At 43.9% G+C, this 141,116-nt stretch overlaps 1 protein-coding gene across 4 annotated transcripts; it reads right to left on the reverse strand.

The window, feature by feature from the left end:
• Positions 1 to 16,333: 16,333 nt before the first annotated feature.
• Positions 16,334 to 107,557, reverse strand: PDE194 (formyltransferase). 4 transcript variants are annotated; one of them, XM_087388149.1, is made up of 11 exons: positions 107,195 to 107,557; positions 107,060 to 107,122; positions 105,489 to 105,623; positions 77,800 to 77,902; positions 48,248 to 48,318; positions 48,033 to 48,137; positions 47,844 to 47,877; positions 17,461 to 17,561; positions 17,232 to 17,291; positions 16,937 to 17,134; positions 16,334 to 16,843 (listed from the first exon to the last, which is right to left on the reverse strand). In XM_087388149.1, exons 1-11 carry the CDS (start codon positions 107,369 to 107,371, stop codon positions 16,799 to 16,801), a joined length of 1,092 nt encoding a protein of 363 aa, XP_087244275.1. In that variant the 5' UTR covers positions 107,372 to 107,557; the 3' UTR covers positions 16,334 to 16,798. The 4 variants fall into 4 exon arrangements, with proteins under 4 accessions (XP_087244275.1, XP_087244274.1, XP_087244277.1 ...); XM_087388148.1 differs by having other exon boundaries at positions 16,334 to 16,832; positions 107,195 to 107,556; XM_087388151.1 differs by lacking the exon at positions 105,489 to 105,623 and having other exon boundaries at positions 16,334 to 16,832.
• Positions 107,558 to 141,116: the final 33,559 nt, after the last annotated feature.

Raw genomic sequence — 141,116 nt, forward strand, 5'->3', positions numbered from 1 at the left:
GCTAGTGTGCTACCACAACAAAAATGGCCGCTTGGTGGAGTTTGCAAAGCCTTTTAAGTTTCTTACACATCTTAATAGTAGATCTTACTAGCGATACAAAGACCTTACAGCTACAGGCATAAATTCCCACCATGCTAGTTGTCATTCAACCTTATTCATATGTTCAAGATGGCAAGATATGCCATCCTCTAGTATGGGGAAGGATCAAAGCACACTAGTAGGCTGCTTGTATTCTCACTAACATGGAACGTAGACTCTAAGATCTGAGTTTAGCAGTCTTTGATATTGATCCCCATACCAATGTATAATAGATTTTGAGTAAAGCTTTTGAAGTTTCTTGCATCTTTTGCCACTAGAAAGATCAGATATCTTTCTAAAATATTGGACACCTCAAGGCATGGAGGCACACACTATACATAAATATTGGTGGAAAAGAACTCTAATACATGCATGAAACAAAGATGACTGGTATAGAGGGAGTTCGGGTCCTCCATTGAATGTTGAATATGTTAAAATTTCCTAGAACCCATTGTTGCTCCCCTATCTAGGATGGCATCAACCTTTTAGTTCTGATGGGCTATGGGGATAGCTGCATTAGTGTCATCCCCTTCGAAGTATTGGCCTAATTTATTGATGGCAACCTTAGGTAGGCCGACCCTCCTCTTGTGGTTGGTTTTTTTGAGGTTGGTAGGTTCTTGGGCCAAGATTTGCCCATTTATCTAGCTTCAGAGGTGGGTAGGATTCACTCATAGCAGCAAGGATGCAATTGGCATCTTGACTTCTGTGGAGAGGATGATGCTAACCCAGCAATATCACGTGGTTCCTAGGAGGTTTGCATTCCCACCGATAGTGGCTCCTCAAAGCCATATAGGTCTTCCTCCTCTCTTAGGTTTTGGAGCACTGGCTCCTCTTAAAGAATCCATTGCATCAAGTCCAGAACCTCTGAGTTATCGAAGATGGGTGGTTCCTCTTCTTCCACTCTCTCTGGCACCCTAAGTACCTTCGCTCCCCTATGAGTTGTTAGGTGGTCAGGGTGGATGGTATCTAACCCTTTGCTGACCTTGAGTCTATGCTACTCAAGTTTCTCTTGGCATTCCCGCACCAAGTTTTGAGCATCTATTAAGTGTTGTATCTCTAAGACCGGGTCTGGATAAGCTCCCTAATTAGCAGGTGGAGGTGTGTGGCCTTGGGTCCGCATTGGCTTGTTTATCTCTAGATATGGGGGTGCACTCAGATCATCCAGGGAAGGGGCTCATCTGGATGTAGAGGAGGTGGTGAGGGTGGTTGTCGCTTCATCTGAACCATCTTGATAAGCACTTGATTCATTCCTTCGCCCACCCTAGTCACCTTCTTGGGCTTGGTCTGTGGGCCTTGGGGATTTGAGATGTGGAAGCACTATCCTTCCTTATCTGATTCTTCATCTCCTTCTTTGTTTGCATCCTTGTGATGACCTTCAAGGGCACCGTTGCTACTTGACCTTGTTAAGTGCTTAGTAAATTGATGCTAGTACTCTTGAGCGGGGTGGTCGGAATCGCTAGCCTTCTTAGGGGGCAATCCTTGAATAAATCCTACACTCCACATCCAACGCACAAGGGGGTAGGACCTATTATGGATTGGACCACTGGGGTGAGATCCTTATAAGGTCAGTCCTTTAAAAGTAAGGCCCTTGGTAAAGGGTTTACTGTGCCCTTATATGGGCATTTGCTTGCCTATGTAGACCTTGACATGTATAGCATTGGATTGGGGGCCTCTGCATCAGGGAATTCATTTCTCTTGCCCTCAAGGCCACGGGCGCTGTCTGATATACTGGGACATGTTGACCTTATGTAAGAGGCAGTGACTTATGATGCCACTCCCTTCCTCATAAGGATAATAGTCGGGATGGCCGTGATCATGCTCAGGCTTTTCCCAATCATTAGGTAGTTCCTCCACCAATACTTGGTTGGGTCGAGTTATACGAGATGGGGGCAATAGCAAACCTAGTATGGGGGGCAGTAAAGGAGCCTGTTGTGTCCTATATTTCCCTGGATTGGCTAGAGGGGCTCCTTGTGCATTTATCAGGTTGGGTGGGGCCGTCAGGGCCAATTGGGGCCTTAGTTGGTAGATCGGTTGGGGAAGGACCTTCAAAAATTGGCACTGAGAGGTGTCTTGGTTCCCCCATCTATAGCAATGTGCGCAATAGAGTGCTTGCCTTGCTCTAAGGTGAGGGCACTCATTCGAGGGGTGATTGCCGTTGCATACCCCGCACTAAACATTGTCTCTTCTCAAGAATAAGTGGGGGTTACTCGATGTTTCCTTAGAGGTTCCTACCTTCCATTGCTGGCCCAGCTAATTTAATAGACTAGAGGCCAACTTACTCATATCTAAACCCTTAGACTCTTTATCCTCCTTCTTGGTAAGCTCCATACTGGACGACCTTAGTGATTGTGATACCTTGGATGGAGTTGTAGTTTTGTCCTTGACATCCTTATCCATCATATCATCACTTATACAGATGGCTACCTTGATGTGCATAGTTTGAAAGAAGTTGGGTTCATAACTATTAAATAGTCATGCAACTTCAGGTCCACCAATCCGATGAAAAAGCGTGGCAACAGTCGCTCATTGCTCATTCTCTCATATGGTTCGCAACAGCAAGAATTGAGGTGTTTGATCCTAGCAATGTAGTCTGAAGGGACTCATTCTCATTTTGTTTCACCTCATACAACTGATTAATCGGGCTCCACTTGTGACCACTGGGGGCAAACCCTACAATGAAGGCTTTTTGCATTGCCTCCTAGTTGACTTTCTCCTCAGGGTTGAGGGCTTATACCATTGGATTTCCTTGCCATCCAGGCTGAGGCCGAATGTGTTAACCATTTCCAAATCTCTAGGAGCATCGAATGCTTCACATATTTACTCAAATTGCTCCACGTGGGAGATCAGATCTCCTTCCCTGAGAAATTTAGTTATCATCTTGGAGATGGCTATGGGTTGGACTCCTAGAGGGATTGGTGTTCCTTGCTCTAGAAATACAGGTACAACTAGGGGTGGAGCGGCCCCCTTCCTATAATACGTACACCAAAACGTGCATCACCTCATCCGATAGCACTGTTTGGGAAGCTTGAGGAGGCGGCACTATTGTGGGCCTAATAAGACATATAGGTGGCCTCAGGCCTTGCCCTCATAGTGGGGTCCATTGGTTTTTCGGTGCCGATGTTGGGCCTATAAAGCCTGCTCCCCCAAACATTGGGGTTGTAAATGTGGGAGTAAACTATCAAACTCCTTGAGGAAGTTGGTTAACAGGCATCTGCATGGATGCTCCTTGCATTGGTCTATAGGGTGGAATTTGCAAGGCCACATAGCCAGTGGCTTGTGGTGTAATGACGAATGTTGGGGGCACTTGGAAGGTTGGGGGCTCATAAGGGGTTCCCCCTTGGAAGTCTCGTAAGTTCCCAAGGCCAAGATTTTGTCTTGGGAAGTCCCTCATCCACGGGTCTTTATCTTCCATGTGCTCTGGGTCAAGGTGTCCAGTGAAGCCTGTGGGTCTTGAGTCCACAAAAATGACCTCAGTCCTTGCATGTGGCTTAAGGATTGGTTGTCATCGCTCTCCTCCCCTTTTCGTGGGCATACTGGCAAAAGGGTTCTCCATTTCTACTAAATCCATTCGACCTAACTGTCCAAACATGTTGGATATAGTCCCCCTTAATCTAGAGTCTATGGAAGGAGCAGGAGGATGAGGTAGAGCTATGCTGCTGTAGGGAGGATTCGGAGGCCCTCGAGCCAGTTGGTTCTTGCATTTTCTTGTTCACACTGTCGGTCTCGTCTGAACTAGAGGGATCACTCTACATCGAGGCCCTAACATTGAGTGAGAGCTAGGAATTGAATTCCCTGTTGAAGCTGAACCAAAACCGTCAATAGTCTGTGTTTTCTTGGGGATGAATAATTGTACATACTTGCAAAACTGATATTCTTTACCATTCATTCTCGAGATTTTTAATGGTCTTCTATTGTTACAACAATAATCTTCAAAAAGAGGCCAATTGCTAAAGGAAAGATACATGGAGGAGGCCTTATTCTTTTTCAGTCGAAAAGTTGGGTGTGATATTGTTAAATGCAAGACCTTTTACTCACACATAGTTAGTCATGGTATAGTGAAATGGAGGAGCAGTCCTTATTGCTCAACCTTCTTATGTAAAACTGACAAAATGTCCCTTTTTTATGGAGGAATAGAGGTATAAGTCATAAGTGATTGATCGAGCGAAGCCCATTATGCTTATAAGTTCTTTGGGGGGATGATGTCTCAAAGTGTTATTAAGATCTTAAATGCACAATGAATTATTAAAAATTATTCTCCAATGTTTTTTATTTCCTCCCCTTTACTTATGTTAGTAGACATTTATGAAGAACTCAGCTTAATGAGAAAGGAAAAAATGCAAGTAAATTCTCTTTGGAGAATTTTTAAGAATTCTTTACAATTACATTTGACCTTTTACTTTTGGGGATTTCTATATATATTTTTCCTGTTTAAGCCTACTTATTTTTTAGAATTCGGAGTGCCAAAGTTTGGATGTTGCTAATCCAGATTGAGTGACATGGATAACAACTATTTGCCACCATTGAAGCCTGGCTTCCCCAACATGTATTGGATGTTCCAACTTTTCATTGTTGTGATGGTGCTAGGTGAGTTGGTACACTTCTCGATTAGGTTTGCAAAATGAAATCTTTGGCACAACAGTATTATGATATGAATGATGTTGGCTACTAGACAGTTTACTTTTTGATGGACTAGTCATGCCGACCTTTAATGTGATGACTTTTTTGGATCAGCAAGACTTTTGGAGGGCTCATCTTCTCAAATCGAACTCCCAAACTACTTGGGCATAGCCATGTGGGAAAAGAACACATTAACTAGTCATTTTGTTTGGAAAAATAATGTAGAAGACGTGTCATCTTCAAGAAACTATTATCACTTATCATAGTAACTAAGTACACTCATTTTGTAATGACCCATATAGTCTAGTCTAGTCTATTTGAGGAAGGATTAAATTGATAGCTAGAGGAAATGGGAGACCTCTTTATATAATTGGATGATTTGGAACATGTTTTTGGAAAGATGAAGCTCATATTTATGGAGGATTTTTACAACATAACATGTCTTAGGCTTATACACCCTTTTTGGACTTGGTTTCCCTTACCTATGATAGAGGGATGCAATCCGATTATGCAAAATTCTGGCACACTTTAGCTCTTTAGCTCTATATCCATACTTTATATCATATTTATTAGACATCTTTGGAACATCATTGGCAAGAAATTATATGGAAACAATTTATATGGTGATAAGACTTGCAATAATTTAATCCTTTTTCTCACTACTATAAGGGCTCATTTTGAATGTTTGTAATGGATTTTGTTTCTTTTAAAAAGTATGATTGACTTTGAATTGTGCAGATCTAGGATGAACACATGCTTCTATAACCATTGTGAGATAAGAAAAATCTCATAACTAATGGTTATGCTTGATCTTGTTTTAGCAGGCTTCTGTATGACACCAGGACTTAAAAGCTCTCAGATATGTTGATCCATTTCCAACACCTTTACTTGGTTGCCAAACCATCATGGCAATACTTAATAAGAAAGTCTATGATAGAATCTTAGCCCTTGATATGCAAGAGATCAAGGATCACCTTGATTCAAACAAGTTGGTGGTGATGCAGCTTTCCATAAATAATTGGTGCAAAATATTAGTGATTGGGAAGGGAAATGTGGATAAAATCTTGGATGTTATCAATCAACCATCTCTCTCTCTCTCTTGAACAGTTAATGGAGGAGGACAATGAGGGGACAATATTGCCCTTATGAACTTTGCACAAAAATCTCTGGATACAATCAAAATTTAATATGTGTATTCCAATCTCCCCCTCTAGCTAGGCCTTTGTGCCTTGATAATTGGGGTTTGAAATGTTTCTCCATTCCAAAATGGTCTTCATCATGAAATTGAGGACCGTCCGATGATGTTCAAGAGACTAATTTTTTAGACCAGTTAATGAATACTATAGCAACTCCAAAAAAGAGCTCCACCCATACTTGTACTAATCCTTTTTTTCCACCTCATGTTTTGGAAGTTGAATTATCAGCTTATGATAATAAAGTATGGGAGCTCCATGATATGAATCTACTTACCCCTTTTGCACTGGATTTGTGGATTTTCCAAGCAGATCTTGTGGAATGTTTGAAGTCGAAGATGAAGCAAAAAAGCAAGCACAAAATTTTAATATCAGCATTTTCCACAACTATGCCTTATCCAATTTCTTTTCGATGTTAGCTTTTTCCACGATAGGTATCCTTACCAAATAGGCATATTTGGGAGGTGTAAAAGTCACATTTTTCAGACAGAAAAGAAGACACCAAAGTATTTTAATATTGGGTGCCCTTATATCAAATGCAGATGCTAGGAGGAAAAGATGAACTATAGGGCACAACCCTTATGGTATGACCATGCGATATGGTATATGGTGAATAACCTACCAACATTCTTACCTAATAGACCGTTGAAAGTTTCTTTTAATTCGTTTCTCTTGTTTATGAAATCAAGTGATATGGTTTAGTTCTGTAAAGCATCTCTTATGTTTCACTACATGAGAGAAGTGGTACTCATGGCTGTCAAGAGTTTGGAAAAGAATACACATGCTACCCCAACCTTCACCTAGCGTGACGTCTTATGGTGAGTTGATGCTATAGTCCTCGGAGATACAACCTTCCAAAAGTTATGGGTCTAGTAAGAGAAGGCAGTTCACATGATGCCTTGGATATATGTGTGGACATTAACACACTACTTATTACTCGTTGTTGCTACAGGTCAGAGCACTAGTAAGATGATTAAATAGAAGCCATCCTCTAAGACCTCAATTCATTTGGATAGTTCATAATCACATTCATGACCTTCAGAAATCTTAAGTGGTGAAAAAACTATGTCATTCACAGATACAAAGAAATAATAAACTCCCGACTCGGCATCTGCTTTATCATGACAAAGATTAACTTGTTAAAGTATGTGAAGCCAACCAAAGGATTGTAGTTGTTGCCACATGGTAGAAAAACTTTGGTATGGAAGAGGAATAGCTCTAAATGATGCTTTTCCCATGCTCTATTTGATAATCCACTCTTGGAATTATCTTCAGTTAAGAAGCTATTAATCAATGTCTTATACCAATATGGATTAAATGAGATAATTAACGTTGTCAAAGACTTAAACTTTGCTTGGACTTTCTCTATGAGCTTGGCTCCATTGCTTTGTAAACCAAGATTGACTTCTAGAGAGGGATTGAATAATGTTTGTAATTACCACATGGATGAGTTTAATAAGTTAATTAACAAGGATTGGGGACATGTGATTAGCATAGATAACAATATCATTTGTGATGGTACTGTGACGCCAAAAATTGATATGTTTTATTGGGCATTGGTATTGCTTTTCTCTATGTTTGATAAGAGTGTGAGTATCAAATGATAGCCTAGTGGCTCTCACTTAATTCTATTTTCTAAGATATTGTATGGGATTGAGAGGATGAGTGGAATGAATCATTGTAAATACCATGTGTATGAATGATAAATATCTTAGTATGGGGTGAGAGTTATTTTTGTATGGGGTATTATGGGGTTTTTAGAAAATAGGAAGAGTGAGTCATATAAAGAGGTGGGTCTCATGTCCATGTGTTCCAATAATATAAGAGAGATCACATGCCAAGCGTGTGGAAGGCATGTGGAGGAGTGTGGAAGAGTGTGGAGTCAAGAGGAATCCTTCTAGAATTCCTATGTGGAATAAGAAGGATGTGGACATATGGAAAAGAGAGGGTCCCTATGGGCTCTATGTAGGGAGCTCGTGGGGAGACTCTTAACTTTCTCAATATTTAAGAGTCTTGAGCATCTTTTGATGGGACATATGGCAAGAGTAGCCAAAAAGAACATGGATGGGGACATACGGGCTTGTGTGATTGATGGGGAAAGGAATCTACAGGTAACAATTGTAAATGGGTGAAGGGGGGTGACAAAATCTCTATAAAAGGAGCCCTCCTCCCCCTTGTTCAACATCTCTTCTACCATTGATCCTCATGTTGTTGTAGCTCTAGTCTCCTCAAGCCTCTTCCATGAGCTCTCTCTCTCTCTCTCTCTCTCTCCTCTCTCTCTCTCTCTCTCTCTCTCTCTCTCTCTCTCTCGTAGATATCCTCTTATGTAGACTCTTGAGTCCATGTCTCTCTAGTTTATTCTCTTTCTATGAGAGTCTTGGAGCTCCCACTCCCTCTTGTGTGTATGAAACCTCTTTTTCTCCCTTGCGTGTATAGCATATGGAGTTACATTTGAGTAGAGTATCACTCCATTGGAAATGAAGGTCACTTCAAATTACCTCCCTTAAGTCTTCTCTCCTTCCATTGTTCTTTTCTTCCTTTCACAGTCTTCAAAGTACTTCTTACTCGGCCGCTCACTGTGTACACATGGTCCACCTATTTCCCGAGCCACGAAGGGCATTCTTTCCTCTCTCCTAGGCAACCTCTATGGGATTTGGATCGTTGATAAAGTCTAATCATGGAGGAATTATTCTCCCAAGTCGGCACCAGTAGAAGGATTGTGTGGTTTTCATGACTGTTTGACCCCCTGTCAGTGTTTTGCTCATAACTTTTTGCTCGATGGTCCGATTTTGATGAAGCTTATATCAACGTGAAGCTCTCTTTAAGGCACTTTATTATGTGATTATATCTTGTGCTTGATACAAACCCAAAAAGTTATGAGTCTCTATGTTAGATAGTCTGTGTTTATGATAGTTTTTACCCTCGTCCCGTAAATTGCCCATATCTTTCCGACCACTTCTCTGTTTCTTACAAAACTTATATTAGTGCAAATCCCATTTCAAGACACATCTTCACATATGTTTGAATCTTTGATATCATGTATTTGATAAAAGCTATAGGCCTCTCTGTCTGATGATAGTTTGCAGAGTCTTTTGAGCTACTTGTAGACGTATCTATGAAGGAGGTGCAATGTTTCCTTGGAACCTACCCATGTGACCCAATCAGCCCCTTCAAACTCCTCGATATATATCAGTTCATGTCATGTTGAGCCGCAAGATCTTCTTTCAACAACGTATCGCTCTTCTCTTTGGTGCAGACCGGCTCACTGAGATTATGGTCTTCGCCGATCCTTTCCTTCTCCCTATGCTAGAGTACAACATCACTTGGGATGTTACCATCTTCATTCTCATCTAAGGAAGGAAATTATGGTGTGGTCTCTTGGCATGAAAGCTTTGTTTTATTTCACCTTTCCCATTGATAAAGATGTATGTTACTTAGTTCGAAAGCAGTAGGAAGCAAAGAGGTGCATGAAGTTTATTACCCTCAACTTCATGTCATAGTACTCTTAAAGAAGAGGTTAAAAAAGGCCTAGGACACATCCCTAGAAAGGAATTTAACCTTAATGGGACCTTGAATTTCATATTGATGATTTGGCACCAACTCGTCCTCTTAACCTCAGTGGACAATGTATTGGACTCATTAGAAACACACTTTGTTTCCTTTTGAAAGAATTATTTACTGCAGTTAATAATGACTAAGAATTTGTGAATAAGAGAGGATGGTTCCCCTATGCGATCTCCAATTATTCAAAATAAGATTTTGAGACTTATAATGTCCCTTTTGATTACATCAACAGATAAATCAGCTTTAACCCCAGCATACATTTGCAAGAAATTCATATTTTTCTTGGCACAACAAAGACTAGCAAGCAAAGACTTTCAAAAAGTTTATGATCCTGACATCTTTGACTGACTGGTCAAGGAAATTAAATACTTTAACTTTAAACTTCACTATTGAGTCATGTTCATTACTTTATTTAATGGCTACTTATAAGGCCCATAACAATACATTCCGATGGATCATAAATGTTCATTCTTGTGTCTTTTCGAAAATGGCTTCCTTGGTTACTTTGGTATTACAGGTTTGTTTGGATCCCATAATGAATGTAGCAAAGGATCTCTAGGAGGAGACATAAGCTGATACCAGTATCAATATAAATGCCTTTTGGATGGTCATTTCGATATTTGAGGTAAATTTGAAATTACCTAAGGAGACTATTCTGTTATCACGGTAGACATTGGAAAATGTTATGAGAATATCCCCCTTGATCGGGATTATGATTGAAGAATATCTTGTCTGAGGTCATTAGCTTAGCCTTTCATAGACAAGGCAAGCCGTACCTATGCATCAACTGGGGTAAGAAGACGACCTCCTAGAGCAATAGAAAAAGCAAAACCATGATCTCTCTATCCAAGGACGAGTATACTGGCATGAACATGTGGTTGTTGGGATATATGCATCTCCTAAGATTAGGGATGATATCTTCAAACAGGTATCAAGCATCCCCATGGGGTTCTCTTGATTTCCCCTATGGTGTAACTTTTACTTATTTTGGTTTGAATTCAAGTTCATATCAAAGTTGTGGGAGAAGAAAGAATGGAACGTGTGAAAAGAACTAATGGCCACATCATGAATCACTGAGACAAGTGTGTCAAAGGCATGGGCTAGGTTTGCATCACCTCCAAGGGGGGTAGCGAGACCATGGGACAAGTGACTCATGTACAATGCATCGAGGGCATGATCGAAGTGAACCTAGACATGGGTGGAGGCCAGATGGTTAGGTTCTATGTCTGGTAGCACTCTCAAAGTCCTTAAGGACAAGTATGAGAGTGGTCGGCACCTAAGGGAGGGGGGGGGGGACCATGAAGTCATGTATCCTGTCATAAAAGCCAAGGAGCCCAATAGGTAATCCATAGTGCGCGTACCTCCTCCATGTGGGAAGCAAGTGAGACCTCTAGATAATAGCGGCCATCGCTGAAGGCCGTTATATATAATCATGTCGTGCACTGGTCCTAGCTCTAGCAAGTACATCTCATACCCTGTCACATATGGGGCATCCTCTAATGTCTCATTATCCCGATATCCATAGGACCTATATCTGGCACTCTGAGATGATCTGACACAAAATCTAGAATCCCTACTTGCTTATTCCCCGTGCATGCATTGAAATATCCCAATAGGAGCACCTCTCCTAATCTTGATAACTCTATGATATCCTCATATATCGTCTCATATGGGCTATGACTCTCTGCAGTGACCTCATGTGCATATGATGATGTGTCTGGGGGCATGTACAAGAGAGGAGATATGGTTATGTACAATGGAAGGTGTACGCAATGGGAGAGGCCCCTCATCATTTCTTGCATACCCTCATTTTATAGCCGATTCTCCCTTCATTAATTGACATCCTAAACGCACAAGGTGGGCCATTTTTGTGTAATAGATTCTCTCAATGGTGTGTGACAAAACTTAGCCCCGTTTTCCACATAAATCAAGATGTTATCTCCTAAGTTAAGATTGGAAGACTCACCTCCTTGGACCCTTCCCCATTTTAATATGCAAGAAAAGAATCTAGGAGAACAAGTGAAGGGTTGGCATAGATATGCTTGCCACCTCATCCTACTTTTCCCTTAATAATATACTATATGCTTGAATAGGTCCCATGTTTGCAAACAACCCTATTCGATGCAAACATGGGACCATCCACTTGGAAGGGTCAGTACAAGAAAGAGCTTGTCACCTTAACCACAGGTCTGTATCCCTCTAGTCTATATGTTACATTCCACATCATATTACACACGTTTCAAACAATCACAATATTATTGGTCTTTTTTGTTTTTCACATTCCCCTCACCATGCATGGAATGTGCAGCATTTCTATGCTGGGGTCAATTCCATAAGCTCTTTAAGATACTTTCATGCTCCATGATTATCAAGCCTAATGAGATCTTGAAAGGTTTTCAACTCCACGCCTACTTTCCCAGTCCAAGGTAGACTACCACGGCCTTCACTCTGCCCCTTCTAAACATTGTTAAGCCCCTCGTGGACCACCAAAGCCTTCACTCGACCCCTAAAAGAGTTCACACACACACACATGAATCCAAGAACATGTCCAAACTCATCCATAAAAACACAACGCATTGCAGTTTCAATCTCATGATAGTCATAAGGTCGAAAACCATAAACTCCATCACACATAGTAGGGACTAGCTATTATGACGTACACCCATACATACTTGAGCATCCATTTATTCAAAGGTTTTCGTACTGAGTTTCTATCAGCACTTCGGAGGTGAAGGACAAACTCAACCATCGTGAGTGACAAAGGCTAGCACTAAAGGAGAAGGCTAATCAAATATTAGTCCACATTCTCTTCATTCAAGAAGCTACAACTGCTTGTAAAGACTACAATTTCATTTTAGTCTCTCTCAGGCGAACGTCCAAACAAATAAAATTCTTACACCATCTAGCTCATAGGGCAAAACAACACTTAAGATAGAATCGCAATATCAACAATAGCAACAATGCCTGTCTTCCCATCAAGCCCCACAATGACCTCTAAAGGAGATGCCTCATGAGTCAAACTAATGTCCACACCTCCCAGCATTCACCAATCAAGTGAACGGGCCCTAATACAAGGATGTTGCATCCAAAAACTCCACAAATGGTCACAACCCCCAATTTTAGAAGAATTAACCTCTGATACATCCTTCCTTCAATATGGAGGCTGATTAGCAAGGTGCTTTAGGAAAAGATTCTAAACATGTTTCATCCACTACTCCACTTCATCACATTGATGAATCATCCATGAAATCAAAAGTAAAATACATTAGAGAAAGATTTATTTAATCGACAATGCATTATTTACCTCTTTCAGCTCAGCATGAAGCTTTTTTCATAAACCCTTATCTATGAAATCAAGATGAAAGAAATGTTTCTTCAATTTCCTCCAGGTCAACCATCTCCTCAAGCTTGATTGCGAATTTTGTAGTACGTGCATGTGCACGCACATGTCTGTATGTGTGTGTGCACAGGGCACATTGAAAACAGAGGTTATACCTTCATTTTTAATCTACATTCCCTTAAGCTCTCCAAAAGAAAAGCCACTCAATCCACATATTGACATGTTGTCTCTCCTTCCTCCTTAATGTTAGCCTCTAGTTACCGGGCCAACCCAAGTCCGAGTCTAGGGAACCAAGCACTAACCCAAACACCAACCATCAATGGGCCAAGTGGCATGACCCTAAGCAACGAGGATGAGCCACTGAAGGTCTTGTCAAGGAGCCAACTAACAATGGCGGTTTTGAGAGAACCTTGGGCCATGTTCAAAATGTGATTCTCCAAACCCAACTAATCTAGAGTTTAGGAATATTTAAGGTTCTTCCAAGTGTCTAGTTCTAAGTTTAGTTTAGACAAGATTGGCCAATGGTGTTTTTAGGAAGAGTTGTGCCTCAAGAGGAGGCAAGAGATTGTGAGACACCACATTAACTTGTTACAAGAGCACATCTAAAATTGTAGCTGTCTGTAACAAGCCGACACCTCTTCTTTTATAATACAACTATTGGATTTGCATCTCAAGTTGCTATTTGGTTTCTTGCAATGCTCTTATTCCATTGTCCATGCTCGTCTACCCATCTTCTTACCTTGTAGATGAGTCAAACTTGCCTGACCATTATATATAAGCTTCTATTTTGTTTAGGAATGTTTTCATTTATGAAACTTCTTTTTGATTATGTCTTCTATGGGAGAATCTCTCTCTCTCTCTCTCCTTTTTTGTCAAGAATTCATGTACACCTTGCTTGTACGTTCACATGGAGTGCATGTCACATTTAACTTCATTGATTTGATTTAATAAATGCAACTAACACTTAAGAAATTCGATGTCCTAGAATTTTAATTTTCATAGGCCTCTTGTCACAAGCCAAAACCAAGCCTGGCTAGTGACAAGGGAGGTCCCGTTCACGTAATCAACAATCCCATGGGAGACATCCCATGTTAGTAGCCAAGTATCCAACTAGAATCACCTCCAAAAATGGAAAAACATGTCCATTTTGCCAAATAGATACGGAGTCACACTTTCACCTTTTTGGGCACGTAATGTGGTTCAACCTCTGTCGAGGGATTTAATAAGATGGTTAGGGCGCATCCATGTACATATTTAGTACCCTGGAAGTGCGCTTCACTTGGTGACAGAAGACACTGTACAGACTTTCAACTCCGCATTTGGAATTTGGTTCATGCTTTGGTTATCGCAATGACGTGGTCTTTCGACATGGCAAATTGCCATCTAACAAATTGGAAATGCTTCAACGTCGTATACTGGATCTAGCGTCCTATTGCGCTCACTCCTGTTGGTAGTTTGAGTTTTCAGTTAAAGCAACTAGCCAACAATAGCGTTGTCTATAATCTCTCTCATTGTATTCCTTTTTACTTGTATTTTATCTTTCTTTTCCACACACACACACACAAAAAAAAAATCCCATGGGAGCATGCACCACGCTAAAGCCTTGGACACATTAGGCATGCAAGACAACCCTACCCCCACTTGAAACATCCATATATATATATATATATATATATATATATATGCAAGAAATAGGAGATGATTGCTTGATCTCTTCCCTGCAAAGTAAGAAAGGACAGAGATCAGTCAAAATCCGTCAAGAATTGGTCTAGTGATGGAATGTAGAAACATATCGTACTCGACAAGCCATGAGGGATTGAAGCTGTGACTGAGTCTGGTGGGGATCCTGATGCCTCTAAAGCATGTCTGAGATGTGTAATTACCGTCTTCAACTGCTCTATAGGCGTGACACATGATTGTTGTGATGACACACGATTGTTGTGAGGGGCCATCCTCATACAAGTCTGACACGGCCAGGGAGCCACCTCGGAGTGTCTTGCTCGATGGTGGCCACTTTGTGTAATCTCATCTCTTGTGAAGAAGTCAACGATGTATGTGATTCTGAGCTTGTCTGGTTGCATTAATGCTCTAAATCATGTAATTTCTAGTGCAAAGACAGAACCCATATGCAAAGAGGCAGTGTATCGCCCATGGATCTCATAGCATCGAGGGCACCTCACAAGCACATGCTCCTTGATCTCCACCTCCTGCAAGTCACACAGGTTACATAGTCAAAGTGTCAAGCTCAACCTCTCATCTAGTCTCGATCTGAGACCTATGGGGTCATGTCCTAATCTGACCCATGCCTATCTATACTGCATGGGACAGATGAATCTGCAAGTACCTCGGAGACTGAATAAAACCATCCTCATTCAGATGGAGGAAATGCTCTTTGTAGAAAGGCATCTTGGTAACATGTGGACGTGTCAAAGATACCAAAGTCCATTGAATGTAAAGCTGCCACAAATCATCTCTAATAACCCGATGGACCTCCTGCTGTCTCAAGCAGAAAGTAGGCACATCTTGGTAATACTGATATGGAGGGAGATGGTCAATCGACATGCCTAGTGTGTGGAACATCTGGTGGCCTGTGAGTACCAACATCTCGTATCCCTGTGCTGCATAGAGGATGAGAGGGCTCTTCATGGTAGATGCTATCTGCCCATCTCAGTCCTGCTGTACCCCTGGAACCTGGAACGAGAGGTCTAGGTGATGTGCTGCGAAGTGAGTACCAACATCTCATATCCCCATCGGCTGCTAGCTGCATGGAGGATGAGAGTGCTCTTCATGGTAGATGCTATCTGCCCAACTCAGTCTTGCCGTACCCCTGGAACCTGGACTGAGAGTTCATCTGCATAGGACGTGCTGCGAACTCAGTCAGCATGATGTCAATTGGTGTGCATCTCTTCCCACGGATCATGCGGGATGACCTGTAGTCTCTCAAAACCAACATACAAAGTCGGACTAATTCGTAAACATCAGGCAATTTACTTTATACCAACTATCCGGCCCCGAGACAGGGTCAGATGAGACATTGTGGCTGGTGGAGTTCGTTCCCACTCAAATACTCTGAAGTAGACACCCTAGAAGGCTCCTGCATATCGGGCTGCTGGTATAACCAGAAGTCAATGAGAAGGGACTTTGCTGAAAGAGTGCCGCGAAACAAGGGTCACCCAGGAGGCACCAGCTGACCAGTGACCAAACTTAAAAAACTATAGCCCACAATGCTGCTGGCATTGAAGTTAGTTTAAGGGATACATAATACAGCTTGTTGCAAATGCTCTACAATTTTTACGGGATTTTTAAAGGCTAACGCTTTGTTTGGAGCTTGTTCTCTGACATCGAGCACAGATGCTTCCAGTCAAGCTGTCAATTTGTATCAACTCATGCTTCTCGACAATTAGTCCCTTTGGACTTTTGCCACGACGGTCAGGGGCTTTTGCATTCCTTCGGTTTCCTATGGTTTCAAAAAAACTATCTACAATTGACAATTCATTCGTAGATAGATACAGACTTCCACCACTTGCAACCAATTGTTCAAAGTTAAACCATTTTCATTCCCAAATTGAATAAATTAAAAAGGCAACAACCTCCACACCACAACTTGGGATTGCACTAGCATATGCATTGTATATCTTGGTAAGGATAAGGTGAATGCTCACCTGTGTTGCAGTTGTTTCTCTCTTATAACAATTCTGCAGTATAAAAGTCTTACGAAAAATGCATTCCAAGACAAAGGAATGCTGGTAAGGGAGCCCAGACTCTCTCTTCCCTTTCATCTAAACAGCTTTCCAAACATCCATCTTCAATCGTGGCTGAGAACAGGCCTTCTAAGAAAATCAATTCCCATTTATTGGGCCCATCTGCTGTGACTCCAAATTCATCAACCCAAGGTGCACCTTGCCACATGAATAAATTCTACCAGTCCTCAGAAGTACAAAAGAAGTTGATTAAATAACTCTTAGTCCTTGACCCCGCAAACCGTTCAGGAAATCTCTAGCACTCATCACCCTCTTTCCTGGTGGCTGCAGCTCCAGTATCTGTCATATAGCTATGCAAATTTGGCTTCCATAACCAAAAAGCAAATTTTTTTTTTTGGAAAAGCAACATCCACCCATCAATGAGAACCAAATATTGTGCGTACCTCAAGAGTAGAATCACCTCCACAGTGCACTACCAGGGAAGAGCTTCCATGTTTTGCAACACGTTTGTCAGCCTCCTGTCTTACACCTGCAAGAGGCTTGGTCGTTATAACTTTCAAAGGCAATTCATACCATTCTCCGGTAGGATTGAGAACTTGAAACCTTGCTTTGGTCCCTGGCCAATCAGCAAACGCGCGAACCTAGCAAATGAAAGCCCAATGTTTCAGCAGCAGGCAGATTTTAATTCCTATTACTGCTGATACTTTTGTTGCATCATGAGTTGTAGAAGTTAAGAACCTTATTATGTAGCACTAACGCAGGTTTGCCAAAATCAAGCCAGGCTTCATCCACATTGACCTATAAAATAATCACATAAGATATGCCCAATTACAAAAGCGCAGATACACATTGAACTTTGCATAATTGGAATATCATTTACGAGGAGAAAGTCTGTCTAAATTGTCTTCAACTATCTTATTTTCTAAACTACCAAGAATTAGGAGATACGTGTGTACAATTAAGATACCTTGGGTGCATGTGTAGCCCTTGAGTGATCTTGCTCTTTGGCTCTCTGTGCTGCAGATCCATCTAGTATTGATGGCAATTCTCTTAATAACAGTTGTGCTCCTACATTTACAGAAAAATGGCCATTTATAGAAGTTCATGTGAGAGGAGACAGGTATCATGGACATTGAAAAAGGTGAAAAGATAGGTCCAAACCATTGCGATTACATCATCATGCGAACACTAAAAGTTAGAAGATGTGTGCATGCATTAGAATCAATTTCCCCAAACTATGCATGCAGGACAATTTTGCCATAAAGAAAACTCTTTTTAAGATACAATGAGATCATCACCCAAACAGGTCAAGATATTGGCTCCCAAAGACTAAGCCACATAATGAGAATATAAAATTACCTGAGCAGTAGAAAGCATGACAAAGGAGAACCAAGTATGAGCACAAATACATACTCAGAAAAACTTAGTTGCAGGAAACGTCCAAAATAGTTAGGAAACCCCGTTTCCTAACGTTTCCAAAATTGGGGTGTTTCCAAAACTTGGAAACGTTTTGGAAATGCCTAATCTAAAAGTGTGTCAGAAGAAAAGACAACAGGGCAGCTATTGACAAGAGATGATGGCAGGATCGTGCATTATCATGGTTGGTGCATAGCGAAGGCTTTAGGAGTAACACAACACTTGGAGTAAGACGATCTACATGGGTGACAATTAATTCGTCAATGCACTATACGAATCGCATCTTCAAGGATCATCTTCTCCATGCCCTCCAAGAATCCAATTGCTTGACAATTGATTGGTAAATGCTCCCCACTAATTGCATTTCTAATAGATTTCCCGTCTCAATCCATCAACAATTGGATGGCATGTGCTTTCTATGATTGCTTGGTGACCCTGCATGCACGCTCGCCTTGCACACACGTTTAGCTTATATGGTGGATGTTTTTTTAGTTGCTAGCTTCTGTATGTGAGCAAAAATATACTTATTCAGCCTACCCCTGCCGTTTCCTATTAATTCAAATGATGTTTCAAAACTACCACGTTTCCTGCATGGAAACATTTTGTGCAACTTTGCAGAAAAATACACATACTCTGAAAAACACACATAAATATGTTGTTGCAGTCAAAACTACATGTTAAAAATTGTGCATGGGGTGGACCCTTGCAAAGGAATACCGTGTTCTTCAACCTGCTTCTCTGAATGCGAATAAGGCTACACTTTCAAAGCACTCTTGGCTCTACACAAGCATGCCCATAGGTAACAAGACTTGGCAGGATGAGAGGCTGATTGTACCAAATAAGATACCATATGGACATCCAGTATGTCAGCTTGGAATGGACCCATCACATCCTACTTCACCATATAACTATTAATGGTTCAGGTATAAAGATTGGGTAATATCTGCCAGCGGAGACAATAAGGATAGCATATTGAGGCTCTAGGGATGTATAGGATGGTTGGATTCAAAGGAGCCTTTGAGAGTATTAGAACGGGTTTGGATATGCCTTTCCTTGCACGCATCAGTCAAGCCAAGATTGGTCAAATCTGAATTATGAAGACCACCCCATGCATGAGCAATGTGGAGAAGTCTTGATTCTGAGTTTGTAGCATAACTTGCCCTCAATCACAATGAAGGCTGGCATTAAAAAAGAAGGCCAATCAAACGCATGAATATTCTATCCTTTTCAAACTATGCCAGAGGAAGCATACTTCAATAAAACTTGATTTCCAGTAAACACTTCAATTACTGAAATTGCAATTTAGAACAACAATATTTCCGTCCAAAAGTACACAATACAAAAGGAGTCCAGAGTCCCACCAAATCATGGTCCTCTGTCCTTACCAAAAGGATGCTGTCTTACTACCTCCGTGGCTCTTCTAGATCCCTAAGCTTCAAGAGACTTTGTCACAGTGCGTTGATCCCTGCTCCTTGCTGCCCTGGAAGACAGCCAAGGGTGCAGCCCGTTCCTGACCTATGTCTGCAGCTCTTCAGCCTTCATCATCTCAAAGTGTGCTCTCTTACGTGTATGAGGCAACACAAAGCTGAAGTAATGAAAGAGTACCTTTTTGTTCCTTTTCCTAATGGAAAGAGAAAATGCCAATTTTTTACAAAGATCCACAATGCCATCCAATTCTTAACCGAATTTGACAGTTACATCAACCTGGGTGACTTTTGGTCATTTCTTTAGGTCCCACTTCTGATGTCGTTCTCTATTAGTCTCTATTCCTTTGTACTTGGCATCTCTCTGAACCTTTTTAGTCTTTCTTTTGTGGTACGTCAAGGTCTTTCTTTTCTTTCTATCTTTTACAGGGTGGGGGGGAGGGCGGGGTGGGATTGGATGGCTAGGGGTTTGGGAAGGGGAATGTGAGGCCATAGAGGTATGCCAAGGTCTATAGAGGCTTAGGAGTCCATGTGGGACTGATGTGATGGCTAGGACTGCTCGTGTAGGTCACGAGTTTCTTCTCCAGCCCTTCATGGGCTGCTACATTGCCATATGATCTTTCCACCTACATCAACACCACTAGCTTATCATTTCATCATGGCCACATAGACTTGCCACATTAACATGTCACATCAGTAAAACTTCACTCTCGGTCAACTTGCCCAATTCAGCAATGTTGACCCACTGATATCAAGTTTAAAACTTGTTGGCGAGAAATAATTGAGGTTAGCTATATTAAACCGAACTCAACCCTATGCATTTACACATGCCTGTTCTCAGAGGCTAGACTGTCCCAAGACGAATCTGCAGCAAAACTCTCTATGTTCTTCATAGATCTTTCTATTGCAGACACAGCATTACCTTCCCTTCTCCTGTTCCCAAATGGCATATGGCCATATTATTTTCAAGGGCACTGTCCTTGCATCAAATTCATACAATCTCTCATAGACCATCTATTGAATATGGCTGTTATTCCCACCAGTAAAGACAACAATGGACTTTTGATGGAATACTGAAGACCAAATTTATGTTGAATTTCAACTACAGCAGCCACAAGCGTAAATTCTGCATAACCGCTCTAAAATGCAGTCAAATTTGCTTGAGGAAATTATTTACAGACATGACTCATCGAACAATAGTCACTATGCTTGAAGCACCCACAGCCTTTCCAAGATATAGATGAACTTCTTTTCACTCGCAGCCAAATGCTAACCATTAGTTTAAAATTAGAAATTTTCTTGTCCCATCAAATCCATCTCCCAACCCCCCTATGATTTCAGATTGCCTCCTCTGTCGAATCTCTTTGTGCCACACTTTTCTTACAACCCAGGTCTTGACGGACCTTCAAAGCTTTCTACCGATTCACTCTGCAGCCTCGGCCAAATTATATGGCACCAGCAACCAAAGGAAGGATCCCCGTCCCCAGGTTTATCAAAGTTTCCCTTCCCAATCCAGAAAAAGTTTTGTAGATCTCTTTCTTCTTCACCTACCCAAACTTGCTATATCCAAATGACTGGATCTTTTCCACTCATCATCATGTTCCCTTGCTCTTATAGAGATAGAACAAGAAATGGCATTCTTTTGATTGTTTTGAAGAAGGAACGTGATTCTCATCACATGACGATCACACACATAGATAATATACATGTTCTATCTCCTCATGGCACGAGTCACCCAGGAGAAGCCTTAATCTGTCATAACATTACACCGCCAACTTTAAGCCTTTTGAAGTTTTCAAACTCTGAAGGTGACAGAAAACATCAACCCAGGCTGCCTTTATTATGTAAAATTGTTAGAAAAGTCACTGCCCCACCTGTGAGCCCCCGTTTTGAGGGGACAAGGGGGCAGGGGACTATAGGGGGGTAGGGGAGCTATTAAATGCAAACTTGTTTACTCCTAGCTTTACATCGAATCACGGGCACAGGCACACAAAAATCACCTCCCAGCCGATCTCGGTGGTAGTAGTTAGCTCTCTCTTCTTCCCAATCGTTACGTTGAAGCTCTTGCTTACTTAATTTCCACCAAGCCCCAAAATTCCCTAGATGGATCTAGTATGCCACATGTCTTCATTTTAGGGTCCCTCCTTAATGCATCATTTACCCCTCTCTTGGGATATCATTAAAACCATTTGCCCCTTGGCACATTTCATGCATTTAGAATCAAGCTGACGCTCCTACGAACTCCCTCCCTCCTCCGCTCCCCGTCTACCCCCCCCTCGCACGCTGCGCGGCCCTTCCCTCTACCTCCTCTCAGCCACCGCCGCGCGGCCCTCCGCCCCCTCTCCTCACCCCCGCCCGTCGATCCTCGCCTCCCCCTCGCCACACTCCGCTCACCTCACCGCCCCGCTCCACTCCCTCTCTCTCCGCCCGTCGCCCCCCCCTCACCCCGCTCCTCCTCTCCTACTCCCCCCTCTCCGCATTCAGCCCCCCTCCCGTCCCACCCCCTCGCGTGGCGCTACCAACCCCCCCGCCCCCTTCTGCCCCTCCCCGCTACTGCGCCATGCTGCCCCCCCCTTTTCCCTCCCCTCCTCACCTCTCCTCCCCACCCCCTCGTGCGGCGCTGCCACACCTTCCCGTCCCTTCCCTCTCACCCCCTTGCGCTGCGCTGCCCCCCCCGCCCCCCCCTCTTTCTCCTCCTCCTTCCCCCGCCATCCCCTTTCGTCACCACCCTCTCCCCCCCCCGTTTCCCCATACCTCTCCATTCCTCTTCTTCCCTCCCCCACCTTAATCCCCCATCCCCGCCCCTTCCGTTTCCTTCCCCTTCCCCCGCCTCGGAGTGTTCGCAGTTAGTCAATGCGATATGGCGGCCACGTGCCCGGAACCGGTGGCCCAGACGGACCCCCTCCCCTCCATCAGCCTATCGCGTAACATTGACAGAGCACCAGGTCTCCTTGGTGAAGCAGGCCGCCACGGACTTCTCCCAGACATCCGTTTATGGGAGAGTCATTGGCTACTCCCCTTCACGAGCAGACATCAGGGACTAGTTGCAGTCCACCCTCTACCTCGAGGACAGTCACATCGAGGAGGTTGCACTCATGGGACGTGGCATCTTCTGGCTTAAGCTCTCCTCAGCACAGGCTGCGAGCGACATGGTCAGGCGATCCCCTACTTCTGTGGGTGGTAAGATCATCCTCATGGTCCCATGGTACAGGGGTTTCAGTGTAGCGGACTTCGATGCCCGCTTTCGCATTCCTCGCCATCCAGTTACCCTTATCTTCCCAGGTCTCGCAACCGAGCTTCGCCCGATCATCAAGGACCTGGGGGCGCACTTTGGCTTGCCTATGCAAGACACCTACGTTGATGCGGCGGCAACCCAAGGGGTGCCACGTGTCAAAGTGGCAGTCCTCGATCCACAAAGCATCCCCTCGGAGTTCGAGATAGAGACCGACACAAGTGTGGTGACGCAGCGCATTCTGGTCACTCGTCGCCCAAACCAGTGTCTGAGATGCCATGGCTTCGAGCACCAGCCGCGCTCATGTCCTCGCTTCACGGGTACAGAACCTCAGAAAACCCCCGTTCAGGCAACTCAGGATCCTCCTCACCAGTCAACGACATCCCCTCCCGAAGGGGAAGGCTGGACGGAGGTCAAAAGAAAACGGAGGGAAAACAAAGCAGTCCCCAAAAAACCTGCCCATCTACAACAAGAGCCCCCTCCGGTGGTCCCTACTCATCAGCAGCCCGGTAAGGGGAAGGAGAAGGGAAAGGAGAAGGTCAGCCAGCCTCCCCCTCATCCTTCACCCCGCCCTCCTCCCCCTCCCCCCTCCTCCTCGATTCTCCGACCCCCACCCCCTCCAGGATCCCCCTCCGCACCGGTGGTTTCCACTCCACTCTCTTCCTCGAGCATGATCCAGAGGGAGTCCCCCCCCTCCACCTGCGCCACCTGCAGCCCCGAAGCCAGCACAGACCTCACCCACACCTATCCCTCCGGGCCCGGCGGAGGGGAGTGGCCCTTCCCCGCAGGTGGCCAGCACCCCTCTCTCTGGTTTAGACTCCTCATCGTCGTCCCCATGCCCAAGGGCTGCTCCTAGAGCTCTTCCATTGGAGTTTTATCGAGCAGGTCCTTGGGATTATCTGGATGCAACGGGTATTGGCTCCTTCCCTGCATGCCTAGACATCAGCATCTTCTTCCTCCGCAAGGGGGCGGAGGGTAAGGTGTCCGTCCTTGCCCCACACGATGGTCCTAGCTATTCCTTCACTATCTCCAGTGAAGGGAATGAGCAATGGACGAATGAAAATGTTTGGGAGACGATACGAGATCAGTCCCAAGAGCAGGTGCAGGACTGGATTGGTAGCAGAGCAGCAGAGCTTCTTCAGCAGCAGTGGCCGGAGGGTGATGTTCGTCTGCGTTGGCGCCAGAGCGCCAAACATTTCCGACTCCTGGTCATTATTAGACCACCGCTGGAGTGGGCCTACGCGGAAGGGCTTCGCCCATGGAGGACCTCAAAGGTAGCGGGCTTCTACAACATTTCCTTGGCAGAGGCGTCGAGCTGGTTAGAGAGAGCCTACCACCACGAGACGAAGGGCCTCTCCCCTCTGCTGAAGGTTTTAGAGGATGGGTCCGATGATCCGGCCTCTCCTTCGAAACCTTCACAGAAGCGCCTTCGTCTCCACACAGGACATCCTCCGACCACTTCGACATCGACCGCAAGCAGGCAGCTATTTGTGGCCCACCTTCCCTCCTCATGAGTATACGCATTATCTCTTGGAACGTTAACGGGTTCCACTCATCAGGAACCCGTGGCCCCAGCAAGATGGTGCTCAGACAGGAGCTCCAGCGAGCCTTGGTGGGAAGAGTAGATGTGCTCCTACTACAGGAACACAAGCTTTCGGCTTCTCAGACCAATATTTGTGGGAAGGTCCTCACAGGACGCTCCCACACCTACTGGGAACCTTCGATTGGCGAGCAGGGGAGGAGCGGGGGTGTCTATACCTCCATCGACGCTTCTCTAGTTCAGCATGTGTGTGGTTTTGGCACTCTGATCCCAGGACGTGCGCTTTGGGTGGGCTTGCATATTGAGGGATCTCGTATCGGCATCCTCAATATCTACGCCCCGACCGATCTCAGACGTAGAGCCGTTTTTTGGAGATCCTTGACAGACTTGTTGCCAGAGATGGACTCTTGGATTGTAGGAGGGGACTTCAACAACCTTGAGACCTTAGAGGATCAGCAGGGACGGGGCCCAGAGTTCCTTGGTATAGCTCAGGCAGAGCAGGCAAATTGGGACTCCTTCCTCTTCGCAGTGGGAGGTCGGGACAGTTGGAGGGAGCCTTCCTTTCGCAGATGGTCCGGGAGTCTGGACTTCTCTTGGGGTTACAGGAGGGAGGGAGGCAGACTTCTGGAGAGGCTGGACCGTTTCTATGTCAGCGATTGGGCGCTTAGCAGAGGAGGAGAGTCAGGAGTGGTTCCAGGGACGACACTCTCCGACCATGCCCCAGTCATCCTAGTCCTGGACTCAGCCTCTCACTCCTCACCTCCACGTTCATGCCGGATCCCAGACTCCATCTACTCCAGAGCAGCGGTTCACAGCAGGATAGTGGACCTGTGGGAGCAAGATTGGGACCCCACCAGGGATATGGCAGCACAGGTAGCTCAGGCGCTTGCTGAGTCCAGTCTCATCTGTCAGCAGGAGGCGATTCAGATCAGACAGCAGTGTTGGGCGCGGGAGAGGGGTCTCAGACGTAATCTCGCTTCGATTCAGCGGATGCAGCAGTTTTCTCCAGGCTCTGAGGAGCTCGGACAGCAGGAGGTCCGGGCCTGAGAGGAGATCACCCAGCGTCGCTCAGAGTTTTCATTTCATGCTTCCAAGTCCTTCTGGGCTAGGAAAGGCGACAGGATGTGCAGAGAGTTCTTCAGGACTCATGGACAGAGGTCAGCAGGGGAACAGCTCCGTTCTCTTAGGGCGCAAGATGGTAGTGTCAGGACAGATCCAGACGAGGCCCGAGACTTGGCGACAGATTTCTACAGATCATTGTTCCAACAGGAGCCCCCAGACCCTCGTGGCCGCATTTGCAGGGAGGAGGTGTGGAGATCTACACCGCGGCTTGTGAAGCCCAGCATGAGCGACGCCCTTCTCGCCCCTTTCACCGTGGCAGAGATGCAGGATGCGGTGAGCGCTATTGATGGGCATAAATGCTTAGGTGAGGATGGCCTCTCTAGAGCTTTCTTCACCACCTTTTGGGAGCAGATCCACCGGCCCTCGCTCGCAGCCTTCCAGCATATCTTCTCCAGCGGGCAGATGCCAGAGAGCCTTGCGACAGGCCTGCTTTGCCTCATCCCTAAAGGGGGGGACCGTCAGGAGATCAGACAGTGGCGCCCTATCACCCTCCTCCCGACCGCCTACAAAATCCTCGCCAAGATGATCAGTAGCCGCATCCGCCCCCTGCTACACGACTTGATTCATGACACCCAGACTGGTTTTGTCCAAGATCGCAGCATTTTGGACAACATCTTCACTTTCTCAGAGGCGACGGAATGGGCTCAGCACAATGGCCAGCACCTTTCCATACTCCTTCTCGATTTTGAGAAGGCGTACAATAGGGTAAACTGGTCCTTCTTGGAAGGTACACTCTCTCGGTTTGGTTTCCCGGACGGGTGGATCAGAGGTATTGCTAACCTTTACAGATCGGCCTCCAGTCGGGTTATCATCAGCGGCAGGATGGGGGAGAGATTCACACTCGAGCGCTCGGTGCATTAGGGCTGTTCACTAGCGCCATACCTCTTCCTATTTTTTGCGGAGGCCATGACCCACTTCCTTCGAGCCCGTACCACTGGTCTTCGCGGGATGAGTCTCCCTATTCGAGATGATGCAGAGCTTCTGGACTCCGAGTATGCAGACGACATAGCCCTATATGTGCAGGATGATGTCGAGTCACTAGAGCGAGTGAGACTGTCCCTAGAGATTTTTTGCCTTGCGGCTGGGGCGAAAATCAACTGGCATAAGTCAGTTGGTTTTCTTACGGATCCGGGAGCCAGCTCACAGTGGGGTATTTTCCTGGGGTTTCGCTGGATCCCTAGAGGACAGACGACACGTTACCTGGGATTCCAGGTAGGCCTGGACATCACACCGGCTCAGTAGTTCTTGCCGGTCCTAGCCTCCATACGACGGAAGCTTGCTTTCTGGAGCACGGCTCGGCTTTCCTTGGCAGGCAGGGCCCTTGTGGTTAACCAGGTCCTTCTTGCCACTGCTTGGTATGTGGCCTCTTGCTGGTGTTTCTCGAGATCATGTGTAGCCCAGCTGAGGAGACTGGTGCAGAACTTCCTATGGTCTGGTTCAGACGGTTCCGGCACCACCAGAGCTAGGGTCGCTTGGCAGACGGTCATTCTCCCCCAGACAGAGGGCAGCCTCGGCATCATAGATCCAGAACTGCAGAGTCAGGCACTTCTTGGCAAGTAAGTCGTTCGCGATCTGACCCCAGGAGGACAGACGTGGAAGCTCTTGCTACAGCATGGTCTCAACGCGTGTACTCCCCAGAGAGGGGGTGTTTGGCAGCCTTCTATCCGATGGATCTTCACTTCAGCTCCTTTGACCCAACCCCGTTCCCCCTTCCTCCGCAGCCTCATCTCGGTCTGGAGGAAGTTGCGACACAGCCTTTCCCAGGTTCCCCCTAGCTGCCGAGAGGAGATAGACAGACAGCCCCTGATCTGGAGCAGCCAGGTGACAGATGTTATAGGTCGCCAGCTTGGAGAGAGATCCCATATCCCTTGGGCGCTCTGGGCGCGTGGGCCCGCGCGTTCACTCCGGGTTTGGAGGGACGTCTACAGCCAGCTGAGCCCAGGCGAGCTGGGAGCAGCAGTAGGTACGGCACGTGGGCTCCAGGCTCGGCGAGCGGAGATTGATGCTGCCATTCCTGCAGGTTGGAGGATTCCCATAGTCACCGAACAGCTCTTCCCGGGAGATGAGAGGTGGCTAGGACAATTCACTCCACGAGGCATTCCTTTGGTGGTTGCAGGCCTCTTCTCGGACTCCTCGGTACACTTCTTCTCCGTCACTGATGACAGTCGCCTACAGAGCAGAGAGGCCGTGATCGACCCCCAGCTCCCCTGGCAGCGCCTGCGCATTGTAGGGCTGCAAGGGAAGACGTGGCATATAGACCCCTTGATTATGCAGGACCAGGATTGGAGACTCTGGATATGGGAGGGCCGTTCCTTGACAGAGGTGGAGTGGGACCCAGGAGAGTGGTGCTGGCCACCATTGGAGAACTCAGAGAATCCTACCCCCTTCTTTTCTTACAGTGCGCGCACGGGTCGGCGTGCTCTTGGGGCTCTCCAGCGCGGGCTACCCACACAGGCACATAGATGGTATGCCCAAGGGATATCTTTGGTCTTTCTTCGCACTTTCTGGAAGACTCTTTGGGCTAGCTGGCGGCCGAGGAAGATCTCCTACTTCCTTTGGATGGTAGCACACAAGGGGCTTCCAGTTGGCAGCTGGCTGAGGCAGATGGGGCAGGAGGGGCTTTGCCAGATGTGTTTTCAGGAGGAGTCGTCCCTGAAGCACTGCCTTTGGAGCTGCTCGCATGCGCAAACGGTTTGGAAGGGAGTCATGGGGATCCTAGCGAGGGCTACACCCGAGCTAGGACCGATCACTTGGGGAGCCGTTTGCTGGTGCAGCACTGAGACGGGACATCACTTGGCCTATGAGTTCTCTAGACAGGATCCCGTCTTTTTCATCACGCAGGCCACCTGGGCATACATGGACAGCTTCCCTTGGCATCTGACACAGAGAGATGCAGGAGCGATGCCTCGGCACCCAGTTTGGGAGATCATAGGGAGCATTGCAAGCTGGCATATTTGGACTTCCAGATGTGCGCAGACTGTAGGAGATCAGATCTCTTCTGCTACCCAGACCCTCACAGACATTTGGAGCACGATCGTTCACACGCTCAAGGGTCAGTGGGATCAGATTCAGGGAGAGTCCCACGCAGGGAAGGAAAAGAGACGACGTTTCCTTCGCGACTGGGACCATCGGGAGTTGTTATTCCAGCACTCTACTCAGAGTCTTCAGTGGCACTACGCCCCTCCACCGTGGTTGTTTGTCCACTCTCCGATGATTATGCCCTGAGAGGCTTGTATTTAGCATTTTGATTCCTCGGGCTGAATCCGTTTTGTGATTGCAGCCCGTTGGCCTTTAGGCCTTCTTGTACTCTCGATTTCAAGTAATATAACTAGCACTACTTTTTGCGTTAAAAAAAAATTTCATGCATTTAGGTCCCTTAGCCTTAGATCCACCTAGTCTAGTGCCATGTCACCCTCACCAAGGACCTTGATCTTGATTCCTTTTTTTTTAAATCATTTACATGAAGCCCAAACAAATATAATACAAACATTGATCCTATAAAGGAAAATGTCGACTGACCCTTCCGAGGTCATGTTACCTCGACTTGAGCGTAACATTCCTTCCCTCTTCAGGCATCAGCGTCCTCGATGATAAAGTCTGGGAACACTCTCTGTAACTGGTATACGGATTCCCAGGTAGCTTCTCATAGAGGTAAACCATGCCATGCAACCAACACCGTGGGTATCTTCCGATTGCGTACTTGCATTGTTCCTCGGTCCATGATTCCTGTTGGTTTGCATTATCCTCTATCTCCTGAAACAAAACAACACCCTCGATTAGTGAGTCACCTGTATGCAAAATTTTCTTTAAACGAGAAACATGAAACACTCTGTGCACCTTACAACCCTGTGGCAATTCTAATTTATAGGCTACCTTGCCTAATCTTTTTAGAATTAACCATGGCCCACAATATCGAGGTGATAACTTAGCACTCTCTCCTGCAGTCAAAGACTTAGAGTGCAAAGGAATTCTGAGAAAAACCTTTTCTTCTTCCTTAAATTCTCTGGCGGATCGGTTTTCATCCGCATATGCCTTAGCTCTATCCATAGCTTGGCGGATGTTAGCTCTCGCAAGTGCTAGCATCTCCCGCATCTGAACCACAAAGTTCGCGGCACTAGGCACTTTCTGAGGTATTCCAACTATAGTTGGATTCACTCGTCTATAACCATAGTTCAGCTCAAACGAACTGAACCCTGTAGAGGAATGTTTTCTATCATTGTAGGCGAATTCTAACAATGGCAACCACTTGTCCCATGTATGTTGCCTCAATGACACATATGCTCTAAGCATATCCTCTAAAATTTAGTTGATTCTTTCCGTCTGACCATCCGTTTCTGATGATCCCCACTACTCATTTCCAACTCAGTCCTTAGTGTCTCAAACACCGCAGTCCAAAAATGACCGGTAAATTTGACATCTCTGTCTGACACTATGGATTTGGGTAATCCATGCAAACGAAATATATGTCTAATAAACAAATCCGCCACTTGCCGGACACTAACTGACTCTCTAGTTGGAATGAAGTGAGCCATCTTGATAAGACGATCAACCACCACAAGGATAGAATCATATCCACCTTGTGTCGTAGGCAGACCTACAATAAAGTCCATGGAAATGCTCTCCCACCTACCTAGGGCTGTAAAAGTCCGGGTGGCTTCACCCGCTCTGCCTTACTTACCTGACACGAAAAACAACGTGTCACATATTCATGAATATGCTTTTTCATCTTTGGCCAAAAGAAATCTCGTCTCACGAGATCATATGTCTTCTCGACTCCTGGATGTCCCGCACATGGGCTATCATGGCATTGTTGAATGACTCTCTGCCTGAGATCATTCTGATTAGATACTACTACCTTGCCATTTCTTTTCAGCATACCATCCCTTATGGCATATCTTGCATAAGTTTGGCCTTTTCTGGATGCCAGATCATCCTTTTCCCCGAGTTTGAATACATGAGCCTTAGGCCAAAGGCTTTGGACGACTTGTCCACCTTTTGAGCTTCTCTAATCTCGGTCATTAGAGAACTCTCTAATACCATGAAACTCATGTTATGCATAATGCGTGACAACGCATCAGCAACTTTATTATCCTTCCCTCTTCGGTACCGAATTGTCAAGTTAAAATCCTGCATGAGTTCTACCCACCTAGCTTGGGGGCCTCTCAGGTCAAGTTGTTTACAAAAAATGTTTCAGAGTATCATGATCAACATCAACATAAAACTCTGATCCATACAAATAATGTCTCCATATTTTCAGAGCATGGACAACAGCATACAACTCTAATTCATGAGTTGGCCAATTTCGTTGAGAGGAAAAGCTTCTTACTTTCAAAGGCTACTGGCCTTCCCTCTTGGAGAGAAACTGCTCCTACCGCAATGCCACTTGCATCGGTTTCAAGGAAAAACGGTTTCTGGGAATCAACAATTTTTAACACCGGTCCTGAGACCACAGCTTGTTTTATGGTGTTAAAACTTTCCTGTTGATTCTGTCCCCATATAAAAGGTACTTAATCTGAGGTCAGATCAGTCAATGGCGATACTATTTTGGAATATCCTTTGATATGTCTTCAATAAAATTAGACAAATCCCAAGTATGATCGCAAAGCGGTCAAACTCTGAGGGATTGGCCAAGTCAGTATCGCAGCCACTTTCTTTGGTAACATTTCTACCCCCTTAGGAGTAATTATGAATCCTAAATATTCAAGTCTTACCATACACAGTATAGTTTTCTTTTTATTTACATAAAGACTGGCTTTCCTCAAAGTACTGAATACTATTCTTAAGTGTTCATGATGCTCAGTAATACTTTTACTGAATACCAGAATATCGTCAATAAAGTGTACTACAAACTTTCCGATATACGGACGTAGTAAATCGTTCATAAGCATGACGAATGTAGCTGGAGCATTGGTAAGTCCAAAGGGCATTACCAAAAACTCATAATGTCAAAACCTGCTTCTAAAAGCGGTTTTATGCACATCCTCGGCTCTAATACGGATCTGATGGTAGCCACATTTAAGATCTATCTTACTGAAAATTACGGCCCCATGTAATGCATCTAGCAAATCATTGATCCGAGCCATCGGATACCTGTGCTTAGTAGTGATATTATTCAATGCTCTGTAATCTATACAGAGACGAAAAGTATCATCTTTCTTCTTCTTCTTTAATATCACTGGTGAAGCAAAAGGTGAGAAACTTGGTTGAATCTGCCCCAACTTGAGGTATTCTTCCAGTTGTCTTCGCACCTCCGCCTCTTCAGTAAAACTCAACCTATAGGGAGGTCTATTTACAGGTTCTGCCCCCGGGATTAGTTCAATCTTATGCTGAACATTCCGCTCTGGAGGCAACCCATAAGGTAGCTCATCCCTAAAACAATCAGAGAACTCCTCTGCTATTTGATCAGTCAGCTTGGTCATCTCTCCATTTTGGACAACTTCAGTGCTAGCCGAAGAATCATCAATCGGCTCTACCGATGCTGTACAAAGAAACAAAAACTCTTCTTGAGCTTTTCGAATTTCCATTACGAAAACCAACGGTCCTTGAGGTATATCTTTTTCACCTCGTAAGACATACAGCACATCATTCATCTTGAAAAATGTGCTTTTTCCAATCTATGGTCCGCTCTGGAGGCAACCCATAAGGTAGCTCATCCCTAAAACAATCAGAGAACTCCTCTGCTATTTGATCAGTCAGCTTGGTCATCTCTCCATTTTGGACAACTTCAGTGCTAGCCGAAGAATCATCAATCGGCTCTACCGATGCTGTACAAAGAAACAAAAACTCTTCTTGAGCTTTTCGAATTTCCATTACGAAAACCAACGGTCCTTGAGGTATATCTTTTTCACCTCGTAAGACATACAGCACATCATTCATCTTGAAAAATGTGCTTTTTCCAATCTATGGTTGGATTCTTCCTAGAATGCCAAGCCTTACCCAGGGCTATGTCTGCATGAGCAAGCTTAGTCATTTCAAAATCAAGCTTCTCAGGATAGTCCTGAATTCAAAGCTCCAACTGGGTAACCCTTTGATCCCATACTTCAGTTGAACTTCCATCTGCCATTCTGACTATATATGCATAGTCAGATGGGCTAGTGATTAGTTTCAGCCTCTTTACAAGGTTGGAGTTAATTACATTGTGCGTTGACGCCGAGTCAAACAACACAATGACATCATGATTAGCTACTTGCCCTTTCATCTTAATTAACTCTGTATCATTAAAGGCTGTATATCCCGTTGCTGCGGGCTTTGACAGGACATTATCAGGTGCACTAGTTACTAACTTAGCAACAGATACACATAACAAAACAGGTACTGACCTTTGAGAAGATCCCGCTAGCTGAATCTGCATCTGTTCTGCTCTGGGACTTCCCTCCATTTCCACGTCGCATTCTGAGATCACCATCTCAGCCATCCGACGATCTTTGTTACGTGGACAATCTTTCCACTGATGAGGCTGAAGGCATCCAAAACACAAGCCTTCTCTCCTCGCTTTTTCTCTTTGCTCTGGGTTCAAAGAAGACTTCGACCAAGCCCGGGCTGCCATTAGTGTTACTTTTCTTTTCATTCCAATGGTGGTACTTGATTTAGGAGTCTCAACTGGTTTCGCCTGCTTGGCTTGACCACTAGGCTGTGAGCCACTCCATTTGCTAATCCACTTCTTCTTAAACCCAGTTTTCTTCGGGTACCCATACTGAGTCCCAACTTGCACAAACCCACTTGGTCTGCTCCCTTTTGCATCCTCATAGTTCAGGGCTATGGCAATCGCTTCATCTAGCGTGTTCGCATACTTAGCCCGAACTTCCATCTTTATCCGATCATTCAATCCAAAGATAAAATCTTTTACTTGGATTGACTGAGGTAGAGGTTCATCAACCTTCATTACACTTTCTCTGAACTTATCATGTATTCCGCCACAAATAAATTTCTCTGACGAAGGTTTCGATACTGATCCCAGGCTCGGGATTCTTCGTCAGGAGGTAAGAAGTGTTTTCTAAATTATTTTTTAAATCCCTCCCAAGTAGTGGATGCCACTCCATCTTTCTGTTGTTTTATCCACCACCTATCCGTTGCCTCATTAAACATATGGATGGCCACACGGATTTTCTTCACATCATTTCTGATTTCACAAATCGCGAATGCCTTGTCCCATTTGTGTAACCAGGTCTCTATGATATCGGAACTACGGTCAGACATCTGACCAGAATACTTTTTTGGCCTATAATTGGCAATATTAGGCACCTTAGCCCTCCTAGGCTCGACTGTATGAACACTGGACTCCGGTTCCATTGGAGATTTACCTTTCTCTTCACGGGATGGTCTAGCAGACATACTATGTACCATTTTCCTGAGCTCAGATTGCCCTACATTTGCCTGTAACTGCTGCGCTAAAATCTATTGCAAGGCATCCTCTACGGTTCCATTGGAGATTTACCTTTCTCTTCACGGGATGGTCTAGCAGACATACTATGTACCATTTTCCTGAGCTCAGATTGCCCTACATTTGCCTGTAACTGCTGCGCTAAAATCTATTGCAAGGCATCCTCTAACATTGCAATTTTGCCAGATAGTGTATGACCTGCTGGGCGCGACACTTTCGGGGTCGGCCGGACCCCCAACTCTACACGATCCATCCTAGAAGCTTCTTCTCCTACTTCCATTTAGGTTGATGGGTTTTTTTTTTTAAATAATAAGAATAATTAATAAAACACCACTTGAAACTGTATTTACAAATCACAAGTTCAACTTTCAAATTTATAGCTAACCATGCATATATCACACTGTAACCAAACCCACTTTTCCCTATGCTAGGGAAACTCCTGCAATCTGAATTAACTTAAACACGGAGGCAATTAAACGAGTACATATTTCAACGAACTTTAGAAGGCATAGAGAGCTCCCTGGTCATATTTCTGCTGCATGACGAGATTAACTTGACCCTGAAAACCACTCCATCATTCTCAGCGGGACTCCTTGATCGAATACATTTATGTGACGTTGATTTGGCTATTGCTGACCAAGCTTCTTCATATTCGATCACAGCAAATACACGTATCTCTACAGACTAACACAACCATTTGTCCATCGCAACGCACGAACCTTGCAGACAGACTAACACAACCATACCTCAATTGAGTCACCAGACAGAATACGTGAACCGCTTACGGGCTCCCTTACCCCCGCAAAAAGGCAAAAAGGCAAAAATCGTCAACGCACCACTACCACCAACTCGCTTTCGGAATACTGTCGTGACCTCAACCCAGAGCCGTAACCGTTCTCAGCTACGCTACTTTCGTCTTCCACACGCAAGTGATACGATACCACAATATTGCACAGCTAGTCCCTCCACGCGTTGTCACGGAATTCCGATAGTAACCATCCGTACTAGCGTGTGCGTCAGTTTCTGTCTTTTTCTCAGATTCCGTAAGACAATATTCCCCGCTCCTCTATTAGCTTCCTGGTGGAGTCACGCTAAGGCTTGATGAAAAATCAAATCAAAGGTCCGACACGTCGCCAATTGTTCCCTCAGATCGTCACGTTGATGAGTCCTCGATCCAATCCAATCACGACCGCTCTGATAACAAATATTAAATGCAAACTTGTTTACTCCTAGCTTTACATCGATAGCTTTACATCGAATCACGGGCACAGGCACACAAAAATCACCTCCCAGCCGATCTCGGTGGTAGTAGTTAGCTCTCTCTTCTTCCCAATCATTACGTTGAAGCTCTTGCTTACTTAATTTCCACCAAGCCCCAAAATTCCCTAGATGGATCTAGTATGCCACATGTCTTCATTTTAGGGTCCCTCCTTAATGCATCATTTACCCCTCTCTTGGGATATCATTAAAACCATTTGCCCCTTGGCACATTTCATGCATTTAGGTCCCTTAGCCTTAGATCCACCTAGTCTAGTGCCATGTCACCCTCACCAAGGACCTTGACCTTGATTCCTTTTTTTTTAATCATTTACATGAAGCCCAAACAAATATAATACAAACATTGATCCTTTAAAGGAAAATGTCAACTGACCCTTCCGAGGTCATGTTACCTCGACTTGAGCGTAATAGGGGCAGAGGTCTTACAAGGCTAGAAACCCGTGCACCAAAGGAAGAGGGGCGCGGCCCTTCTACGTGGCTCATGGAGCAGGAAATGGTGGCGCCTAAGATCTGCATCAGCACCCCATGTGTCGGTAGAGGCGGCCTACAGGTCGGTGCTGCAAGCAGGGGGCCGACCCCCTGCTGGTTGGTTTTTCTCCAACCCCAAGCAAGGCCTATAAAAAGCCCTCTCTCCCCCCCTCATTTCTCATCACCTGCAATTACAGCCTTGCACAGGCAAGAGCGCAAAGGAAGAGGAGTAGGCTCAGCAGTTGACAGCATCTCTTGGCTGTTTGTACATGCACATCCTATTGAGCTTTTGTCTGCCCACGCTTGTGGAAGAATATATCTGAGTTTTTGCTATCTATCTCTCTGTCTCTCTGAGTGTTGTATGAGCTAGATGGGGAGTGAGGTGTAATCGGCCTTTGATCAACAAAGGGTAATGTATCTGTCTCTACTATCTCACAAATCTGAAATACAGCCAACTTGAAACATTGCCATTGTCCACAAACAAAACTCAGAGCATATAACTTCACTGCATAGCATCATTGAACCATTTAAGACGAGGGAGGCTAGAATGCCCCTGCTCAAAAACATGAAAAGTGACACCTATTGGGCCCAACACTTGGCGCCCCTTGCGGTATTGATTTAATTACTGGTTAGCTCAAATACAAAGGGACTCCCGTCAAGAGCTTACCCGTAGTTGCAACCCAGTACAATGCCAACACGTGGCTGTGCTAGTGACCAACTCCCAGTGCTATTCTCTTGGTTCCTTTCAGTAGTCATGCATAATACAAGTAGAACAACCTGACAGCATGCCAAGCAATGCATTCACATATATCCAAGCCATTACTGAGCCCAAGGCTAGCCACTGCACCCCCAGAAAGAGAGTATCACAACCAATGCCGCAATCCTCTCCCGGGTCAACAGCAGGGCATCCAACCTTGCAGAAACTCAATAAGAATGGCAGTAGCATAAAGTAGAAAGGGAAGATGAGAATCCAGCTAACAGAAAGAGCCTATTTCAGCCCGGAACAGCTACAGAAGTAGGTTGAATAGCAGACTCTTCAGAATGAGGCTCCTCTGGTAGGGGAGAAGACTCAAAACAGCAAGGAAGGGAAGGGAAGGGCTCTAGAGCCTTCCAGGGACTTCCAAGGGTGACACCTAGGTGCCACAAGGCAAGCAGAGAGGCCACACACAAACACATGGCAAAATGAGGCATGGGATTTTAATGCCCCTAGGGGAGTCAAATGGCACACCATGACCCTAATGCTTGGGAACCAATGACCCTAGTTTGTAGGATCTCTAGGGGGTCAATTTTTAAAGGATGACCCCACTGAACCAAACCAATGACCTTAGAAATTGAAACCACTCTAATAGCACTAGGAGTTGCACTTATTGCACATGAAATCATAGATACCTTTTGAGCATTAACTAAGGCCCCTAGCCTAGTACCCTAGGCTAAGTTCAGTGACAATTAGTTTAGACACTTCACCATCACCACCACGTCCCCGTGACATACCCCCCCTCTTGAAACAGCAAACTATCTTGTTTGCTGTCCCAAAATTACAGCAAATAGAAAAGGGTGTCACAATGGGCATAAACAACCCATAATCAATAGTACAACATCGCACGAAGTACCAAAAATACAATGTACATACAGCAAGACTACAGATCCATCCGTATGGCAGTGTATCAACCAACTGGAGTGTCATGATCACTCATCATAGAAGACTATCAGCATCAGTGCCTCGGGTGAAACCGCAGTGTCACCAAGCGACCTCTAGATATCCTGTGAGCATGTCTGCACTGTGGGTGCGGAGGTGCTACCCCCCCATGAGCATCCGGTAATGCTCCACACCTGTGCTCTGCTGAACCAGCATGAGTCGCTACTGCAGTAGGCTCGAGACCAAATGCCTAAAGGTAGAGCTGTAAAACTTGTGGTGAATCTGCCAATTCACTCTCTTCCATCCAGATCGCATCGTTCGCAAAGTTATTCTTGCACTTCACTCCCTTCCGATCCTTATGTGCCACAATCTGCTCAGGAATCAAGACCTCATCTTGCTCATCAACTTCAGGTTGCTCTTCAACTAGCATATCCTATGGCACTTCTCCATGAAAAGGCTTCAACAAGCTAACATGGAAAGCATTGTGGATGGTCCACTGCTCAGGTAACTTCAATCTGTAAGCTACCTCATTGATCTTCTCAAGAACTTGAAAGGGGCCATAGTACCTCATATTCAGCTTGGTGTACAGCTTTACCTTCCCTTTCTTGCTCCTGAGGCGTGCCTTAAGAAAACGCAGCAACACCCAATCCCCTTCTATGAAGATCAAGTTCCTGCAATGCTTATTTACAGCTCTTTTCTGCTTGTCCTGGCTGCATTGGAGGGCATACTTAGCCTTTTCATAGGCTGCCTGCAAGTCCTCCACATACTCATCTGCCACAAATATCTTCTCTTTTGTATGCAAAATAGGAGGAACCTTTCTCGCTCCTTCCACTATTTCGAACGGTGACATACCCGTGGAAGAGTGCATTGTATTGTTGTATGCATACTCAATCAGTGGCAAATACTGTTCCCACTTTGCTTTGTGCTCAGACACATAACAACGCAGCAAATCCAAAGCTGTAGAATTTGCCTCTTCTAATTGACCCTTAGACTGTGGATGATAAGAAGATGAAAACAGGAGTGAGGTACCCATGTTATAAAAACAAACCTCTCCAGAACATGCTGGTCATCCGTGGATCTCTATCGCTCACGATAGACTCAGGCATCTCATGATACTTGAACAGATTTCAAGAATTCCTTTGCCATCTACTCAGCTGTAATCTTCTTCCTTACTCGAATGAAGTGAGCCATGTTGCTAAATCTGCAAATTATGGTCCATATGCCATCATGACCAGATTGAGTGCGAGGGAGATCAAAAACAAAATCCATAGCGATGCTCTGCCATGATCTATCTGGTATAGGCAAAGGCTGAAGTAAACCGGGCTGTTTCTGCCTGTCATTCTTCACCTTTTGACAAGTGATGCATGTCCTGACATACGCCTCAACATCCTTCCATAGAGAAGGCCAATAAAAGTAGTGCTCTACTGCTTTGATTGTAGCCTCAATAGCCCTATGCCCTGCATACGGTGGGGCATGACTTTCAGTGAGCACCTTATGCCTCAATGGCTGCGTTACACACAGCTTTCCATGCATCATCATAAATCCCTCCTTAAGTGTATAATAATCATGCCGATTGCCCTCCATAATCTGATCATAAATACGTGCAAAAGCATCATATGTAGCATACTGCTCCTTCATGGCATCAAGCTCATTGTGATAAGCAATAGTAACTGCAGATACCTGTGGTTTCTTGGACATAGCTTCCGTACGTGGCTTCCTGGAAAGTGCATCAACCACTACATTTTTCTTTCCAGCCACATGTACAATGTGAAAATGAAAAATGGAGAGGAAGTTTGCCCATCTCATGTGCTTCTCTGACAACTTTCTCTGAGTGAGAAAGTATCGTAGCGATTGATGATCAGTTTGCACATAAAAATCAGCACCTAAAAGATAGTGTTTCCACACAATAAGAGCATGAATTACAGCTATCAATTCTTGCTTGCATAAGCACTCCACCAACACTATTGCCGCTTGCATCACATTGAAGAACAAAAGGCTTTCGCAAGTCTGGCAAAATAATAACAGGATCAGAGCATAGCTTTTCTTTCAACTCATTGAATGCTGCAATTTCTTTATCCCCAACGGAAAGGCACTGCCTTCTTCTGCAAATCATGTAAGGGTGAAGCTATCTCAGCAAAATAGCGAATGAAGCACATGTAATATGAACACAAGCCAAGAAAACTACCGACTTCATGTAGGTTCTTCAATGGAGGCCAATTCTTGATTGCCTCTATCTTGGCAAGGTCCATCCTCACTCCATCTCGTGAGATGATGTGTCCCAGGAAATGTATCTCTGGCATGAAGAACTCACTCTTCTTTGTGTTGACCAGCAAGCTGCGTTTCCTGAGTTCTCCAAATACAACTGCCAAGTGTTGCCTATGCTCCTCTTCATCTTTCGAGTGCACAATAATGTCATCAAAGAATGTACCCACAAACTTTCTGTGCTCTGTGAAAATGTGATCCATCATGCGATCGAAGGTAGCAGGAGCATTAGTCAAACCAAATGGCATGACAAGAAACTCATAAAGCCCAAAAGTAGTCCTGAAGGCAGTCTTATGTACATCTCGTATCTGATGGTAACCACTCTTCAAGTCAATGCGACTGGAGATGGCTGATCCCTCTAATTGATCCAAGATGTCATCAATGTATTCAGATCTTATTCAAAGCCCTGTAGTCAATACACATTCTCCAAGATTCATCTTTCTTCTGCACAAGTAGGACGGGGGAATAATATGGAGAAGAGCTTGGCTGAATCAGCCCCTTCTGTAACAATCCATTCACCTGACACATGATCTCCTCCTGCTGAGCCACACTCACCCTGTATGGTGGTCGGTTAGGTGGAGAACTGCCAGGAATGATATCAATGGTATGATCTTCTGGCCTCTCTCAGGAGGTAACTCCTCCGGGAGTTCATTTGAAAAACAATCTTGAAACTGAAATAAAAACTCAGTTTGCTGTTTTTCCAGCTTGGAGAAATTAGATTCATCCTCAACTAGTTCTTTTTCTTTGACAAAAATCAAATACATATACCTTTGTAAGACTAGAATAAGTCCAATCATACAAATTTAGATTTTTTGTTGTTCTAAAGACCAAAAATCTACACAGAAAATAAAAGGGAAAACGAAAGAGAAGAAAAAAGAGGTAAACAAAAACTTTTATGAAAAACAAAAGGAAGACATACTTAGCAAGCAAAGCAACACTTATGTCGTCATCAGTGCCCAAGCATAAGCAGCTATACTGGGTTTCTAAAGACCCGTGGAGTCTCTTGGGCAACAAACCCAGTGCTTACTAAAATACTTCAAATAAACAAAAGATAAAGAAAACAAGAAATAAAGAAGAAAAGAAAGAAGGTGACTAAGCAAAAATAAACAAGCTAGTCAAGAAACAAAAAACAAAATCTTCCAAAAAACTGGAATTAACGCTCTCTCTCTCTCTCTCACTCTTATTTAAAACATAAAAAGCTAAAAGGATCCTTTACACTTATGTATCGCTTTCTACAAAGAGGCAAAATTACATTCCTAACTTAGAAATCACAAGCATACTCAATCAAACTCTCTTTTGAAACTAAAAGAAAAACAGGCTATTTAGCTCCCCGCTTTTTGTTTTCATCTTATGTTCAATCATTCTAAACATACCTAAGGCCGATACACCATAGATAAAAGACTTCATATCTGAGATTGTGCGTACTTTTTTAATTATTTTCCTTGGATTATACCTCTTGTGTAATAGTAAAGTGATTAAATTACTACATTGAGTGATAAAATACTCCTTAGTTGTACAAAGGCGAGAAAATCTATGGAATTGGAAAGAAATGACTCCACATTTTGCCAAATTAGAAATGTTTGAGTCAATGTGAGGCATTTTTATAATGTGTAAACCACTATATTCAAGTTGTTCACGTTTATCATAAATATCAACCTCTAATCCTATGGTAGATTGAGAAAGTCCAAGATCTAAGAAAACACAAGAATCTCCCCTTGAAGTGCAGTTCAGTTCACAAGAGTCACGAGAATAGATTCCTTCTTCAAAAGCACAAGCGTCTTTGTACATAAAGTCTTGACAGTTAGAAACATCTGGTACAAATAAATCATCTATAAAACGCCTAACTTGGCTAAGCTTATGTAAAATGATAGGGCAGGTATTGATAGAAATAAGACGTTGCATAAACTCAAATTCATAAGTAAAAAGATAAAAGTTTGCTAAAAAGACGGCACAATTAGTGCCCATGGGGATTCCTATAATTTGTTGAAACAAAGAATCACCTATTGTGATGTAAAGATTATCTAAAAGAAAATCTATCCAAGAGCAAACATCTTCAACACTTACTACCTTTGTGTATCTTTTCTTCGTTTTCTCAACTTTTAGCACTTTGCATCTATCTTTGTCAAATCTTAGCTTGAAAACTTCAGCCACTAGCTTTTTTATTCTAAACTTCAGGTCTTCTAGCTCGATCTTTGTGTAAAGCATGGTAAAATCATAGGTTTGAAGGAGAATAGGAGACATCGAGAGGGATTAAAAATTTTTTACAACAGGAATCACTCCTACATAGTCATTTAAAATCTAGCTTGAGTGCGAGAGGACACCTGCCTCCTTTAATAAGTCCCTCCAAAGTTCATGGACACTAGGCAACATGGCTTTGAAGCAGTAGCTTAGCCATTTAGAGACATCCGCCAAAGTAGTCTCACAAGCAACTACATTAAATCTTGGCTTTTTTGGAGTTTTGTGGAACTTCCAAGCAGCATAAAGAAAAGGGATACTTGGATTGCAAACAAACCCAAAAGACTTGCAAAAACTCTGGTGTTTTGAGATCAAATCCTTTTGAGAAACTAAGGCAAGGGCATAAGTTTTGGCAAACGAGTTCACTTCTCTCCAAAGACATTCTAAGTAAAACTTTTTGCAAATAAAAACGAAGTTATTGGAACATTTGTGTTGGCACGCGCAGAGCGTGCCATGTGGCAGATGGAGCGTCGAGTGCGGGGGGTCCTAATCCCTCGCCTCCTAGCCACGCATGCCTCTCTCTCCCCCCAAAAAGTCCCGGGAGGGATTAGAGAGAGTCTTCAAATAAGCCTTTTATATTCACGGCCCCTAAGAGGACACATATGCATATGGGATTATTTCCCAATATATCCACGTGTCGACAGCACGCAAGACCCCCTCTACAATTCATGAATTAACCATGCCGAGGGGTGAAGGCCACCACCTCTAACAATTTGTCCATATAAGAAATGACAAAATTCCTATGGAATTTTCGAAGAAGAGTTTCATCTTCTTTAGAAAGATGGTTACTTTGCTTTGAGCAATTAAGCAAAGGGACTTCTTCTAGTTTTAAAGAAACTTTCTTCAAAATCTTCCCTTTCCTTTTAAAAGGCAAGACTCTTTAAAAGAGTACAATCGAAATTTTGTGCCTTTCATGAAAAGGTCTCTTAAGTTACTAGAAAGCAAAATTGAGGTTTCAGATGTGACTACATGTCCTAAATCAGCATCAATAAAGCTTTGGAATCTCTTACTTTTATAACAACAAGGTTCTCTAAGGATAGAAGATTTTGAATGCTCTGAAAGCCTTTTACCTATCTCTCCATAGTTGAAAGCCTTTTGTCCTAAAGTTTTTACAAACTTCCAAGCTACTACTGGATGCTTCCAAATTCTTCTCACAAAATGAGGGAGAGAAACCATTACTTCAAGAGACTTCAAAATTGAGTTAAAGCCTATCGTGTCAAGAGAGGGAGAAGTAAAAATACAAATCAAGAGTTCCTTATTTAGATAGACTTCTTTGCTTTGAAAGGAAGCTTTTACTTTTAAGAAGCGATCCAACGAAGTTTTAAGTTGTATATAATGGAGCTTATTTAGATTCAAATCCTCAAAAGAGAAGTTTTCCAAGGTGTATTGAAGTTTAAAAAGAACTTTGGCATTATATTTTTCAAAAACTTTTATTGAAAAAAGACCCAAAGACATTAATCTATCTAGGTAGAGTAGTCTTCTTTTATAGTCTCGAGAAGCAAAAACTCTTGGAATTGAGGAAGTTAAAGGAGCTAAAGGAGGAGGAAGTGAGAGAGGCAACTCACGAACAACATGTGAGGTTGCAGGAGAGCTAGGACAACCCCATAACATAACTTTAGGTTTCCATACGAGGTTAGGTGTATGACTATGTTGGTAAAGAGGAATGTTAAAGGGCTTGATATGAGTTCTCCACATCAAAGGTTCTTTTTAGAGGTTCTTTTATTTTTACGAAGAGTTGATTTTCCTTCCAAATTAAAACCTCTTGGGAAGAAAGTATGTAAAGTTCTCGTCCAAAACAATTCACGAGGACAAGCAACCTTGTAAAAATCCTTGGCATTATTAAAATGGCCCTCTATATGCTCAATGGGAAAGCAACGAAAAGATTCGAAACCAAACTTTGCCATTGCCGCATATAAGGGTTTTGAATTCTCAATTAAGGAATTCTTCCTATGAACTTTTCTAGCTTCCCTAACATGTTCTTGAAAACGAATAAAAGTTGTCCTATAGGTTTGTCCTACATAAAGCATATTACTACTATGTATGTTATAGACAACATAAATTACTTGCGTGTCATGAATAGGACTAATAGAAACAGAAGTCTTGAGATGCTTGTTTCTAAGACGTCTTAGTTTATTAAGAATTCTTATGTTATTATTAGTATAATGAGTGCTAACTAATAAGCCTTAAAGTTAGACCAATATACCTTTCCCAAAATCATGAAGATTATTCATGTTTGACCTAGCTAAAAAGTTAAACCTTTCTCTATATATGTTTCTTCTAACTTTTTTGTTTTGATTGACCGAGCTAGACCCAACTAAATCACCTACCAAAGAGACAAGACCATCACTAGTATTTCCAATGTTGTTTGGTGAGGTCAAACGATCCAACATTGTGAAACTTGCTTGCAAAAAGACAAAAATCAAAGACGCTGAAAGATGCTTTTTCATTATAGAAGAAATTGCCGAAGCGGATACAACTAGGACTGATTCCCCTTTCGAGTTTACATCTATGACTTGGGTTTTACCCCTATACGTCAAGGTAAGCTTCTTATCATGTGTATCAATTATAGCAAGGCATCCCCAGCAAAACATCACACTCAAGTAAAGACATCACATAAAAATCCTCATAGTCCACATATCCCTGAGTGTGAATCCGTAGCTTCCCTATGATGGGAGTGACAAGGGTACTAAGCTCCGGATTAGCCATGTTGGCCTCACAAAGAGGACCAATCTCCTCCGGTCAAGGACCCAACTGAGCTGCAAGTTCAGGAGTTATAAAATTTGCTTTGGCTCCTAAGTCAAAGAAGTACAAACAATGCTGATCCCGTAGCTTGCCCCATGCTCTGCACATCTCTGTCTTCTTCTCATCATGCTCACCCCCAATGATGTCAGGAATTTGGCCAGCACTTGGCTTGGGTTTCTGGCCTCTGAGTCCTCTCTAGTGCCTTGATTAGAGTCAGCCCGAGTTGTTGCAGGATCTTTCCTCTTCTTGTGAGGACAATCTGCTGCCCTATGACCCGTCTCTTTGCAGAGAAAACACCTCCCTTCAACAAACAACTTATTCCTCTCTTGAGGTGTGAGAGAAGAGGGCTGCTGTTTTCTCCTTTGTCTTGCCACAAACTTTGATTTAAGAGGGACTTTTCCAGCTTGCTATGGTTTCTTTGGCTCCTCCTTGAAGTTGCTTTTGAAACCTGAGACTCTGCCTTGCATGAGTGAGTAAGCTATGTTGGCATTCTCTATCAACTGTGACATGCTGGAAATGTGTGTCTTGGTACAATAGTCCCTCAGCTCTTTGGGAAGACCACAACAATACTTTTCGACCTGCTTTGAAATAGGGACTGTTCTGTAAGAGCTCACAGGTAGAAGTGCATCCCAAAACTTCTTGTTGTAGTCTTCTAGATTCTTGCATTCCCTAGCATTCAAGTTATGCCACTGAGTCATGACATCCACTTCAAAAGTAGTGGTGAGCCATGTGACTGAAAATGCCTTCTTAAATTCAACCCATGTGGCAGGTGTTTGCCCCTGAAGGAGAAGGCTAGACCACCACTGCATCGCATTACCCTTGAGAAATGTGTTTGCCTTTGCTGCACATTCTGAGCATTGCTACCATGCTCGTTCCCATTTGGTCCCTGCCTCTATGGCACTACAAGTGGCTGTACCACTGGTGTCAGTGGCTCGGGTAGTGGCTGTCCCACATGCATCTGTGGACCCTGAATGGGATGTGCCTCTGCCCTTGGCATCAAAGCTGGATTATGCACAATCTCAGCAAAACTCTGAGTGACCTAAGTCAAAACTTCCAACACAGAAGCCATCTATGTTTGCATTACTGCCATAGAAAGTGGCTGTACACTTGGGTCAACACCCAATGCAACTGTACCCACAGGATTTTGCACTTGTGGAGCTGGCTGCCCCAATGCATCAACCTGAACATTCTGCCCTTCATGGGCTGCATCTTGCACTCTTATTCCGGGGTGTGCTCCCCTTATCTGTGGCTCTGGCTACATCATAGTCAAGCCTTATATGCTCCATATCCAAAAACAACGGATGGCTGTAACAAAATCAGCAAATGCTTTCTCTACCCAAGCTGCCCAGGGACTCCTCTAGATGATTTGATGAGGGTCCTGCAACGGAACCACTGTAACCGGCCTTTGATCAACAAAGGGCACTGTAACTGTCTCTACTATCTCACAAATCTGAAATACAGCCAACTTGAAACATTGCCATTGTCCACAAATAAAACTCAGAGCATATAACTTCACTGCACAGCATCATTGAACCATTTAAGACAAGGGAGGCTAGAGTGCCCCTACTCAAAAACATGACGAGTGACACATGTTGGCCCCAACACTTGGCACCCCTTGCGGTATTTATTTAATTACTAGTTAACTCAAATACAAAGGGACTCCCTTCAAGAGCTCACCCGCAGGTGCAACCCAGTACAATGCCAACCCGTGGTTGTGCTAGTGACTAATTCCAAGTGCTATTCTCTTGGTTCCTTTCAGTAGTCATGCATAACACAAGTAGAACAACCTAACAGCATGCCAAGCGATTGATTCATCACTCTATTGACGCTTGGTGGGGAGTTTGCTTTACCTCACCAATACCCGACCAAACATTTCATACACAGTTGGATTGCTCTGTCAGTTCTCCGCCACACCCAAGAAGGCTCATTGGGACGCAGGATGAGGGTGCTAAGGTACTTGAAGGGTACCTGCACCTACAGCATCACTTATACGAGAGGCATTGAGTTGGGAGGTTTCTGTGATAGTGATTGGGCACATGACATTGATACCTGGAGATCGACCTCTGGATATTGTTTCTTACTCTCATAAGGAGCTGTGTCATGGCTGAGTAAGAAACAGCCTACTGTCGCCCTTTCATCTACAGAGACGGAGTACAGGGCTGCCTGTACAACGGCATGTGAAGCATTGTGGCTCAAGTGGATCTTGGAGGACATGAATGTGGCCCAAGAAGATGTGACTGTGGTTATGTGCGACAACCAGAGTTGCATAGCAATCGCCAACAACCCCGTGTTTCACACACGGACAAAGCACATCGAGGTCCACTACCATGGTCTTTGTTCGAGAACTCATCGACGAAGAAGTCATAGAGTTGATATAGTGCCCGGCCAACATCTCATATGTCTTCACGAAGGCGCTTCCTAGGGAGGAGATGGAACACCTCATTCGACCCATGGGGATCGACCCACACTTGTGTCATTGAGAGGGAGTGTTAGAAAAGTCACTGCCCCACCTGTGAGCCCCCGTTTTGAGGGGACAAGGGGGCAAGGGACTATAGGGGGGTAAGGGAGCAGAGGTCCTACCAGGCTGGAAACTCGCGCAGCAAAGGAAGAGAGGTGTGGCCCTTCTACGCAGCTCACGGAGCAGAGAATGGCAGCGCCTAGGATCTGCATCAGCAGCCCATGTGCTGGGCACATGGACCCATTTATAGGGCTGGCTCAAGCCAGCCAACCAGGTCGGTGGAGGCAACCTACAGGTCGATGCTGCAAGCAGGGGCCCGACCCCCTGCTGGTCGGTTTTTCTCCAGCCCCAAGCAGGGCCTATAAAAATCCCCCTCTCCCCCCTCATTTCTCATCACCTGCACTTACAGCCTTGCACAGGCAAGCGCGTAGAGGGAGAGGAGTAGGCTCAGCAGTTGACAGCATCTCTTGGCTGTTTGTACACGCTCATCCTATTGAGCTTTTGTCTGCCCACGAATATATTTGAGTTTTTGCTATCTATCTCTCCGTCTCTCTGAGTGTTGTATGAGCTAGATAGGGAGTGAGGTGTGAGTGATTCTATCCTCTATTTCCAACATGTAAAATAACTCTCATGCTCATCGTGAGTAACATCCATCAACTCTTTTATCCAATCAAAAAAACCTTCCTGCCAGTCCAGGGCTCTGTAACCCAACCAACCATTACCTATACCATATGATTCAGACTCAAAATTGTTAAATCCACTTTGCATGGGTTAGATGTAGTCCAAAGGATGATCAGCTGTACTTAACTCTGCATCCTCACAGAAAGCGGCATGGGTGACAATGTATAGTATTGGGGTTACTTCTTCCAAAATAAGGGCAGATTCAGCAATGCCAAAGGCTAGCTTCAAAATTAAAAGCAGTCACACGCAATGCTTGCAAACCCATGCTTGCAGACTTTATTTAGACTAAGTTTTCCAATTGAGCACCAACATCCCATCTCTCACACCCTGAACATGTGCTATATACCTGTTTCTTTTACAAACATGAAAGACTTTTGCAAATGGTAATCCTAACCCATAAAACAATGATGCATGCCTTTATCCTATTTGCAAGTGTAACGTGCTGTGCTTGCAAGGATGCAGTATGTAGATACTACCTTTTTCAAAGAGCAGCTGCAGTAGATCTGGTGCCTGGAAAACAATATATGTGACCATAAGAGACAGAGAAGCACCTCAAATGAACGACTGTGCCCTGCTAACTAATCTGTCGGACATCCTGAGAGGTGCAGCAGCATCATTGTTGGTTCTACATTATGCTGGAAAAATAAAACAGATCTCCTACAAACCTTGATATGGTCATCTACTTCCTTCGTTTCAGATGCTATAATTGGCCCTGCATCCATGGCACGGACAGTAAATGCTACTGTTACACCTGTAACCTGCACCCCATCCTGCACCCAATTCCATGTCAAAAGAATAGCTAATATAAATTAGAACAATTGCACGTCTTCCAAAAGCATTCAAAGTACAAAACATATAACCTATCCAGATTCCGATATACCTGTATTGCTCGCTGAACTGGTGCAGCCCCCCTGTACAATGGCAGCAGACTAGGGTGAACATTGACTGTCCCTGTGAGTCAAGCCATGTGAACTCTCAAGACAGGCTATGTACAATAAGTTAACACAACAATCTAAGCTCCGTTTATTTACTAGTGCCAAAAATCTCAACAATAATGCTCATTTCATAGTGCTTGCCATCCCAATTGCAATATGCATCTGTGCAAAAAAAAGGACAACATGAACGTACTTCTATCCTTGCATCACCTTAACAACATCACACACTGATACCCACGTATGGCATATTCAAGATTATCTTCATAAGTGTCATCTCAAACTCCATCTTTAAATAAAATTTACTAAGAAATGCGACAAGATTCAGATAGCATGATTGATCATGCCAAAAAGAATCAAAATCATTTTAGTGAGCATGGGATCCCCTCCAACATGGCACTTCCTTTCAACCATCACACATTAGTCCATACAGTCGTACCCACACTGTGATTCAGCCTGTCACTGCCATACATGTGTTCGGACAATCATCCACACAGACAACCATTTATCTACGCCATACACTGCTTCAAAATCTGCAGGCGGCCATACATCCTGGAATTTGGGGCTTTTTGTGTCCGGTTCACTCCTTGCAAGCAGTGCTCATTATTTACATTGAAGAGTCCACATTTTGGGGCTTTTGCATTTGGGGTGTCATCTGCAGGTATTGGCTGTAATCTGCCTGGTCCTTCATGCACTAGGAACAGCCAATGTAACAGCCTATATAAACTGCAGACACTCTCATTCTCTCCCTCTCTCTGCAAACATGCTAGGGCCCAAGACAATCGTCGGGCTGGACCCCCCCAAAGGTATTTTTATTGCTTGAAGGATTTGAACACGCACAGAGTTCAGCGTTGAAGCCCTATACCAAAGAATCAAAACATGAATGAATTTACAACGAGCTCAAGGCTCATTCATTTGGCAACATGCCACTTGTCAATTCAACTAACTAAAATCTAGTAACATGCCACTAAAGGGCAACTTCTGGAGTCCTTGAAGCACTTGGTCACGCGAACGTCCTCCTAGATGCTTGTCAGGCTCCATAGCGCTTGGCTTTCAACCCCACTTGATACCTGCAATAAATAACTAAAGCGCACAAGCGCTTTTGCATGCAAATAATCTATAGACTAATTCTAGTCACTGTGGGCATCCCCACTAAACACATGTGCGCACATAATATATATATTTATTTATTTATTTATTTTTATTTTTTTCCTGGTTGACCGGATTCAACGCTCTTGATCATAATTAAGGGGGCTTTGACCAATGGTCGACCATTGGGCATTATAGGCATTGTATGAAGGCATTTTGTGATATTTTTTGCTTATTTTGCATAGTTTCAGCATAGTATATAGTATGGGGTGCACAAAATTTGCATTTTTTGAGACCCAAAAATACAAACTGAATGTTTGAAACGCCCCCTTTTTTTTGGAACGTTTCAAAACGTTTTGAAACGTTTAGGGATTTATTTTCTTTTTAAGTCGACAACCCTCTCCCAAGTTGAATCTTCATATGGCTTTTCTTTCCATTTGATATAATGCTCAATAATAAGTTGTTTTTATCTTTTATCTAGAACCTTTTCAGGTTCATGTGAGCATAGGTCATCGAATTCTCCAACTCTATCAATACTTTAGGAGATACTAGACTATCTCCATCTCCCAGTTTCTCCTTGAGTTTGCTAACATGGAAAAATCGATGAACCCTGACATCTGGAGGGAGGTCTAACTTGTAAGCTGTATCATTAATTTTCTGTATGATCCGGAAAGGACTGTAATACTTTGGATACTACCCAATCCTCTAGGTCATAGAATCTTTCTAATTGAGAGAAAAGAGGGTTTTATATTATACTTCCATCATACCCAACACCTCGTAAGAAGAAGGAACCTCCTGATCAGAAGGGCTTTTTGTACTTCACCTACAGGGTGACAAATACAGGTGCGTTCGGAGAAGAAACTGGGGCAGTCAACTTTATGGAATATTTGGCTTCAACATTGCTCTAATCTCTTTAGAGGGAGTTTCTGGATGTAGGTCGCATTCTTCTAACGTGGTGGCTGCATATCGGCTCGTGCTGAACATGTTGATCACTTGGTGCATCAAGTACATGATTGTCTTAAAAAGCGTGTTGATATGGCCAAGAGACACGTCATATTAGCTACTTTTTTCCTAGAACCTCTTCGTTGATGTGATGCAGATTGTAGGCCATCTCATGGGCTATGCATAGATGCCACTTATACCTTGGTATGTGCCTTGTAAGCCTAGTTATAGTCAGTTAGGACTATTGGTGCAGTTAGCTTATGTACCATCTAGGTCAGTTAGGACACTTAGTCCAGTAAGGACAGTTAACCCTAGGGTTTTGTTATGTTGGCTCTCCCTTGAGCCTCCTCACTTGTACTTGCAGCATTTTGATCATAGCAGCTCGTTTTTTGGCTTCTTGCACTCATTTATGAGCTTCCATTGCTTCCCACACCCAACAGTGGTATCAGAGCAAGTTAGGGATCTACCCTCTAGCCATTTCCAGTCACCCAGAGCCCTTCTGGAGCCATTGGGAGCTGTTTGGCAGCCTGCTTCTTGCTGGTTTGCTGGTCTTCTACACGCCTGTGAGCATCTATGGCTTCTCCAAGCATTTCTGTCACGGGAAGCTTGCATTTTGGAGTGCCTGCTACAAAGGAAGACCTATTTCGGAGCATTTTGGAGCATTTCGCACCTGCAACACCACCCCCAAGCTCTTCTGCAACTATACGGCCTCACATGTGTGGTTCCATATAGCTGTACAGACTACCCGCGTCATCACTTCCAATAGCAAAGCCTTGATATGAATCAGGCATCAAGGGTATTAGAAACAAATCATCTTTGCCACCAGACATGGTGCTGAAATACAAGACAAATGCACCAACTAGCAAAGCAAATGACAGAGTTGGTGCTTCACGCAAGCTTTATCTGGTTCATAGTGTATTTGTGGACCCATGAGGATTGCAGCCCTTGGGGGGTTCTACTATTTTGTCACTTTTATTGATGACTTCACCAAGTACACTTGGATTTTCGCATTGAAATCCAAATCTGAAGTTTCTTCATGCTTCAAGCACTTTATTGCCTTGGCTGAGAATGAGAGTAGCCTGCACATTGCTCACCTTACTACAGACAATGGGGTGAATACATGTCGAAGGAATTTGCTTTTTTTTTGGCTTCCCGTGGCATCAATCATCGATGCACAGTAGCCTTATACTCCTCAACAGAATCCCGTGGCTGAGCAGAAGAATAGATCAGTGATGGAAATGGCCAAATGCATGTTGAAAGGCAAACATTTGCCAAATAAGTTGTGGTTGGATGCGGTCATGTGTGCAAATTACATCTTGAATAGATGTCCTACAAAGGCATTGCAAACTATCACACCTTATGAGGCTTGGACGGGTCGTAAGCCTCGCATTTCCCACATGAGGACTTTTGGATGCTTAGCTTATGCTCATGTGCCTTCACAGAAACGCATTAAGGTGGATGATAAAGCTGTCAAGTGCAATTTTCTTGGGTTTCAGAGAGCAAGGGCTATAAGCTATATCAGCCCCGCACGGGCAAGTGTTTTGTCAGTCGGGATGTTATGTTTGACGAATCTTCAACTATGCCTTTGCTGGACTGTCAAAAACAGCCCGTTGTTGATGCCCCTAACATATTTGACAGCTTGATGCCTTTGTTTCCATCCAATGCTCGGGATGATGCTCCATCTGAGGTAGTACCTCCTCCATCTGTTGGTCATTTGCAGCCACATGTGCAGCCAAAAATTCAGCCTGATATGCCTCTCGTTGATCAAGATCATTTGCACATGGCTCTTGACCAAGAAAGGGCAAAAATTCAGGAGCCCAAAAAGGTACCCCGTTGGCTCCTTGACACATTAAAAGACAGCAAACAAGACTCTCCTCTGCCAGCCCGTACAAGAGCAGCTGTCTGGAGAAAGCATGCTAGTTTTGTTGCTTATGCTCTGGTTGCTACAGCATGCAATGAAGAGCCCTTATGTCATCAAGCTGCCTTTCAGAATGATTGTTGGATGAAGGCCATGCAAGCTGAATTGAATTCTATCCATCAAAATAACACTTGGGAGTTGTGTGATTTTCCTCCTGGCAAGAATGCCATTGGAACTAAGTGGGTTTACAAAATCAAACAGAAAGCTGATGATTCAGTGGACCGTTACAAAGCCCGTCTTGTCGCTAAGGGCTATGCTCATCAGCATGGCATTGACTTTGAGGAGACTTTTGCTCCCACTTCCAGGATCACTACTATTTGCATTGTTATTGCCTTTGCTGCCCACTTTCATTGGCACATACATCAGCTTGATATTAAGACAGCTTTCCTTCATGGGCATTTGCAGGAAGAGGTCTATGTTTCCCAACCTTATGGCTTTGAGGTTGAAGGTTCTGAAAGCAAGGAAAAAGGCCCTCTATGGATTGAAGCACACCTCGGGCTTGGTATTCGAGAATTCATACTCATTTGCTCACACTTGGCTTTCAAACAACTTTACAGAGGCTACCCTTTACATCCGCAAGCCTGAACAGATTTGCTGATTTTAGTCTTTATGTGGATGACATGCTTGTGACTGGGACACATGGTCAGCAAATTGCAGATTTTAAACTTGATTTGCAGCAGACATTTGCTATGTCTGATCTTGGTCTTCTACACTCCTATCTGGACTTCCAATTTGCTACCAGTGAGGGGGGCATTTTGATGTCACAATCCAAGTACATTGGACAGCTTTTGCAGCGTTTTCAGTTTGAGGATTGCAAGCCATTATCCACACCATTAGAGACTGGTTTTCACTTCTCTTCTGAGGATGGCAGCGGTACATGTGATGTCACTCTCTATCAGCAGGCAGTTGGTTGTTTGATTTACCTATGCCATACGAGACCTGATCTACAGTATGTTGTCTCACAGTTGAGCAGATATATGCACAGCCCATCTATGAGCCCATCTATGCACCATTGGCATGCCGTGAAGCATGTTTTCAGATATCTCAAAGGCACTCAGCATTTAGGACTTCTTTATGGGGCTGATACTTCACTTGTCATGCATGGATTCGCGAATAGTGATTGGGCTGGTTGTTCTAACACTCGTGTGTCACATAGTGGCAACTGTTATATGCTTGGTACTTCATGTGTTTCTTGGTTCAGCAAGAAGCAGAGTATAGTTGCTACTTCTAGTTGTGAAGTTGAGTACAAAGCAGCTTTTACAGCTACAGTGGAATGTGTTTGGCTTCGGAAGCTACTTGCAGATCTTTGTGCATGCCAGACGACTCCTACTGTCATCTTCACTGATAGTCGGAGTGCTTTGGCTGTTACACAGAATCCAGTTTTCCATGCTTGCACAAAGCATATTGAGGTTCACTATCACTATGTCAGAGAGCGATTATCAGCACGTGATATTCAGTTGTCTTATGTTCCCACTGAGGACAACTTGGCAAATCTTTTTACGAAGGCTCTACCTCGACCTAAGTTTGAGGCTTTTCGGCAAGCTTTAAACTTAGTATCTTTTGCAACTTGATATGTTGTACTCTATACAGTCATAGGTTGCTAGATCCCTACGGGACAAACATGTGCAACCATGACATTAAATATTTAGGTATCCTGAGCAATGTCCAAGATACTTCAACCCATACCATGGAGAGGGGTTTGTAGGCCATCTCATGGGCTATCCATAGATGCCACTTATATCTTGATATGTGCCTTGTAGGCCTAGTTATACTCAGTTAGGACTATTGGTACAGTTAGTTTATGTACCATCTAGGTTAGTTAGGACACTTAGTCCAATTAGGACAGTTAGCCCTAGGGTTTTGTTATGTTGTCTCTCCCTTGAGCCTCACTTGTACTTGCAGCATTTTGATCATAGCAGCTCGTCTTTTGGCTTCTTGCACTCATTTTTGAGCTTCCATTGCTTCCTACACCTAACAGAGATGTTACCAGATGCTCCTACCTAGACCACACCCGGAAAGGAATGGCTACCTACACCCAAGAAATCACAGCCCAGCAGGGCAATACTTCTTCTTTTGAACAAGCCACTCTAGCCTAGCAGGGCAAAGATACCCAACCAAATTCCTAGGGGGTGGGAGCTAAACAAAGATTTACTCATCTGAGTACATATGACACTTTGCTCCAGCAAGCTAAGGATATTATTACCCCAGCGGATGTTGGAGTTATTTTAGTTCTAAACCAAGGAAAATAGTGTTATTTTAGAGATATTTTAGTCGTATTACTCCTTGTGCAACAATTTATCAACCACCACACACGTTCTTGGAGCTATTATAGTTCCAAGCTAAGGAAAATGTAGCCATTTGTAATTTAGTATAGTTTCCTTGCAACCACCATGCTGGTTATTGGAGTTATCATAGTTCTAAAGCACTGCGCTGGTTATTGGAACCATTTTCACTACAGTAAGAACAGTTTTTTCAACAATTTCTTGTGCAACGATCCCTATGGTTGCAGTAAAATATAAACGAGGGCAGAAATATGCCATTTGTTCTTCTTTAGATAAGAGCCACTTTCACTACCGAAGTAACAGCCAACAATAGTTTTGGCGATAATGGTACTACATTGACATTGAAACAAAAGAAATTACATTAAGAAATTACATCAGATAGTTTTTGCGATAAAGTATTACATCGAAATTGAAACAAAATAAATTACAACCGAAGCAAACAGTTAACAAAACAGATTACATACAAAGATGCTAGCACTTTGTTTTTGTGACACTTCTTTAAGCACTTGTCAACACCACCACTGTGGCAAGACTGGGTGTCACTTTTTGACCTTGTTAGCACTTTCTTACACTTTTGACCCGGTGCCTTGTATGCAATGGACAATACAAGCACCTCGTAGTGCTATCGTAGGTAGGACTTTATTACAATTTTGACTTGGAACTCCTCATATGCAGGGGACAATACGAGCACCTCATAATTGAAATAACCTTTTTTATAGCAACTTCAGAAGTCAAGGCACTGGAAGAGGGAACTCAACTTGGAGGTGAGCTCAATCGAGCACAACATTCGACAGCGGACAGGGAACTCAATATGGTAGTGAGCTCCAGCACACTAATGCATGCTCTCAGTGTGTTAGAGCTGATCACCAAGTTGAATTCCTTCCCCAGTGCGCAAGGTTGTGCACAATGACGACAGGCTCAACACCAAGTTGAGTTCTCTCCCAGTGCCTCACGGAACGACGATGACCCGTTTCCCTTGGCTCCCCATCCTACAACATGGTTGGTCATGAGGTTTTTCTTTCAAGTCTTTCAAGAAATTTCCTTCGTCATACAAACTTCTTTCAAGGCATTGGCGGGGTTATCAAAGAATTGCTTCTTTCAAGGCACTGGCAGAGAGAACTCAACTTGCGGTGAGCTCAATCGAGTAGAACATTCGACAGTGGTCAGGGAACTCAATCTGGTGGTTAGCTCCAGCACACTGACGCATGCTCTCAATGTGTTATAGCTTATCACCAAGTTGAGTTCTCCTTCCCCAGTGCCAAAGGTTGTGCTCAATTACGAGAGTCTCATCACCAAGGTGAGTTCTCTGCCAGTGCAAACAACGACAACCCGTTTCCCTTGACTCCCCATCCTGCAACTCCCTTGGTCATGGCTATGGCTGGTGGAGTGTTGCAGGATGGAGAGCCAAGGCAAACAATGGATCCCATGACTTGGACAGCATTATAAAGGGGCATCGAGGTTGCAACAGAAGATTCATCATAGGGGTAGAAGGGGGCTTGGAGAGAGCGTGGAAAGGGATAGGAGAGAAATTTTCTTAGGTGCGGTGAATTGTTTCTCTACCCTTAAGGCCTTTATATAGCTAGACTTGCCGCCCTCCCACTCTTTCCCCCTTCGTTTCTTGTGTCAGTTGTGCAACTCTAGTAGCCCAACCTAGCATAGGCAGTCATCTACATCATTGTCTAGCCATGACGTGTGATTAGATGGTTGCCATGCTAGAATTTATTGGTCATCAGAGCCAAGATCATGATAATTCAATAAGATGATGGGGGAGGAGTGGTGGCACATACACCCAGCTTTGCCGGTAGCCCAGCCTAGCATAGGCGGTCATATACATCATCGTCTAGCAATGACGTACGATTAGATGGTTGCCATGGGAGAATTTATCGGTCATCAGAGCCAAGATCATAATAATTCAATGGGATGAGGGAGGAGGCGCGGTGGCACATACACCCAGCTTTGCTGGTAGCCCAACCGAGCGTAGGCGGTCATATACATCATCATCTCGCCATGATGTGCGATTAGATGGTTGCCATTGTCTCAAGTAGGAACATCTCCCAGCATATGCATACATGAAAGGAACAGGGAAAATGTAAGTCCTAACCACATTCCAAACCTTGACAGAATGCACATAGTTTATAAACAGATGTGGAATGTCCTCTTGCATCCTGTGACATTTCGGGCCTCTCCCATCCCCCGACTTATCACTATAAACCTCCTTGCTCACGCTTGCTGTCCACACTATCTTATCCATAATCAACCACCATAAGCATGACTGCTTTTCAGGGATTGACTTAGCCTATATTCTTTCAAACCTAACTGACCAGATCCTTGCAGAGTCTCTCCTATGTCATTTCCTGCTGAGATAGGCTTGGTATTCCACACAAATGGGAACTAAAAAAAACCTCCTCCTTCTGACCCATCTGAATTCCTTTACTATAAGATGCAGCCTAACTCCCATTCATACCAAAGCCTCTATATCCCAGAGCTATCTCATTTCTTGAATTAGCATTCAATCAAACCTGTTTAATTTGAAAGTTCTCTCGAGCTCTCTATCCTCAGTCCGAAAATCCCTTTGTTTGTCCCACAAGTTCTGCCAACGTCTTACCCGTTTCTTATTCAACCTTCATTTTAACACTAGTTTGGTGACACGACATAAAAGTGTCTTAAGACATAAAACTTTCCTGCTAAGTGACATAAAACTTTCCTGCTAAGTGGCCATGTTTTAGGAATTATCACAAGCTACATGTAATGAATTTTCATATCATATCTTCATCATGTCCTTTCTTATGATCCAAATTTTACTTTAAAAATATTGTAGGGTACAATTATGTCTCCTAGGATTAAAATTTATAAAATTTTCTCCACCCTAAAAGCTTGGTGGTCAAAACAGCACCCAAAAATAACAGCTTCAAATTTTGTGAAAAGTGGGTCTTACAAGGTCATAATGCATAATTTTGGCAATTTGTAAAATTATATCATGCTATATGGTCAAAAGAATCTTTTTTGAATAAAAAGTTTCAAAATTTAGGGGATTTTATTGCTATTTTCTCTTATTTTTATTGTCAAATGAGCTAAAAATGACTTGTAATCAACGATTTTTTTCTCAAAATAGGTATTTATATTTTGAGGTTTCTATATATGGATGGAAATTTCTTTGTATATCAAAGATAATATTACATTTTTTAAGTCCTTAAATTGGTTAATGTGAGGGTTTTATCATCTGTTTTTGGGTCTATCCAAACAATGAACTATCGTAAGTAGGCCTAGTGAGGATGTAGTGTAACGTTCAAGATAATATATTCCTTAAGAAAAGTTTCAGGTTATGCATGGTTATACATGATAATATGGGTTATATAAGATATGTTTCCACACTTTTATAGTAATATAAGGCCATTAGATGAGATCTAGAAAGTTTCAATGGCGTATAAGCTCCATTGTAACGGATTATGAGCTTTTGAACCCTAATTGAATGGTCAAAAAAATGATTACTCATAAATTGATGTTATATTATATCATGTAAAACAAAAGTTCAAGGTTTAAACTTTGTTGATATGTATAAAAATAGGTTTTATATGTATATATCTTTGAGTAGGCTGTAGCCAACGATGAAATACACTTATTTACTCAATTTTAAAGACCATAAGATATCTTTTGGTATTGAAAGTTACACCCAACTTCACTTTCTATACTAAAACTATGTTCAAAAAAATTGATATCACTAGAAGTAGTTTTTCTTTTGGAGCTATATGCTTAAAATTCGTTCAGCTAATAGTTTGTACGAGTCCAAACAGCAACCACGCAATTGTTGCAAAGAAAAAGGAGGCTTTGTCATAGCTTTTTGTCTCTGGAATTACTTTTCCAACCACTAAAAGCCAAATTTGGAATCCTAAAAAATACACTTTTTTGTCACGTTGAGCTACCAAACTAGTGCTAAAGCTCCTTTAAAAGCAATATCCTTTAATGGAGATTCACACCAAATGATTGAACATCATGTAGAGTCTTATTTTTTGGAATTCTAGGATACACCAACATGCCTTCCTTAGAATCCTAGGGGTACAGTTCTGATCCACATAAAACATTGCTCTATCTTTATGAATCTTTAGCTATTTGTATCTTCATATTCTTAGACCTAAAACAATCGATGGTCTAAGCTAGTACCCATACATAAGCATAAACAGACTAAAACTGAAGCCAAACGCTTATCACTATTGTGGGCGAGGAAATTCGATCATTGGAAGGCACCTCTCCCATTCTGATGGTTTCCATATCCCACATGATCTCATTCACCCTCATTGTTTGCCCATCAAATTGAGGATGACCACCCAAGTTCAAGCTTAAAGTAGTTTTCAATTTCTTGTATACCGTTTGACACAAGTGTCCAATAAACTTCAAGTCTCGATCATTGACTATGTCACTAGGCAAACCATAAAGTGCAAAGAGTTGTTCAATAAATTGTTGTGCAAATTCTCGTGTCTTTATGTTTGTCCTTGCAGTTATGAATCGTGCAAATTTAGTAAGTCCATGAATGTCCTCTACTTATCCGAGGTAACCCTGTAACAAAATCCATGGATATACATTCCTATTTAGAATTAAGAATCTGTAGAGAATGCAATATGCCTCCAATCTTAGAGTGTTCCAACATATTAATTTGGCTCTGTTGACATTCACTAAGTCATGGTCATAACTTTCATTCTCAGCCACTAAAAGTTCCACTTAATCAAATCATAGGTCCTTTGTCTACCAAGATGACCTGTGTGTGCGCACGCGCGCGCTTCAGGACTGGACCCTTCATTTGCCATGGTCATCATGCCGTCCTTTACAGCTATCTCTCACATTACAGTTTCTTCATTGTACAAATTTCTTTTGCCCTTGCCTTGGGCTTCACAGAGGGCAAATAACCTTTGGCATATCAATCATCCTGCAAAATGGTGGCAAAAGAGACTGCGGGGGATTTGGAATTCAAAATTCCTCTTCGACAACAGGTTTTCTTGTGGAGAGTCTTGGTAGGAGTTCTTCCATCTAGGCAGATGCTAGCACGCAAACATATAGCTCCGGCTGTTTGCTGCAGATGCTTGGCTCCGTTGGAATCAGTACCTCATTTTTTTGGCATTGTTCTCATACACGTGATTTCTTGGACTTTTGGGACAGCGCTTGCGAACCAGATTTCTAAGTGCCACTTTTGGAAAGTCTTTCTGGTTGTTTGGGATTCACCCACATAGACAAGAGTTTTGATTTATTTTTTATTTGGGTTCAATATTGGGCACTTTGGACTCTATGGAAGGACAGAAATCATAGGTTTTTGGTGATCCAATTTTTTCAATTTACTCTGTTTTCAAGCACTCTTTGCAGCAATCTTTTTATGATTGCTTGCAAACACAATCTATAGATCGTGAGGTATACTTTGAGAGGGAAAGAATGAGGGAGATGACAAAATATGAAGAGGGGAGAGGAGAAGAGTGGAGATGAGGAGAGAGGGCACAGCTAGAGAGCACACCACAAATGACTAACTGTACACTAGAATTAGTTGAAAAAATAGAATATATACAAACCCTTTTAGGGTTAGGGTTAGGGGATCTAACCCTTTCCTTTATAGCACTCTATAAGGTTAGTGCTATGCACATATGATCACGTGATGGTGCTATGCACACATGATCACATGATGTTGAGCGTGAACTCTCAACACCTTCCCTCAAGATCAACATCATGAAGTAGGCCTTCCCTCAAGATGATGATTCTGGGGAATCGAAGAAGGACTGAGCATTACATTCCATCACACCCCTTTAATGCGAATGTCCTTCCTCTGCGTCAAACCAAGAGCTAGTCGGTGTTTCTCGAATAGCTCTTTACCGAGTGGTTTGGTAAAGATGTCTGCAACATTTTCTTTGCTATCACAATGCTGCAGTGTGATGTCACCAAGTAACACTCTTTCTCTGATGAAGTGCTCTCTGACATCAATGTGCTTTGTCCTGGAGTGATATACTGGATTTTTGGCCAATGCTTGAGCCGATTGATTATCACAGTATATTGTTGTTGGCTTTGACTCATCAAAGTAATCTGTTTCTGACAATAGTCTTCTGAGCCATATAGCCTCACATGCACCTGTAGTGAGTGCTCTATATTCTGCTTCAGTCGAAGACAAAGAAACAGTTGGCTGTTTGTTTGACAACCATGATATAGCACCTTGACCAAGGAAAAATGCATATCCTTGTGTCGATCTCCTGGTCTCATGATCTCCAGCATAGTCACTGTCACAGTATCCATGCAACCGTGGATGACTTCCTCTGTATTCTATCCCAAACTGTCTTGTACCTCTGATGTATCTCAAGACTCTTTTGGCTGCATTCCAGTGAGACTGTTTTGGATTTGCCATAAACTGTGCTAGTGAACTTACTGCATAACAAATATCTGGCCGTGTGATTGTCAGATATATAAGAGATCCAATGAGTTGCCTGTAGTATCTATCATTGACTGTAGGCTTTCTGAATCTTTAGTAAGTTTCAAACTCTGTTCCATGGGAGTGGCTGCAATCTTGCAATCTGCCATATGAAACTTCTTCAGGAGACTGTCAACATACTTGAGCTGACTCATGAATGTGCTATCTCAATCTCTCCAGAACTCAATTCCAAGACAATAGTGCATAAGTCCAAGATCTTTCATGTCGAACTCTGCAGATAAGTCTTGTTTTAATTTTCTGATGAAGCTATCCTTGCTTCCTGTCACAATCAGATCATCTACGTACAAAAGTGCAATAGTAATATCTTCCCCTTGAACTTTGTAGTAGAGAGTATGATCTGCATTGGACTTCATGTATCCCAGATCAGCAAAATACTTGTTAATTCTGCTGTACCAACTTCTGGGTGCTTGCTTTAAGCCATAGAGACTTTTCTTTAGATGGCAAACCTTGTTCTCCTTACCTGGTTCAACATAACCGGCTGGTTGTTGCATGTAGACTTCCTCGTCTAGATAACCATTGAGAAATGCATTCTTGACATCGAGCTGATACACATTCCATTTGCTGAGTGTCGCTAGTGATATCAAGAACCGTATGGAATCCATCTTTGCTACTGGAGCATAAGTCTCATCATAATCTTGACCATATTGTTGTGCAAATCCTTTTGCAACTAATCTGGCTTTGTATCTCTGAATACTGCCATCTCGATTGTACTTCACTTTGTATACCCATTTGTTGGCTATGGCCTTCTTTCCTAGTGGAAGGTCGCATAATTCCCAAGTGTTATTTTTATACAAAGCATCCATTTCTTCATTCATAGCAGTTTGCCATTCTGGCTTATCTACTGCGTCTTCGAAGTACACTGGCTCTTCTGTAGCCATGATGGTAGTCATAAGAGCATAGTTGGTGGTTTCCACCTGAATTGCTTTGCCTTTCTGAGCATATGTCAATCTGGCTGGTGGTCTGCTTTCCCTAGTAGACCGTCTGAGCTGCTGTGGCGCTGCTTGGGGTGTTGGTGGCCATTCTTGCTCTTCTTCATCAACCTGTTCTGTAAATGACTACGAAGTCGATGCTTCTATCTCCTGTGTAGGTGAGGTTTTCCATTCTGATTCCTCATCAAAGATTACATCTCTGGAGATAATGACTTTGCGGTTGATGGGATCATACAATTTGTATGCTTTGCTTTCTTCACTGTAGCCAACCATGATGCATTTGCGTGACTTCGCATCCAATTTCCTGCGATGATCATCATGTATGTGGGCATATGCTATGCAACCAAATATGCGGAGATGCCCAATGCGTGGCTTGTGTCCAGTGAATGCTTCATAAGGAGTCATACCTTGTCTCGGTTCGGTAGGAAGCCGATTAAGCAAGTAGTTAGCTGTAGCTATTGCTTCTGCCCAATATTGATTCGGAAGATGCTTTTCACTAAGCATTGCTTTAGCACTGTCTGCTAAAGTCCCATTTTTCCTTTCAGCTCTTGCATTTTGCTGAGGAGTATCTGCACATGTGAATTGTCTTCGAATGCCGTGATTTTTGCAAAAGTTCATGAATGCTGAAGACATGTATTCACCTCCTCTGTCTGATCTCATGACCTTGATCTTTCTGCCTGTCTGGTTTTCTACCATGGCTTTGAATTCTTGAAATCTGGCAAACACTTCAGATTTCTCTTTCAGAAAGTAGACCCAACAATATCTGCTGTAGTCGTCGATGAAGGTCAAGTAATAAAGTGAACCATTGATGCTGCGGGTCTGGGCATAACCCCATACATCTGTATGAATCAAATCAAGAATACCTCGTGCACGAGAGGTACTTCTGACAAAGTTGGTTCGCTTTTGTTTGCCGAAGCAGCATGCTTCACAAACCTTTCCAAGAAACTATAGCTTCGGAATCCCAATTGCCATATTCTGATTCCGGAGATCTAACAAGTACTTGAAGTTGACATGACCATATCTCTTGTGCCATTTTGCAGATAGTGGCATCTGTTGCATTTGAGCTGACATGGCATGCTTATCTGGTACTGTAGCTAGCATCCTGTATAAGCGTCCTTCCTTGACACCTTTTGCTACTAGCTGACCTCTTTTGGATTTGTCTCTGATAGTGCATTCATCACCGTCGAAGATGACTTTGTAGTTGTGTTCCGTCATTTGACCTACTCACAAAAGGTTCTTGCTGAGCTTCGGAACATAGAGCACATCTTTGACTAATCCTTTTGTACCAGTGAAATTGTTCATAGGGATAACACCTGTCCCTTGAACTGGATTCGGTGTATTGTCTACTGTGTAGATGACATTCTTTTGACCTTCTAATGGCTTCATTTCTGTGAACCATTCCTGATGATTTGTCATATGAGATGATGCACCGCTGTCGATGTACCAAGGATCCTGTTCCACTTGGTCGACTTGATAGCTGAAATCCTCTTTGGGATTGAAATCAGTGTCTAGGTGCATTGTATCAGTCTGATGCAATTCCTCACTTGCAAGAAACATATTGCCATGTTCATTTGCAAAATGACTGTGACTAGAATGTCCACCACGATGATTTCCTCTTCCTCGGGAATTCCCTCGATTACTCCTGGATTGACCGCCTTGGTCGTACTGCTTCTTGCGGCAATCTCTTTCATAGTGTCCAAACTTGTGACAGTAGTTGCACTGGATGTTTGACACATTGGTGGATGCATTCCCTCGTCCTTGGAATCTTCCTCGGTTGGAATGATTTCCTCTTTGCTGATTCTGATGTTGTTGAGGATGATGCTGATGTTGATGCTGATTTTGACTGTGTTGATGATGACCACTTTTCTGATATGATCTACCTCTGTTTCTGCCTTTGCCTCTGCTTCTGTCTGAAGCTGTGAATGCCTGATCATTAGAATGACCTTTACGTGCTTGAATGGCCTGAGTCCTGAGTTCTTCACCAAGTAGAACTGACTGAAGTTCTTCCAGTGTTGGAATTTGCCGTTGGATGGCAATACTCTGGACTAGATTCTCATATCCTTCTCCTAGTCCATTCAGGATTACTTGAACCGTTTCTGCGGGATTCATAGTCTCTCCTGCTGCTGCAAGTTGATTGTTGTAGTCTTTGATGCGGAGTACATAAGCATGACCGGTTTCATTGCTGTTGCGGAAACTCTGGTTGATCTGGTTTCTCAGGGTGAGAATCCTGGATGTGTTCTTGGACTCGTAGAGAGCTGCGAACATATCCCATGCTTCTTTTGATGTCTTGACTGTGTTGAGCTGTCCTAGCATGACATCTTGCACATTCTGCTTAATCAGATGATAGGCATACTTGTCTTTCTTATCCCATTCTACTTGAGCTCGGGCAATGGCAGGATCTGCTACTGGTGCGGAAATTGTTTGTGTAGATGTAGATCCCGATGTAGATCCCGTTGCTGGTACTGTGACAACAGATGGAGTAGAGCTACTGGTGGCTGGATCGGCCAATGGTCTAGGTATAGATCCATCGACATACTCCCATTTGTCCTGAAGCACAAGAATGGTCTCCATTCGGTATTTCCATGTACCGTAATTGGAGTTGTCTAACTTAGCAGATGCCTCCAGATTGAGGTTGCTAGTCGACATGGTGCAAACAATGTACTCAAAAGTGTCCTGAAAAACTCTGTATGAATAAACTGCAAATACACTGAAGATGCCAAGTGAAATCTCTGTACCGTCGGTGAAGATAGAACTGCAGTATATAAGATCTGATCTGTGTTACAAGGCTTGTGGCAATGATGCCGGGAATAGCCAAGAGGCTTTACAAGGCTGAAAAATGATGTGCACGATGCCGTGAGATAGCCAAATAGGCTTTACAATAGTGGCATGTGTGTGTGAAATCAAGTGCTACCTGCCCACTGAATCAATCTACAATGCCTCTGAACTCTGAAGTCTGCTCACTGAACTGATGAACGTAAGGTTTCAAGTAATGTAATGATGTGAAATCGGATGTGAGCGTATGGACTGACTCCGAGTAGGTACTAGTCGGGAATTTCGGGCATGGCTTAGATTGGCAACTTGGGGAATTCAAAGCATCCCCTCTATGGCGATCTAGTCTACTCTGATCTAGATCTAAACCAACCGTCGATCGATGAAAGAGCAGCAAATAATTCCTTTTCTTTTGTTCTTTTTAAGTGCTGGGTCAGATGCGTCGATGTAGAGGCAAATGTGCGTGAAGGAAGTGGTTTTGTCGGCGAGGCTCAAATGTGAGTGTAACTTGTGCCGAAATGTGCGCGTGATGTAACGAGCGCGTAGAGCACGAAAAACCGAGCGACTTTCCTTTTTCGAGCACCCTCAAATTCTTCCTGGATCAAGAGATACGACTTGATCTAGGTGGAGGGGCAAAAAGGAGTGCAAATGTGCTCAATGATGATGTGTCACTGTGAGTCACATGTAGTGATGATGTGGCACTGTGCTTAGCAAGAGGTGTGCCAGTGAAGCTCTGTGCTGAGGTGGCAGGAGTGTGCACATGCAGTGTGTGCATAATTTGCCTGGCAAGGGACTGTGCCTGCAGGGGTCAGAGCTGACTGGACTGCTGAGGTGGCAGTGCTGAGGTGGGACAGATGATGTCAGCAGGGTGACGTGGCAATGCTGACGTGGCACTGATGACGTGTCCTGGTGACGTGGCACTGATGATGTGGCCTGATGACGTGGCCTGGTGACGTGTCACTAATGACGTGGCAATCGGTGGTGACGTGGCAATGCTGACGTGTCAATGCTGACGTGGCATTGTGGATAGGCTGATGACGTGTCAGATAGGATTGACACGTGGCACTTGGCTGACCACACCTCACCCGAGGTTAACTTGACTGTACCATTTAACTGAAGTCAAATCTAATCTGCCACGTGTCGTTTGGCTGACCCCACCTCAGTGTGTGGTGAGATTGAGGATAAGGGGTATCCTCCCTCTTTGCCACGTGTCGCTACGTGGAGAAGCCGGATGGAATCTCTGAGATGCCGACAGAATCTCAGAGATTCCGTTGTCGTTTGTGATGGTCGACGGATGGAGAGCTACACCGAAGCTAGAGCCGCCGTCGGTGGAGGAGCACTGGCTCGTTGAGGAGCGCTGTTGAAGATGCAACTCGTTGGAGGAGCCGCCGGCGTGCTTAGTGGCTTTTCTGCAGGTGAGCTGTAGAGCTTGCTGAAGCCTAGAGCTTGTGGAGTCGCTGAGGCGCAGGTGGCTCTGTGAAGATACAGATCATTGCTGTGGCGAAGCTTGCTACAAGGGCACTGCTGTAGCAAAGCCTTGTTCAAGAAGGCCGTCGAGAGTTTGTCAGGAGTCTGCTGGCCACTATTGGACTTGCGGATTGCTTATGGAGCTGAAGGCAGGATGCGCTTGTGGACAGGCGCCTTCGCAGCTGTGTACAGATGGAGCGATTGGGGTCGAGAGCCTATTGCAGGTGATCGTTGGAGTAGGCGCCTCGATTGCTACGTTGTAAGCCTATAGTTGAAGGCTATGGTGCCACAGAGAATGGCTGGCTGGGCCGCCTTGCACAGGTGAGGCCGTTGAGGCTACCCCTCCGTCATGGAGGTCACTGTTGAGGAGCGTTGTGGCAAGGCGTTGGCTGCTCTGGAGCTACAAACCCCTTGAGAGGCAGAGAGACGTGCCGCTAAGGCAGAACAGCGAGCTGATGGAGCTTCCGGTGGTTGTTGCAGCTTGTTTAAGGAGCCGCTGTAGACCTTTGGGAAGCTGGCATCGCGTCAATGGCCCGTAGCGGTTGTTGAAGGGAGCCTTGGCCGCTATGCATCCGCTGCAGAAGGCTTGGAGTCGAGGCTCAATAGCCAATCGTTGAGGATAGTTGGGGCTCTATTGAGGTGTCGTTGATGGAGTGGCGCTTCGTTGGAGAGTTTGCTGAAGGAGTCACGATGGCAGGTTGATGAAGCTTAGGCCGTTTGCTGAGACTATGTAGCCGGTCGGTCTGTGTGCTAAAGCATGCTATTGGAGAGGCCGCAAGTTGTTGAAGGAAACTCTCTTTTTGTGAACCATGAGAGAAAGAAACTCTCTTAACGAATACTCTCTCAATAGATTTCTCTCAGAATGAATAGATTTCAATCTCTTTCTCTCACAGAAAGAAGACACTCCCTATCTTTCTCACGAAACCTTTGAAGACCTCTCTATCCATGGAAGTCTCTCTCTCTCACATGGACAGAATTGTATGACGGAAATTCTCTCTATCACTCTACGGAAGTGAAAGGAACACTCAATCTCTCTCACACTCTCAAGAATCTCAATGTCTCGGCGGAAGACAAGGATGCTCTGATACCATGACAAAATATGAAGAGGGGAGAGGAGAAGAGTGGAGATGAGGAGAGAGGGCACAGCTAGAGAGCACACCACAAATGACTACTGTACACTAGAATTAGTTGAAAAAATAGAATATATACAAACCCTTTTAGGGTTAGGGTTAGGGGATCTAACCCTTTCCTTTATAGCACTCTATAAGGTTAGTGCTATGCACATATGATCACGTGATGGTGCTATGCACACATGATCACATGATGTTGAGCGTGAACTCTCAACAGGAGAAGTACAACGGGGAGAGAGTGAGAGAGAGAGGTGACACAAAAGATGTGGGTGTGAAGTGATGAGCCACACCACAAACTCATAGGTTTTATTAGGATTAGGTTTTTTTCACCCTATGACTCAGTCATAGGTGTCATATCTTTAATAAAGGGGTGGCAATGTGCCTTTACCCCAACAACCTCCCACCTAAAGGCCAATGTGCCTAAAGGGGAGAAAAGAATAAAAATTACAGCAATATACAGTTACTGTATACAAGACCATAAAATAAGAATGGTCTCATCCTAATCCCATGATGTGGCGGCAATGTGCAAACCGCTCTGTAGGCAAGCTCTTAGTGAGCAAATCTACAGGATTATCATCAGTATGCACCTTCACAAGCTCAAGTCGCTTGTCTTCCAGTACCTCCCTGATGAAATGATATTTCACATCTATGTGCTTGGTCTTCTGATGAAAGACCGGATTCTTTGCCAACATGATAGCACTCTGACTATCACAATGCAAAACTGGCATATCTCCTGTAATGCCCAAATCTCCCACCAGCCGAGTAAGCCATATTGCTTCCTTGCAAGCCTCAGTGGCTGCAACATATTCAGCTTCAGTGGTTGACAGCGCAATGCATTTCTGCAACCGAGACACCCATGATATAGCACCTCCTGCAAATGTGAAAATATAACCGGTAGTAGATTTCCGGTTATCTGCATTCCCTGCATAGTCTGAATCTGTAAAACCATGCACCAATGCATCCTGCCTACCATAGCATATGCACAAGTCTTTGGTACCCTTGAGATACCTCAAGACACCTTTCACTGCTTCCCAGTGCCGCTTGCCTGGATTTGCCATATACCTGCTGATGACTCCCACCGCAAAAGCAATATCCGTACGAGTGGCAACCATGGCATACATCAAAGAACTAACTGCAGATGCATACGGAACCTTGGCCATTTCAGCCTTATCATCATCTGATCTGGGGCTGTCCTTACTGCTGAGTTTTAAATGTGGAGGCAACGGGGTACTAATAGACTTCCCCCCCTCCATTTTAAACCTCTGCAGTACTTTGTCAATGTACTCCTTCTGTGACAGAAACAAAAGTCCCTTGGACCTGTCACGAGTAATCCGCATGCCAAGAATATGGTTTGCATCACCCAAGTCTTTCATGTCAAAAGACTTATGCAGTTGTTTCTTCAAAGCACTAATCTCCTGCTGAGATTTACTGGCAATTAGCATGTCATCCACATATAGAATGAGTAGCATCAAACTGCCATCCTTTGCCCGTTTGGTGTACAAGATGATCGGTCTCACACCTATGATACCCTTGGGACTGCATGAAAGCATCAAACTTCTTGTACCATTCTCTTGGCGCCTGCTTGAGTCCATACAAGCTCCTCTTGAGCTTACACACAAGCTGCTCTTTTCCTTTAACAGCATATCCCTCTGGCTGACTCATGTAGATCTCATCATGGAGATCTCCGTGAAGAAAAGCAGTCTTCACATCCATCTGACACAAATCCATGTCCTCATGAGCAACAAGAGCTAACACTGCTCTCAAAGTAGTCATCTTGACGACAGGGGAAAAGATCTCATCAAAGTCAATGCCCTTCTCCTGCTTAAATCCCTTGGCAACCAATCTGGCCTTATACCTCGGTAAAGCATTTGAATCCACTTTGACTTTGTAAACCCACTTGCATGGCAAAACCTTTCTGCCTACAGGTAGCTGCACCAAGTCCCATGTATCATTTTGAAGTAGGGAGTCCATTTCTGACTGCATGGCTTTCTCCCACTTCCTTTTCTCTGTTCTTCCCATAGCTTCCTTGAAGCTGGAAGGCTCACCACAATCTGTCAACATGATAAAATCAGCCACATTATTGGCTCCTGGAACAAACCTGTCAGGAGGCCGTTGTACACGGGTGCTCCTCCTAACAAAATGTTCCGGATGAGGCTGCTGTCTAGCCTGTTCGTCATGCATGACGGGTGGCTGTACCACCATATCTGGCTGTTCTACAGCCCCATTTGCTGGCATATCCAGTGGTGCATCATTGGCAAAATTATCTGGCTGATTTTCAGCCTGTATACCCTCTTGAACAAGGTTATCTGCAGCAGCCTGCTGCTGCATATAAATGGGCATTCTTTGCTGTCCGACATCATCATAAATAACCCTCCTGTATTCCACAGGTTGATCGGGTTCTTTGTGTACACTATCCTCTTTAAAGATGACATCATTGCTACGTATAATCTTCCATTTAACGGGATCCCATAACCTGTACCCCATTTCACCTTCGTCACCATAACCCATAAAGATGCATCTAGAAGACTTTGGCTCCAGTTTGGTGCGCAGTTCTTTGCGTATATGAGCAAAGCACTCGCAGCCAAACACACGTAAGTGCTTATATGAAGGTGGCTTGCCAGACCATGTTGGGATATCTCAAGGTGTATGCCTCAGGCACACCTTATGTTTCTATGTGTGAGTGCTAGAGGCACAGTTAGGTGCCCACAAGCACAGTTAGGTGGTGGAAAAGCCACATAGGATGATTGAGAGAATCTAGGAGCAGATTGAGGAGATGATTGTGGAGCTTTGAGGTCATCAGTGATGTCAGTGACCTTGTATGAGGTGCCTACTTAAGGACCTCTTTCTTCTTCATTCTATATGCAAGTATTCTGATTTTGTGTCCACTCTACTCTTTCCTTTCAGTATTCCAACATGGTATCAGAGCCATTTGATCCTCCTTGAGCCCATTTTTGCCACATCATCATCTTCTTCTTCTTCTTCTTCTTCACCATCTCTCCCTCTTCTTCCAAAAACTTGCTTAAGCTTGTTCTCCTCCAACTCTCACTCATTTCCCACGCCCTTCCAGCTGAAGATCCACCTAGTTGGGGCGCACTCCTGGCTGAAAGGAATCGACGAATAAAACGCGCTGCTCGTCGCCATTGCAGGAAAATCGTCGAAGTTCTCTGCAAGTTCTCTGCGCCTGCTCTGTCTTTTCCTAATTCCTTCCAGGGCAAGCTTCTCCATACCTAGAGCTACCTTGTGCTGAAATCTGAGCAGCAATGGCTGCATATTGAAGGAGAAAACAGAGAAAAACCAGTCGACTTTGTTCAAGAAGGTGAAGGCGACCTGACGCATATTTTCGCCTCTTCTTCCCAGAGGATCTACTGTGGTATACCAGCTTTCTTTTGCCTCAGAAAGCCCCCTTTCTTTTGCTTTGAAGAGTGTGATATGAGCCCTCCAAGTTCAGCTCTCTAGTTTTGACAGTTTTGACATACTTTTGAAAATGATGCTACATAAAATGCTACTCTAGCATTTCTGGTCTTTTGAAGTTTTCAATAACTTCACTACAAGTGTTGCTTCAGTTTTGTTTTGACTTACTAGACCTGGTTGTGATTGGGAAGTGTTTATTTCATTCACTTCTATGAAGCATGCAAAAAGTAGCATCATTGTTTGAAAACTAGTCACTACTATTTGCTACATCAAGTGCCTATACTTTGGAAGTATTTCAGTTCTTTTTGCCTTGTAAGAGAGATAGACACTGCCCAATATCTGGGTTAGACCCTCTCATGGCTACTTTATATAATCTTGAGAAGTTCAATGGAAAGGGCTTCCATACATGGCAAATGAAGGTAAAATTTGCATTGATGCGGGAGAACTTATGGGGACTTGTCAAACCTACTCCTACAGCTTCTTCTACGGCCTCAAATGCTGGAGAATCTTCAGCTCCGACACGACCGGCAAGGGATCCAGCAAGAGAAGAAAAAGCATATGGTATAATTGCTTTAGCTTTGGGTGATGATTACATACATCATATATCTGACTTGGAGTCTCCATCGGAAGCATGGCAGAAGCTAGATTTGATTTTTGGTGCAAGCTCTCACATATCTAAACTATCACTTAAAATCTCTTTCTTTAAATTAAAGATGGCAATACTACTTTAGCTGCTCATGTCAACTATATGCGGAGTCTTATGACTCAGTTAGCTTCTATCAACTCTCCTATCACCCCTGATGATGCTATGGCAGTACTACTTAAGAGTATGCCTGAAAGTTTTGATCACATTGTAAGCACTTTGAAGAATCTTCCCAATCCAAACCTTGAAGACATTATCTCAGCTCTCCAAGAAGAAGAAAGACATATGGAGCTAAGGAAAGGCAATGACACTGCTTATGTTATGAAATTCCAGAAGGGCAAGTATTCTCCTTGCAATCACTGTGGAAAGACAAATCACCTTTCAAAGGACTGCTTCAAAGTAAATCCATGCAAGCACTGTGGCAAAAACAACCATAGTGAGAAGTTTTGCAGAGACAAAGCAAAGACAGAAAATGCAAATCTACTTACAGTTAATGAGCCTCCACAAGATGAGGCATCCTTTGAAGATTATGCATTTTAAACACATCTCTATGTATGCTCCAGATCTCTCTTTTTATGTCAAGGTACTCAGCCTGGATAGTCCTCCAAAATGAATGAAAATAAACTATTGTGTTTTGTGTGTTTTGTAAACACCTCTGGTCACCTTATGATGTAGGCCATGTGTATGTTTTGTTCCATGGTACCTTCTGCAGACATTGTATGCATGTACATGCAGAGGAGATAACCATTGGAAGGTCTGTTTGTATCCCTTTCTGTTTACCTTACACCCAAGGGAACCCTTGCTAGCATGAGAACCTAGCCATAGATTAATCCTTGACCACCATGAGATGGCATGAGAAACTATGGGACTAGATGTATCCTTGACATAGCCTGAGGCATTCCCTTGAGGGGGGGTTTGTTGGGATATCTCAAGGTGTATGCCTCAGGCACACCTTATGTTTCTATGTGTGAGTGCTAGAGGCACAGTTAGGTGCCCACAAGCACAGTTAGGTGGTGGAAAAGCCACATAGGATGATTGAGAGAATCTAGGAGCAGATTGAGGAGATGATTGTGGAGCTTTGAGGTCATCAGTGATGTCAGTGACCTTGTATGAGGTGCCTTCTTTCTTCTTCATTCTATATGCAAGTATTCTGATTTTGTGTCCACTCTACTCTTTCCTTTCAGTATTCCAACAGACCACACCTCCTCTGGCACTTTCAACTCCAAAGCCTTGTTCGGCGACCTGTTAATTATGTGAACTGCTGTTTGCACGGCTTCTGCCCAAAAGCCATGGGGCAATGCAGCATAAGACAACATACATCGAACCTTCTCCTGAATAGTTCGATTCATCCGCTCACTCACACCATTTTGAGATGCATTATGAGGGGCTGTGAGTTCCTGTTTAATGCCCTTAGCTTCGCAAAACTGTACAAAAGCATGTGACACATACTCACCCCCATTATCGGATCTGAGGCATTTCAGCCTGCGACCTGTCCGATTCTCAACCTGAGCGACATACTTCTTGAAAGCATCTAAGGCATCACTCTTATGCTTCAAGAAATAGACCCACACTTTGCGTGTGGCATCATCAATAAAAGTAATGAAATACTTTGCACCCCCTAGTGATAGCTGTGGCATTTCACACAAATCAGTGTGCACTAGATCAAGCGGTGCTCTATTTTGAGGAGTTCTCCTCTTATGAGGAGTCATAGAATGCTTGCCAAATATGCAATGATCACAAGTAGGCAAATCTGAAAATGAAAGAGACGGCAGATAACCCAATCGTGACAGTTCTTGCATTCCTTTAACGGACATGTGTCCCAACCGGCTATGCCACAATGAAACCTTTGGCAGCTCGATTATGGCAACAACATGATTACCTACACTGGAAACATAAAGAGGGTACAAGGTATCACTTTTATAACCCTCAGCCACTATAACCTGGCCATCAGTAATCACCCATTTGGAATCCCCAAATGTGGTGTGGTAACCACTGTCATCCAACAAGCCAGTGCTAATCAGATTTTTCTTGATTTGCGGCACATGGCGAACACCATCAAGCATAAATATGCGTCCATCAGGGAATACTATCTGTATACTGCCAATCCCTGCAATCTGACATGCATAGTTGTTCCCAAGGTGAACAACTCCATGAGTACCTGTGTAGGAAGTAAACCACTCCCTATGAGGAGTAACATGAAAAGAAGCACCTGAATCCAAGAGCCAGGTGTGCATGTCATGGCCATCAATAACCAAAGTATGTGCAATTACAGCAGAAGAGCATAAAACATCATGCCTGTCACTTTCACTGTCTTCTGCTGCAACATTCACTGCATCCAAGTCATCTGCCTTGGCCTTGCCTTTGCCTTTGCTTCCACTGCCTGCATCCTTTGCCTCAGCCTTCTTGGCTTTCTGATCCCGTATAAACTTGAAGCACTTAGACTTCACATGTCCCTTCTTGCCACAATAAAAGCATTCAATATCCTTTTTGCCACGAGACTGACTGCGAGATTTGGACTTACTGGCAGATCTTCCCTTCTGCTGAGTCCTGCCTCTTTCCTATACCTGCAAAGCATTTGAAGACTTGCTGCCCGCATTATTCTTCCTGCTCATCTCCTCCATAAGGAGAGAGCTCTCTACATCAGCATATATAAGAGTGACATTTGAATTAGACAGGGTGGTCTTGAAAGTGTCCCAACTCTCAGGGAGGGTACACAACAAGAAAGTAGCCTTGAACTCCTCATCAAGGTTCAACCCCTGTGCAATCAGCTGTGTAAAGATGGCATTGAACTCACTCAAGTGTGAGGTCATAGCTGTACCTTCCTTCATGCGAAGATCAACCAGCTTCTTCAACCAATAAACCTTACTGGCTGAACTCTTTTGGCCATACAACTCTGCTAGCCTCTGCCATAGGCCATAAGAGGTCTTTTCAGCCTGAACATTGAACACAAGAGAATCACTGAGAGTAAGCATGATAGCAGCCCTCGCGGACAAATCTAGCTCCTCCCACTCATCATCTGACATCCCAGATGGCTTGACACCCTTCACCCTTATGGGCTTAGAAATCTTCTTCAGCAGAAGTACATTCAAACACTGTTCTGCCCATAATGCATAATTGTGTGCCCCTTCCAATTTCTTTATGTTCAGAATTGATGATTCACTTCCCCCTGATGCCATATCAGATAAGGAAAGTACCTGACTCCCTGTAAGTCAAAAAAATGACTGAATAAAATTCTGATTTCTCAGAAAAACCTGCTCTATCAAGAGCCAGGAGCACTCACAATAGTGCTGTTTTTACTGTCAAAAAATCTGCAGCAAAACAGAAAATTTCCCTCCAGTTACTGTACCTTCTGACACACTGTACCGTGCTCAAATAGGCATAAAACAGTAATTTCAGAATGCTGCAGCTGTTCCACAAGTGCTTTATCAGTGCATCATCAGCTGACGAAGCACAAAACACTGCTATCCTGGACACTTCTCCCACCTCAGATGAGGTATTGCACTGATTTTATATGCATAAACCACTTGTCATACACTGTTTTGTTCACTGAAAAGAGGCTCCAGACACTTCAGCTTGTCACAAACCTGCAACAGAAAATGGGACAAATCCCAAGCAATCACCCTTCTGCCAAGGGGATAAAAGGCATCTGAAGGTCTCAAACAGTAACTTAAGTGCTCTCAAGCAAAATCTGGGCAAAAGCCCCTTGATTTGACACCTGTACCAAGTGAAAAACACCTCAACACTGAGGTAGCATACAAAATACAGCGCTCTCCTGGCACTTTCACCTGACAATGCAATGCATAAACAGCCCTGTGTACACAATAACAACACAGATCCCAACGTACAAACACTGAAGAGAAAATCTTTTGAGCATTGTCAACGATGGACAGTTAGGGACCGAGTAAACTCGATGCGCCCTGGCCAAGCGTGGCTCAACTGAGATTTTCAAAGTGTCGTACACAGAATGTGACCCGCAAGAAATGTCACTGAATACACTGTGGAAACAAGACCAATGTGGGCTCCCTGGCTCCACGCTGCCTCAAGGCATACACTGCATAAACTTCCAAGCAAAAGCCCTTAGAAAATGTCACCCAAAAGCTGAGATTTGCACTCAGCAAAAGCATAAAAGCCCTCTGCAAAATCAAGGCATTTGACCTTCCCGAAAACAAGATAACTGTGCAACCACCACACACTGTGGTACTAGTCACCTCAAGCACGAGGGACACGAGGGTACTTGCTGTACCTTCAACACACAGTTGTGAGAACTGAACAACCGGGAATGTGGAGCAGAGTGCTCTCTCTTTTTCTTCTTCCCCCAAAAAAAAAATGCCTGCTGTACCTGCTGTACCTGCGCAGGGTACGAAATCCCAGAACAGAGAAAAAAAATTTCGACAGGTACTTGTACGGCTTCCGTACGGAAAGTACGGATTCCGTACGTCTGGTACGGATTCCGTACGGGACGCTCCCGTACGGCTGCCCCGTGTGCTGCCTGGGTGCGCGCCGGTGCTGCGCACTGGCTGCGCCCGCTTGGTGGCGGGTAGCAGCTAGCAGCAGCTAGCTGCTGCTGTTGCAGCTGCAAGCGCTGCTCCGCGCCGCCCTGCTCTGCCCGCACGCGCGCTGCCCCGCGCTGCCCGCGCTGCTGCGCGTTTCCCTGCTGCTGCCCGCACGCTGCCTGCGCGCTGCCCTGCTCAATGCCGAGCTCACTGCTGAGGCTGCTGAGGGCACAAGGCCCGAGGGGGAAAGAGGGAGGGGTAGAGGAGTGGAGAGGTGAAGGCTCTGATACCAGTTGAGAGGGAAAGAATGAGGGAGAAGTACAACGGGGAGAGAGTGAGAGAGAGAGGTGACACAAAAGATGTGGGTGTGAAGTGATGAGCCACACCACAAACTCATAGGTTTTATTAGGATTAGGTTTTTTTCACCCTATGACTGTCTTAAGACAGTCATAGGTGTCATATCTTTAATAAAGGGGTGGCAATGTGCCTTTACCCCAACATACTTGTCATATATTGAGATCTTTTCTTGATGTATTTGGGCATATAGGTTTTGGATTGATACTTAATATATCCAAGGATAAGGGAAAATGGGATATGGTATATTCAAGTTTAGAGTGAACAAAGAGAAATACAAGTCAAGACTCAAGACACCTAAAAAGGAAGTTCGGATAGGTTTCAAAATGATACTAAATATATATAAGGATATGGGCAAATAAGATATGTTATATTCAAGTTTAGAGTGAACAAAGAGAAATACAAGTCAAGACACCTAAAAACGAAATCGGAAACATTCAAGTTTATTTAAATTCAAGCTTTCAAGCTTTCAATCTCCTTTCTCAAGTTTCAACTTTAGACCAATTAATATTTATGGTTTCAAGAATGAAAAGCATATGGATTCTAGAAAAAATAGGGCGAAAATCGGGCAAAAAAGTCTATATTGATTTGGGCGAAACAAAGGTTTTGTTGAGAGTGTTTCGTCCTATTTCAAAACGTTCCATCTGTTTTATCGTTTCGAGGTTTCAACAGGACTTTTCCTATCTCAACAAACCTTAGCACTTTATCTCAAGATCCATCCACGACTTCATGCAAGATCTAATAGAAATACCTACCAGCCTTGTATTATTCTTTCAGATGACAGAGAATGATAGAATCAATTCCTATCTCAACAAAGCTCGGTACCTTTATCCTCTCCAATCTTGCTTAAAGCATCCAGCACTTGATTCTGACTATGTTTACAATGTGATATGAGGAGATGAACACAAACTGTTGTAATACATTTTCAATGGGTAGATGTAGCACGATCAAGCAACTACAAATATGGCATTCTTAGCTCCCTAGCCAGCCGCTCCCTTCCATGTTCATGAATTCTAGATTTTTTGCAATTACAATCCATAGCATTTTCCATTCACACTGAAGAACTTTATGATTTATTCTTTGGTTGCAACATAAGGACTGCATATTACAGTCTTCCAAATATGCTGGCATTAGGCAGCTTTTTCTCACTAGTGGTTGCTAAACTATTGCTGAAGGCTGATGTTTTGAGGAAGAGAACAGATACAGTAAGAACATGCCAGAACGCCTTGTAACTAGAATTGCAAGAAAGAAATGGTATGTAAAAGAATCAAACAGCAGAGAATTCCCAAAACTGACAGCATTGTTATACTTCATCTCCAAGCCTTTCTAGTTGGATAGAGAGTGAGATAGTGGGAAGCTAGAGGGAGATTTCCTTAGGCAGAACCAGGCTTCTACCAGAATTCCTCTACAAACAACGGAGGCCAGCAATATCAAAATGGAACAAGCAGAGGAGCGACAAGACATAGGTGTTGAGTCATTTCATCACACTTTCTAGACTTAATCCTCATAGAACAGGGACCCAATATGGCAGGAAAATCACAAACCAGTGCACATTAGTGTGAAAAAGAATTAAATAGGTAAATCGGCCGAAAATTTTGCCTGCAAGGACATCACTTTACCATATATTGGAATCTCCAGAAACCTCTTTGGTAAAATGTTCCCATACGCAGCTGTTACACAAAGGTCTGGGTGTAATTCCTTCAACCCTGCCAGAAAGGCATCCTGCATCAATCACGTTAGTGCTTCTAGCAAATGTACTAAATCTAAACATGTGAACATGTCCATAAACAATGAAATGCTCAGGATTTATTCTGAACGTTTAATAAAAAAACTCAGCCAAGATGTATGTGGATGACTCCATGACTGCAGATTTTACGGTCCTTTTATGTGGTATGATCCCTTAGTGCACAAAGAAATGACTCTCCTTGCTTTATGAGAATTCATCTTAGGGGCTTTGATAAGCTAAATGTTGACATATTTTACACAGCCCATGCTCGCTAGATAAAAGGTGATTGGCATTCTTTTGGTAGATGCCATGCACACCGTCAAAGAGACACATGTTGTCTGGATGGCCCACAGGAGGCAGGAAGTGCTGACCAAACTGCTTCAGCTGTGGGTCACCACATCTTCTCCATTACACAGGCAATACAGCTTTCCAGGGAGATCATCTACTAGAAAGGATCTTTGAAAATCCAAACATAATACAATAAGGTTTGCGCAAGACTGAGGTCCTTCCCCCTTTCTTGCAGCACCTTCAGATTGGAGACAGCCCTCACCTTGTCAGGAGCAATACTTGGTGCACACCTACAGCCAGTAGGAGAACACATGTTTGCTTAAGGGTGCTGACTAAGGAGCTTGCACTACAGATGGTGGTGACCAAAGCTCACGAAGGAACACGCAATATGACGAGTACAAGGACAAAAGTAGGAGCAGCATATTCCGTCCACAAAGTAGGACAAGATACAATACCAAAAGGTTCTCCTACTAGATGTCAAGCACTTCTAGATCTCTGAGCCTGCATGCTCCACCTCGAGCATATGTAGACTCTCTGTCCAAAGTGGTTCTCTCTACCTTATTGCCTGTAGATCAGCCTAGGTAGGCAGCACTTACTAGCTCAGTCTGCAGTTCTCTGTAGGTCTGCTACACCTCCTGGGAGTAGGCCCAAGAAAGCCCTAACTGCTGCTCCTGTCTGCAGTAGGTTTGCTGCTCCAGAGGATATGGAATGAGGCCCAGAGCCTCTCCTTTTATAGGCCCAAGGCCTTGCTGCAAAAACAAGGGAAAACAGTATACTATTTTCAAACAACCACCGAGCTTGTTTTAGTGACAATGATTGTGCATGAGGGACCATCTAATTCATAGGTTCAGATTAGCGTTCAGGCGAAATCAGACTGTAATAACAATGATTGTGCATGAGGGACCATCTAATTCACAGGCTCAGATTAGCATTGAGCCAGAATCACACTGTAATAACAATGACTTTACATCTAGTTCACAAGCTTAGATTAGCATTCAGTCGGTTTATAAGCCTGTAATAACAATAGTTTAGAATGAGAACTAGCATTAAATATTTGGATGGAGTGATGCTCGAGTGATGCAAGTTCTAGGTAGATTCAGCATTGCCTTTAGAAGCCATCCCCTCCCCCATGCTCTCCTCATATGGGGGCTTACAGATGGGGAGGTGACCTTTCCAACACCCCCTCTCGCCGACACATCTCGGCCTAATGCCAACACGTCGATGACGATGCTCCAGTAACTCCCTGGTTGTAGCCCTCTGGAACATTTCAATGGCTTTTCATCTAGTGGCTCCTCCTCCACCAAGTTTGGTTCTACTTCCGCACACCATCCTCGTACATAAGTCCATCTTTGGTAGCACCGCCTGGCATCACCTCCTAGTCACGTTCCCGCCTTCGAACTCGAGCAATCCAACCATCATGATCTTCCAGTTGTCCCCCTCATAATGAGTGAACAAACTGGAGTCTTCTAGGCACCATGCTCTGAGGGTCTATTTCAACCCGTCCTTCCTTTGGCAAGGTCCGCAACCAATGAATATCTCCAGATAACCTAGACCACGAACTCTCACTGAGCTCTCAAGCAGGTACTCTTCTGGCTTCAGTAAACCTTGTCCTTCACCTTCCAACAATCTGCATCCGAGATTTGAAGAAGCACCCACACTTCCCCTGCTGCCTTCGAAGAAGGCCAATTCCTTCCAATCTCGCATTACCTGAGACATATGAAGAGCAGAGTCTCTCCACAGCAGAAACGGAACTGCCATCTTCTTCGGCTATTCATTGTGGAGAACTTCTACACACCTCTCCATGGCCTCTACATCAAGAGGCTTCTCATCTTATAAAATTGACTATCTCACCAACACAAACTACCGTACGTGGTCCATTCGTATGAAAACGTTGCTCATTCGAGAAGATTTGTGGAAGTATGTAGATGGTACCACCCCATCTCCTCCACCTACCTTTGCTGCCAGTGCGGCACAAGGATCGGCCCCTACTAATCAAGATGACATTACTACGTGGAAAGACAATGATGCTAAAGCAAAATTTAATCTTATTCTCTCCATTGGAGATTGTCACGTCGATCTAGTTCATCGTCTTCCTCGCTCAAAGAATATTTGGGACCGCCTCAAACTTATTTACGAACACTCTGACATTGCATCCCAAGTTTCAGCACATCGTCGTCTAGTTAACCATTCTTTAGGTGAGAATGCATCAGTGCCTACCTTCTTGGAAGAGTGGCAACTGCTTCTCCATCAAGCCATGACTGCAGGTCTCTATGTATGTGTGGACGGTGACTCGCGTGTCATGGGAATGTTGAAGAGATGGCGATGGAGCCTCCACTCCAAGCTACTCCTTGTGAGAGCAATGCAAGGCACGAGTTGTCCGCAAGTGTCACTCAAGCAGCCTCCGAATTGTTGCAATGTGATTCCACGAGAGAAAGAGGGAAGGGGTAGAGGGGAGGAGAGGGAAGAAGGAAGGAAGAGGGAGAAGGATAAGGGAAGAGGAGAATGAAGGGGGATGGAGAGGCAAACACAAGGGCACTACAATGGAAACAAGGGAACACCCAAACCACTCTTGGAAGAGAAGAGGGAGCTTGTATTCAAACTTGTGCAAATAGCAATGAAGACCAAAGTCAACAATTTGGCCTTTTATAATGTCACCTTTTGAAGGGAGGATTAACCCTTTTTCTTTTAACACTCTCCCTCCCTTTACAATAAAAGGCTCTTGGGCCCATAGGGCGCCAAGGCATATTGCTATTCTTCCATCTCAAATGAAGAATATCAAGTACATACCAAATCATCGTACTGCTTGTGTGCTTGCTCTGAAAGCAAACCATGCACCTCATCAAGAAACCTACCAATAGCCTGTGTAATCTTGTATTGTCCCCTTCCGAAGTACAGCATCCATTTGAGCATAAGACCCCAGGGCACTCCATAGAATCCACCCTCGTGTTAGTGTCAACAGCCATGCACCTGGAAGGTACCAAGCACTCCATGCTGTCCTTCACCTTCACAAAGGCATCTGACTTCTCGTCGACCCACATCTCAATATCACACAGCCTAACATATATGACCTCGGTAACACACAGAGATGTCACCACGAACAACTCTTCGATTACCACATTTGCTATGGCCTTTGTATCGCCCTCTGAATTTGAGTCGGCGGACTCCTTCCTTTTGTTTTCTAATCCGCCTTCTTCTTTCTGCAATCCTTCGCAAAATGTCCTGGCGTGTCACAATAGAAGCACTTCTTCTGCTTCCTCTTAGGAGTGTCCTCCTCATCAGAGTCATCTTTCTTGGACTTGTCACAGTTAGGCTTGCTCTTTCCTTTGCCCGCATAATCCTTTGCCAACAACGCCTTGTCGTCTTTGTCGTTGTTGTAGAGCTTCTCCTTAGCTTCCTAATAGCAGTAATGGACCCAACTCCTCAAAAGTCAGAGGTTTGGTCCTCTGTCCTGCTGTCACAGTCATAACAAAGCTTTTGAAACTCCGAGGTAGCCTCCTCAGTACCATCAAGGCCAAATGGCACGAGTCCACCTTCTGACCAACTGATCCCAGTTGATCCCTCACCACCTTGACGAAGTGGTCATGTACCGAATCTCCCTCTTCCATATCAAGATTGTAGAGCTGATGCTGAAGAAGCAAAATCCGAGAGGGGTTGTCTGTCTCGTAAAGATCCTTCAGAGTGACCCACGCCTCTACTGACGTCTCGGCCATGTAGATGTAAGGAAGCACAAAGTCTGCCGTAGTCCCAATGATCAATCCCAGGGCATGGGCATCTCTGTCTTCCCAAGCTTCGAACTCCTCTCCGTCTAATGCCATGAGTATATTCCCCTGTCTGTCCACCATGTCCTCCGGCTTCGCCTCCACTCTCGTTGTCAATTTCCACAGCTTCCGAGCCACTAAATGACTTTGGATCTTCACCTTCCAGATCGGGTAGTTTGTCTCATCCAGTTTCCCAGACTCTCCAAAGTTAGGGATAGTGAAAGAAAGAAATCTGGGGAAGAAGGAAGGGAGAGCAGGGGCTGAAGAGGCTTAAGAGGTCGACATCTCTGCTGCTAAACCACACAGCAAAGTCAACCAAACTCAATCTTTAGTAGACCAGAACTCTAAACGCACCTAACTGAACCTGAGTCACCCTCCTTCTTGGGAGGGCACTGTCCTCCAGTCTTGGAAGTCGATTCCCAAGAGCTTCTGGATCAAAGTCATCCTTTAGCAAGGTCCCTGCCTTCAGGCTCCCACACCTGTGAGCCTCCTACTTGGGCTCCGATACCATGTTAGAAATTACCCAACAGAGGGTACACACAGCGGAAGACTGATAGAATTGCCCAAGAGCTCACACAGTGTGGTGTGGGGTGTGGAATCACAAACTTCTTAACTTAATGTGCATAGATGTGCAAGCCAATAGATAGACAATGCTCAGAGAAAAATATAGAAGCAACACTTTATATTTCCGTCCGTCCACAAAGTAGGACAGGATACAATACCAAATAGATGTCAAGCACTTCTAGATCTCTGAGCCCGCGTGCTCCATCTCGAGCGTATGTAGACTCTCTGTCCAGAGTGGTTCTCTCTACCTTACTGCCTGTAGATCAGCCTAGGTAGGCAGCACTTACTAGCTCAGTCTGCAGCTCAGTCTGCAGCTCTCTGTAGGTCTCCTGCACCTCCTGGGAGTAGGCCCAAGAAAGCCCTAACTGCCGCTCCTGTCTGCAGTAGGTTTGCTGCTCCAGAGGATATGGAATGAGGCCCAGAGCCTCTCCTTTTATAGGCCCAAGGCCTTGCTGCAAAAACCGACCAATGGCCGACTTTTAGGGTCTGTTTGGGCCGACCCTGGTCTATAGGAATATATGCTGTAGGCAGCCCCTCTTAGGGCCCTCTTTTCCAGGGCCTTTGGCCCACACTCCAAGGGCTTTAGCCCCCCTTCCAAGGCAGGGTCCCAGCCCCTTCTGTCTGCCTATATAAGGCTTGGTTTGTGAACAAAAGGAGAGCAAGAGTGAGCAAGAGAGTGAGCTGAACGTAAGTCTGCTGAATAGTGGACTGAAATGAAGTAAGTACAAAAGAGAAGTGAGGGGTTTTGTCTAAGTGACAAAACCCTATCTTATCCACTAACCGTAGTAAGGGATTAGACTGTGGTTAGGGGGAAAAACCTCATAGAGGGAAAAGTGCCCCTAGCCTACTTATTACAATACATTGGCCACTGCCTAGAAGATAATAATTCTAACACCCCCCTGCAGTGCCGATGTGGTGTACAAGATAGTGATCAATCACCAAAAGGAGAGAAGTTTAGGGCACTGCGAAATGCCTCAAACTTCTCACGTGAAAGTGCTTTGGTGAAGATGTCTGCAACATTGTCATGTGTTGACACATAGATCATACTGATCTCCCTTGCATGCAACTTCTCTCTGACATAATGATAATGAACCTCAATGTGCTTCGTGCGAGCATGAAACACAAGATTCTTTGCCACTGCTATAGCACTCTGACTATCAGTGAGAATTGGAGAAGGACCCTCCAATAAGAGACGAAGATCAACTAACAAACGTCGCAGCCAAACACATTCAATTGTCACTGTGAAAGCTGCCCTGTACTCAGCATCACATGAGGAAGTAGCCACTGTAGATTGCTTCTTACTCAACCAAGAAATGCAAGCTTTGCCAAAAAAGAAACAATTACCACTAGTGGGCTGCCTGGTATCATAGTCTCCATCGCAATCTGAATCACTGTAAGCATGCATCTGCAAGTCACCCCATAAACTCCATCATGCATAGCAGGGACTAGCTACTATGACATCCCCACTGACGTCATCAGCGCCCAACAGTGGGTGTAGACCATAGTATAAAAATATGCTCTCACACATACAAATCCACACACCCACACATACTTGAGCATCCATTTATACAAAGTCTTCGTACTGAGTTTCTGTCGGCACTCCGGAGGTGAAGGGCAAACTCAGCCATGACGAAGGCTAGCACTAAAGGAGAAGGCTAATCAAAAGATAGTCCAAAATCTCTTCAATCAAGCTACAACTGCTTGTGAAGTCTAAACGTTTTCATTCTAGTCTCTCCCCAACGAGCATCTAAATCTAAATCTTTGCCAGAAAGTTCAAATCTAGGAGGTTGTTTGACATAAACCTCTTCCTGTAAGTCCCCATTAAGGAAAGCTGTTTTTATGTCCAACTGATGGACATTCCAAACAAACTTTACAGCCATGGCAATAACTGACCTTATGGTGGTAATCCAGGATGTAGGAGCAAAAGTCTCCTCATAATCTATGCCCTTCTTCTGTGCATAGCCTTTGGCAACCAGCCTTACCTTGTACCTGTCAATGGACCCATCTGGCTTCCTTTTCACTTTAAAAACCCACTTGGTACCAATGGCATGCTTACCTCGTGGCAAATCCACAACATCCCAAGTCTGATTTTCTCTATGCACATTATCCTTGGCTTCTTCAAAAGAGTCAGGTTCTTCTTTATCAAGAAGAGTACCTGCATAAGCTGTCTCAACAGAAAGAGCCCCCCCTGCGTGCCTTACTGCACTACGAGTCTTGCCAGGCAATGGGGCCTCAAGCCTACTCTCGCTGAGAGTCTGTAGCAACCGATTCGGGACTGTTTTGGCTGCGTGTATCTCTTGAATCTCCTGCCTGACAACTTCATCCACACCCTACGGAGGTACAAAATCAGCATGTGGCTGAATCGAGGCATGTGGATGAGGAGGAGGTTGCTGTAAATTCTGATTTTCAGCATGAGCCTCAGGTGGGGCACCAAATGCTATAGGAAGCATCCCCTCAAAAACATCATCTGAAGAAGCTGGAATTGTAAATTCAGCATGTGTATGTGCTGAATTTTCAGGAAAATATAACATCTCTACTCACAAAAATCTTGCGAGAAGCAGGATTGTAGAGACGATAGTCTTTGCTTTGTGCACTGTACCCAACAAAAAAGCATTTAAGTGCCTTATCTGACAACTTATGTCCAAACTCCACAGGCACGTGGGCATATGTAACACAACCAAAAACTCTGAAGTGATCCACTGAAGGCTTTCTCCCATGCCATGCCTCATAGGGAGTGATTGTCTTCAAAGCCTTTGTGGGAGCCCGATTCAAAACATAGTTTGCACACATGAGGCCTTCGAGCCAAAACCTGTGAGGCAACTTTTTACTGGTAAGCATGCATCTATCCATCTCCATAAGAGTGTGATTCTTGCGCTCAGCTTTGCCATTTTGCTGAGGTGTAAGCCTCACTGTAAGCTGATGCGTAATGCCTTTCTCCTTCAAAAATGCCTCAAATTCATGAGACATCGCAGCAGTGGGAGTGCTCACTGAAAGTGCAAGATCGGATCTTTTCACATATATATCAAGCTGAAAAAGGCCCTGATACAAAGTGCTAGACAACATCAAAGCATAGTCATTCTCTTTGTCTCTAACTGCACACTTAGCATCATCGAATATAACCTGAAATCCTCCTCTATTGAGAGAGGACACTGAAAGCAAATTCTTCTTTATACCTGGCACATAGAGAACATCTAAAATTCTGAAATCTGTGCCATCAGTGGATGTGAGGATAGTGTCCCCCACTCCACACACTGAATAAGAAGAATTATTTGCACAAGTCACCTTTTTTTTAGCAGGTGGAGGATGCAGAGATGCAAAAAGGCTCTTCTTAGAAGTGATGTGCTTAGAAGCACCACTATCAAAATACCAAGTATTCAGTGTCTCATTGACACTGAGAGAGCATGCATCCTTTGAAGGATCATAACTGCAAGTCAAAAAAGCATATGGATCATCATCAATAGTGCCTGTAGTATCTAAACTACCCACTGAAGAATCTGAAATGCAAGACAAAAAAGCATAGTGCTTGTCCATAAAGTTGGCTGTAACATCTCCCCCATCGTATGCATAAGGAGTTGATGCATCTGACACAGCCAAACCTGAATCCCTTTTCTTTTCTTAAGCTATGCGCTTCTTGTACTCACAAATATAATGACCTGGCTTCTTGCAGTAGTGACAAATGCCCTTCTTTTTAGGCTTATCTGCATCACCCTTAGCCTCATAAAAGGGATGTCCTGAATCAGCTTTATGATGATGTGCGGGCTGATTGGCATGTTGCTTTTGCTGCCCTTTTCCCTTGGGCTTAAACTTAGAAAGCATGGCATGCTCGCCAGCCTGTGTTGCCATATTTCTTTGTGTCTGCTCTTCGTCCAACAGAAGTCCTACCAACTCGTGAAAACAAAATGGATTGCTGCCCCCCCTCAATGACAAATTCAGCGAGGTGTGGAAACCAAGATAGGGCTCAGGAAGAGAATTCGGAGTGGTGGTAATCATCTCTGAATCCGGAATAACTTCATCAATATTCAGCAACTACTCCCTCAAATCCTGAAGCTTTGTGAGGTGAGTATTCATGGAATCTCCCTCATCCATATGCGTATGAGATAGCTCTCTCTTCAGGAAGGAAACTCTGGCATCATTTCTTGCTGCAAACATACTCTCTAATATCTCCCAAGCTACCTTTGAGGTCTTGCATGATCGAATGTGAGGAATAATGAACCTCTTGACAGAAAGAGAAATCGCTGATAGAGCTTGTGCATCCCTAGAATCCCATCTTTTTTGCTCTGTTGTGGGAGCCACTGGAGCAGCAACTCCAATTACTTGTGCTGCATTTTGACCTCTACCCCTACCTCCAGCTGTAGGAGTGACAAGTGTAGCCACAAAATCTGGCCGTGCTTCATCTCCATTGACATAATCCCAAAGATGTCTGCCAACCAAGATGTTGCTAACCATAAAACTCCACAAGGAGTAGTTGCTGCCATCCAACTTATCTCCTGTGTGAGGACTCCAAACACCTCATTGGGGTTATTCTGAGCCATTTTTTCCAGATAAACAGCAAACTGAACAAGTAAAATCCCTTCCTGGTATGCAAAATGCAATACCAAAATCTGCCAAGAAAATCTGGCCACAATGACAAATATTGTCACAGCATATCAAAGGCTTGAAATGCACCACGGTGCTCTGCAAATGCCCAAAAATCTGCAAAGAAAATCTCCAAAAAATGGCAAAAGTCTACAAATTGACTCACACCAAGTCCAGAACTGCTTGCAAATCTCCCAAATGGCCTTTCAACTGCCAAATTGCATCCGAATGCCAAAAGCCTCGAATTTTGCACCTGAAAGGGGCAAATGAACTAAAAGCCCCAAATTTGTGCAATTCTCTGCAACAAATGCAAAAGCCCCAAATTTGCTCCCAAAATGCAAGCCAAACAATGGCTCTCTGCAAGAATATCTGCCAAAAAACAAGAGAGAGAGAGACACAGAGAGAGAGAGAGAGAGAGAGAGTTTATTAAAGACTTCAGAAGACCAATGGGTCTATGAGACTGTGAAAAACCTGATACAATGAGCTGTGGTAGTGGAGCTACTAAACAAGCATCCATACCAATGCAGAATGTAGAAAATGCAAAATGACAGTACTAAATCCTAAGTACAACATAGTCATATCTCGACTATATATATATCAATCTCAGCATCATCGTCGACATCATCATCCTCATCAACAGCAGTAGGACATCGGGATGGATGAGGCTGTGGAAGTGGAGGCATGAGGTCAGCAATAGAGCGATGTCGCCCCTCCCAAGGGTGCAGTCCTGGTATGTCTCCTGGTCGTAGCTCTGCGTCTGACCACGGCCACTGTGACCCGTGCCGGTCCGGCTCCAACCCTAAACAAGGAGGGGATGTCCCAAGTATGATCTGTGAGTCAACCCTCTGTCTGAGTTGTCGGGTCACAAGCTCCGAGTCACGCAGTCTGTCCATGTGGTCGATTCCTGCAAACCATCTTTGTGCATGCATACCAACACCTCTGGTCCCCCCCTGCTGCAAGTGCCATAGAAGAGGACAATGCTAGCCATGGTATCCTGCTATGCCTGGATGTGTAATCCCCATACTCCCTGACTCGGTACAGATACGTGATAACCTGAAATGCAGCATCTAGCTGTAATGGGGGTGACCCAAACTCCGCCTGAATGATTTGGTGAGGGACGGATGGCTTACCACGGATCATCCATGATAACATGAGAACCTGTAGCCGCTCCACCCTGGCCCACTCTGTATCTGACAAGTTTGGCCCAGCATGGACTGCCATACATCCCTGCTGGGCAAACCAAGGAGTCAAAAAGCAACCCTTTGGTCTGTGGATCTTGAAAGTGAGAGCGGAAGCACGGTCTCTCTAGCCTAGCCAATGAAGCATATCCTCTGCTCAATCATGCACGCATCGCGGTCTCATGGTGAAGATGGGTTCGAAAAAGACGACCCCAAGGTAAGTATATGATGAAACTATCTCAACAGGGGACCCATCAAATGTGAAATGCTCATCTCGCATGACGGCTCGAGATGTATTAAAGATCATAACCTTGGTTTTACCCAAGTTGACCTTCAAATCATGAGACTCGCAAAAGGACTGTAGTGCGTCAAGGTGTCTCTGGAGCCTCTCTACTGAGGAGGACAAGAGAGCCACGCCATCTGCGTAGAGTAATATTCGGATCAGCGTGTCCGCGAGAGAGCAACCTACCCCACCTTGTGCCTGCATCACTGTCTCGAGCTCGTCGATGTAGAGGCCAAACACAAGGTAAAAGATAATGGGCACACTTGTTTGACCCTGATAGTGTTCATGATCTCGTCTGTCCATCCAAATCCTATCCGCACTCTGCTTGAAACTCGCTCATAAAGTGCCATGACAGCCCAAATGATCTCCTGGTCGTAACCCAAATCCTGTAGATGTCGTATGAGGCGGGCTCTCGGAACGGTGTCAAATGCCTTGCGGAAATCCACAAAGCAATAGTAAACCCTCTGCTTCTGTGCCATTGCCTCCTCAATGATACATCTAAGCGCGAGAATATGGTCCATGGTTTCATGATCCCGCCTGAAGTTGGCCTATCTCGCTACTCTGAGTCCTCGACACTCCGCAAATCTGCTGACCTCAGAATCAAGTATTGATGCATAAAGCTTGGACATGACATGTCCAATCATAATGGTCCTGTAGTTCTTCATGTTCATGGGATCTCGTGCCTTGTGGATGGGTGAGATAGTGTTGATGGTCCAGGTGCGTGGGAACCCAAAGCAAACAGCTTCATTAAATAGCTCATGATCCTTTGCTTGGCCATTATGAAGTTTCATTACGGCAAGAGTCGGCTGTCTTGGTTGGGCTGGTTGGAGCCAGCCAACCATGTTAGAAATATTATCATATTCTAGGCAGTGGCCAATGTATTGTAATAAGTAGGTTAGGGGCACTTTTCCCTCTATGAGTTTTTTCCCCCTAACCACAGTCTAATCCTTAACTACGGTTAGTGGATAAGATAGGGTTTTGTCACTTGGACAAAACCCTCACTTCTCTTTTGTACTTACTTCATTTCAGTCCACTATTCAACAGACTTATGTTCAGCTCACTCTTGCTCACCCTTTGTTCACATTTGGTATCAGAGCAGGTTCACCCTGCCCGACCTCCTGCTTCCAGCCCGCAAGCTCCATCTTCAAGTTCAGCTCCAGCTTGTCCGTACAGTTCCGTACAGTACCAGCGCCACCGTACTGCACGCAATTAGCCCGTACAACAGTACGGTCATCCGTACTGTTTGCCGCCACCATCCGTACCTCTCTACGTAGGCGTCCGTACAGCTCCCGCACCATTCGTCCATACAGGTCGTACACTTGCGCCAGACTTGTAGAGCTGCGCTGCACATAAGAACTATGTCAGTGCTGTATAGCTCCCGCATTATGTCCGTACTTGCATTTCGTTCCAGTTCTGTCGTACAACCCCCGTACCCGCCATTCCGTACAAGCAGTCGTCGTCCGTACATTTGTACGACTTTCGTACAGTCGACTGCACCTCTGCCGTACAGTTCCTTCCGTACAGCCGTACAATCCGTACTGTACGGACTATTGCAAGTCGTTTGAACAGGGTACTCTAGCAAGGTGCTTGTTTGCAAGGCTTTCTTTGCAGGTGGACCTTGGAAGGCTGCTAGCCTCTCCGCTCCCTTCCTGGGCCCTAGTGCCAGGCGTGGTGGCCCCTCTTGGTTTTTGGAATTTTTGGTGTCAAAGAGCTTCCAATTAGTTTCAGTGGTATCAGAGCAAGGCCTCACCACTTTCCTTGGTGGTGACGATCGCATGACGTCCATTCTTGGCATCTTGCAACATATATCGATCTGACGTAATCCGAAAGGAAAATTAGCGCCTATTTCCTGCGTGGAGCCTTTGGACCCATGCATTTTTTGATTAGTGCCTAACGATTTGACGGGAGGGGAGGCAGAAGGCTAGCACGCAGTAAAATTTGATACGGTGCGCGGCTGCTCATCGCCAAGTGTAGAATTACGTGGAGTTTACTATTGGAATCGGCGTTGGCTCCTGTCGTTGGGTAGACGATCCTCAGCAGGAGAAACATAACGATATTGGAATCGGCCAGCACCAAAGCTCATTCTCCTTTCTTATGCTCATTTGATTGCTAGGTTGTTTGAGATTTGGCCCGTTAATTCTCGCCTCAGTTCACACGTTATATACCGAGTCTTGAACGAATCACACCAACTTCCTTAGGCCGATTCTTCTCCGTCCGAGGGCAGTGCTTCGAGGATAAAGGGTGATGATAGAGTTTCCACTTTTGGGAAAGGTAACTCAGAAGGTATGAAGGAAAAGGGATCCGACTTTCCAAAACAAGTCCCACGCAAGGACGAAGACTCATACCAGGAACTTTTGGCATATCTTGCCAAAGCAAGATAAGATCCTCTTTTCCGCAAATTGGAGCGGAATATGGAGAAGAAAGAGCCTGCAAAATCACCTCCAACAGCACCCAATGCCAAAGACAAGGGCAACAAGAAACAGGAAATCCGGGGAAGTTCCCATTGCACGAAGTCCCCAAGCTCATCTTCAAGGTCTTCTTCTTCTTCTTCTCGGCGGAAAAATTTAAGGAAAAGACGAGGTAAGAGGTCTCCTTCCTCTAGTCCCAGTTCATCTAGCAGTACTGTTGGGATATCTCAAGGTGTATGCCTCAGGCACACCTTATGTTTCTATGTGTGAGTGCTAGAGGCACAGTTAGGTGCCCACAAGCACAGTTAGGTGGTGGAAAAGCCACATAGGATGATTGAGTGAATCTAGGAGCAGATTGAGGAGATGATTGTGGAGCTTTGAGCTCATCAGTGATGTCAGTGACCTTGTATGAGGTGCCTACTTAAGGACCTCTTTCTTCTTCATTCTATAAGCAAGTATTCTGAATTTGTGTCAACTCTACTCTTTCCTTTCAGTATTCCAACATGGTATCAGAGCCATTTGATCCCCCTTGAGCCCATTTCTGCCACATCATCATCTTCTTCTTCATCTTCTTCTTCTCCATTTTCCTCTTTCTTCCCAAAATCTTTGAGAGCTTGGTTCTCCATCTACAAACGACCATTGCCCAAACCCTCTGAGCTGGAAACTCCTCTAGTATGGGCGAACTTCCACCTGCAAGCAATTGAAGAAAAAACGTCTGTGGTGGCTGCCATTCTCCAAACAGCGAATTTCTTATGTTGCTCAATACTCCCTGCCTGCTCCGCCATTGCCTGAGCCCTCTTAGGAGTAGATGGGCGACCTCAAGACGAAGATTTTGAGCCATTTTTCAAGTCATTTGGTTCAGTAACGAGGGAGAAATCGTCAAAACTCAGTTTCAGCCTGTAGCAACTCTCCCGGGCAAAAGTGCGCACCATTTCGTCCAACCTCTGTGCTGGACCTTCTCTGGTATATGAGCTTTCTTTTGCTTCAGAAAGCCCTCTTTTCTTTGCTTTGAAGAGTGAGCTACAAGCCCTCCAAGTTCAGCTTTTCATTTTTGACAGTTTTGGACAAGTTTTGAAGATGATGCTACATAAAATGCTACTCTAGCATTTCTGGTCTTTTAAAGTTTTCAATAACTTCACTACAAGTGTTGCTTCAGTTTTGTTTTGACTTGCTAGACCTGGTTGTGTTTGGAAAGTGTTTATTTCATCCACTCCTATGAAGCATACAAAAAGTAGCATCATTGTTTGAAAACTAGTCACTACTATTTGCTACATCAAGTGCCTATACTTTGGAAGTATTTCAGTTCTTTTTGCCTTGTAAGAGAGATAGACACTGCCCAATATCTGGGTTAGACCCTCTCATGGCTTGCTTATGCAAAATATGTGAAAAGCCAAAACATAAAGCAATGTCTTGTTATGCTACAAAGGATGAAAATGCCAATCTGACTTCCTTGTTGAAGATTGCCAAAACAATGGTTGCCAAAAAGGAAGCAACTTCAAAGACAGAAAATGCAAATCTACTTTCAGTTGATTTGCCTCCACAAGATGAGGCATCCCATGAAGATTATGCATTTTAAATCATCTCTATGTATGCTCCAGATCTCTTTTCTTTTTATGTCAAGGTACTCAGCCTGGATAGTCCTCCAAAATGAATGAAAATAAACTATTGTGTTGTGTGTGTTTTGTAAACACCTCTGGTCACCTTATGATGTAGGCCATGTGTATGTTTTGTTCCATGGTACCTCTTGCAGACATTGTGTGCATGTACATGCAAGGGAGATAACCATTGGAAGGTCTGTTTGTATCCCTTTCTGTTTACCTTACACCCAAGGGAACCCTTGCTAGCATGAGAACCTAGCCATAGATTTATCCTTGACCACCATGAGATGGCATGAGAAACTATGAGACTAGATGTATCCTTGACATAGCCTGAGGCATTTCCTTGAGGGGGGGTTTGTTGGGATATCTCAAGGTGTATGCCTCAGGCACACCTTATGTTTCTATGTGTGAGTGCTAGAGGCACAGTTAGGTGCCCACAAGCACAGTTAGGTGGTGGAAAAGCCACATAGGATGATTGAGTGAATCTAGGAGCAGATTGAGGAGATGATTGTGGAGCTTTGAGGTCATCAGTGATGTCAGTGACCTTGTATGAGGTGCCTACTTAAGGACCTCTTTCTTCTTCATTCTATAAGCAAGTATTCTGAATTTGTGTCAACTCTACTCTTTCCTTTCAGTATTCCAACAAGTACGTCTTCTAGAAGTTCTAGGTCTTCGCGCGAACGCTCATATGAGTCGCGTAAGCGCCAAAGACACCAGTCTAGAAGCAGGGAATTTAAAGAAGGGGGCAAATCTATTAAGTTTACTACTTATGACGGAGCATATGATGAAAGTGAGAAGGCACTCCAGTTTATTCATCAATTTGACATAGCCTTCCAGACCGGCAACTATCAAGTGAAGTCCAAGCTCAAGGCCGTGAGTTTGCATCTCACTGGCAATGCTAGTGCTTGGTGGGGTTCCTTATTGGTTGCAAGAGATGCCCCCACTTCTTGGAAAAAGTTTAAGAAAAAGCTTTATGAGCAATTTCTTCCCAAGGAATTTTATGAAGATGTTCATATCAAGTGGGAAAGTTTAGCAATGCTTCCCACAGAAACGGTTAAAGCGTATAATGCAAAGTTTTGGGCAGCCTATTTGCAGATTACGCCTTTCAAAGAAATTTCCACAAAGACACAGCTACGAAAGTACAAGGCTGGGTTGATCCCTAGTATTCGCACATCTGTAAGTATTGATCGAAAATCAAAGTTGCAAGATTTGATGCATGCTGCTAAGGCGACCCAGATTACGAAAGAGGATGTGATCAAGACGATTATAGCTACAAAGAGCAAGGAAGGGGATTCTAGCAAGAGAAGTATACCTCCAATGCAAGCTCCCAGGAAGGAGAACCAGTTTTAAAAGCCGAGGGGAAACCCTAAGGACTATAAAGGAAAGTCAAGGTTCACTCCTGAACAGATAGAGACCTTTCGAAAGGAAGACAAGTGTTTCAGGTGTGGCAAGGAAGGGCATAGGTCTGCCCAGTGTCCCAAGAGACCTTCAGGTTTCAAGGAGCAGAAAAGACCACAGGAGGCACCTAAGCCTAAGGTGGGAGCTGTACCGGATATACTTGGAAATGTAGATAACCAGGAAGCAAGAGAATTACCTTGCATAGGGCAAGATCCGCGACCAGAACACATTGATTGTAGGCTATCACATGGGCTATCCATAGATGCCACTTATACCTTAGTATGAGCCTTGTAGGCCTAGTTATAGTCAGTTAGGACTATTGGTACAATTAGTTTATGTACCCTCTGGGTCAGTTAGGACACTTAGTCCAGTTAGGGCAATTAGCCCTAGGGTTTTGTTATGTTGGCTCTCCCTTGAGCCTCCACACTTCAGTTTTGCAGCAATCTATTACAGCATCTCGTTTTTCTCCATTGTGCTTCCATTTTTGAGCTTCCATTGCTTCCAACACCCAACAGTGGTCTCAAAGTAGGTTGAGAATCAATTCCCTCAGCCATTGACATCTTTCCCAAGCTGTTTGGCAGCCTCTGAAGCTCTCATTCTTGCTGGTCTTGCTGGTTTTCACACTCCCACGAGTGTTTGAGACCTTTCCAAGCACTTCTCTCGTGAAAAACCTCATTTTGTCGTGAGAAGACCGCACTTTGGAGCAACTCTCTCGAAGGGAACTGTTTTTCGGTGCATTTTCCAGCCTGCTGCAGCAAAAAACGACCACACGTGAGCATTTACAGCATCTATACGAAATTCCGAACCTACCGGCATTTGGAGCCATTTGGAGCTGCTGAATTGATCCGGAGACTTCTCTTTGAGCCCTTCCCTCCTCATTTGGCATCCCTTTGCCTCAGGCTACGAGTTTCTCTCACTCCCTCTCGCTCCCTCTCGCTAGCCTCTCCACTCCCTCCTGCTAGCCTCTCCGCTCCCTCCCGTAGCCTCTCCGCCGCTCCCTCCCGCTAGCCTCTCCCGTAGGCCTCTCCCGTAGCCTCTCCGCTCCGCCCTGCCTCTCCACCTAGCACCCTCTCCCGCTAGCCTCTCCTATATCCTCTCCGCTCTGCCCTGCCCCTCCGCCTCTCTGCCCTGCCCCTCGCCTCTCCGCCCTCTCCCCCTCCCGCTCTTCTACCTCGCCTCCCTCGCTGCCCCTCCGCCCCCTCGCTCTGCCCCTCCACCCTGCTCCTTTCCTGTCCCTCACTGCCCCTTCCCCGCTGCTTCTGTTTTGCCCCCTCCGCCTGCAGCTCCGCCCTCCTGCAACCCCTCCTTTGCCCTCTGCTGCCTCCCCCATAATGAATGGCGAAGGGGGATGAGGACAGGGGACTAGGCAGGAGACCCTTTGGTCCAAATTTACATACGCGAGGAGATGGGGAAGGGGAAGAGTGACAAGGGGAAGACACAAAAGCAACTCAGCCTGGAGGACTTCAACAAACGCCAGCAACCGGAGCGGTTTGACAATGGACAACACCGCGGCCCAAAAGAAAGGGGCCCACCCAAAGCCCATGCCGCTCACCACATCCTCGACCTCTATGGTTACCACCACTATTTCACCACCATCATCCGCCTCATCATCTACGCCACCTCTCTCCTCCCCCTCTCCTGCATCATCATCACAGGTCTCCTCTCCCGGTAGCCCCATCACTAGCCCCACCGGCCACGGCTCCACAATACTTTTCCCTCGTATCCCCTCTACCTCTCAGTCAGCCACCATTCATCACCTCGTCCAGCCTCGCTACTCCTACATACCAGTCCCCTGCCCAAATCATGCTGTCCCCACCCTCAGTACAACATCAACAGCCCACCTTCATTCCAACCCCTCTCGAGATCCAGTTCCCACCTGGACCAGAATATCTTAGGCCCTCACCAGATGCTTGGAGCTCCCTATTGGCTGAGATACACAGCATCCGGGCCCGTCAGGCAGAGCTGACACATTACACTCGGGAGCAGGCTCGATACACCTAGGAGCAAGCCCGCATTATACACAAGCAAGGCACCCTTATCCAAGGGCTCAGACACAACATCACACAGCTTCGAGAGGAGCTCAAGACCCTGAGAGCAGCGCCTGGAGGGACCCCAGTCACTGAGATGGAGGCACAGATAGCCACGATACAGTCGGCTATAGCAGAGACGACTAGGTGGGTGGACGTGGCGAAACGGGAGACCGCAAAGGCAACCGTTTCAGCCGCCATACAGGAGCAGCAGCAGAGGGCTTCGAAGGCCCTCAACATCCGGATACGAGGGGTCACGCGAGACAACACCAGCACCACTACGACACCCATAGAGGAGGCGATCACCTTTGTGACCACCACCATGGGGGTCCCCGACCATGGCATAGAGGGAGCATGGCATTGATAGGACAAAACCTGTATCAAGTTTTTAAGCATTGTATAAAGCTATGGGTAGGCACATAGTTGTACACATCTAGGGTAGGTGTGGGCAGGCATAAAGCCCTTTCAACAGAAAAGCTTTTTTTTTTTGAATAGGTGAACTTGCTTTTCTAGCAAATGGCTTTATGGATAGCAATTTTTTTTTCAAGCACGGCTTCAACAGTTAACAGGCAAATCGGCTTTAGCGCCTTCCTCCAAACAAACATGTGAGACCTGGAGGAGACCTGGAGGAGCAACCGGAAAGCTTGAAGTGACTTGAAGACTTGTAGCTGGAGGAAGACAAGGCAATCATTCTAGGGAGAGCTCAAGCATAGAGGGAGAGTGGAGCCCCTGAATTGATTTATAAGCCATGTTGGAGGGGGGTAAAGAGCACACACAAGCTGAAAGTTGAAAAGCCAAGAGACACAAACAAGCTAAAAGCTGAAAAGACAAGAGCCATCTAAAAGTAGAGGTTAAGAATTTTGAAAATTCCTGACAAGAGTGCATGTATGCATGGGAGCACTGGCTCCAATTTGTGAACTGCGCGGGTCTCTAGACACATGGAAGACATATTAGGGCATGTAGTTCTAATCAAATTGATTAGGGTATGAAGTTTTTTTTTAATGTTAGTAAAGCCGATTCTTTTTTGTTTAAAAAAAAGGAAATGTAAGTATTGGAAGGTAATTGCAAGCTATTTTTCTTTGAACATTGGCAACCGCACTGGAATTGGTATGCGATGTAGACGGGGTCGTGATCTGAACAGTACGCTTGCATTGTTCCAAAGAAGCTGCTCATCAAAGGTGCGTTTGTCCAAATATGGTCAATTTGAGACCCGTAAATTGTTGTGGAGATCTGGAAGGGAATGTATGCATGCAAGGTGGCTACATGATCAAGGATTGGGGATGCTCTGGCTGACGAGTGGGCTGATACGAGGGATGGCGGCTATTGGAGAGTGCTGGAAAACGTTGATGAGCGAGAGAGATCGAGTTGGGGGGGAGAGAGCGGAGAAGGAAGAGGGAGGAAAGCATCTGCTGGTCGATGAACAGATGGTTCATGGGCTTCAAAGTGTTGTACAAAAGCAGTGCGTCAAGGTGTAGAGGGTTGTGACGATCTGAGAGGGCGATTGGGCTGTGTACGGGCTGTCAACGAGGTGTGATGATCTGAAAAAAAAAAGCACAGGGCTGATGGACGATTAGCTGAGCAGAGAGCTAATGGGCTGATCGACATCAAGTGCGAGTCGCTTATTTTTTTGGGCTGTGGGTTTGTTACCTTTAATCACGCACAAGTGTGCAGGCTGCGTGGGGGAGCTTAGCTGGAACAGAAGACAGATTGGGAGTTGTCGCTGCTGGAAGCACTTGTGATGTGGCTGCTTACAATTCTGAGTATGACGTACAGCTTGTGTGCAGATGCAATAGTGACTGAACGGAAGTCATGATAGAGACTTTGATCATTGAGGTTTCATGAATCTATAGGTGGAACAGAAGACAGATTGGGAGTTGTCGCTGCTGGAAGCACTCACGATGTGGCTGCTTACAATTCTGAGTATGACGTACAGCTTGTGTGCAGATGCAATAGTGACTAAACGGAAGTCATGATAGGGACTTTGATCGTTGAGGTTTCATGAATCTATAGGTGGAGGGGATGACTCGATGGATTAGCATTCTTGGGGGTTCTTTGTGCATATCCCTACGAGAAGCATAAGTACGAGCTGTTTATCATATACAAGCAGCTGGAAGGAGGTGTTGTAGATACATCATGTGTGGTTGATCTATCGTACAAAGAACGATTGTGTGTATGAACAACTCTTGGTTGACACAAAGCTACAACAAGTCAAAGCCTTCTTTCCCCTCTCTCAAAGAATTTGTGTGGTCCTCTGTATGTGTTCTATCAGATTGTGTGGGAGATTGACTTGTTATTTGTGTGCTCTCGATATCTGCTCTGGAACCTAGTTCATAAGCTCATCATCTACGAGCCCACATTGCAGCTGATCCCTATGAAGTCTCAGCTATCTGACGTGGTGAAGTACATAATTCCTAGTTGTCTTTCCTTTTTTTTCCTTATCAGCGTGTTGGGAGAGACCCCAACCAAGAGCAGCCCCTAGTCATTCGCTTCAGAGATTCACATGCTCGACTAGCGACACTCCGACGTGGAGCCGCTCTACGAGAGCATCCCACCCTGTCCATGGATGAGGATTTGACACCACTACAGATTGAGGAGCGACGAGTTCTTCTCCAGCAACGGGATGTTGCCCGCAAGGAGGGGAAATGGGCCGTGGTCCGAGATGGTAGGTTGTTGACCAGCACCCGTCGGGCTCCCACCCATACCCCCTAGGGGGACAGGGCCTATGAGACTCAAGTTTCAGAGACCCTAGCCTGCACCATTTGGAACTGTAATGGTACCTGATGGTCAAACCCAGGAAACTTCTCGAAATCTTACACACAGGACGAGACATAGTCTTTTACACGGAGACACACCAGAGCCCAGAGCGTCCACTACCAATAGTCAGTGGCTACACATGGGAGTTAGCCTTCAAGGATGAGACGAGGGATACAGGAGGAGTTCGAGGATCAAGCGGGGTCACAGTATTGTATAGGTCTTCCCTCGCTGGAGCCATCTCCATTGAGAGGAAGAACGCACACTCCCCATTCATGTGGATCTCAATCCGACACACAGCCACTCGTGACCTTTTCATAGCAATATGCTACTTCCCGCCAGACACATCCCACTTTGCCAGAGTGGCACGAGAGGAGGGTGAGACATCGCCATATGCACCCTTACATCAGGATATCCCAGACCTTTCAACCCACGGGGAAGTTCTCCTTGTTGGGGACTTCAACGCCAGGACGAGCACACGCCAGGCACCACTCCTAGACTTCCGAGACAACTCTATCATGCTACCAGACATGGACATCGACGGAGCAAGTATGACCAGGATCTCATCGGACCGACACGGGCCTGTTACACCATATGGACACGCGCTCCTTGATCTGGCCAGGATGCATGATCTCATCATCTACAATGAGCTTGACCTATGGCCCTCCTCAAGTGGTTTTACTTGCTTCCCACAGGGGGGGGGGGGCACTAGTGTAGTAGATTACATCATGGGATCCCCTACTACCTTCACCTCATGTATCACCAACTTCACCGTAGCACCACTCCCTCCAGGAGCTGATCACACATACCTATTCTTCACTATCACCACCCCATGCTTAGCCACACCACACACACCACATAGGAAGCACGACACCTACCACGACATACACTTTGATCACAGCCTCCCCCCTGCCTACTTTTGTCACATGCACCCCTGCACTTGGGTGCAAAGTGACACGCTGGCTACATCGACAAGTGTATTATAATTCCCAGATAGGAGATTTTGTCGTATGCTGTGACCCCTTTGTGAGCCCTTGTCCAGGGACAGTCAGGCACAAGCTACGTAGGTCAGTCTCTCAGCCTTAGGTCAAGTCAGTAGTCAGTTCTTGTTCACTAGTACCCACTGGAGAATAGTAGGTTAAGTGTTTCCATCTTATAGTTTAGGTCTTAGCCTAGGTTAGGAGTCCCTTTAGGGTCCCCAAAGGCTGGACAGGTAAGCAAGGAAGGCAGCCTGCAAAGGCTGCCCAAAAACTCCCCTGGCAAATGGGCCAGGGAGGGCTTTTTATAGGCTGGTTGTAGGCCAGCCAGTCTGTAAAACAGACTGAGTCTGTAATACAGACTGAGTCAGTCTGTTTACAGACTGGGTTGGCTCAGTCCAGCACTATAAAAGGGCCCCTTGGCTGCCCTGTTTTCTCATTCAGTTTGCTCCTGCCTTCAGTCCTCCTACAGCTCCACTTCAGCCTCTTGTGCAGCCCCTGAGATCCTCAGATCTGGCCCTGCTCTAGCCTCAGTCCCTTGGCCATCAGTTCAGCCTGATCTGAAGGTGACCACGCAGCACAACAGTCGGAGGTTTGGACCAGCAAACGGAGAGAGGTTTGGACACTGTTTCCTCAGCTTTCTCGGCCCCTTGGCTGCCCTGTTTTCTCATTCAGTTTGCTCCTGCCTTCAGTCCTCCTACAGCTCCACTTCAGCCTCTTGTGCAGCCCCTGAGATCCTCAGATCTGGCCCTGCTCTAGCCTCAGTCCCTTGCCCATCAGTTCAGCCTGATCTGAAGGTGACCACGCAGCACAACAGTCGGAGGTTTGGACCAGCAAACGGAGAGAGGTTTGGACACTGTTTCCTCAGCTTTCTCAGCTCTCTTTTACAGTTTACACAGCTCACTCTCAGCTCTATATTTCCGTCATCTGTCAGTTCTCTCATAGGATCTATCATTTCTAGCTTTTCACTCTCTCACTCACGCAATAACCCTGCATTCCGCTAGACAGCACAAGCCTCTTCCTTGCCTTGCAGAAGCATCCTACATCGTCAGTGTGGACAGCATCAAGGTCTCGGTATTGGTCGGCGTTGCCTCTCAGGTCTTTGGGTCTGCTATACGTGTGCACGGTGAGCTCTTCAGAAGCATGTTCCATGCTCTCTTGAAGAGTGTTCTTTGTATTTCTCAGTTCTCCAAGTATAAAGCAAATTCTCCCCTGATTGGGGGAGGGGGCTTTCAGTGGGTACAAGGACCCAATTGGTTGTCGACTCTACTCTCTCTCTACCCTCATCTCCTTCCTCTCTCTATGGTAAACAACGCTCATTCCTCGCTAAAGGTTTAAAGAAGGTCTTGTTGTGAATTACACGATCAGATAACCGTTGCATGTTACAACTTTGGACGCCTAAACAGACTCCTAACCTACAAGGATCACATACCACTCATAGATGACCGTGCTGCCCTGATTAGTCGCACACTCCACGAGGCTACCCTCCAAATCTTTCCCTACACCACACGGTCCACTAGACCACCACCTCTTGGTTCTGTACCTTGCAACAACTGGTACAATGCGGAGTGCAAGGCTTATCGCCAACAACTCCAACTTGAAACCAGATGTCACCTCCCGAACACACCAGACACGGTACACAAGTACCGACGTCTCGTACATCGGGAGAAGCAGGCATTTCTTGAGGAGCTGCTGCTGAACATCTTGTACAACAATAACTCTAAGGATTTTTGGCAGAGATTCCTTGAGCGTAGGTCTCCATCACCCATCGCCGACACGAGAGTTTGGCTTATGTATGCAAGCCATCTTTATGATGTCCCACACCAGCCTACTCCAAATCTCATACACACCTCGCCCCACCACTTGCACCTTGTTCACCAGAGGGGGAGTCAAGGACGCGACATTGAAACTGCACAATGGCCGAGCTAAGGATCACGAGGAGCTATGCACTGAGTTTATCGCATATGGGATCGACGCGTTAGCCCCGATCCTAGCAAATCTATTCAATGATGATGTTTGCCTTGGCTTTCCCCGCACTTGCACACTCAACACCATCACCCCCATCCACAAGGCAAGGGATCCCATGGACCCAAGTAACTACAGGACTATCATGATTGGACATGTGATGTCCAAGATCTATGCAACAATATTGGATGCGTCGGTCAGCCTGTTCGCAGAGATGAGAGGGCTCAGAGCAGAAGGTCAGGCCGGTTTCAGGCGAGACCATGGGACTATGGATCACATACTCACACTCAAGAGTGTCATTGAGGAGGCCAGATCACGGAAGGAGAGGGTATATTGCTGCTTTGGATTTCCGCAAAGCCTTTGACACAATACCTCGAGCTCATCTCATCACACGCCTACAGACACTGGGATTTGATCAAGAGATCATCTGGGCAGTCATGGCACTTTATGAGAGTGTCTCAGGCCAAGTTTGGAGAGGCACAGGTTGGACAAAAGAGATCATGAGTACCATAGGGGTCAAACGGGGTTGTCCCTTATCACCAACCCTGATTGGCCTCTACATCGATGAGCTTGAGACTTTCATGGGGGCTTCCGGAGGGACCGGTTGCTCACTTGCTGGGATCATCATCAGGATTCTTCTTTATGCAGATGACGTGGCACTCTTGTCGTCCACACCGGAGGGGCTCCAACAACACTCGGATGCACTGCAGGCTTTTTGTTGATCCCATGATTTGGAGGTCAACCTTGGCAAGAACAAGGTCATGATCTTTAACACCTCTCGAGCAAACATGCAACAGAAGCAGTTCACTTTCGGTGGGTCACCAGTTGAGATCGTATCCTCATACACTTACTTGGGGGTCATCTTCTCTGGCCCGATCTTCACGATGAGACGTATCATCACACCTCCTCCACATAGAGAGCAGCAGAGCAGAGGGGATCCCTAGGGAGCATCGCATATGCATATTGTGCGACTATCAGGAGGTTGAGTCAAAGGAGCATTTTATTTTCAAGTGCCCAGTGTACTATGAGATCCGATGTCGCTACCACTGTCTCTTTAGAGATAGCTCCGGGCTCCTTTCTAGATTCCTCGCCTACCCAGATCAAAGATGCCTAGCGGCCTTTATTTTCAAGTGCCCAGTGTACTATGAGATCCGATGTCGCTACCACTGTCTCTTTAGAGACAGCTCCGGGCTCCTTTCTAGATTCCTCGCCTACCCAGATCAAAGATGCCTAGCGGCCTTCATTCACGAGGGGGTCCGTACTTACTTAGGCGACGGGGCTTGGCCACACCATCAGACACCTCTCAGAGTAGGATCACAGAGTTCTTCCCATCGAGTGACATTGATCGTCCAGTCTCTAGCCGCAGACGTGACAAAGACCCCGACCCGCGACCGTAGCACAACACACGAGACATCGAGGGGACACACAGATCACTCTGGGGGACCTCCCGTCATTGTTTAGACCCGGGATACATCCCACACGAGTCACGGTGGCTATAGTCTTGCGTCGAGCCTCCTCCAGGAGATCGAGACGCACGGCAGCCCTTGACGGACACCAACGTCCCATCACCGGCTATGCACCAGCCAGGGCGACATGACATACGGAGGATTCCGCTCCACTCCAATCTTTTTTCTTTTCATTGTCACACCCAGATGTATTTGATTACGTATGAAGACTTAGGATTCAGCACGGGTGATGATGCTCGTTTTAGTAGCTCCACCCTTACTATGATTTGTATCAGGTTTTCTTTCAGTCTCATAGACCCATCGGTCTTCCGAAGACTCTAATAAAATTTATTTCTCTCTCTCTCTCTCTCTCTCTCTCTCTCTCTCTCTCTCTCTCTCTCTCTTCCCTTCTGTTCAGTTCTCACATGTTCATCATGGCCATAGTGCTTCTGGTGTTATCCTAGGCGGAGGTCCTCAGGCAGGTCTAGAACCACGGTGGATCCTGCCACCTTCTCCATGTCGGATTGTGCTGGCCCTGCTGAGCTCATGCGCCCTTCTTGGAGCCGGTTGTCACCATACACCTGCTGGTCGTCCTGGTTCGCCCACCAAAGTGATTGAGATGTCACTCCCTTGCCCCTTGCTGATCCTTCCAACTCAAGGGAAATTTTCAGGCTCTGATATCGATGTAACATGCATGAGGCCTAAGTCTCTCTCACTAGGCTAAGCTCGTGTTACATTGCATGAGGCCTAAGTCTCTCTCACTAAGCTAAGCTCGTCCTGGCTAACTGTGGAAGCATGGAAATGACAACTGAAAGAGAAAGAGAGAGGTAAACTGAAGCATAATGAGATAGACATGAACACTAAGTTTATGCTAGGCTACTATCTTTCTTCTTTATGCTTTGGGCCTAGCAATCACCAGATACCCTTTTACAACTGTTCCTCAATTAACAGGGCTGAGGCTACATGCTGAGTTCCACCAAGAGCTAGAGCTGATGGCTGAAGGCTGTATCTGAGCTGAGGCTAACTGAGGGGAGCCATTGCCATGGAAAGGCTGCTAAGGCCGCTATGGCGGCTGCTGAGGCTGACCCAAAGGCTGCCGTACTGCTGGAAAGTTCTACATGAGGAAGCTGGAGCTGCTGCTCGAGCTACTGTCCCGAGGGCTGCTGCAGTACCTGAGCCTGCTATGGGACATGCTGCTGAGGCTGATTGTCCTCTGCAGGAGAACCTGGAACTGCTCGAGCTACTGCCGTTAGGGCTACTGCTGCTGGTGAAGGAGCTGATGCTGAACGAGGATTCTGTGTTGTGCAGCTGGAAGGAATAATGTATCAATTCTGATATAGACGGGTAACTCCAACAAACCTACAGTCACCAGTGAATATAGGTATCTACATCTATGAGTGGACTGGTAAGCGTGCATAAGCCATCGGGTTTCCTTTCTCTGTTTTATTGCTTTATGCTTCGATTTACCTACGCATCTCTTCGTAGGGCTGTAGGGCTGTGCTTCTGACAAAGCCAACTCTGCGTTCTTTAGCCTGCTTTGTCATCTGCTGACTTTTGTGCTGCTAGAGCTGTCCTGCTGCTGTGGGCTGCAGGACATATAGTATCTTTTCATTGCAGGGAATCATATATACCTTTGTAAGACTAGAATATTTCCAATCGTACAAATTCAGATTTTTGTTGTTCTAAAGTCCAAAATTCTACAGTGAATCAATCTAAGGTTACAGAGGGGCGATGACACAGTGGTGCAAAATGTGTGACGAACCTATATATCCATTTGGTGAATTGCTGGCAGGTAGGATTTGGTAAACCTTGAAGAGGCAATCTCATTCCGTTGTTACATTGATGCAAAAAATGTGTGGTGAACCTACAGATCCATTTGGTGAAGTGTTTTGCAGGTAGGATTTGGTAAACCTTGAAAGAGGTAGCCTCATTTGATTGTTACAAGGTGAGAAAGTAAAAGTCAAAAATTAAGAGCAAGTATACAACGTGTTTCAAAACATCCGGCAATCAGAACATATTTCTGATCATTCTAATGAGGTCCCAGTTCTTCATACCTAGCCATCAAAGCAACAAGGGCAAAACAGAAGCAGGATCTAAATCGTGCAAATGCTTGTGTATTATATAATGCTATAGAACTCACAATATATTTGCTGACCCCAATTACCACTTTGACGCGTGAGAATATCATATAATGTAGTGTGCGAGCCTGTTTCACCTCCAACTAGCAAGCATGCTATTAGTGGCGACAAGACAACCTCTGAGTCAGCATACACAACGACAGTCCCAGTTTGCATTGTTGATTTTTCCCAAATTTTCTCATGTAACCAAACAATATCAAATGTCTAACACAAGGGTAGAGATAGAAACCTCTCCAGCCTTTTGAGGACAGAAGATGCGATTCTCAGGAATCCCCCTATCCAAGGCGAGCTGAGCCACTGGAGAAGGGAGAAGCTTTTGGCCCCGTCCTTTTGCTGCAGGTGGTTGAGTTACTACAGCAGCAACCTAAAATCATACATCATCCAACAAAAGTCATGTAATCATCCATGATCAATTTTATTATATAACGTGTGTACATGTTAAAAAATCCAACGTCAGGAGCACTGACAATAGCATGCCGACTTGGTCTCTTATGCTTTAAGATTACTTGAACATGTATATACCTAGATGAATCCAGGAACATTCCCAAACTCATCCTCTAAAAACACTAACATAGTGCAGTTTCAATCTCACGAGAGTCACTCATAAGATTGAAAACCATAAACTCCATCATGCATAGCAGGGACTAGCTACTATGACATCCCCACTAACGTCATCAATGCCCAACAGTGGGTATAGACCATAGTATAAAAGTATGCTCTCACACATGCAAATCCACACACCCACACATACTTGAGCATCCATTTATACAAAGTCTTCGTACTGAGTTTCTGTCGGCACTCCGGAGGTGAAGGGCAAACTCAGCCATGACGAAGGCTAGCACTAAAGGAGAAGGCTAATCAAAAAGTAGTCCAAAACTCTTCATTCAAGCTACAACTCCTTGTGAAGTCTAAACGATTTCATTTAAGTCTCTCCCAAACGAGCATCTAAATCTAATTCTAGCTGATAGGCCAACGCACCATTTAAGATAGAAAGAATTATCGCAATACCAGCAGGCCGCAACTTGGACGAAAACTTCACAAGGTGAAATTTGCATGTCCGCTAATACGACAAAAGCATATACCTAGATGAATCCAAGAACATTCCCAAACTCATCCTCTAAAAACACAACATAGTGCAGTTTCAATCTCACGAGAGTCACTCATAAGATTGAAAACCATAAACTCCATCATGCATAGCAGGGACTAGCTACTATGACATCCCCACTGACATCATCAGCGCCCAACAGTGGGTGTAGACCATAGTATAAAAGTATGCTCTCACACATACAAATCCACACACCCACACATACTTGAGCATCCATTTATACAAAGTCTTCGTACTGAGTTTCTGTCGGCACTCCGGAGGTGAAGGGCAAACTCAACCATTCTAAGAACACGTCTAGACTACAGCCTCCGCTTTCCCAGGATGATGCTTACTAATGAACTTCTTTAGCATCGGTTTGACAAGTTCTCAACCTCACAAATGTGCCACGAATCAACTCGTGAGAATCTAGAGTTATTGCTGGTCATAGTTAAACGGTGGTGTGCTGTAACGATCGAATATCAAGGCATACATTTTTGAAACGAATCAAACTACGACTGGTTGGCGTCTGGCTCTTTCATAATGCATGAGCTTCTGCGGCCGATAGACATCATTCACACTTTACTATCTGAATACTACGGGATATTAAATATCACCTAAGTGCTCGTGGACCTGGGACTTGAAATTGAGATAAGGATGCAGGATGCTCATCCAGAAAAGTGTAAACAGGTGCGAAACTGTAGTCAATCAAAGCCAACCTCAAAAATGGAGCTTTCGCCCAGGGCAGCAGCCAGCAATTTATCCAAGACATCAGCAGCCACCTACAAGGATCAGAAAAGTCAGAAGATGCTGAAGCAAGCAAAGCACAGCAGCTGTATAAGAGAAGCATGTACTTTGGGGGAGCCAAGGAAAACTATTTGCTTCTTGTTGGAGGGGGATGTTGAGAGAGAGAAGCAACGGGGGGAAAGGGTTGGCAAGTTGTGGTGTAGCTTGGAAAGCGGAGTGTTGAAGGAGGAAGGTCGCCATAGCTGAGCTGCCATCAAGGCAGGCCTGCTTGTAGTAGTGTACATGGGTCACAAAGTGATTCCTATTCACTCTTGCCTGTCTATATACTCTCATCCCAGCCAACATTGCCCTTCACGCCCTTCGCCCGTGTGTAGCCTTGTTGGTTCCCCGAGTTACTCTTTGTTGTTGCGTGTGTTGCGTTCGATCCCCAGGATCAACGTCTCATGACCCTGCCTTGCGGCCTCATGTTATTAAACTAGATTGCTTGGCCAGCTGGGCTCTTGATGAATGCTTCTCTCTTTTGCTATCTTGGTGAGGTTCACATGAGTGACGTTGTCAGAAATGATGCAGAAGATTGATGTTCAATTGCATGCAATCTTTTGTAGAGATTTCGTTATCATCCAGTTCTGCTTGCACTTGATGTCGTTCATGTCGACAGTAAAACGTAGTTTTTCTTTTTTCGGAGGAAGACAAATTCCTATTCTTTGCACTGTAATCAAATCTATTGTCATTCCACTTCGAGCGAACGACGGGGAGATGTATTTCAGAAATGTATAAATAATAAATCAAAACCAAATTGAGACAGAAGCATGCAACTGTGACAGGAATAATCCAAACCCAAAGCTGCATTGCATGTACGACAAAAGTTCCAGCACCATTTGCAACTTCATTGGATCCCTTTTTTCGAAGGCACAAATGTTTATTTTTTGGGTCAAATTATGTTCCTACGCTTTAGGAAATAGTACTTCCGCGCTCTAGCCGGATGGCCCTCGAGCGTGTTGTAACCTAATGGACCTACTGTGTTGTGGATCCTTATGTAGTACTGCTCTAAAGTTCGTGCTTTGTCTACAGGGTCTGTTGTTTCCAAAACTTTGATTTCGAAATTTTCTTTGAAGGGCTTGTAAAGCTGCAAGTCCTCTTTCATTTTCGCCGGTGGTTTTTTATTGTGCTGTTTGATCCTCCGCGGCAGGTCCGTCGTGCTCCCTATGTATTTTCTGTTGTTGGGCTTGCACGTGATGCAGTAGACGACGAGGCTCGCACGATTCCCTTGCGCGGGCGCTTCAGTGGAGGCTCCTCCTTCATCTCGAGGCTCGCGTCTTTCAATGTCGTACCTGCGTAAACATTGACAATTACGTTAGTCATCGAGGTTTTCGGTCTTTTTTTTTCGTTTGAGGTCCATAATAGAATGCATTTATTTACTTGCCCTGGTTTTTCTCTGTTGGCGTTAAAGGATCGTTTCCAATACCGAAGCGCTCCTCGTATAAGTCCCTGTCGAAAATATACGTAAGCTTCTCCATTGTCGTCATCGGGTGCGTCGCGTCGTGCGTCCCTCCAAATTGTTCCATGAATTGTTCGAGTATAGCCGTTCCTTGATTGCGTGTCGTGTCCCTCAGCAACTCCAAGGATACGTTGTACCCGTAATGCAGCAGCTCGCACGCATACGCTGTGATCCCTTTCGTCTTCGTGTCTAGTAGCTTCTGCCCCTCCAAACTTTCCATCATCCTATCGGTCTCATCGAACTCAATGTCAAGCTCGACAAGGATCTCTTTGAGGAGTCCTGCAGGAGAAGTGCAATCCATGATGAGTTTGTTGTTCTTGCAACTCGTTAATTCTTTTTCTCAATTGTTGCGGTTTTTTTTAATTTTCGGAAGCATTACGTACCATTTGCGAATCTCAAGCCTCCCGGCTCTCTTTTAGCTGGCAAACGCCTATTGCAGTTGTCAATGAAGTCGCGTAGTTCCGCATACGTGTTGAAGCCGTTGATGTAAGCTCCCGGACGTTCTCCTGCATTGTTTGCTAGCCGGAATTGCTTTGTGGTTAGGAAGAACCTCCTCTTTGCTGGTGGAGGTTTTGTTGCCTTCGCGTTGCTTTTGTATAGCTCAAATAGCTGCTTGCATGCACGACTTATTACACCGTCTTTTCAAATGAGCCGTCTTTTTAAATCTTCAAGAAAAAAAGATTCTTTCATGCTGGTGGAATTTACCTTGTCTGCGTCCATGTCTTATGTTGCAATGTCCCGAGCTTTCTGATTCTCTGCACCTGTTCTCGACAACAGACAAGATATTAAAACCATTTTCCTTGCACGCATGTTTGACGTAACATATTCATGACTTGCCTCTGCCTTTTTCAATCTCTAGTAGTGAATACCTTTATGCGCGTGGTTGTGTTGTCGGCTGTGAGAACTCTCGTGGAATTGGTCTGAATATGTCTGGATGTGGGCAATGTAGTATGCGCAGCCTCGTTCTCTCAGTCACTCTGGACAACATCACGTATGCTAGGCCAGGGGCAAACACTCCTCGAAATATGAGCAGCGCTTTGTTGGATATGGTTGCGCCTTGGGATTTGTGTCCCGTGATAGCGTATGCTAGGGTTAGTGGAAATGTGGACTTGTGGAACCATTTTCCATTTATTGCCTTTTGCTGATGCTTCGAGCGTCGTAATGTGAGCACGGCCGCTGTTGTGTCCACGACGACAGTGATACCGTTGATTTCCCCCCTGCTAGTTGCATTGATGCTCTTGATTTTGCACATTGCTCCATTTGCGGCACCTATTGCGAGGTCGATGTTTTCCGTTATCATTGCCTTCGCCCCCACGCAAATTTTTCCTATCTCGTTGAAGCTTTTGTCCTCCAACCATTCTTTGAGAGCTGGTTCGCTCGCGGCGTTACTGTGTATTTGAACATGCACAATCATCTCGGGAGTGTTGAATTTCTCCACAAGCTCATCGTTGAAGGTAGCGACATCGACTCTGTGCGTGCAAATGATGGTTGTTTCGGCATCGATGAAGTGGCATGCACCTTCCTTGTCGACAATGCACTGCCCCAAACAGTCGGAAATCTCGTCAGTTGTGGGCGTCCTGAGTCTTATGGTATGCAAGAATGCCAGGAACGGCATGTCTCGTGCATGTCGCACCGAGAATTGCATGTGGTACATTTTCGCTTGAGCCCAGTGTGCGGAGGACGTGATGTGGCACGGCTCGCAGAGATCCTCGCGGTGTTTGCAGACTGGCGGTAATTGCGCCAAGTCACCAAAAATTATGAGCATTTTGTGTCTGAATGGCTCATGCAATGTGCCATTAGTCACATTGACGATTTGTCTTACCACGAGATCGAAAGTCATCCTTGTTAGCATGGACATCTCGTCAATGATGATCGCGTTGGCTTCCTTGATTGCGAGGTGTCGCTCATCCGTCTCATGGATGTTCAGTGGGTACTAACTGCTGCGCACAGGGATCTTGAATTGGTAGTGTACAGTGGTTGCAATCCCGCTCAGCCGCGTCGCAGCCGCCCCTGTTGATGCACAGAGTATTGCCGTTTTGTTTTGCGCTACCAGGTGCAAAACATAGTGCCGTATCAAGAAGCTTTTGCCGCTACCTGGTGTTCCACAGACAACGTGCAGCCCCGAGCTTGTTGAAGCTAGGCTTTCGAAGACTCTTTGTTGTTGTACTGTCAATGCGGCATTGGCGACGGTGCGAAACTCGGCCATTTTTTCCAACATCCTCGCGTGTGTTGGCCCTTCGACGGTTTGCTGGTCGATGTTAGGCGCTTCCATCGGGCAGTCTCGGATGATCGCAACCTTTTACAATATCATATTGATCAACTGGTCCGTGTGGTCAGTCGCTAGCAAGTTCCTTTGCGTGTATTCGGTCACATACATCTCGAGGTCCTCGTTGCTCAATATGAGGCCACGCATTTGGCATTCAACAAAGTAGGATCCAGCTGTGTTGGCAGGTGATATGAGCTCCGTTTCATTCCTGAAGCTGAGTTTTCGCAAGAGCACGTTGTAGAAGTACCCCTCTGGTTGATGTCCAGTGTGGTAGTCAGTGAATCTGACTACTCGCTCACATTTTGCGATCCTGTTGCCTGAGAGGTCAAGACCGACCGTTCCATGTTGCGTTTCCTTGGGCTTTCGGATCACATATTGCCTATGGTAATCGTAGAACGTGCTATCCTCGATGGCGCTCGATCTCCCGCAGTATATGTCGACCGGGTGCAGGGTGACGTTGTTGTTTCGCGAGATGATGCATTGTCTTAGAGATGGTGGCGAGGAGTCGACATAGTGAACGGTCTCGCTCCTTGTGATTGTTGGTATCTGCATGCAGTTTAGCGTGGCCTCTGTTGGAGAGGTTGGTTTTGATAGGAGGCTTGCGGCGATGAGTTTCAGCTTTACTTCGTCGAGATGTTGCAACCCCAAGCGCGAGGCGTCTTCTGAACGGATGTTCAGTTTGCCCATTGGTTCAGATTTCATCGCGTACTTGAGGAGGTAGTGAGAGATTGAAGAGTTTGTCACCCGCTGTATGTTCATGTGTGCACCCCACAACAGTAACACAGAAGGGTGGTAAGGGACGACGTTTCGGTGCTCATGTCCCGGCCGGTAATACAACCAACGTTGCGTCAGAGGGTCGAGGATGGGTTCATATTCTGGCTGTGTTGTGAAAGGGAAGCCGTGCTTGCAACTGTGGTGTGACGGTCCGACGTAGCACGCTTTCCTGCATACGTGCAACTGCTTCCTGAGAACTAGTTCTCGCAGCCTTGTGTTTCGAGGATCCAGGGCCTCGTCCCTGGGGACGTAAGCCGCAATCTCATTTGCAATTCGCTGACGGTCATCATGGTAGACCCACAATATGACATGGGCGTGTAGGGAGCCCCTATTTTGTATCTCATAACGAACGACATGGTGTTGTATTCGGCCAAGCAGACTGTCGGATGAAAGCAAATGCTTGCGCATGAACATGTGGAAGCGTGCGTGGAAAAATGCCATGCATTCAACAGGACAATCCTTCCAAGTGAATTGCGCATTATAATGTGTTGCGATGCTCTCGATCACATTAATTTCTTGCCACCGTGTATCGGTGACCTCGTCTGCAGTGAATGTCAGAAAGAAATCTGGGAGGCCCCAAGCATCGACCATCGTTATGAGGTCCTTCAGTTGCCGTCGATGCCACGATGGGGACCCCGGCATTGTTGATGGCATGCTGTAGCGAAGCACGTGTCTCATTGCGTCTTCATCGGTCGTGGCAAGGTTGGCTTTCCTATATTGGTCGATGTCTCGTTGCAAGCATGTAGAGTTGCTTGAATTGGCAATCATCATTGCCTGTTTTAACTGGAACATGATCAACAAGTACGGCTTGTAGAGCGTGTAGATAGAGAATAAGGTGCATATTCTCATTTTCACATAGTTGCTGAACTGTATGCAGCCATCATAGTAGCCCCGTCCGAAAGGGAACATGAAGGGGAACACTGCTGACTCCATGGTTATGTCAACGCACGCACTGCCAGCTGCTGCTACTCCATCGACGTGGAATGAAGCGACCCTCTATGAAAGCATTTCTGTACCCCGTAGCTGTATGGAGGCAAAGTCATGCTTGTCCCTTGCATCAAAGGCGCGACGGTTCGCGGGGTCCACCATGTTTTGCAAAAGCAGGAGCTCAGGCTGAGATTCCGCTATTGACATTAACTCGAAGGGAGCTGTCTCATCGTGTAGTTCCAAGATACCTGCAATGGTTTGAGGACTCAAGATGCACATACCCATCTTGATGTCCGCACGCTCTGCTAAAGAATTGTACTTGCGCAATATTGGATTGTTCTCGATGTTGTATGCGAGCACACCTGACAGCTCGTTCGTCACGATTTCTTGAGCCGAGCTTAGTGGGACGTTTCGCCAAGATATCAGAGGATTGTCTAAAAGTGACCTTCTATCGAGTGTGCCACGAGCAATCGCATTTGCAGTCGTGGTAACTGAAATGGATATATCTATGATACTTAGCAGTTGCGTGTGGAGGTGGTTTGTTTTAAGCAACTGCCGAGAGTACTGTGGCATCAACCGCACAATGTATCTGCTCCGCTGGGCATCTCGTGTGCAGCTTTTATTTCCAGTAAGTCACTTGCATGCCCATATTCTTGTAGGCATCCAAAAGTATCATGTTTCCGAGTGCGGCGCTGTGGCTCGAGATGCCTATGCCTTGCGAAGAAACGATCCTTTGGTTTGCAAACAGTAGCGTGGTTATGCCACAGACACCGCAGATTTGAAGGCTAGAGAAAATAGCCGCGCAATTACTAACCCATTGCTTGTATCTATCTGCGATGGTCAACCACGATGACGTAGCTGGCCTCAAGGACATCTTTCTTGATGTTATATCAAGTTGAATAGCTCGACCTATGGCTGCTCTGAGCGTTGACGAATGGTCATGTTCGAAGGAGTTTCCGGTGGTCATTTCTACATCGTGACATGAATCGATGTCTTATGTTCGGATTTAAACACCTACAGGGATTAATAATAAAAACCGTCCGAAACTTTGCTACAATTTCACTCACGTGGTTTTGTCTAAACGCAACAGGAAAAACAAAATGGACTGAACCTCTATCTTTAGAAGGTGAAAGAATTGATAAAATAACTTGAATCAAGCAAATACATTTTGTTGTGCGTACCTTTAGGAGAAGACACTCGTTTGGAGGCTGCAAACATCTCGAAAACAGAAGTGTTGCAGACATGATTAGTATGTTGGTCGAACCAAGCAAATGTAATGTTCCCTTGCAGAAACAGAATGTGCGAAGAAGTGTGCGTGCTCAAGATGAGGTGTTTAAAAAAAAAAACCATACGTAATGTATGGTGGAGAGCCGGCACATGTCTCTCCAAAAATTATATATCATAGGGGAACGTGCCATCCCCCCGTTTCGAATAGTCACCTCCAGTGTTGGAGGTGTAGCGCATTAATGCAGACCAGAGCAACAGACGGTGCAGAAACATTTCAGAATTGAAATGACCGTACATTCTGCTTACGTGGAGTATCCTTTGTGACGTCCACAGCTCGACGAGAAGTCGCCTATTTCTTTGCTGGAATGTTGGAATCTGAAAACAATCATGATTAGTCAATATGCATTCCTCATGTTCTGCATGTTTGGATATGTTGGTTAGCATATGTGTAATTTCCTAAAGATGATAAATTCAAGCACAAAAGCTATACACAATCTAACGATCAAAGATGTTCAAATTATCAAGGTAATCATCTTCACACATCTTGGAGCAGTTGTAGTTACAATTTTTGCCTTTGCAAGATTCCAAAAAATTACGACTATGGAAATATAAAAGTGCATATAAATAACATCTTATTATATCTAAAATGATTCACTATGTCCATGATCTTATGAGTTGGCAATAGTTATCATTGACACTTTTGCAACCCAATTGCATCCTCCCAAACACAAAAACGAATTTGTTTCCCTACCAAACAACCGATTTTTGACTTGTGTTGTAGAGAAACACCCAAAAGCGAATTTGTGCATACCTTGCTGGGATAGCCTATTCACCTTTACCTACAGTCGGAATCAACGTCCAGGAGTTGGCTCCGATACCAACTGCAAACAAGCACTAACAAACAAGTTAGGCAACTGTAGGCAGTTGGTTACAGTCGGCCTATGTGTAGAGCAGTTAGGCCACTGTAGGCAGTTGGTTATAGTCGGTCTAACTGCCCCACAAGTCGGCCCAATAGCAGCAGTAATAGGTGCCCACTTAGTGCTGGTTATAGTCGCCCAATTAGGCCAGCAAACAGTCAAATATTTGCACTCTACACGTCGGCCCATGCAGACCACAAGTCGCCCATAGTTGTGCACTCCATCGGACTGTTTTAGTGGATAGTTGGCTCTACTTCACTTATAAAAGGAGGCCCTGGGTGCCTTCAATCCACACTTTTCATCACACTCAGTTCACAGGATTTGCAGGAGCAACAATTATTGATGTTTGCATCCCATCCACCTCCAAACTCAACAATTATTGATGTTTGAAGTGATAGTGTCAATTGCCTCATAGTAGCAGACAACAAAATTCAGTAGAAAGAGACCAAAAGCTAGACACACCCTCTTGGAAGAAGAGATCTATAGAAACAACACTAGTCTTGAAAGATGACTGCCAAAACAACATTAGTCTGAACCACAAAGAAAGCTCACATCCACTCTTAAACGTGATCTCAACGTCAAGGAATCCAGACACGGTAGAGAGAGTCATAAAGCCAACAGCATAACCAACAGCATCCGGCTGATTGCACTTTCCACTAGATGAAGCACGGCAACTAGGCAGAGAGCAACGGTACCTTGAATGAAGCACACCACCCCATAGCTACTAGCAAGAACAACTCCGTCAATCATGAAGTAAGGGCTAAGAGCCTACCAGCTCGTTGCCAAGGATTCAATGGCCATGCAAGGGGGGAAAACCCAAAGCTAGAGCTACAGACGATGAATACTCAATAGCATGAGTCGCCACTAATGCTCACAGACAAAAGCTAACGGAAGAATGCGCAGATACTAGTAGAGATGACAACATGCCCCTCAACACTCCCATAAACTTCAATTATCACGATGAGCCAATCCTCATGCTCACTGGGAAAAGAAAAACGGCTCGGTTACACAAAGCATATAAAATCAATAAATCAACTTACTCTAATTACACTAGAATGAAATGAGACTACCGTAGAAGAACAATTCTTGGGAATGCTGGAAGCTCCTTTACGCCGATTTGTGTTTTTGTTGGAAGAAATCTCCTTTGCAACGCCTCCTTGAGAAATGTATTTGCTGCAGGTGGAAGAAAGCGCCAAAGCATGCAAGGCATAAGAATCCTCACGAGTCAGCTCAAAGTGACAGTCTTCGTCATCTCTGATGGAGAGATGAAGTCGCTGAGATGAATGGAAACGCCAGTTTCATAGGATTGTTACTCACACAAATGAAGAAGAGGTTGCGAAAAAACCTGCATGCGACAATTCGACTCGCTCTGTCGTCTCAATCTGGTTTTCAAACTGCCAGCGCCCTAGTGATCACAGGACTTCGACTCCTTGGCATGAAACTCATTCACATCGTAGGTCACCAAGAGGCAATTCTCTGATGGTCTGAGAGGAAACACGCACAATTGACAAGCAAAGTAGAGGATTCTTGAGGCATACGAATGGTGTTCTCACAGAAGAAGCTGGTGGGAGAGGATGTGAAGGGAACAATGAAGTAACAAGTTTGAACGGAAGCGATCAAGAGCGTTGCAGGGTATTCCAATCTGTATATCTCGAAGAAGATTTGGAAGCCTACCTTGATTGAATTTGGCAAAGCCTACGTTACAGAGCCTTCATGCTTTCGTTCGTCCGTTTCGCCTATATTTAAAGGTTTTGCCTTGGCTTTTTACGCAGTTGGCTTTTTACGCAGCTTTTCAAAAGCTTTCAAAGCTTTTGGGCTTTCAGAATTTAAAAAATCTAAGGGTGTATATTGTGCCATGTGGAAGCACAGGATTTCAGAATTTGAAAAAACGTCCTAGTGCTGGCCAAGTAACAAGTTGAATAGGATAGGATTCATCAGGCCTGTCCGGGCAATTGAAAGGGGGGAGAGAGAGAGAGAGAGAGAGACAGAGGAGAGAGAATAAGAAGAAGAGGAGAGAGAGAGAGAGAGAGGGGGGGGCGTGTGTGAGAGAACATGATCTGACCAAAATAGTAACTAGGTTGCACTAGTGAGACTTTATGTCATGGCTCTAACTCCAAATTGGCCCTGAATTTTCACTAATACCCAATTGGAGTTTCAAAAGCAAGGTCGTGAGCTTTGTCCAACAATTACACAAGGCAAGAAAGAAAACATGCAATTATCTCCCTCCTTATATAATAGATTTTCAGAGAGAGAGAGAGAGAGAGAGAGAGAGAGAGAGAGAGAGAGAAAGGGGGATTCAAGTTGTGTGTGTGAGAGAACATGATGGGACCAAAATAGCAACTAGGTTGTAGTAGCGAGACTTTCTGTCATGGCTCTAACTCCAAATTGGACCTGAATCTTCACTATTATCCAATTGGAGTTTCAAAAGCAAGGTCGTGAGCTTTGTCTAACAATTACACAAGGCAAGAAAGAAAACATGAAATTATCTCCCTCCTTATATAATAGATTTGCAGAGAGAGAGAGAGAGAGAAAGGGGGATTCAAGTTGTGTGTGTGAGAGAACATGATGGGACCAAAATAGCAACTAGGTTGCGGTAGCGAGACTTTCTATCATGGCTCTAACTCCAAATTGGACCTGAATCTTCGCTATTATCCAATTGGAGTTTCAAAAGCAAGGTCGTGAGCTTTGTCCAACAATTACACAAGGCAAGAAAGAAAATATGCAATTATCTCCCTCCTTATATAATAGATTTGCGGGAAGAATGAATTAAAAAGTATGCTTTTGGGTCAAAATTGGAAGGAGTGTTTTAGTCTTTTAGATCAATCTAAAATCAAGGGTCTAAAATTGTACACGCGGCTTAAGGAGAGCTCACAAAAGTTTTGTTTTTCTAAAAACCATGTTTCAAACCCTTGGATCTTTATAAAGATCAACGCCTATAATCACGACACATGGCTTAACGAGGGCTTAGAAAAGGATAACGTCCTTCTAGGCTGCCTACCATAACAAGACAGAAAGGGGGATGAAAAAGTGGAGCCTCAACGAATCAAATTATAAATCGAATTTCACTTCTTAACCCACGAACCATCAATAAGGCCATGCCAGGGGCAAGCCAAAAATTTCTTCTTCTTCTTCTTCTTCTTCTTCTTCTTCTTCTTGCATCTATACGAAGAGGTCATTCTCACGTTAAGTATTTATTAGAGAGTGTGCTTTGGGAACTTCAATTTCAAGGAGAATGCGAATTTCCACATATTATTGGGATTTTTTGTAAGATGATGTAGGATATCTTGTCAAGATATCCCATGCATTCTTGGGAGATTTGCAGTTTAAAATTTGCATAACCATGGCATCTGAAATAGATATTGAAAACCAGTGAAGCACCCTCCGTGCTCTTTCCAGCCAAGCTTTATGATTCTTAACTTGTTCTGTAGTAGCATTTCTTTCTGGAAAATTAGGCTCTTTCTCATCACCTGTAGCCAAATCCTAATAGCCTTTTTCAATAAAAAAGTTATCCATTCTAAATTTCCAAATAGGATAGTTATGGTAATCTAATTTCTCACCAACAATCTGGATGATATTATCAGACCCACTTGCATTTGCCATAGTTACAAAGAAATAGATTCCTGCAACTTTTTACTGTTTTGGACTGTCAATATCGTTCACACCTTAGCTTGGATGCAAATACTGTCAAAAGCAAAAATGTAGCCAGTGCATGGCTCTACAAACTTCTAGTTCAGTGTAGATCTAGAGAGGGTGCTTTGGAAACGTCAATTTCAAGGAGAATGTGAACTTTCCACATATCATTCGGATTTTTTTGTAACTTTGCACTAGCTGGTGCCCACGGCGGCTCTGGTTCAGCTTGCATGGTTGCATGCGTCCTATGCCTTGGTGATTGTGCATGGGCTCTCTTTTCACCAGGCATCATGGCTCCATTCGTTGTTTGTTTAGAGCAAGATCGTGGAGCGAGGTAAAGAAGCCAGGCTAGTGGTGTGTTGCAAGGGCTTGTAGTAGCAAGCCGAGTGTGGTTGTGTGAGTGCGTGTGACGAGGAGCGAGTCGTTGGCTTGCAAGGTGATTGCTCTCTAGCTCATGCTCTCCAGCTCACGCTTTCAGGCTTGCCTTCTGCCTTGTCAATGAGTTTTCTTTTATCTATGTCAAAGTATGGTCGGGGGCTAGGAAGGAGCGATCAAGTAGGGAAGAATCTTCAGAGGCATGTCCAAGCTATGACTTTCCCTCTTCAACTACCTCTGTCATCTCTGGGCCTCTACTGTGCATGGAGCTTCAATGCTTTGGTGCTCGAATTATCGCTTCCAAGCCTTATGTTTGACCTCAGCATCATTGGGCTTAGGCTTTCGGGTTTCCATGGTCAAACTTTTTGGTATGATTCCTTGTGGCTACTCAGCGAGGTTTTAGTTGAAGCCTTTGATCTTTGCCTAAGACAACCTATCAAGTTGGGTGCTTGGTATGGTGAACTCACATCCCACCACCATCATTGCTTCTTCTTCTGTGTCATCTTTGAGAGGAGTCGACCTGTTTCGCTTCACGTGCATGTTGTTCGGTGCTTTAGCGTCTACTGGGTCTTGGTTATTCTGCATGTGTATTGCGACTCTCTTGGAATCTCTTGTTGTTTCTACATGCACTTACCAATCGTATGGGAGCTTTCCTAGTGTGGCTATCCTTCGCTAAGCTAAGAAAGCTCATCTTGGAAGAAGCAAGAGGTGCACAAGTTGAGAAGAAGCATCATGGTGTGTCAGATTCACGCAATCTCTTGTGGACAAAGCTTGGTGTGCATATGAAGATCGTTTCCCTTCTTAATCAATACGACTTCCTCATGGCAAACATTCTGTCACTTGCATTTACATTTGCTAAAAGAATTCTCTGTATTAGCTTCACATTTTCCATGCAAGAGCTGTGATCAAAATTTTGATCCAACCTTATACTTTCCCTCTATATGAATGTGTACATAACATGTACATCCTGGTTTAGAAATGAAACAAGTAAACTATCCCAAAGCTCAATCACAAATAACCACCGGGATGGTTTAGGAACCATTAACCTGCGTTGTATTAAGCATGTATATGATGTGTCATCAAACACCTTGCATCTCATCCGCTTTTTATAGATGTCCTTTCTATTTGGAGAAACTCTTGTATTTTTGTGCCAAAATGTTGTCACTTTAGCGATGACTTCCACACTTAGGCTATCTCTCCTTTTCTTGCATTCTGTTGAAGCCCATAGACTTGAACATCTCTCTCTCTCTCTCTCTCTCTCTCTCTCTCTCTCTCTCTCTCTCTCTCTCTCTCTCTCTCTCTCTCCCCCCCCCCACTAAACAGTATTGTGGCCTATCAGATGAGTAGAGATTCTATTAATTGTCATTCAGGCATCTTGCAATATTATCCTAGCTATAAGAAATACCATGGTGACTTGTGTGACTGATTGGTTGATGATCTAGGTCTGCCTGAAGGGGTAGGTGTGTGTGGATTCAAGTAATAAAGCTCAAACTCTTAACTTGCTAGTGGTGGAGGAGCATCAGTTTGGAGGAGCAAGCAAGTGGTATGCCTCATAATCAAGATGAAGTGGAGGAGGAGATGCATGATGCCAACTCAAAGGAAAGACTTCTTGAGGTTGCCATTGGAAGAAGGCAATCAACCTAGGCCTACCAAGGAAATGTTGAAGCGAATCAAAAATTTGGCTCGGAGTGCATGTGGTAAGGAAAACCGATTTAAGTTCCTCCATGATGCATACAAAGCCTTCATATAGTGATGGAGGTAGGGGTGTGCCTCAAAAAGTGTCTCTTGTTTCTCGGAATGTCAGTGGGTGCTATGACAAAATCAAACAAAAAGGATGCATAGCTGTGATAAGGAGATGGGGGGTTAAATATCATTCTCCTGCAGGAGCTTAAAGCCTTGGTCGAAAGAGGGGCTCTGGATTGCTGTTTAACCACTAGGGCTTGGAAGTCTTTGTCAATTCTCCCATGACGAGACAAGGAGGAGTAGCAATCTTGACGAAGAAGAAGCTAGGAGATAAAGCATTGTTTCGAGATCCAAGAGGTCAATTCATTGCGATGCCTCTTGCTATTGCATCTTTCATGTTCAAATGTGGGTTTTATCTATGTCTCCAATTATTATATTGGGCTGAATGCTGGAGAAATTTGAATAGATTGGTAGTAGGTCCTAGGTGGATCCTAGTATGTGATTGGCCCATGATAGACTCAACTGATGACATGATCTCTAGTAGCAAGGGTTTGATGGGTGGGGAGCTTGATGCCTAGTATGATCTGTTTTTGGATAAAGGCTTAATTGATGCTACGGCCAAAAGGTGCAAATGGATTCTCGTGGAGCAATAGATGAAGGGGCCAAGATTATAGGCCAATAGATTGGATTGGTTTTCCTTTCAGAGGAGGGATGGTGGATGACAGCCCTCGTGGGAGGCACTTCTGAAAGGGATGGTGGATGACAGCCCCCATGGGAGGCACTTTCTTTTTGGATTCCAGGTTGTCAAATCACATCCATGTTAGGTGCTATGTTAAACACGTCTTACAAAATCTTTGCAAAGGTACTGGCTGCTATAAGAATTAGAGAGATCTCCATGGGAGTGGTGGATAGAGAACAAAATGGTTTCATAAAGGGTCATGACATCTATGAAAATATCTTGAATGTGTCTTTAGTGCTAGACTATGCCTCAAGAAAATAGGGTAGAAGTGTGTTCTTCTAGGGTTTGCCTTTGATCATGCATATGACAAAATCCGATGGGATTCTATGCTGGATAAGCTGGATAAGCTTGGCTTTGGACTGGGTCTTGGAAGAATGGTCAGTGCTCTTCTTCAAGATGCTTATATTGTGCTTTGTATCAATGGAGGCGCTACAGACTAGTTTGAGTTATGGAGATCGGTAAGGGAAGGGTGTCCCTTAACCCAACTTCTTTTTGCTATTTGTAATGTTCCCCTACTTAAACTGATCAAGAAGAGTGTGCTAGAAGGTAAAGTGCAGGGCGTAGTGCTCCCCTCAGGGGAGCAAATCTGCCCCTAGCTATTCGTTGATGACATGGTGGCCCTGTCCTTGAAAACTAAGGAGAGCATCCAGAACTTATGTGGGATTTTGCAAAGATACTGTAATACATCAGGGTCAGTGTGGAGTTGGCCCAAGCCATTTGGTTTGAGAACAGACTCAGGTTTGCATCCCGAATGGCTTGGTGGCAGGTGCACTTTTGGTCAAATGGATTGATAGAGGTTCAATGGTTAGGAACCTTGGTTCCCCTCTTGCGATCAAGATCACCCTAAGGCAATGGTTTGATTGGTTTAGAGAAAAAAATATGGTAAAAGATCAGAATATGGCACTAGGCTGGAATGCCAGGGTGTTAATTGTCAAGCACATCCTAGTTGCAACTTGCCATGACAACTACTTGTTTTACCACAATTCGGCAATTCAGGAAATGCCACTAGATGGAGATAGAGAAGATAGTGAGGGCATTTGTTTGGGTAGAAGATAAAGATTGGTGCAGATGGCACTATATCCCATGGGATACCATGAAAGTGTCCAAGGCCTCACATGGGCTAGGTGTTCCTGAAGTTGATCTCAAAAGTATTTCTCTGATTAGTAAGCTATTTTTATGTAATGATCCTTGGGCAAAATGCTATAAATTGTTCTTAGAACAAGCAAAGGGGAAGGGACTAGGGATTTGGAGGCAGTTGACTTGCTACAACCAACTTTCTTCGTGGTTAGCCATGTGCCAATATTGGGCTTCTAGATTTAGACTTCTTACTCATATTTCTCGAGGGGACTTTTATCTGTAAGAGCAAATGAAGCTAAGATTTTTGGTGCTTAGTATGCTTCCATAATATACAAACCATAATGTCCATAATATACAAACCACAATGTCCGTAGTATACAAACCACAATGTTTATACATTTAGAGTATGCACATGTAAATGCAATAAAAAATAATTACCTTGGTTGGATGGAATGGTCATTATTCATGCAGTGAGGCTTAGGGACTTGTCAAATTGAAAGATATCGATTGCTCATACATGGGCTAGAGTTGTTTTATATTTAGTGCATTGCCAGCCCTTTTTGTTTGGGACATGGCGAAAGAAGAAGTTGGGCCCTCCACCATGTAAAGACTGATGAATGGGGAGATGCTTGTGCTTGGTGTGCTTCTATGAAGTATAGGGTGCAGTGTTTACACATTTGGTATATGCTTGTGTAAGAGAAGTGGAATGAGTTGCTTTGTTGTGTAGCTTGCTTTGTCTATGAATCTTATTTTATGGGTTTGGTTGCCAATAGACAGGCATGGAGACAAAAGAAGCTTCCTTTGCAGCCTTAGAGCATCCCATGGATTAGGAGACATTGATATTTCATTGTAGCACTTCCTCCTTTTCCTCTTCTAACATGGGAGGATTTAAAGGGCCCTATATATGACTTGTCTCTACTTGTGCTTGGTGTTGAGGGTATTTGCTAGGTAGGGTGTGACACACATTGTAGCTAAGTGCTTGATTGCAAGTTACTCTAGATTGCGTTATGATCCTATGAATGAGACATTTTATTTTGAGTGTGGACTTTCATGGGGACACTGATCTATCCAAGAGGTATACATTGATGATAACAGGTATGTGCCAACTTGGGGTTGTCAAGACAAAAGACATTAATGACAAATACTCAAGATGTGGGGCAACTACCTTTGTGAATGTGCATAATGAGCTTGTTCTATAAATGCCAAAGAAAAAGCTTAGCGCCAATACATATGTATCATGATGATAGAGTTCCTACATTAGAATATGAGGTATATGTGCTTTTTTGGAGGTGGCCTTTGTGGAAGAGCAGTTTTGGAAGTATAAGCATTAGTTGCCAGTCCTTGCAAAACTTATTCTTGTTCCTTGCAACAAAGGTATATATGTTTCAGTGCAAGAACATTGCTTCGCACCTCCCTGAGAATAAGTTTTATAGAAGAGAGATTTTGGAACCATGATAATTAGTATGAGTCTTTGAAAAACTTAATCTTGTTTCTTGCAAGAAAGATATATAGGTTTTAATGCAAGATCATTGCTTTGCTTTAGACATGCAAATGTCTTTTGGTCACATTGTTGCTAGATAGTGTTTCAAGGATTATTTCATAGGGGTTTGTTAGTGATTTAACAATGTTCATAGGAGGTTCATAGGCTGGTGTTTTTTTCTTTTTGGTGTTTGTGGAATCATCTAAGGTACTTTGTGTTACTGTTGCAATCTTTTTTCTTTCAAGGGCAAGGAAAAGAGGAAAAGTGGGGGAGCGATGGGATGTTGTTCCTAGCCATGGTCTTGGTTTGCTATGTTATTCCTCGGCATTGTTTGAGTTTTCATTAAGCCTTTGGTGTGCATTGTGTGGCATGTGTGTAGGCATGGATCCCCCAAGTGACATGGGTGAATGGAAGAAGCTATTTGTTCCTATGCAGAGAAAAGTAATCTCAATTATTTCTTGCATGGACAATAGAATGATTCAGAAGCTTAAGCTAGATGATACTTTGTTGAATTCTTTTAAGAAAGGCTTGTATAGAAAATAAGCAAAAGAAAAGATGTGTTGATTCTACACTCTCACATAGGCAACAAAACAAATGAGGACTGGTAGGCTAAATTATGCAAGCACATGGTCACCACACAAGATATTAGCTACATTATAAAAGAGGTAAAAAGGGGTAAGTACCAAAGGAGAAGGAAAAGGAAGCCTGCATTGGCCTTGTTATCTTGCTCAATTGCTTACACCAACATCACATTCCAAAAAAAGCACTTACAATTGAGATTTCATCTATGCTTGTGCCATCAACAACTTTCGAATAATAACTCACGAATTTCTCCTTTTCGTGTGTCCCAACATACTATGGTGATTGAGCCAAATGGATATGGATCAGTGCTTTGTAATAGTTTTGATTATGCCAAAGAATGTTAATTCAATCTTGCATGTTGGTAACAACGTGATCAATATACTTCCCAATGCGAATGCTGAATACCCCTTCTTCCATTCAAGTTTTTTACTAGCAATCCAACAGTTTTCAATACTCACATAGTTACTTGGCCTGATTATTTTCTCATGCTTAGCAATAAGGTCTTTATCAATTTATAGTATAATTGTTGTAACATTGTCCTTTTCTATCAAATCTACTCTTACATTGAGATACAGAGAATTCATATTCCTGTCATACGTACCGTGAACATTTCAAAATTAATCCTTGAATATAACTTAATTCGTGTTTGGGATTATGTATTTTATCATAATAACCTGCAACTCAAAACCCTCTCTCTTCTATTACTTGCTACTTGCTACTGCTCCATGCTATCAATCTCTTTTCTGAGGCAATTAACACCTCTCTCTCAGAAATAGACATTACTTTTCTATTAACAAATAGACTTTACCTGTGGCACAAAAAAGCTTAGAATTGACCACGCATGCTGCATATGGAAGAAAGAGTGCAACAAAGAAAATACTAAAGCGTAAGAATTTGCAAAATCAAAGGCAGTGCTACTTTCAAGGACAGGGATGAACAAATACAAATAAAAGGCTTTAAAAGTAGTAGCAAGCTTTTTGTTTGAATAATCACACACCTTCAAAAAACCATATATGGCAAATGTTTATGCTTAGTATAGGCGAATTCAATTGCAACTACAAATTCCTTAAGCCAAGGACTTTGCACAGTTCTATGACTTGTCCATACAAAAGATAGTACCTAGCATATAATCATCATCATTGTTTTCTAATTGCATTTTCCTTGACAACAACTTGTCAACTACTGAGGCCATAAATGGATATTGATGCTGCCTCATATTCCTCTAACCAACCTCCTTTTAATCTTTATTGATTCAAAGTCAATAAACCATTTCTTGAGATCCCATAAAGTCTAGCACTTCTTAATCTAAGCAACATTTTTCGATGCCATTAGCAAACCACACAAATGACATCCTAATTTATTAAATGCAACTTCTTCTTGCAAACCACACAACCAAGCAAAAGTACCACCAACCAATGTGCAACAACAACAAAATAGTGAAGAACTCAATATTGGATCTCCCAACCAAGCTATAGCACTATGTGCTTCCACACTTGCAAACAAATCCATTATAGAAAAGTACAATTGCACTTGTCTTTTGGAGGTAAAGCATTGCCTATCGTACAATGATCCAATGCTTTGATCCAAGCCTATGTTTAAAGCTTGATAACATGAATGCATAATATAATAAGTCAAGCCTATCCTAAAACCGGAAATGCACCAACTTATACAAAATTGCTATGTATTGACTAGGCCTAGAGACTGACAAATCAATAGAATGCATGAAATCCTATATGCCTTCTTTGGTTGTCATTTGAGCTGATCTGCTCCCATCCACTCATTCTATTTTGATATTCAAAAACCTATGAGAGACACCGCGATCTTTTAACCCTTGAATATAGCCTTTTAATTTCTCTCAAAGCTCATGTAAGTCCTTGGCCCCATTGTGCTTACTAAGTAAAGCACAAATTGAACAATGAACACACCGACAAGGCCACCATCCTTTTTCTTAGCATAGAGCCTCAGCATTGCTAGGCTCTAGATAAACTCACTTTGCACTAAGAAATCTTCTAAACAAATTTTTTGGGGTTGCCTTTACTAAGACTATCATGATCTTTCCCAAATTACTCAAAGCAATCATCATGTGGATGAAACTCAAGTCTTTTGCATCCCCATGTTCTCAAAGTAATGCTCAACAATCGTTTTCTTCCAAAAGCTATAGTAAGCCAACTCTTGAGATCTAACCAAGAAACCACAACCACAAAGAATGGATATTTGCTCAATAGGAATAGGAGCACAAGAGCAGCTCAAGATACCATAAATCTTGTCAAGACCCATTAAGAAAACATTAAAAATGACCATATCATACTACATTGAAGTAGAGATAAGTAAAGCAACGTAGGAGCAACAAATGCTTTAAACATTCCCCCTAGAAATGGCAATGTAGTGGAAGCTACGATAAGTAGAGCCCAAGTACAAAATTTTAAATGTCAACACTATGGCATGCAATGTTGCAATTAGTCGCCTTGATTGGTTGCATGCAGTTACTAGGATCAATACCCCTCAATGAGAATATGCGGCACACAGTATCTAGGGTCATTTGTTTCTTAGGATTTGCTCTGAGCATACCCAATGAGACATGCTTGACAACCTTAACTCTAGTGGCCCTTTGGTCATGGTGTGGAGAGACCCCAAAGCAAGGCACATTGCTCTCTATGTAGTAACAAGGTTTACAAAACCTTGATAGTATCCAATCCAGAGATAATATATCTGATGCAATAGACCAAGGCCTATGCATTGTCCCATCAAATACCTTGGGTGGTAGCCAATAGGCAACTGATGCCTCTTAGAAATATTCTCTCTATCCATTGTGGTTCTTTTGCAATATCACAAGTGCCAATTCGTCCTTGCTTACAAGGCACATAGTCCAGCATAACATTTCCACCATGCAAGTCATTGTGGATCCACCCTTGCTTATGCAAAGCTTGCAAGACCAAGAAAAGAGCAAAATAAAGTTTATGGAGGCCATTGATAATCGCATTGCATCGCACCAAAATTGCCCAAAAGCAATAAAATTATTGGAAATGAAGAGTCACTCATGTTCAAGACCATGCATGTACTATGAGCCTCAACAAGATTCATATGACCAAGCTACATACCCTCATGGGGTAAGATTTTGAAAAACCAATGTTTGAGAGTGTTGTGCATAGCGAAAACACTAAGTTTGGGAAATGTTTTTTTTATAGAAAACAAGATGTGTCTTGTGGTACAAAGAAACTCACGATGAGCAAGGCATTTCTTTGCAAAAGATAGTGGAACATGTAAAGTACCTTAGGAAAAAAATACAAAGAGCAATGAGCTACTTCCAAGCCTTTGCCACAAGATATGTAAGGCCAAGGATTAGGTGAAAATTTCAGAGGGTAGCATAAACTTAGTGATAAAGGAATGCTATCTCTTGCATGTGACATGCCTTCATTTGGTGAGACCCAAAGTAGCAAAGACTATCCAAGCACAATTAAATATACAATAAAAAATAGTTGCTCAAATGATTCAATATCGTCAATACCTTGAAAACAAACTGAATCCGCAACAACAAAGAAAAACAATACAAGAATAATGCTTGGAAGAAGAAGAATATTTGGGAGGGAAAAATAACAAGGCCATACAAACTTTCTTGTCTCAATAATTTTTGACACACCCACATATCCTTGTTGTTGTGAGAGATTGCTATTTAAATGCCAAACAAAAACAGTGATGGAAGCAGCTATTGCACTATTGGTGTAAATTTTGGGCATCGGCGAGGGTTCTGTCAAGGTGCGTAGCAACACTACATGCTCATATCGTATACACCATCTTGACTAAGGCCAGGTTGCTACCTTAGCATCACCAAGGCACATGAAATGAATGAGCCTGTTGAGGAAGTGCAAGTAGTTTCAGAGCTTGAAGAAAGACTAATCACACTATGAGCTACATTTGATCAAATACAACAAACCTTATGCTTTGGACAATATTTACTAAAGGAAATATTATAAATGTTTCTACTAATCTAGACAATGTCCAAACTATTTTGCCGCATCAATTTGATGAAAACATGACCATTGGGGACATTCAATGCATTTGCCCTTGCTTGGATTATCACCAAAATGTTGCATTCAAATCACCTATCAATAAAACTAAATATATTTTTTCCAATAAGTAAAATTTCATCTAAAGTAATGGTTTAGACATCTAGCATTGTTTTGAAAGCTTGTCTAATCTATCAACTATTAACAGAGGCAGGTTCGTGTAATTTATGGGTATGGCTAAGGTAGAATGGAGGCAGTACTGTTGATAATGTATGCAACTTTTCCTGTATATGCCATTTCTAGTATTTTAATCTTTAATGGATCAGAGTTAGGATCCTTGTTATACAGATGTGTTAGATGTTGAACAAGATCATGTATAATTGTTTTCTTACTAGTTCCACCTCCCTCTATAAGAAATATATAGATTTGTTGTGCTAGATTGTTCCCCCCCCCCTAAATTATGTCATCGAGTATGTGCCTTTGCTCAGCATTCAACATTTGTATTTGCAAGTAGTGTTCACTCAACAACAACGCCTCTTCCATCGGATGCTTTTTTCTTGGTTCTTATTTGAGGGAATGGAATATTTATTAGTTGATCAAAGATGTTCCATGACATTCCATTTGGAGGTTTAGATGTTATAATAACAGAAGACTTGTATCAGCTGCCTCCTGGTGCACGAATGCACAGGAACAACATGACATTGACACAATCAACTCTATCTGTTGTCATAATCCACCACTGGACTTGACATCACCTCACTTGTTCTGTACAAACACTTTGTTTTGTGCACATAATGAGGCTATATTCCCACAAAAAAAAGGTGAGACTTACATTTTTCATGTTGTAGACAAAAGACGTCATAGTTGCCCTGGCACACTAATATTGTTAAATGGCCCTAGCCAAAATGCTAGGCTTCATATGGAGATAAAATTAAAACATGGCATGGTCATTGTGTTGTGTGTAGGAAACTATGATAAAATGGATGGCCTTGTGAATGGAGGAGATCGTCATTTAAGGGTACAACAAGGTACGATTCACTCACAGTTGTGTGGGTGCAATTTTTGAGCTGTTGCATGGGGACTTGCACATGCCAACAAACAAAGCATCTATATGAAATTCATATCAGATAGCATTGGATTGCAATACTTCCAATTACTAAGGAAATACAAATAAGGAGTAACACGAATTACACAATCTCTCAAACGCAGTGCCCAGTCTAGCTAGCATTAACAAGAACAATACACCATGCTCGGCTTAGCGTTAGAAGCATTGCGTTTTGACCCTACTAGTCGACCATAAGATGGCATCACATACACGATGCTTTCAAGAGTATGTAATAAAAAAAACCTTTACCTATTGAAGCCATTGAACAATAAGCATTTTCATGTAGATCCAATTGTGGCAACTGAAATGGATAGGTTCCTTACTATCGCAGCTTGGGAGTTTGATGTGCTGTGCTTACAGAAATGGGCTCAAACACATATCATTATCCAATCACGGAAAATGTGCTCTCAATAATTTCATTTCCTTGACATGAATGCAAATTACAATCTCCAAGCATCAAGATTACTTTGCCTTAATGAAACTCGGACACCAAACCCCTTGAAATACATTAACACAAAGAGGATTACTACAATTATGACATTTGATAAGATGGGCACACCACTCTTGTAAAAGCACAAGCTTTTGCGAACTTTAAGTATAAAAATTACGACACTTGGACTTGAAATAATTATGGCACATTTTCAGCCAAATCCAAGGCAACCAATGTTTGTAATAGTGATTGACCAAATTGAAGCATGTGCTCTTGGCATCTTCTTGCAAAACTTAACAAAAATACTTAATCAAACGCCAATTTACTATCCAACATTGGTTATAGGATATTTAAACACTGACATGTTTGCCAAATCTTCAACACGAGAGCAATTAGCAAAACTTATGGAGAAGAATAAACTAGATTTACTGAATAAAACACTAACAACAATTTATGCATCTCAACCTAACCATATTGGAATAAATGCTCCCATAACAAGCAAGTACTTTGGAACAAGTGACACATATTGAGATGAGATCACAACCCTATTTACATTGCTTAACAGTTTCCAATAAAATTGCCATCATTCAGAGGAAATTAGCAGTAATTTGCACTGTGTTTTGTTTCTCAAGGCTTCTCAAAACAACTCCAAAACAATTGCTCCTACTTAGAGCAGTTCTCTCAACTCTCTAGAGGAAGGTGTGAGCAACTTGCCATGTTTATGTTTAGTTGTAGACTTTGAGCATAGCAAAAGCTCCTGACATTCTTTCAATAGGAGTAGTTTGCCACCACATGATTAGCAGTAGTGAGTGTTTTTCGCTAATCCGACCGTGTCCTATTATTGCAATTGGTATTATAAAAAAGATTAGCTAATTTAGAGATTCATTTTGGACATAGATGCTAGAGATGGCACCAAAAGATGGAGCGAGTGAAGAAAGGAAAGCCAGATTTCCTACACTTTGATACAACTCAAGCTCTTGGATAGCACTGATGGCCCACCCTAAAGCTAATGCTCAAAGATGCAATGGACAAGGGAAGCAAAATCAAAATTTCCACGTGTTTTTGTAACCAAGCTCCCGAATAGCACCAACGACCCATTCTACTCCTTGCTAGGATTTGCAAGAAAAGGAAACAACAAAAGAGCAATGGCAAAGGGGTGGCTAGAGAATATTTGGCACGTACTCTCAATACTTGAATTTCTTATGCTCTTGAGACAGTGCTTTTGTACAATTCATGCACCCTTGTTAATGCCCTCGTTTAAGCATTCATAAGTGCTATTTTTCCACACGCGCAAAGAATAGGCATTGTCCATGAAATCTACCTACATCGGCTCTAGAGGGGCTCCCTATTCTCATGGCTAATATTGGGGACTTTGGTGAAGTTAGCTACGAAAATAGGGAGAGAGAGAGAGAGAGAGAGAGAGAGAGAGAGAGAGAGAGAGAGAGAGAGAGAGAGAGAGAGAGAGAGAGAGAGAGAGAGAGAGAGAGAGAGAGAGAGAGAGAGAGAGAGAGAGAGGGAGGGAGGGAGGGAGAGAGGGAGAGAGAGAGAGAGAGAGAGAGAGAGAGAGAGAGAGAGAGAGAGAGAGAATTTCAAGAGATTGCAACAAATTTTGAGGAGTTTTTGTTGCAATGAGCCAATCTCTTCGAACATTAAAGAAATTGCAAAACTTGTTGTGATGCAGATTGCAATTATTCAGGATCTTTCTTCATGCCATCATGGGAATGTCATCGTTATATTTTTCAATAAAATATAGAGATTTTGTTGCATGATTACGTGCACCACGACCAAGTAACTGAAAGACTTCTTAGATTCCAATAACAAAATTATGTTCCCTCCTGATCGTATTGTTAACCATTTCTGCAAGCTAAAGAGCTTCATATTCACTGTCTGTACTATTGAGCTATCATCCATCTCGTGACTTCAGTTTCCCCACAGTGAGGACCCAAACATGCTTGAACTAGAGGGTAAATTCTTGATGGAAGCAGTTTCTGCTTATCACTTTCTACTGTTTAGGAAGTTTGACTTGCAGATGTTGGCATAGACTAAATGAGGCCCGATTTCGTTCAAGTTTAACACATCATTTCTTGAATTGATAGCATTGATATAGAAGTTCATCGTGCTTGGAAGGAGGAGGAAGTATGGCATTCAAGACCTTTCAGTAGATGGAGTGCTTGTATTGAAATGTTGACTATTGCTGAGAATCCATTGGATCCTATTTTTCCTTTGTTGCTTTCCTTAGTTGAGCTTTTCTTGAGAGCTATAGAGCATGGTAGGCTGGGTGCAGCTAAGATTCAAAGTGGATTCAAGAAGGTGATACATCGTCGGCATTCTTATTTAGAGAGGTTAGAGAGAAAAGTATGCCGAGGGCAATCTAGTGTATGAGGAGTCAAAAATAGCCAAGATTTTCATGAAGCATTTATCTAGCATTGTGGATACTAGGCCAATTGAAAGCACAAATAACAAGGTAAAGCTGGATGCATTCCTAAGCAATTTGCAAGATAGGTGGTGATGCCTTATGAGGCTCTACTGTTGCAAAGGCCCCTCTTTGACTGAGATCAAATATGTTCTTTGGCAGAGATCAAATATGTTGTGTTCTTTATGGCTAGAGGTAAGTCACTTGGGCCTAGCAGTATGCCTATTGAGTTCTATCAACATAACTTATGAAGGATATGATGGAAGTAATTAATTGGTGCTTTCAAAGAGGTGTGATGCCTCATAGTCTTAATATGGGGGTATGATAAAGCTCATTCCTAAGCAACAGAATAGATGGTTACCATGTTGCTGGAGACCTTTATTGATGCTCAATTGTGTGTGCAAAGTTATGGCCAACAATTTGGCCAATAGAATCAAGCATATTCTGAGTAGGATGGTGCATGCTAGACAATATAGTTTTGTATATGGAAGGAACATAGAAGATGTCATTCTAAATATATTATTGGCTATTGATCATGCACTGAATCATAATGAATCATATTTACTTTTAGACTTTCTGTCTTTGCAGAGATCATGGTAGCTAATGCAGCTCACAAGGCATGTAAGAAGATATCACAAGTGCAGGTCCTAGCACAAAGGAAATTTTGCCGGTACGCACGGGAGTTTAATGAGGAGTATGGGCTCACTATGGTTAGAATAGATCCAAGGGAGATATGAATAGGTTCAAAAGACATCAGCCTTATTAGACTAGGAGTCTGTATTTGCATGTCTCAAACTGGTTTCTGGGTAGAAGAAAATAAGTCATATCATGTACGTGATGAGTTTGCCGAGAAGCTTGTGTGGCATCACTATGAAGTCTATCAAGAGGGGCCACCCAATTATGAAATTGGGCTATTTTTTGCCAAGTCCTTTGCCTTGGAGAACTACACGTCAAGAGTTGAGGACATGCAGCCTTTCACCATTGCATGGGCTCCATTTGCGAAGAATGCTGAGGTCCAAGGGCATCTAGGTGCAAATGCAAGAGATGGGAAGAGAATATGAGATATTTACATCGTGTGTTCCCTTCACCCAATGTAAAACCTATCGTTTCCACAACACTAATGAAAAACCTATTTTATATGAGCCCAGAATTCCAAAAAAAACAGGAAGATGGCATTGCTGGAATGACAAGTGCTGCTGAGATTAGGTTGGGAGGTCTGAAGTCGGTGCTTGATGAGGAACGCCAGGTTCTTGAGGTCACTAGCTGGGACTTGTATAAAGCAAAAGGCAAACGCAAAGAGATAAATAGGATGGAAGTTGAACTATTCAGTCTTGGAGAGGATGCTGATCGAGAATGGTTGTTACAAATGTTCCAAAGATTGTATACCAAAGACGATGTACAACTACATCCTTTACTACATTGGATGTATCTTGTACTAGTGGTGGAACCTCTTTTGCCACCTTGGCTGTGTCTCCTACTCCTTCACCTATGCATGATGGTGGAAATAGAAGCCCAGGTACTCAAATACATGGACCTGATATTCCCATTGAAGAGAATGAAATAATAGATGTCGAAGCAAGCACGAGAGGTCAACAAGTGCTATCAGGTATGTGTTCCATGTCTAAGCTCATTCAATGGCTCTCTTTGTTTTGTTTTTGGAGCCAAAAATTATTTCTTACAAAGGACATCTAATCCAGATGGATCTCAAATGACTGTCTCGGCTATCACAAAAGGGGAAGCAGAATTCAATCTCATCTATTGAGGAGAGACTAAAGGGAAGACCAATGAATGTGGACCTCAAAAATTCTAGCTTCACAAGAGGGAGAGCTCGTATAATGCTAGATACTACACATCTGAAAGAGACCTATGATACTCTTTGTTGTAGCAGAATGTGCCTGGTCACTTTTGGGGTTGCAAAATTAAGGGTCTTACAGCAAAATTATGTTGAAATGAATAAAGATGGTCAAAATTTTTGATTTGTGCTATATAGCACTTAATCTAATCTCTCAAGCATTCTACATGAGCTATATATTTCATACAACTTGCTATATGTATAATATCTCTGATATATAGCATGCAATCTATTCTTTTGAGCATTCTTAATGAGCTATATTTTATAGCTCATACTATGTGCTATACATTATTTCTATTATATATTGCTTTATTTCATCTTTCAAGCATACTGAATGAGCTATATAGCTCATACTGTGTGCTATGTACTTTATCTTTGGTATATACACTTCACTCTATTCTCTCAGCCTACTGAATAAGCTCCATAGGTCATGCTATGTGCTATGTACGTTATCCCTGCTCTATAGCACTCAATCTATTCTTCCAAGCATATAGTATGAGCTATAAACCTCATATTGTGTAGTATGTACATATCTCTGCTATATAATAAGCAGTCTATTCTTCTAAGCATACTGAATCAGCTATATAGCTCATGCTATGTGCTATGTACATTATCCCAGCTATATAGCATGCAATCTATTATTCCAAACATAATGTAGCTTATAGCTCATACTGTGTGCTATATAGCACTCAATTTTTTCTGTCAGCCTATTGAATAAGCTACATAGGTCATGTTATGTGCTATGTACATTATCCCTACTCTATAGCATTCAATCTCTTCTTCCAATTATACTGTATGAGCTATATAGCTCATATTGTGTACTATGTATATTATCTCTACTATATAGCAAGCAGTCTATTCTTCCAAGCATACTAAATGAGCTATATAGCTCATGCTATGTGCTATGTACATTATCCCATGCTATATAGCATGTAATCTATTCTTACAAACATAATGTAGCTACATAGCTCATACTATGTGCTATGTACGTTATCTATGCTATATAGCACTCAATCTATTCTTTCAAGCCTATTGAAGTCTAGGGCTGAGTCCAGTAAGCCCCCCATTGTTATTCGTCCACATCCTCTGGTTGTTGATGGTGTGGGTGGTTTGCTTTTGAAGGTTGGTGACTATAGCCACTAAACCTGTGGCTTCCCTTTCGGTACTCAGTCATTTGAGGTGTTTGGATTACAATGCAATCACATGTACCACTTTATTTGCTTTGCTCATGTAGCAACATAGATTGGTATGTGTGTACATAGTGCATGTAGGGTAAAGGCATGCTCCTTTGCACCATGTTTGCCTACTTCTATTGATAAAAGGTAGATACTACAAAGACAAGAACATGACACTCCATGTAAACCAAATGCAGTCGTGTGAATGCAGTTAAAAGCTTCCTTCAAGTATATCATTTGAATGTGATATACGCAGCAATATATGTTTCTATCCTTAAGTTTGCATACAAAGTAAGGTTTTAGCTTCTCAAAGGACCACAACCCTATACAAATACTTGGATATACAAATTTAAATGCCCTGAAGAAGTTTGTCTGCATGGACAAGAAAAGAGCAAACTGTGTATGTTATGTGGCACACTATAGCAACATAGCAGACAATTTCAATACACAGAGATGGGGCACAACATGTATCCACTATACAACATTATTTGTGCTATACAAGGCTATACACCCCACAAAATCTTCTACATAGTACACAGTTTGAGTGCACACATGGATGTGGAGCTAGGTATACTATATAGCTCATTGTTTGTGCTACTCAAGCCTATATAGCAGACAATTTCAATATACATAGATACGGCACACCATGTATGCTATATTGCACACTATTTGTGCTATTTAGCCCGCAAGTCCTACCTCACAAGGCTTCAGCTTTTATTGTTCCCACTGTTAATTGCTTATAGTAAAGCTAATAGAACAACCTTTCCCAGTTGTGACTTTGAATGATGTACGTATAATTAACTTGGAGAGGGTAGTACTTGGGCAAAAAGCCTTTGATATGATGCTTGTTTTCAAGGATTTTAAAAGCAAGTTGCTAGCATCATACTTTAGGCCCTAACAAGCATTAAGTAGGATATGACAGTCCACATCTTCATCACATGAAAAGAAACCCACTATATAGCCTTCCATGAAATGATAGATATCTCCCATACACTTAGGAGATAGTAATATTCTTTGTAATCTTCTCTTCCTCTTTATCTTGTTTCACTAGCTGCCAAAGTGTACTTGGAAAGATCTATAATTTCATCAAAGGCTAGCACACAACACTGGCTTCCATGAAATTATAGATCTCGTGTACACTTAGGAGATAGTAATATTCTTTGTAATCCTCTCTTCCTCTTGATCTTGTTCCACTGGCTGCCAAAGTGTACTTGGAAAGATCTATGATTTCATCAAAGGCTAGCACAAGCTTCCATGAAATTATAGATCTCCCATACACTTAGGAGATAGTAATATTCATTGTAATCCTCTCTTCTTCTTGATCTTGTTCCACTGGGTGCCAAATTGTACTTGGAAAGATCTACAATTTCATAAAAGGCTAGCACACAACATAGGCAATTTGCCATTGTGGCTAGATTGGGGGTTTCTTTTCATGTGCCATGAGGATTGGGACTCTAGACAACATGGCAAATGAGGAGACAAAGATGAAGATGCCCAACATAGTGAAGAGGAGACAAAGACTTCAGGACAGTAGGTAATGGAATATGCTATGTAGCATACATACAAAAATGCGGAACTATGCATGCTATGTAGCTCACTATTTGTGCTATTCCAAGCACAAAATCAACTATATAGCACACAGTTTCAGTATATATATAGTCATGCCACACCATGAATGCTATATAGCACATTGTGTGTGTTGTACAACCAACAGAATATGCTATGTAGCACATAGACATAGATGTGGAACTATGCATGCTATATAGCTCACTGTTTGTGCTATTCCAAGCATGGGATTAACTATATAGCACATAGTTTGAGTATATATAGTCGTGGCACATCATGAATGCTATATAGCACATTGTGTGTGCTATACAACCAATGGAATATGCTATGTAGCACACAGACATAGATCTGGAACTATGCATGCTATATAGCTCACTGTTTGTGCTATTCCAAGCATGGGATCAACTATATAGCTCACAGTTTTAGTATATAAAGTTGTGGCACACCATGAATGATATATAGCACATTGTGTGTGCTATACCACAGAATGTGCTATGTAGCTATATAGTAGATAGTTTAAGTATACATAGTCATGGCACATGAGGTATACTATATAGCACATTGTTGCTATACAAACCACAAAATGTGCTATGTAGCACATAGATAAAGATGTGGAACTTTGCATGCTATATAGCTCAATGTAGTGGACTGTTTGTGCTATTTAAAGAACAAAATCAGCTACTGTAAAGCAGACAATTTCATTACACATAGACATGGCACAATATGTATGCTATATAGCACCTATTTGTGCTATTCAAGCTGTTGAATATGCTACTGAGCACACTATTTTTGCTCTTTAGCCCACTGAATCTTCTATATAGCACACTCTTTGAATATATGTAGATGGGGCACACTATGTATGCTACATAGCACATGGTTTGTGCTATTCAGCTCACCAAGTATACCATACAACATAATGTTTGGCATATAGCACACCATGTATGCTATGTGCCTCACGTTGTCTATGCTAGGAATAGTACATTGATTGTATAGTGCCCTAGTATGCTAAACAACACACTATGCATGCTATGTGGCAGATTGTGCATGATATGAAGTATTTATTTACAGCCCATTTTATTGCTATGTAGTAGACCTATATACATGCTTTCCATATAACACATTAATGCATCATTTCTTCTTAAGAAGCATATTAAAAACTGCTATAGAGCACACAGCCACAACTCACAGCAAACAATATGTATAGAAACTGATCTTACCTGTGAATCATCAAGGAAATGTATTGGTTGCTTCTCATATTCATTTTTTGCAATTTGATGACGACAAATGTCCTTCTTGTTGGTGTCACCCTTGTTTGTTCTGTCCAAAATTTGATGACGAGTTCCCTCACTTCAAAGCTCAACACATCATTATGGGATTTTTCTTTACAAAGATCGAAAGACAACTTTCTTCCATCCTCATCATTTGAAAACCTATTAATTGGTGAGTATAAATTCCTAGGGTGTATGTTTAGCACTCTTGAAGCTCTTGGAATAGAAATTTCATCCTCATTTCATGATGCCACTACCATGGTTTGTATGCTTGGCTTCACAAACAGTTCAGTGTCTGATTTGGGATTCTTCAATTCTTGTAAGGACCTCTTTAATGCTGATAGAACTATGAAATTATCGACGTGTTGGTCACCAAGACATTTCAGAATGCATTCGTCATTCATTACTGATTGAATGATTTCTGACCTGCCTCTCCTACCAAAAGTAATTGATAACTGTGAAATTCTATTGACTATTTCGCCTGCAGTCTCTTTCTTCTTTACTTCAACATCTATTGAAAGGTCATTGGTTTCTGCTACTAGTTTTCTTTTCCTTCACTCCCGCCTCCTGTCAGCTTCATATTTTCGTATAATCTATGATTTTGTGTTGAGATATCTTCGACAACTTGGCTCTGATTGCAATGAGTAGTATACCTTAGAATGTTGCTAGGTTCCATAAACCGTGTGAGTTATAGATGTGTAGGCAAGAATAGATGTAGAAGACTGGGAGAGAGGGGAAGATATTGTAAAATCTTCCACATTACATATTAGAAACTATGCATTCCTCATCAATGGGGCCATGGTTGTTGTAGGGAAGATTGACGGGTGGTTCCATATTGTGCTTGGGTAGAGAAGAGGATTTGTAGACAAGAAGTGTAGAAGACTAACATCAAGGTTCAAAGAGACAACATGAGAGATAAGGTGTAAGATTGTAGCAGATTCAAATTGTGAGACAAATAGAAACACCATAGGAGAACATTGAAAAGACTGGGTGGGTCCCATCGAGACGTTTTGTAGTTATAGTAGATGCCCATGTTCTAGTTGCATGTAATGGAACTTCTTTAAAAAAATATCCTTTGCTTTTGTGTTTTTTGTGCTTTCATAACTTGTATCTGGGACACAACTATTTTGGACACCTTACCTTGCTCCAACCCATTTCTCTTGCTGCTTCCATAATAGCGTATGTAGCTATCATATGTAAGAAAATAATACAACATCTGTGCTCAACAGATAACAGGATCTCGTATGCAAGAGAGAAAAGCAGATAGTATGGAGAATCAAAAATTTGATTACTATAAAACTGATACAATAGATGGCATTGCCTCCTAGCCGTGCGCTCCTGTGAGAGAAGCTTCGATGGCATGCTAGAAATAGTAGAGGACGGAGGCTGGACGCTAAGGAATCAGGGTTGCTTTAGCCAGTGATGAAATGGGCTTCACGGGCTTGCTCTTATATAGCCACCACTAGTAGTCGGTTAGACCCCATTGGGTGACTGACCCAGTACACTCAAAACAACCGACTGGGGGTCGATCCCACAATACGCCACCGACCACATGATAGAACCGGTGCGCAAAATAGAGCAACTAACCTATGGTCACCTTTCAGCCCACAGCCACCATCCAGGATCATCTGGGGCTCCAAACGGGCCTCGCAACCTGAGAGTGGGGCTGCCCCGAGAAATGCTCCGTCTACCCTCAGTGTGGTTAGTCATGGGATGCCTTCCCACACTTGCATGTAGCCTAGTTGGCAGTGTGCCAACTCTATTTGAAGTCGTCCAGCCATTAGGCCACACATGGCCCCCATCTGGTGTCCAAACAAGGACCTACCAGATAACCGAGCTACTCAAATGCCTTCTCCTCATTTGGGGTCCTTACAAGTAGAGTTAGCTGGTTCCCGCATAGTTACACGAGAGTGGAGCATTGATATCTAACACCCCCCCTCAATGTCCACCTGCAAGTGAACTTACTTTTTTAGCCCAATGCCAAGTCAATGAAGATGCCTCTCTAGCAAGTCTTTTCCAAGAGACTTCGTGAAGATGTCCGCAGCATTCTTTGTAGTCAGACAGTACACCAAGTCAACCTCTCCATCCATGATGAGCTCACATACAAAGTGATATTGAATCTCAATGTGTTTTGTGCGAGCGTGGAACATAGGGTTCTTTGCAATCGCCATGCAACTCTGATTGTCACATGATAACTGCGTAGGCTTGTTCTGCACTGCACCATGTCCCCTAAAATCCTCCTCAACCACACTGCCTCACAAGAAGCAAAACATGCTAATTTGTACTCAGCCTTGGTAGAAGAAAGAGCAACTGTGGGTTGCTTCTTGCTGACCCATGACACAACTCCAGATCCAAGTGAGAAATAGTAACCTGTCACTGATCTCCTGCTATCCACGTCTCTTGCCCAATCCGAGTCACAGAATCCGATCAAGATGTTGCCCTTGGTATAGGTGATGCCATAATCAAGTGTGCCTTTGATGTATTTCAGCACCCGCATCCTTGCCTCCAATGGTTCTCCCGAGGCTTATTGGAAAACTTGCTTAGTACACCAGTCACAAAACTGATGTCTGGCTACACAAGTAAATCAAACTGCCCACAAGCCTTCTGTACTTCACTTCATCCACCAGTGGTGATGAATCCTTGTTTGAGAGCTTCACATCAACCTTCATAGGGGTGCCAACTGTCTTGCACTCAGCCATGCCAAATGCCTTTAGTATCTCTCCAGCATACTTCAGCTGTGAGATGAAGATCTATTTTGGCTCGTGCCAAACTTCAATCCCCAAACAGAAATGCATCAGTCCGAGGTCTGTTATTTCAAACTCTCTTCCTAGCAAATGCTTTGTTTGTGAGATCTTCTCTTCATGGTTCCCTGTTATGACAAGGTCATCCACATAAAGGACCAGGATCATACACTTGCCTCCTTCTCTGAAGATATACAAATTTGCATCTGATGGGCTCCTCCTGAACCCGTTTTGTAGAAAGTAGGCATCAATCTGCTAGTACCACGCTCGTGGGGCCTGTTTCAGCTCATAAAGTGCCTT

This window comes from Dipteris shenzhenensis, chromosome 17 (genome assembly GCF_047967505.1).
Source record: "Dipteris shenzhenensis isolate YYH24624 ecotype China chromosome 17, Dip_SZ_1.0, whole genome shotgun sequence".
NCBI lineage: Eukaryota > Viridiplantae > Streptophyta > Polypodiopsida > Gleicheniales > Dipteridaceae > Dipteris > Dipteris shenzhenensis.

What these genes read in the sequence shown, in the direction of transcription:
- PDE194 (XM_087388148.1), bottom strand. Translation starts at nt 107,371, where the DNA reads ATGTACACTACTACAAGCAGGCCTGCCTTGATGGCAGCTCAGCTATGG. An exon ending in TCTGGAGATTCCAATATATG is followed by an intron (nt 48,319 to 77,799) that starts GTAAAGTGATGT and finishes CTTGACTCACAG; the next exon opens with GGACAGTCAATGTTCACCCT. An exon ending in CAGTTCAGCGAGCAATACAG is followed by an intron (nt 48,138 to 48,247) that starts GTATATCGGAAT and finishes AATTGGGTGCAG; the next exon opens with GATGGGGTGCAGGTTACAGG.